The sequence below is a fragment of the Festucalex cinctus genome, chromosome 2, assembly GCF_051991245.1.
Source record: "Festucalex cinctus isolate MCC-2025b chromosome 2, RoL_Fcin_1.0, whole genome shotgun sequence".
NCBI classification, from domain to species: Eukaryota; Metazoa; Chordata; class Actinopteri; order Syngnathiformes; family Syngnathidae; genus Festucalex; species Festucalex cinctus.
In genome coordinates, this window is record NC_135412.1 from 24,688,533 (window position 1) to 24,789,943 (window position 101,411).

General features: G+C 41.2%; 2 protein-coding genes and 1 long non-coding RNA gene across 5 annotated transcripts in view; 1 reads left to right on the forward strand and 2 right to left on the reverse strand.

The window, feature by feature from the left end:
* Positions 1-25,769, forward strand: part of LOC144014259 (CLIP-associating protein 1-B-like) — a 40,012-nt gene extending 14,243 nt beyond the window's left edge. Inside the window, exons 13-40 of the mRNA XM_077513959.1 lie at positions 426-561; positions 640-710; positions 871-930; positions 3,164-3,241; positions 3,328-3,498; positions 3,589-3,635; positions 6,673-6,870; positions 6,998-7,024; positions 7,922-8,017; positions 8,080-8,259; positions 8,581-8,685; positions 9,610-9,707; positions 9,804-9,827; positions 10,753-10,985; positions 12,350-12,413; positions 12,547-12,549; positions 12,642-12,805; positions 12,889-13,111; positions 14,287-14,430; positions 14,509-14,615; positions 16,084-16,237; positions 16,315-16,498; positions 18,206-18,259; positions 18,902-19,110; positions 21,192-21,320; positions 21,390-21,596; positions 21,665-21,781; positions 24,416-25,769. Of these exons, the coding sequence (XP_077370085.1) occupies positions 426-561; positions 640-710; positions 871-930; positions 3,164-3,241; positions 3,328-3,498; positions 3,589-3,635; positions 6,673-6,870; positions 6,998-7,024; positions 7,922-8,017; positions 8,080-8,259; positions 8,581-8,685; positions 9,610-9,707; positions 9,804-9,827; positions 10,753-10,985; positions 12,350-12,413; positions 12,547-12,549; positions 12,642-12,805; positions 12,889-13,111; positions 14,287-14,430; positions 14,509-14,615; positions 16,084-16,237; positions 16,315-16,498; positions 18,206-18,259; positions 18,902-19,110; positions 21,192-21,320; positions 21,390-21,596; positions 21,665-21,781; positions 24,416-24,499 (3,367 nt within the window). The 3' untranslated portion in view covers positions 24,500-25,769. The remainder of the gene's footprint in view (positions 1-425; positions 562-639; positions 711-870; positions 931-3,163; positions 3,242-3,327; positions 3,499-3,588; positions 3,636-6,672; positions 6,871-6,997; positions 7,025-7,921; positions 8,018-8,079; positions 8,260-8,580; positions 8,686-9,609; positions 9,708-9,803; positions 9,828-10,752; positions 10,986-12,349; positions 12,414-12,546; positions 12,550-12,641; positions 12,806-12,888; positions 13,112-14,286; positions 14,431-14,508; positions 14,616-16,083; positions 16,238-16,314; positions 16,499-18,205; positions 18,260-18,901; positions 19,111-21,191; positions 21,321-21,389; positions 21,597-21,664; positions 21,782-24,415) is intronic.
* Positions 25,770-27,971: 2,202 nt separating this feature from the next.
* Positions 27,972-29,015, reverse strand: LOC144014261 (uncharacterized). The gene is made up of 3 exons (XR_013282438.1): positions 28,900-29,015; positions 28,700-28,792; positions 27,972-28,104 (listed from the first exon to the last, which is right to left on the reverse strand). It is a non-coding gene; the product is annotated as an uncharacterized LOC144014261 (long non-coding RNA).
* An 8,114-nt stretch (positions 29,016-37,129) lies between these two features.
* LOC144015041 (zinc finger protein GLI2-like) lies at positions 37,130-77,398 on the reverse strand. Of its 3 annotated transcripts, none has more exons than XM_077515354.1 (14): positions 77,098-77,398; positions 68,849-68,946; positions 55,591-55,702; positions 54,564-54,766; positions 53,309-53,497; positions 50,764-50,950; positions 48,981-49,152; positions 47,613-47,708; positions 45,274-45,426; positions 43,668-43,817; positions 43,423-43,587; positions 41,892-42,161; positions 38,344-38,634; positions 37,130-38,266 (listed from the first exon to the last, which is right to left on the reverse strand). In XM_077515354.1, the coding sequence occupies exons 2-14, from the start codon at positions 68,934-68,936 to the stop codon at positions 38,210-38,212; spliced, it is 2,133 nt and encodes a 710-aa protein (XP_077371480.1). In that variant the 5' UTR covers positions 68,937-68,946; positions 77,098-77,398; the 3' UTR covers positions 37,130-38,209. The 3 variants fall into 3 exon arrangements, with proteins under 3 accessions (XP_077371480.1, XP_077371481.1, XP_077371479.1); XM_077515355.1 differs by having other exon boundaries at positions 77,039-77,398; XM_077515353.1 differs by lacking the exon at positions 77,098-77,398 and adding an exon at positions 69,972-70,078.
* Positions 77,399-101,411: the final 24,013 nt, after the last annotated feature.

Below are 101,411 nucleotides of genomic sequence, written 5' to 3' on the forward strand. Positions count from 1 at the left end.
TTCAAGGGCCAAGAGGATATGTTAGATCGGCATGCAGTGAACATGTCACATACCAGTGAATGTTGTGCACGAGCAAGACACACGATGCTGCATCCAAAGTCCTATATTAGCGTTGGAATTGATGTTATCGGCATGTTACTTGTAGTAGTCACCAATACCGATATCACTGTTTTAATGCAGTATCGGGGCCTGTGCCGATACCAGTATCTGTATCGGAACAACACTATTTTTTATTTCCATTTATATATATATTTTTTAAATATAATCTTTGAATTAATTATTATTATTATTTATTATTTTTTTTAATATCCATTTCACTTTTAGTCATTTATTTATGTATTTAGTCATTTATTTATTTTGAATTTCGCCAGCTTTGGTCCTCCATAGTTGTTGACTTGAGTGTTGATTGGCTCTGCCCTCTGCAGACATCTGTCCTCAGTGCTCGGCAACCGTTTCGATCATGCCGCCGAGGCTATCATGCCGACGCTCCTCAACCTGGTCCCCAATAGTGCCAAAATCATGGCCACCTCCGGCGTGGCCGTCATCCGACTCATCCTAAGAGTACGTCACAGCTTCCTGCGTCCCAGTTCATCGTTTTCTCAGAATGAGCGCGCCAATGTATGGTTGTGTGTTTTGCAGCACACGCACTACCCTCGTCTGATCCCTATCATCACCAGCAACTGCATATCCAAGTCTGTCGCTGTCAGAAGGTTAGCGATACAAATGATTTGAAAACCGGGTTGTTGTTTTTTTAGGGACCTATTCAAATCATGAAAGCTGTCTGTGTCAGTCGAGAAGTTTTATTTTCAAATGGTATAGTAGAATCAGACATACATGTGGTTTAAGTTTTTGTTGCTCTATGACTTGCAGACGATGCTACGAGTTCTTGGACCTGCAACTGAAGGAGTGGCACACAAACTCTCTGGAGAGGTCAGGAAACGTGAAAAAATGCAGATGACGTGAAGCTTGATAAGTTGCAGCAATATAAAGATGCAACAATTAATGGACAACAATTGATTATCAAATTGAATGACGACTATTTTGTTAATGGATATTTACAATCCTTTATCTTAAAATTGTCAAAATCTTTAGACAGTAAATATTGTGACTTTGACATACCTATAGCAGCTTTGTCGTCTTAGTCTTTAAATCATATTAAGACATTTACAACACATCCACTTCCTTACTTTGGACTGAAGCTCAATTCACACTGGCTGCGGAACGGACGCGGTACGTTTTCCGTACGACGGTCGTAAGGAGGCCGCAAGAACTGCAATTCACACCGTGTGCGTTGCGTGTCCGGAAATATGCTCCCGACAGACCACAAGATCACGTGGGGTTCACGCTGGAGAGTTGAGTTCACCCAATAACAACCGTGTGTATAGAGTCCTGTTTGTAAACAATAGCCACGCTTGCCTGTTGTCACATTGATATGCTTTTTGGACATTATTTCTGGGGCTTGTCAACCATGGCTAAGTACGTTTTGTGTTTAAATAGTAAATTTTGTAGTGTTTAATTTATTCTGAGCTCATTTTTTGTCTTAAATGTCCCACTCATGTCATGGTATTAAGCTAGCGAGCTTCCCTACCCCAAAAAACAAGTTTGCAAACTGTTTTATTTGAAATATAATTATATAATAATATCCGCACCGCACCGAAGCTGGTACTGTAAAACATCCTCAATCACATCAACAAAACAACAAGTGACAAACAAAACATCCCCCGTCTTCGGTAGACTTGAATGTGTTCTATCCTTGAGGCGTCCGTACGGCCGCCGGACGGAGAACGTCTCGCGTCAGTTCCGCAGCCAGTGTCAATTGGGCTTAAAGCTGTCAAAGTTAATAGGGTAATCAAGTAATCGTTTAGGAGCCATTTTTTAATTTAATATTGTGCAAATCCTCTAATTTCAGCATATCAACATTAATAGTTCACTGATTCCTGTAGTCGTTCATGAAAGAAGATTGATTTATCTTCTGTGTTTAATCAAAATAAGACCTTTGCAAACATCTGTTTTTACTTCGGAAAACGATGACTGAACTGGTAACATAATATCAATCTACCTTTTTTTTTTTTTTTTTAAATCATGAATTACGGAATAAACACCAATTACTGGTTAATAAACAGTAATCACGGTGCTTTTGTAATACACTTTAATGCACAATTAAAGGGATACTTGACTCGTTAATATTTTGTCCAGAATTAATTTGATAACTTCATTATTTTTCATGTACAATTATTACCTTTAAAAAGTAATTTTTCTACTTGCTGTCGACCAATGATGACATCACCTGTGCTGAGGAGGTAGGTAATGACCAATCATGGCTCACCTGTTTTCTGGGTTTGGTCAGTCAACTGAGCCAGTAGGTAATGACAAATCATGGCTCACCTGTTTTCTGGGTTTGGTCAGTCAACTGAGCCATGATTGGTCGTTTGCACAGGTGATGTCATCATCAGTCGACAGCAAGTAGAAAAATTTGTTTTTAAAGGTAATTGTGCATGAAAAATAATGAAGTTACCACATTATTTATAGACAAAATATGAATTTGTTGCTAAAATGGCTCAATGAGTCAAGTATCCCTTTAAAAGTAATCTGATTAATCGATTGAATAATCCATAGATTCATCAATTCTAAAAATATTCAAGGGCCATAGCAGTAACTGAATCATCGTCAGTGTTTTTGAGTAAAGGAATGGAAATTCAATCATTTACCGGTACATTTTTTTCCCTGTTTTATTGATTAATTACAAAAAATAATTTATATATTTTTTACTTATTAATATAAACATTAGTTGCAGCCCTACTGTAATATCGGCTTTGGAACAAGCAGTAGAAGTGAGTGAAAGTGGTGCCCTTGGCTGGGGGATTATTTTATCAAGGTAACCTGACACGAACTTGGCAGGCTTCATGGTGATGATAATGATGATGATGGCGGGGGAAGGGTGGCTGTCTTTGCAAAAGACACATTGTGTTTCTGCATGGCTGCTGCCATCACTGCCGCTTGAGGGGAAACATGAGCTAAACCTCGATACCAGGGGAGCTCTCGAGTGGTTATCGAGTCTGTGCGTGTGCGCGTGAATGTGGGTGTGGGTGTGTGTGTGTGTGTGTGTGTGTGTGTGTGTGTGTGAGATATTCACATTGTTACGTCTCAATGTGTGCGCTGGCAGGCACGTCGCTGTTTTAATGGAAACGATCAAAAAAGGCATCCATGATGCAGATGCTGAGGTGCGGTCTGTGGCCAGGAAGTAAGTATGGAAAAGCGCTTGTTGTCTTCTTCAACAATGTTGAATGGGAGTCCCAATATGATGATGATTGCTGGTGTCGCCTGCAGGTGTTACTGGAACTTCCACAGCCACTTCAGTCGGGAGGCGGAGCAGCTGTTCCAGGGCTTGGAGTCGTCCTATCAGAAAGCTCTGCAGGCTCATCTGCGAAGTGGCGATACTTTGATGATGTCACTTCCGCCGTCTGATCATTCCTCGTCCTCCTCCCAGGAGAGCCTCAAGTGAGACGCTTGAAAGTGAAATTCAAATGCAACTCTTCCATGTGGCACCTTTTCAAAACTGCCGTTTTCCTTTGTTGTTGCTGTTTATAGTCGAAATTTATCTACAAGAAACACCGCTGGAAGAAGTGTGACCAGATGTAAGAACACATGCATTTGTTGTTTTACTAAATGTTTACTTCTCATGGCTGGCTATACCCCCCAATTTTTTTTTTTTTGACAATATGTTCGAAATATGGTATTCTGATTAACTCATTCAAACCCGAAAACGTGTAAATAGACACGTTTTTTTTAACTCAACTTTATTTATAAAGCGTTTTAAGAACAGGCATTGCTGTATACAAAGTGCTGTACATAAACATAAATATCGGATTGTGCAGTGAAGAATAAGGTAACAAAACAAGAACAAAGCAAACATTTTGAAGTACGTATACAAGTGGTTTTTTTTTCAAGTAAATACATCTTACATCAGTAAATCAATAAGAAATAGGCGAGTGAATGAATAAATAAATACATGAATAAGTAGACTAAACATCTAATTCATACAACTTCATACACAGCACAAAACACCAAAAACAAGTCTCATGGTGCGCCAAAAGCCAAAGAATACAGATGTGTTTTAAGACGTGTTTTAAAAGAGGATAAAGAGGGGGACTGCCTAATTACACATTGTTTTTTTTTTTTTTTTTTTTTTTTTTTTGATTGATTTATTTTTTTTAATGCTAAAGCACACAGAAGGTTTTGATGCAGCTTCTGACCTGAAGAGGGCGCTTAAAGCAATGGGAGTTATAACAAAAAAAGGCCAGCAGGTGGCAGCAGAGTATAAGAGACATCCTGGGCCATGTTGCAACAAGCTGTTTTTGCCAGTGTTTGACATGTTTGTGAACAAAAAAAAAAAACTTGGCTATATTCTAATGCTAATTGCTGCAAAACTGAAACAGATAAAATATACATTTTTTCTGATAAAAGACGAAACTAGTCTTTCTTTTGGTGGGTTCCATTTTTTTTTTATAGCAATAGAACACAATATTCTGTGTGCCTTGCAAAATCAGTCAAAATCCAGATGCTTCAGTGAAAATAGCTGGGAGTGAATGAGAGTTAATGTTGTTAGTGCAGTGCTTCTCAAAGTGTAGGGCGGGGCCCCCCAGGGGGGCGCGAGGTTTTCGTTTGACCTCGGGGAACATGCTTTTTTATTTTTATTTTTTTTTATTTTTTTTTATTGTCTTAGAATAAAGTGCAATTGCATCTCCACTACATTAGGGGGCAGTGGCTCTCTCATTGGCACAGTGTGCGCAGGGAGCATTCGCTTGGTGGTTTTGTCTGCACTGAGCATGCGCACTTTGCACACAGCACAGAGTATGAGTATGAAGTGTAGGCACGAAGTGTCGCAGACCCTCAAGTGACACCTTGAAAAAATATTTAACAGGGATGAAAAGACAGGCGGAGAGAGACGGAGATTAAGAAACAAACGAAAATCTCCCAAAAGCTAAGACGAGGAAATATGACGAAGTGTATGGTGGGGTGGGGGTGGGGTTGGGGGGTTTGGGCGCGAGATGTTTTCTTCTTCCTAGGGGAAGCATGACAGAAAATAATTGAGAAGCACTGTGTTAGTGGAATATGAGTTAAGCAACAAAATTCAGCCGTTTTTATCTATCTCATCTCCATTTTGCCACTTGCTGTCCACTAAAGATGACATCATAGTTGCGCAAGGCTCGGGTAAGAACCAATCACAGCGCAGCTTCAGAAAGCAGGTGAGCTCTGATTGGTCGTTGCCTGAGCCCTGAGCAACTGTGATTCATCTTCAGTCGACATCAAGTGACAAAATGGCCGCTCCCTAAGATGGATAAAAACGGCTGGATTTTGCTTCATAACTCATATTCCAAAAATGTTATATGAATCAGAATGTCGTGTTGAGACGAGAGAGGTCCACATATAACATATTATTGTCAAGAAATGTTTAAGGTTGACTTCCACTTTAAGAGGAATTTTAATACACTTTAATTTTTATTCAAATCCAAATATTTTCATGTGTTGCACATCACACGCAGTCACAAGTTTTTTTCATTGATATTCTCCTCAGTGTAGTATTCCATGTTTTTTTCTTTATATATTAGATTGTTGTTGATTTTAGTAACACATTTTAATGAAAAAAAACAAGTTTGGAAAAAGCAATTTGGTGGTAAATTTTTAAAAAAGGCACTAAGGTTTAGTTTGGTAGCCAAAACTTGCTTTTGAATAGATTGATATCCAGTTATCTACTAATAGTAAAGGAATTTTTCACAATAAGAAGTCTATTTTATTAATCCGTCAAAATAGCTGATGACAGTTTTTTTTTTTGGCTGTTGTTGACAAACTTTGCTTAATGTTTGTTTTTGTAGTTAATGTTAATGATTTATGGGGGTTTTTTAAGTACTGGCATAGATTAAATCCACCATCTCTTGTAATGAAAAATTGTTTACAGATCCTGTTTTAAAAAACAAAATCAAATATGATATAAATCTCACATTGGTTACATAAATGTTTAACCCAAATGGATAGTTTCAAAATAAATAGGGTACAATCATGTTTGAAAACCACTCCTAAATGGTTATTAAATCATGACCCCTAGTGGCTGAATGGCGCCATCAATTACAAACTCAAAATGCATGCCGGCAGTTTTCCCAAACCATGATTGAGCCATTGCACCCACTTTACAGAAGAACAAAATCTCATTGCACACCCCCAAGCAAATATATTAGACAATTGAGTACTGAAGTAATGATGAGTTTTGTCTCAAATTACTCACAATTTGTGAGCTCTGGGACCATTTAATTGAACACGAAGCTGCCATGCTAACAGGTAACCATGATTAATTTATTCTTTTGTATGAATGACTACAGGTGGATGAACAAGCTTTTTTGTACCTTATGTCATTAAATGGAAGAGCATGTCATCGTTCTTTCTCACATTACATGTCTCTGGCATAGAAAGATCAAAACGTTTTCTGGCAAATTAAGTGATATGGCTGATTTTACACACACACGTCGGTGACACAACATCCTGTTTGGGAATCATTTCATTTATGAATACGAATCTGGAAAGTACATTCAAATGTATGCTCACTAATAATACTGTTTTCCATCTTCTTTGGCCCACATAAAGTGGTTTATTTATTTTTTTCTGCTAACCTTTCCTCAGCCAAAGCAGCCCGAGCCTCAAAACCCCCAACTGGCACCTCCTCCCCCGGCACCCTACAGCGTTCTTGCAGCGATGTGGACGTCAACGCGGCATCCAGCGCCCGCACCCGGATGCCCACCGTGGCCTCCGCCGTGCAAACTTCCACGTCATCTTTTAGCTCCGCCTCGGCTCTGCCTCCTGGATCTTATGCATCACTCGGTGAGTGGCACCACGGGTTTGTGATCGAATCGGGTGACACAATGAACTCCCAGCTGCACTTCCAGTCGCCCTGCCAAGTCCTGACCTTTAACCCCTTGTGTCTCTCCCGGGCTCTCTTGCCGGTCAGACGGCTTGTGGTGTGTTAAAGCAGATGGTAAGCTATGTGCGTCTGGAGGGTGATGCTTGTCCATCTGTCTGTCTCCCCCCAATCAGTACAGAGAAGGTGTCAGTTGTCACCCGTGCGTGCTGCATACACACGCTTTAAGATGGGATTTTTAATAGGGCTGACCGATTAATCGGACGATTATTGGCCTTCAAACATCGTCCAAAACAATCGGCAAATTGGGCGAAATGGCCGATTATTTTCACTTTAATAAAACATCGAAGAAAATCGAACTTTCTGATGCTGTGAAAGTACCCTGAATACACCATTTTGCTTGCGTAGCATTAGCAATTAGCAATTGTGTAGCCTATGTTATTCTGGTTATTCTGTTCTCCTTTAAGTGTTTAATGACACCTCAGTTAGTGTTAACTGTAAAACTAAATAAACTACATTAATACTAGGATCCATTGTATATTTAAATACAAAACATGCTTCCTTTTTAAAACATCGTTAGCCGAGCCCTAACAGGAAGTTAGCAAACACTAACAGTAAGTTAGCATCGACTTCGGGAGTGTTTTTCCTTCAAATAACGACTATCCACACACAAATCTGGTGGGAACATACCCACAGATGAGATAACACTACACAAAGGCACACATTCTTCCCAATGTGTGAAAAATAAGTTATTTTTATATAATTCAATCACTCCTTCCTTCTGTACTCACTTTAAGTGCGCACGCCATGGATGCATGGCACCACACTGCCCCCAAGAGGCCAGAACGGGAACAACGTTAATATTCATTTTGGGGCCAGCACGTGCACTACACTGCATGGTGGACCTTCAATCTGTACAATGTTTGTCCTCCAGGAGGAAAATTATGTCGTGTGACAAGGAAAAAAAATATTCTTATCCAGATCTCTGTATGTTTTTGACTTCTGGTTTTCTAGGTCGTGTCCGAACGCAGCGGACGAGCACAGGAAAGCGCCCGTCACTGCCTGACAGTCGGGGTCGCAGCAAAGGGAAGGTGGCGTCGCAGTCTCAACGTAAGGAAGCTTGTATACATCCACGCTGTTGACTTGTTAATGAAGTTGAATTTGTGCCTCAGCCGGCAGCAGGTCCGGTTCCCCGGGCCGGTTGCTAGGCTCCCCCCACGGCAGGATGGTCAGGGTGCCCGTGGGCAGTTCTGCCGCTGCCACCACCAGCAGTCTGAGCAACAGCCGTCGCCCACGAGGCCACCGCAGCCAAGGCTGTAGCCGAGAGAGCAGCCCCACCAGATCAGGCACCGGTAAGGACTGCTGACCAAAAGACTGACTGTAAATAAATAAATAATAATAAATAATTTTATCAGTCCAAAATCTGGAATTCAGTTGCATATGACTTAAAAAGACACAAATTGTGAAACTCTTGTTGAGGGCAGTAGACATGCAGAGACTTTAAAACCTCATTGCTCCTTTTCCCTCTAGTTAACCCTCTCTTTCTTGTCTTGCATGACTAATGCTCTTGCATAGCTGAATGCGCTAAAAGCTGAAGCTAACAGCTTAAACTCTTGCCCTGCGCTGCTGTCCGTCCGTCCGTCCGTCTGTCTGTCTTTGTCTCACCACTCCAGCACGGAGCCGAATCCCTCGACCCAGTATGAGTCAGGGCTGCAGCCGCGAAACCAGTCGCGAGAGCAGCCGTGACACCAGTCCCTCCAGGGGTTTCTCCCCCCTGGGTGAGTACGGTACCAAAACTCTCATATTGGTGACCCGGGCCGTCAGGTTTAGCAAAGTCTTTAAGAAATCGAATAGCAATGCTCCGTACATCTCTTTCCTCAACGTTCTCTTGTTTGTCCCCAATTGATTTATTTCCTGCATGTTCTGATTTTGATCTCATCTTCCGCTTGTAATGTATGCAAAATGAAGCTACGATAATTTGGTCAGACTTAAAATCAAAACAAAAGCACCAAAGTTATTGCTGTAAATTTGTGGTGGTAATTTTTTAACCTTCTCCAGCAATCCGATAGCACGACTGTTATACCAATGCCTTGTCTTCTGACAAGTGCTCCTCAGGTGCCCGCAGAATGTCATCTCTGCCAGCCGGACAAAACAAAAGCATTTTCCCACTGATTATTGTTTATTATTATTACCAGTGATTGGTTTCGTACCTCGTAATTGTGTAGTGATTTGGAAAAAAAAGGTGGATTGATGTTGTACTATGTTACCGGTTCGGTCATTGCTTTCCAGTAAAAACAGATGTTTGCAAATGTCTTATTTTGATTAAACACAGAAGATAATCAATCTTCTTTCCTGAATGGCTACAGGAATCAGTGAACAATTACTGTTGGTATGCTGAAATCAGAGGCTATGGACCATTTTATATAAAAAAAATAAAATAAAAAAAAGATTCCAAATGATCACTCGATTATTAAAATTATTATAAAAATTGTAAAATGCAACGAAAGCTTGAAAACCTTTTGCCTTTCCTTTTGCATCATTCACTTGATTACACAGCATGTTTAATGGAATATACTGAAGTCCAACGAAAAAAAATTTTGAATTCTATGGTACTCTGAAAGTCTAATTTGTCTTCATGAATTGTGTGTGGGCATACACTGCTTGCATTTGCTGACATGCCAGTTTGTCTCTCTCTGTGTCAGACCGTCTCTCGCACCAGGCTCGGATCTCGGCCTCCGTCAATGCGATGAGGATCCTTAACACGGGCACTGAGGTTGAGGCGGCTGTTGCCGATGCTCTGGTGAGAAGCATTTTGCAAAAGCAAAAAATATACTGTATCTTGGAATTGGTATGTTGTACAGCGTCAAATTTATTTCCTCCCTGCTGTACATTTCAGCTGTTAGGAGACTCGAGGAGTAAGGTACTGATGCTGATGTGTTGTGTGTCAGCATGAGCATGAAACACAAATGTATCACATTATAATCATATACAGTGTTCCCTCGTTTATAGCGGATTCATCTTTTGCGGCCTAGCTGTTTCGTTGATATTTTATGCAGCCGTATCTCTCGAACCCTACGTCCGTACGGGGACATACGGCCATCCGCGGATTCGTCTCGACAAGACCTTTTCAACAATGTTTGTCCCGTCACTCCACGACATTGCATCCCGGAGATAGAAAATACATACTGCGCTGTACAAGTAGATTGGAAAAAAAAAGTTCAAATGGAAATAAATTACTGTAAATGAAAAAGAAAAACATAAATGATGAACGAAAATGCATTCATAATAAACTATAAATAATACCAAAACGAAAAAACATATAATAAATGAAAAAAATATATACTGTGCTGTACACTACAATAATTAAATAAAAAAAACACACATAACTTTTAATGTAAAAAAAAATGTAAAAAAATAATGTGATAAATGAAAAACATTTATAATAAAGTAAAAATCATACAAAAATGAAAAAACATAATAAATGAAAATATATATAATTAACTGAATTATTATAATTTTTTAATTTTTAATTAACGCAGATTTCCATTATTGTGGTTCATTTTTTAAACGTAACACCCGCAATAAACGAGGGAACACTGTACAGTATGTGTGATTGACTGACTTTGTGTTTTTACGCAGTCGTCGTGTGATGATGATGATGATGATGATGATAATGATGATGATGATGATGTAGATGATGTATGCATCCCTTGCTAACACGCCCGTCCGGTCCTAATACTTTAGCTGCCAATATGTCTCAATTGCCTGCATGTTAACGTGAGAGCCATAAGTCTAAGCTTTTAGCAGATGTCAGTACCAAACTCTGTGACGACTTCTTCCTCCAGCAGCGCTCAGTGCGGCGGCACTTTGAGTCACCGGGCATGTTCTCCGATGACGACGCAAACAGCGACGCTTCCAGCGCCTGTTCGGAACGCTCGTACAGCTCGCGCAACGGCGGCGCGCGTCACACGGAGGATGTGGCTGAAATTCTCAACCGCTGCGCCAGCTCCAACTGGTCCGAGAGGAAGGAAGGCCTTCTGGGTCTGCAGAATGTGCTGAGAAGCCACAGAATGCTCAGGTTGGCAACTTCAAACCCGCTCTTTCCCTTGAGCACATCTTCAAACAAACGTGAGACACTTTATGCCTGTGTTTTCCAGGCTTTAGTGAGCCAAGGCTTAATTTTTCCTCTTTTTGGTTTGTTTGTTTTAGAAAATTCTCATGGCAGACCACCAAATAAATTAGAAGTGTATATATACAGTGTTCCTTTGTTTATCGCTGGTTAGGTTCCAAAAACAAAAAACCTGCAGAAAGTGATATCTGCATATTTTTTTTTACATTTATTATGAACGTTTTAAGGCCGTAAAACCCCTCACACACACTTTATAAACATTTACTCATAGAGGCAGTTGCATTTTCTCACATTTCTTTCTTGTTTCAAGCAACACGAAGGAACTTTCAATTTACGTTGATTATGGCGGCACCGTATGGACAAAGGTGGTAATGTTATGCCTGAGGGAAGGCATTTCCCATGAGGACAAGCATTGTGTTGCTTTTGAGCTCACAGCAGCAAGTGAAAGCTGGGCCAGTGTTGATCATTGACTGTCCTTTTAGCCGGGTAGCTTCCTTTTTTCTTTTTTTCTCTCCTCAGACAACACTTTTCAGTTGTTTTGCAGCTTCTGCCACGAAAGCAGTAATCGGGCATCGACGTTCAAATTGACTTCTGTCTTTGTAATGATTGGGTAAAGGGGGAAGTGACGTATGCCATAAAGCGGTCAGCATATTTGTAGGTTTTTTTTGTTTGTTTTTTGTTTTTTTGTGTGTGGCAGTGTTCTCACCATCCTCCTCAAAGTTGCTTAGTGCCAGCAAAAATGATACAGACCCCGTCAGGCCATGTCAGAGGTACCATTTAACTAGTTTTAAGATGATGTTTCATCAGAAGAGTTATGAAAATATTTTATTAAGGTTGAAAAGTTCCTTAGTGCAACTTTAAACACTCTGTTCAAACCTTCATTAAAATAAAAATAAAATAATAATAATAATAATAATAATAGGGACACTACTGTAAGAAAGTGAAGTGTAGTGAGGGAACACAGACAAGATCATTATTTCAGTGTACAATTTACTCACAAATACTCAGTGTGAAATCTGGACCTGTTTAGTTGAATGTTAAGCCATTATTCTGTTGTTGAATAGCAACAGTTGTATACGCAGCTTAATTGTATTTTCTGCTGTTCAGTGGAAGGGCATTTAATTGTTCTGCTTGTCACTATACATTGCTGGTATAGATGGATGGCCAAAAATAAGCTGTATTATAGTCAATAAATAATCATTCTTGGATGATTTCCCGTGGCAACCCTGTTTATCTCACAACACATTGATGTGGTTGAAAGTCAGTGTTTTATATGATAGAGCCCAAACCTGTGTGTGTGTTTTATGTTTCAGTCGTGTGGAGCTGAAGAGACTCTGCGAGATCTTCACCAGGATGTTTGCAGATCCTCACAGCAAGGTGACACCCGTGAAATACAGCTTCCATGCTAATAGTGGTCGCATCATCTGATCATGTTTAACAGAAGCACAACTCACCTGTCATTTTTTTGTTGTTGCATGGCTCCTCACTTGTGTGGACTTTAACACACCAGAGAGTAAGTGCTTACTCTTCTTGACAACCCACAGTCCTCATCAGTCACCTGCACCCCTAGATGTAAAATGTCGATCTTAACCGTGTTGCTCTCAGGTCTTCAGCATGTTCTTGGAGACTCTGGTGGACTTCATCGTTCTGCACCGGGAAGACCTGCTCGACTGGCTTTTCATCCTACTCACCCAGCTGCTGAAGAAAATGGGTGCTGACCTCCTGGGCTCCGTCCAGGCCAAAGTTCAAAAGGCGCTGGACGTCACCTGGTGCGGACAGGCACTTTAGTTTAGAATGTCACAATGTGATGATGAGTTGGTGCAGGTGGATGAAACGCATCCGCTGTCCGCAGTGAATCCTTCCCATACGAGCAGCAGTTCAACATCCTGATGCGCTTCATCGTGGATCAGACGCAGACGCCCAACCTCAAGGTGAAGGTGGCCATCCTGCGCTACATCGAGGCACTAGCCCGGCGGATGGACCCGGCTGACTTTGTCAACACCAGTGAGACACGTTTGGCTGTCTCGCGCATCATCACGTGGACCACCGAACCCAAAAGCTCTGATGTCCGCAAGGTAGGCCTTGTTCAATGGCATCATACTCTTTTGCAACATTTTTTTTTTGCAGTTGTCACCTCTACATTCTCCATATTTATATTTTGGTCTAGTTCCATGCTTTTTCTTTTTGTTTTCACATCTTGATTTGTTTCCACAATCAGCTTTTTTTTTTTTTTTTTTTCATTCACCAAACCCCCAGACCCTTCATAACTGGGAAGATTTGTCATTTCGAGCCGGCACCGTGGCCTCTTTGCCTGGAGAGGGCAACCTGGAGGAGAGGTGCAAGCAGGTAGAATCATCGAGACAACTGTAGCTGATTGTGTTCATTTCTCACAATAATTAGTAAAAAGATAAATGTATGGGTAAATATGCAACACTGAATTTCTATTAATCTCTGCCCATTCTTACATTCGGAATGCACGCTAATGCTATTTTCAACCGATACAGATAAACCAATAATTTAGAAAGTGCGATGGCCGATAATTGTTTGCAAAATTGACTTGATTACAAATAGATTTTAGAGTCCTACTACAAGTCTAACTAATACATTGAAACATTGTGTAAACATTTCAATGTATGTAAGGCACCATGATGCTGAATTTTATTGATATTAGCCACAACCACAACAGATAGGCCAACGTGGCATGTCTATTAGGGATGTGACGATAACGGCAATACCATGATATCAAGATATTAAAACTGTCACAATATGTTGTCATCATGTCACAATATTAAAAGCAAAACATCTGTTAAAAAAGTCAGGTTGATTTTCGATTGTAGAAATCATCCGTGCATATGATGGAGGAATGCACAGTGCATGTAGGGGGCGAGTCTGAATAGCCCTGAAGTAACTCAACTCAGCACTATTGTACATTTGATTGAGAAATACTGTTCTTGCGTGAAACCTTTTTGTGTTAGTCAGGTCAAATGCGTTTCTCCAAATATATTGAACTATTAAGAGCCAACCTTCAATTTTGTAAATTCTTGGTCAATTCCTATTTATTCCCATGTATTTCTTTAATTCCCACGGGAAGTTCCCAACTTTCTGCGAATTGTTGCAACCCGACCCTCATCTCAGTTTCATCGAATATTTTTACTACCACCGTTTGACCTTTTGTGTAATTATGCATCACTGCAAACAGTGGCACAAAGCAGTCAGCATTGAGTCTGTCTGCATCCGTGCTTGCATGCAGGCGGCCCAGGTGGTGCTCATCGCTCTGTTTGCGCTCAACACGCCGGAGTTCACCATGCTACTCGGCGCTTTGCCCAAAACCTTCCAAGATGGGACCACCAAGTTGTTGCACAACCACCTGAGGAGCACGAGTGACATCGGCATGGTAATGCACATCAGAACGCTCACCAACCGTACAAACAAATCCACATTACAGCATTCTTGAGATGTATGTATTGTGCAGGCATCTCCCGGTAGCTCGGCGGGTCGAACAACTCCGCGCCAGTCGAGCAGCCGCAGCAGCCCACTGACGTCTCCCACCTCATACTCGCATGGCGGGCTTTCTCCCAGGTACAATTCCCCAAATATGTGTCACTCTTGGAATTTTAGCACCTCTCATAAAATCCTGTTTGGGATGTGGGTGTGATCTAGACACATGCACAAAATTGTTGTGGTCTGTTAATAGGGAAGTCAAGTCTAACATTATGCTCTCCTTAATTCATATTCCACAAACACAGTATTAATCAGAATGCCGTGTTTAGTTGGGGTGCATAAAACATATTGTGAAGAAAAATGTTGATAGGCCATGTTGTAAAGAAAATGTTTGACTTGACTTCCCCTTTAATGAAGGAAAAACCCCAAGTGGTCACAGAAATTACTTGAATCTGACAAAAGCTCTGGTACTGGCATATGAATTTTTTTTTTTGCTAATCAGTTCCCACAGTTTAGTAATCTGTACCCACAATTTAGTAATCTGTTCCCACACTTTACGAATCTGTTCCCACACTTTACAAATCTGTTCCCACACTTTAGCAATCTATACCCACAGTTTACTAATGTGTTCCCACACTTTAGCAATCTGTACCCACAGGGATATATTCACTAAGAATGCACTGCGTCCGGTAATAGTGCGAAATATTGCACCACAACTGCACCCGCAGTCTGCGCCCAGTTACCCACCTATTCACTAAGGATATTGCTCTAATCATATACCGGCGCAAAAACGCCCAAAAAACTGACAGCTTGGAGCAAATTTGCACCTGATTTACCACACATGGTAATGGATTTGCGCCAAGAACATGGTTGTTATAGTAACAGTTGCGAGAAAGATGACTATCAGAAAGCGAGGTTGGACCGAGTGTATATATAGCGCCATTAAGCTGTACAGAGCAGAGAGGACGCAGTGCACTTAGTGATGGATTTCCCCATCTGCGCGTTTACTAGTGAATTAGGTGCTCCCGGATTGCTCCATTTTTTGACGGTTAGCGGCGCGCCGTGCAAAGGTGACGCAAACCTTTCCTGAATAGGCACCACAGTTCACTAATCTGCTTCCACAGTTTAGTAATCTGTTCCCACAGTTAGTAATCTGTACCCACAGTTTACTAATCTGTACCCACAGTTTACTAATCTTTATCCACAGTTTACTAATCTGTATCCACAGTTCACTAATCTTCATCCACAGTTCACTAATCTTTATCCACAGTTTACTAATCTGTACCCACAGTTTACTAATCTGTACCCACAGTTTACTAATCTGTATCCACAGTTCACTAATCTGTACCCACAGTTTAGCAATCTGTACCCTGTAAAGTTATTTCTGTTACCATTTCTTTCTGAACAGAGAGGTACCAACAATTCTGTAGCTGTGTAGAAAAAGAAAATACTTTATCTTTCTTTCCACAAGAAATTGTTACGTTTAATTGTTTGCATGCTGTTTTTCAGGTCCAATGGTTGTCTTAGCTGAACTCACCTGTTTTGCACTTTTTTTTATGAATGAACACACAAGTGGTTGTCATTCATTGACATGTACCCTTTGCAGCATGCTAGAGTGCGACAGTGAGAACCTGAACTCGGAGGAGATCTACAGCTCCCTGCGTGGCGTCACTGAAGCAATCCAGAACTTCAGCTATCGCAGCCAAGAAGAGCCGATGGAGCCATATAAGCGAGACGGAACCCGGGACGCCACGGTGATGGTGAATGGAGCACACCATCCCGTGTTGTTCTTCTGCACTGACGACATTCCTCCATACTACTAATCTGTTACCTACAGGTTGAAGGTGGTGCTCCCTCGCACTCTGACCTGAGGCTTTACGGTGATGGGGTGGAGGCCGGGCGAACAGCCTTGGACAACAAGACGTCATTACTGAACACGCTTTCGCCGCGCTCGTTCACGCTGCAGCGTTTCAGAGACTACAACCCGCACAACTATGACACCGTGGAGCTGCGGCAAAATGGTGCGTCACACTTGAGTGTTATAAAGTGAGAAAACCTGAAATAATGATTTCATCTTGATGTACTCATAAATAATTCGAGTTGGACTGTCCTATCCAGGTAGTTAAACACCTCCACACAATAAGTCTCTGACGCCAGGATGGGTTCAGACCTCTTCTTTATATGGCAGATGTGAAACTGTAGCAACAAATACAGAATAAACAAGTCAATAAATTGTACATGAGTCAGTCATGTCATGCTAATCATTGCTAATCTGTACAAACAAACGTGATGGAGCATTCTACAATGTAAACGGTGCACTTGTTAATTTCTAACACATCAGCTTGACATTTGAAAGCTGCAATCTGGAACTTCTTTCACAAAACATCTTTACAGCAGCCTTTTTATCTGACCATTTATGACTGAAATGTTGTCTAATTAGTAGATTAACACCTTAGCTGTTCACAATGGCTACTCCTTCAAGCCTCTGGCCAATAGTTTTCAGACTGAATTCGGGTTTGAATTCCCCGCGCTCTGCGGATGTGACGTCGTGTGCACGTTGTGTATGTGCAGTTTCATTTTTCATCAGTAGGTGGCAGTAGCAATTCGAGGTTGAATATTCTACGTTTAGTAGCTTTATCAAGTTAAGATTACCCATTTTACGTGAGCAGGAAGGTCAAACTGTCTTCTCGCCGCTGAGTTTCTCTCTCTCTCTCTCTCTCTCTCTCTCTCTCTCTCTCTCTCTCTCTCTCTCTCTCTCTCTCTCTCTCTCTCTCTCTGGCCACACTCACACCCACACTCACACTCACACCCTCACGCACACCCACACCCACACCCTCACGCACACCCACACTCTCACTCACTCACTCACTAAGGGCAGCGTCTTCTTAAAGTTAAAGGAATTGGACCAAAACAATGTCTTCTTAACTTTCTTGCAACATACTATGAGTTACCAAAATAAAAATAACAGGTCCAAAACAAGAGCTGTCAAAATTCATTGATTAATCGACAAGTAATCGATTATCAAATTAGTCGACAGCTATTTTAATAATCGGGTAATCATTTGGTGCCATTTGTTTAATTGAAAATTGTCCTAATCCTATGATTTCAACATATCAACAGTAATTGTTCACTGATTTCTGTAGTCTGAACCGTCAACATATCAATCCTCATTTTTTAAACCATCCATCCATCCATCCATCCATCCATCCATCCATTTTCTGAACCGCTTGCTCCTCACAAGGGTTGCGGGGGTTGTTGGAGCCTATCCCAGCTGGCTATGGGCATCAGGCGGGGTACACCCCGAGTTGGTTGCCAGCCAATCGCAGACTATACGAATACAAAGTATGAAATGAACACCAATCACTGGTAACCAAACAGTAATCAGGGGGGGAAAAAATACTGTTGTAATACATTTTTAATGCAAAGTTCAAATTAATCGATATCGTATAATTGATAGATTAATTGATTCTAAAAATATTTGGTAGTGACAGCACTAAAAATATGCACTTACTGTTAAATGTGGGCCTGTAGAAAACGTTAAATGGCACTTCTGCTCTCTAATGCAAAAGCATTTAATTATTTCACATCCCTGACATAGAGAAATGCACAAAGATGCAGCACATTACTGGTAATAAAGAAATCTAAAAATTTTTGGAACCGCTGATGCTCTCCCCCATCACTCAGTGGTTGGGAGTCAGGATTAATTCATTTCCTGTTGTCACCTGCAGGACGGCAGCAAGAATGTGTCGAAAACAAGATCCAGAACTCTCGAAATGTCCCAGGTAAACGCAAATTGCAAACTTATCACATGCAGTTCTATTTTGTCCCAACCTACTGCCAGATGGCGGTATTTCAAGCACTGAATGCTCCCTTGGGCATGCGCAGTTCGAGTTAGGCATACCAAATTAGCACTGATCTGAATATATGGCTGGATAGCTGATAGCCCATACACGCCCGTGCAAGCCGATGAAGTCACAGGGCGGCCATCTTGCTCCACGCACATCGCGAGCAGACTACTGTATAAACTACACGGTATACGTACAGATTAGACATATACAGCTCGTGCAGTTATGATGCTTTCATGTGGTGTCATAATTATGGTAAATACCACTTGTGGAGTAGAAAACTGCGTGTGAACGCTCCCTCATGTCGTATTTTCTCCTAGACAACTAGGAATTTATTTTGATACCCGAGTTTCAACAGAAGATTCCGTAGGAAACAAACCTCGGGTGGCACCGGAACTTACATCCTTCAAGGGTCACCCAGGGGTCACAGATGATTATTTTAGTATGCATAACTTCTACTGCGCATGCATGAAGGGAACATTGGGTACTTGAAGCCACCGCCCGGTCGTCCCGGACTCATATTAACGTAGTTGCAGTCGTAACTTTTCGAATTGTGCTGAATGGCGCCGTTTCTTGTAGGAGTGACCGAGCACCTGGTGGGGGAGCTTCTGAAGGAGCTGTCTCAGGGCCCGGCAGGCGAGCGCGGCACTGAGGAGCGCACCACCGAGGAGCGCCGCGCCACCATGCTGGAGCTGCTCAAGGTGGCGCGGGAGGACGCACAGGTGGTCTGGGACGAGCATTTCAAGACCATGTTGCTGCTTCTTTTGGAGATGCTGGGAGACGAAGACGTAAGGAAGCCGTGGTTAGGGTGACAAACTTCCAGGGATTCTTGGAAATTTTGCATGGGGATTTGTGGGATTAGAGCAGGAATTTACAACATCAATTGATAAAGTTGACTCTTAACTAATTTGCTCCCAAAAACGTATAAATATGTTCTATTTTGAATGTTTTAAGTGTCCCAAAGATGTATCTATACATGTTTTATGGGTTTTTTTTGTTTCTTGTTTGTTTGTTTTTTTTATGCTAGAGCATAAAGAAGGCTTTGATGCAACCTCTCAACTGCAAAGAATGGTTGACGAAATGGTAGTTATTACACAAACGGCCAGTAGGTGGCAGCAGAGCAAAGGAGATCAACCAGGGCCATGTTGAAAAAAAAGCTCAATTACTCACAATTCTAAATAATTTGTGAATAATGATGAAACTTAGCTATATTCTAATGCTAATTTCTGCAAAACGGAAACAGATTGAAATATATATTTTTTCCTGATGAAAGAAGAGACTTTAATCTTTCTTTTGGTCGGTTCCATGTTTTTCTAGCAATAGAACACACTATTCTGCGGGCCTTGCAAAATCAGTCCAAATCCAGTAAAACAGCCGGGAGCGAAGGGAGGTTGCTTCTGTGAAAATGGCGGCTGGGAGTGAATGAGTAAATAGTGAATTTGAAATGTAGTTTGTTTTAGCATAATACCAACTAAAGCAACTGGATTTGATGTATAGCAGTTATACTTTAAATCACAAGGGAAGTCAATACAGAAATTTTCTTGACAATAATATGTTGTGTGCAGCCCCACTCATCTAAACACAACATTCTGATTTAATATTAAGCTTTTGTAATATGAATTAAGCAGCAGAATCCACCTGTTTTGATCAGGGTTATTATGTTATTATAGTTTGGGAATTTTTCATTTTAATTAGTTTTGATTTTGTTGTGAGTATTTTTTTTTTTTTTTTTTTAGTTAGTTTTCATTTGTTTTCAGGGTGGTTCTGTTAGTTTTAGTTAGTTAATAAATGTTTTATTTTAGTTTTAGTAATTTTTTTTTGTGTATTACTTGTGCGCAATATTTAAAGAACACCATGGGAGCGACATCATCTGAAGGTGCTTTTCTATTGGCTGCTGCTAGATGATGTTACTTTTGTCTGACAGACTTTCAAATGTCCTTTTTCCAGTTAATGTCAAAATAAATCTACTTAATTACATTTAAAATCATCCCCAAAGTCTCATGCATTAAATGAATTACCAAAAACTAAAACAAAGGACATTTTTGCTCTAATTATAGTTAGTTTTAGTTAGTGTTGTAAACATAAAATGTAGCTTCAGTTAGTTTTCGTTTTTTTTTTTTAAAGCATTTTCGTTTTTATTTTATTTCGTTAACGAAATTGTTTTTTTTGACTGTGATTGGCTGGCAACCAGTCCAGGGTGTCCCCCGCCTACTGCCCAGAGCCAGCTGAGATAGGTTCCAGCACCCCCTACGACCCTTGTGAGGAATAAGCGGTCAAGAAAATGGATGGATGGATGAAATTGTTTTTTTAATTTTAGTTTTAGTTTTTTTCGTTAGTTTTAGTTCACTAAAATAACCTTGGTTTTTAGCCATCTCAATCGGTGGCCATTTTGTCACTTGCTGTTGACTGAAAATGACATCACAGTTGCTCAGGTAACGAGTCAATCACCTCTCACCTGTTTTCTGGGCTTGCTCATGTGACGTTCAAAATCTGGGCCGCGATTGGTCGTTGAACAACTTGTGATGTCATTTTCACAATAAGTGGCAAAATGGCTGCCCCCTGAAACAACCTGGTGGATTTTGCTACTTGACTCATATTCCACAATTGCAATATGAATCAGAATACTGTGTTTAGACTAGGGGTGCTATTGTAAAGAATTTGTTTGCTTTTTCCAGTTCCATTTATCACTGTCAAAGAAAAATGTGTGCATTGATGCTTGATTTTGATACTTTTCTGTTAAATGTAAACCCAGTTAATTCCCATGGAAATTAATTCCACCTTTATTTTATTTTATTTTTTTATTTTTTAAATTCTAGTCAAAAAATGCTCAGTGTTAGTTCCATAACATTTGTTTTCGGACCATCCTTAGTACATGACCCGAGCGCTGGCCTTGAGAGTCCTGAGGGAGATCCTTAGAAACCAGCCGGGCCGCTTTAAGAACTACGCCGAGCTCACCATCATGAAGACGCTGGAAGCTCATAAGGACTCGCACAAGGAGGTGAGTGCCGCCCACAGGCGGACACTCGGAAACGGGCGCCGTATTTGATTCAGACGACATCCGTTGAAGGTGGTGCGTGCGGCGGAAGAGGCTGCGTCCACGCTGGCGGGCTCCATCCACCCGGAGCAGTGCATCAAGGTGCTTTGCCCCATCGTGCAGACGGCTGACTATCCGATCAACTTGGCCGCCATCAAGATGCAGACGAGGGCCATCGAACGCGTCGCCAAGGAGCCGTTGCATCAGCTGCTGCACGACATCATTCCGGGCTTACTGCAGGTGAGGTCGTAATTTGCCGTTTTGGGCCATATTGCGTCTGTGAGTTGATTGTGTTTTTGCTGGCGCAGGGCTACGACGACACGGAAAGCAGCGTGAGGAAGGCCAGCGTCTTCTGCCTGGTGGCCATCTACACTGTGATTGGCGAGGAGCTCAAGCCCTACCTGTCTCACCTCACTGGTAGCAAGGTACCACCACCAGAGATTAAAGTTTTAAAGGGATACACTTATTTAGCCCATTATAGCAATAAAAAGATATTTTGTTTATAGTTACTTTAATTATTTTTCACGTACAATTAATACCTTTAAAAACACATTTTGCAACTTGCTGTCGACTGAAAATGACATCACAGGGGCTCAGTTAACCAATCACAGCTCACTTGTTTTCAAGGTTTGGTCATGTGACATTCACAAGCTAAGCTGTGATTGGTTACCTGAGCCCATGTGATGTCATTTTCAGTCGACAGCAAGTTGCAAAATGTGTTTTTAAAGGTACTAATTGTACATGAAAAATAATGAAAATGTAAATTATAGGCAAAATATTCATGTTTGACTGCCAAAAATAGCTAAATAAGTAAAGTATCCCTTTAAGTTGTTCATTGACCATACCTGAAGCACATGTTAGACTGAATGAAAAACATTCAGTCATGTTAATTAAAGGGGAAGTCAACCAAAAAATATATATATATATATATTTTTTACAATATGTTGTAGTCTAAACATGGTTTTCTGTTTGATATGGCGTTAGTGGAATGTGAGTTAAACAGCAAAATCTAGCCGTTTTTCTGCTTCTCTGTGGGCGGCCATTTTGCCACTTGCTGTCGACTGAAGATGACATCACAGTTGCTCAGGTCTCAGGCAACAACCAGTCACAGTGCAGCTTCAGAAAACAGGTGAGCTGTGATTGGTTGTTTCCTGAGCCCTGAGAAACTGTGATGTCATCTCCAGTCAACAGAAAGTGGCAAAATGACCCCCCAAGATGGATCAAAACGGTTATAGATTTTTCTTCATAACTCACATTCCACAAATGTAATATTATTCAGTATGTCATGTTTAGGCTAGTGAGGTCACATATAACATTATTGTCAAGAAATGTTTAAGGTTGACATTAGGGATGTCCCGATCCAATCACGTGATCGGAAATCGGGCTCGGATCACGTGGTTGCTGACTCGATAGGAATCGGATGTTGTCTCCTGATCAGGGCTCGGATAAATATGAGATTATTATTATCATCATTATTATTATTATTTTTTTACAGCTTTTTATTAGATCTGGAATTTGCGGTGGCAAAGATTTAGACTTCATTTTTCCACACAGCTTATCGTGCGGCATGCTGTCACTTTGCTACAGTGACACTATTTGCATAATGCCATGGAGTGGCGGGGCTAAATAAGGAAACAGCGCCCAGGTATTTGAAAGTAGATGATAATACTTTATCATCTTTAATGTGTAAAGCATAGCCAGGCAGCCCTGCCGCCATCAGGCACTGCCGACTCTGGACGTGCTCCGGCGCTTAGCCTAGCCTAGCCTAGCCTAGCGCAAATCCGACGTCCTTCGTGCCGTCGCTAAATCCCGCACTGGCCGGCAGTCTAGCCTGGTGTGAGTCCAGACCAGGGAGAATAAGGTTTTTGCATGCTTGCTCTTCAAATGCAGGCTTTTGTTTGTTGTGAAGTTGGCTTGTTTCACACTTTAAAACGGCTACAATAGATTCTCCAAAATAAAGCTGTTGTGAAAGATTAATTTACTGGTTAATAATAGCCCTTTGATTAAGTCATAGATGTGCCAAAAAAAAAAAAGAGGGTTTAAATGTTTTACTTAGTTTAACGACTGCTCCACTCACAATATGAAAGGTGTTGGGGTAGTTTAGTTTAAAAAAATAAAAAATAAAATGTTGAGGTATCGGATCAGGACTCGGAATCGTCCGATTTCAAAATGAGTTAACTCGGACTCGTGTCCAAAAAAGTGTAATCGGGACATCACTAGTTGACAACCACCTTAAAGGGATCATTCGGCTTTTTTAACATGGATCTCAATTTGATCCTCTCGTGTGTGCGATCAGCACTGACTTACCCCCGACAGCGTTCGGTGACACGCGTTCTGGTTCGGCGTTGGACGAGAGGAAAATAGTCCAGCAAGCTGGCTGGGGTCTCGGAAATAAAGCGTTTTTCTTCTAAAAACTATTTGTTTTCAAAAGCGTGATACATTTCCATCACAATACTCTTTTCTGAATAAAATCAGACGCCATTACCGCCAGCCACTACTTTTCTGTTCGTTCGTATCACTGCGCGGCGCCCTGTAGAACGCTAACCGACGCACTGCAGCCAGCTAGCTGATACTTCCGCCTGAAGTTGTTTGCCTTTTCGGCGGAAGTATCAGCTAGCTGGCTGCAGTGCGTCGGTTAGCGTTCTGCAGGGCGACGCGCAGTGATAAGAACGAACAGAAAAGTAGTGGCTGGCGGTAATGGCGTCTGACTTTATTCAGAAAAGGAGTATTGTGATGCAAATGTGTCGCGCGTTTGAAGACAAATAGTTTTTAGAAGAAAAACGCTTTTATTTCCGAGACCCCAGCCAGCTTGCTGGACTATTTTCCTCTCGTCCAACGCCGAACCAGAATGCGTGTCACCGAACGCTGTCGGGGGTAAGTCAGTGCTGATCGCACACACGGGAGGTGAGGATCAAATTGAGATTCATGTTAAAAAAGCCGAACGATCCCTTTAAATAGAATTCACAACCCTGGGCCAGCCCTGCATATCATGTTAAGGAAGGCTGATGGCGGCAAATTCGCAATCATGTCCTAACTGTACTGATATTTCCTTTTGACAGATGAAACTGCTCAACCTGTACATCAGGCGGGCCCAAACCTCCACCAGCAATAGCAGCAGCTCTTCCGACATCTCTTCATACTAACATGCTTTTAACGTTTAACACTCCGTCGGCACCGTTGATATTCTTTCTGCCATTTTATATGTCCCGCTATGTCACAGCAACAAAATCAGCATCATGCCGAAACAAAATCCCGCTGAGCCGAATCCGCAACTCAAAGATGATTTGTCACGTCGCTGCAGAGGATCATTTGGCTGGCCAATGATTTGGAGCTTAACTTTGGAGCCTAACACTACTTCTTGGTTTCTTTGTTGAAATGAAGTGAAACACAATATTTTTCAAGAAACTACATTCCGTTCTTCTGCATATAACGAAGCAGACACTTGAGCGTCTTCTAGATTCTCCAGAGAGAAATCTATCAGCGCATTACATGTCCTTTAATTTCGCTTTCTGTAAGAGAAAATGAGGCGACGCACCTAAAAATGTGTTTGTGTGCATCATAAATGAAGTTGTTGTAGTATACTTAAAATTAGATGATCTTCTGGCATGCCATCTTGTGCTTGGTCCTTAACAAAGCAGCCCAGTTATTGTTAAACCACTAAGTTAAGACTACTGTAAATGTTTTCACTAAATTTCAAGGTCAACGCTGCAAACACCACTAATAACTGACATTGTTGCAAATATTCTTTAGATGCTTTAAAACATGTCGCTTTGACTTTGGGGGAAAAATGCAAAGGTAGACAATCAGCGGCTGCAGTGGAAAAGCTGGCTGAGAGTGTCAATGACCTTGAGCCAGCCCGTGAAGGTCATTGTGGTCCTCCTGACTGATCACGTCTTCTCAAAGATTGTATTCCAGTGTTTGGCTGAAAAAAAGAAATGTGAAATTGAAGTGCTCATCTTCAACCGAAGGCTGAAATATTTTAGAATGACATTTTAGACTTCGTGTTTAGAGAGAAATAATCACACGGCAATCGTTTTGTACAAATGTGCCTCCTATATGCCTATGAGATGTGCATCCTGTCATCACCTCCCTTTAAAAAGAGTCCACATTTACGTGGCCTTGTCGAAAGCGGGGCTGTTGACGTTGGTTGAATGTTACATTTTCACTGTCATTTGTGCGCGTGCCTTTAGTTAGACGCTTCTTTTCCTTCAGTACAACTAAGCCCGTCTTGGAGCAAGTGGACTTGAAAGTGATGAGAGATTTGTTGTTATTTTGCCCTTAAATCCCTTTGAAAGCTCCTACACGCATGTATCTACCCATCACGCAAAATTATATTTATATTCCGCAGACTATAACTGCAAGTATTTATGTTGCATTACATGTGAGACTTAAATAAAACTGAAATAAACATCATACTTGTCATTGTTTTGCATTTACTTGTTCTTTTGGAATGAGTCGTCCATGTTTTAGGCTCAACTGTTGACTACGTTTCATCAGCAGATGGCGCTCTCCGTTAGTGTTGCAACAGTAGAACGAACGAACGTGAATTGATGCGTCCTTATTTTTATTTTTTATTTTTTTGAGCAATCTTAATTAGAGCAGATCCGTGACACGCAAATTAACATTGTTGAAACATTTTACGACTTCAGTCACTTCTGTCTTGTTTGTTCTAGTACTCCTGATGCTGCTTATCGTGACTTAAGGTCGAAAGTTCAAGTTGGTTGGGTGAGTTTGTAGACATAATGCCCCGCGTATTGTTTTCATTTTCAACAACGGGGAGTAGGTTTTATTTCGTGTTGCATAGTTTCAACAGTCCAATCAGAAACAAGTCAAGGCCACCGAAAACACTACAAGTCCCAGAATGCACATTATTAGCTGGTTGTGGCAAGCTCATTAAACTCTGGTTATTCAACTGCCTCATTTACTTTCAAACGAGCTCAACCGGGCTGCTGCTGTTCACATTTACACCCACTTCTGTTCTATGTTCTGGGGAGCTCACTTAACCGGTAAGTCATTCATTTATTGAATAACACGTGTTAGTGCAGTATTTAAGTTATATAAAGTATTTGTCGTGATTAATGTTGAGTTTGGGTGGACAAAATAAGTCACATAGGCACAAGGCCAGAAATAGTAGCCCCCTCACTAACTTAAGTTGGTAGTCCGACCCACAGAGCATGCCATTTTCTTTACATTTTTCAACAGTATATTGTTGGCATTCTTCTATAGCAGTTTTCCCCAAAGTGGTTAATTAAGACTTATTTAATTTATTGTATTCATTTTTCACGAACTAGGATAACTGTTTTGGGGAATAAATATTGACACCCCCACGCAAACTGCATAGGCTACAAATGAACTTTTGATATAATAAATACACTAAACCACCAAAGTTTGCCCTTGGAGTAGCCTCTGAAGTCCCTGTATATAGGACAAAATACATTTTGCCAACCATGCCTTATAAAAGTTGAAAATATTTTGTTGTTGTTACTTATAAGCATTTTTTCAATGAAGGTAAGGATGTTTTTTTTTTTATTATTTGCAAACTGTGACAATCATACAGTTCTTAAGTTCTTGCTGCTCCACCTGTGTCATTATATTGATGCCATACTTTGCTGATGAGGGCAGCACAGCCTTTGTGGTTGGCACATTTACCTGCCTAACAGTTCTGAGGGTCGGGGTTTAAATCTCGTTTTGGCCTCCTTTGGATGCTCTACCCGTACTTGCTAGCGCTTTGGCCGTAGATGTGAACACTGGTTTGTCTATATGTGCCCTTGGACTGGCTGGCATTCAGTTCAGGTGCGTACAATGTCTCGCCTACGGTCACCTGGGATAGGCTTCCCCTCACCTGTGATCCCAGTGAAGATGAGTTGAGTAGAAAATGGCTGTTGTCATGAGTGTCACATGAGCAGCTTTGATACTGAAATATTTAGTTAATTAAAGATGAATAAGACTTCTTGTGTTTCATTGTGAGGTGTGTGTTTCTGTTATGAAACAGGCATTTGCAAGGCTGGTGGCTAATGGGTCACTTTCTTGGTGGCTAGAGGCCTGTTTGTGCGTTGGAAACATCCTCTTCTGTCTGTCATTCATCAGCACGTGCACGCTGTTGAAGATTAATTTCATTAAGGAGTCTATTTGCAGCCCCCTCCCTTCCCTCCCCAGCTTGTTTAAAAGCCCTCATAGTGCATGATTAGCGTGCCGTCCCCCCAACCTGGCAGCGAGTGGCGGCTAGGTCGGCAGGTCACGCAAAATGAAAGAGAACAACTTCATTGTGAGATGACTGCCCCATAAATCATCGGCCCTTTTCTATAAATCACGGCAGATGGCAGGGAGCGCGGCGAAGGCTCGTGGGAGCTGCTCGCGGCCCCGGTGCATGATGGGAGAAGCGCCGGCGAGGCTGGCAGGGTCACTTCCAGTTGTGCGGATGGGAAGACGTGAAGCGGAGAGGCCCAAACACTTCCTGGCCCCCGGACCCGGCTGATGAGATGCAGACCCCGCAGGTCCTCGCATCGTGCCCGTTGAAGAGGCCTCAACTGTCTGCTAAATATGGAGACGACTTCATTGACTGTCGTCGCCGAGCTGCTCTGACACCTGTCCGCTTAACACGCTGCGTCCACCTGGGAGGACGTCTCTCTCTTCATTATTCATCTTGCCGATGCTTTTTCACACGGAGTTAAGTTCTGTTCCTGATCCATCTTGTCTGACTTGACGTCAACGCTCGTGCTTGTTTACCTTTTGAAGCTGACGACTCAAACTGACAAATGTAAACAAACCAAAATTCATCTTGAACCTTTTTCCATTTCAAAATGTTTTTGTCTCTCAGCAGTACTTGGACAGTATCAATGTAAACATCCAGTAGCCTTAAAGTTCAGCCTTCAAAATAAAAGCATGCCAGTAAGAAAATTTGAGTAAAATCCTGCTTGCCTGACCTTTTTTTTTATTTTTTTTATTGTGCATTCGCAAGCAGCAGACAATTTCTATAAATTGGGGTGACGGACGAACTTCATTCGGCTTGCTACGCCGCCTCCTCCCCAAACAAAAACCCATGATTAGCAACATTCTCTAAACATTGTGGAGTAGTAAATTTGATGAGTTGACTAATTTGTGCAATCTCTAATGTCATGTCTGGGTCACGCCAGGGTTAAGTTTGAGTTCATGACAGTCAGGTCAAGTGTCTGTTTGGAATTGATGGAACAGCATCTAGTTTCAACTGATTTTAAGTTATGTGACAGATATGTGATGTCAGGAGCTTTGTGATGTCAATCTTTAATCCTTTACTTAGCCACAATTAATCATATCGATTCACTGTCTGTAGTAGCTGTCTGAGAAGTGTGTGTGCAGATGATTACCATTGTTCTTCTGTGCATCTCCGCAGCCCAAGGGGACATGGCGTCTCGTGATTCCCGATGCATTCTTGTTGTCAAGTCAAGTTAGTTCCATGCCTTTTGATGTTATACGAATAAAGTGTTAAAACTCGTGTCTGCACCATGGGGTCAAACATCAGAACCTAACATCTACTCACTACTACTTCACATGTACAAAACCTTACTTGCAGTTGCTCCCGCTCTAGCCGTCTGTCACGTTGTAGAAGAAATTGCGGGGGGCTAAGGACAGTGGGAGAGGTCCAAGGTGGACTGGACTCTGTCACAACCCCCCACCCACCCCTCCTCACAAGCCATGTCTCGGCTGCCATCAATGCAAACGATGGTTTGATAATTTAATAACAGAGTCGGAGTGATCTGTCCTTTTTCTTCCAATTTTCATCAGGCGAGGGTTACGTTCCATCATCAGAAAATAAACACCATCCATCATCCTTGTCATGATTAGCCGCTGACAGGCCCGAGCTGTGCTGAGCATAAATATTCTGTAATGTGGCAGCCGGGGCGCCCTCACATGCTTCGGCTCACTTTGTTGGACCAGCCAAGAGAAACGTCGGTTGAAGTCTTACATCAGAGGAGGACGCGGCATTGACTGACTGTTAAGTCCAAACACAAGAAGCCTGGAAGGGGTCTGAAGCATCCCCCACTCCCACCGCTCCTAATTGCAGAGAAAAACTATGCTCCGCCAAGAGAACAGAATGTTTGTGAGTGCTGAAGAGGAGGAAGAATCACCCAACATGGAGAAACATCAGCCTTGCATCAGGTGCTGAATGTTTGACGCGACTGTGATCTCCATCTCCTTGTCACAATGCTGTACAAGAATCTCAAAAAGAGTTTAGCAACTTTAGGACTCCCGGGTGTTGAACCCGGCTTGTCCAGTCTGTTCGGACCACTGATCTGAGTATCTAACTGGATAGCCGATAGCCCATACACGCCAGTGAGAGCCGTTGAAGTCTCAGGGCGGCCATCTTGCTCCTCTCACCTCGCGAGCAGACTATTGTATAAACTATAGGTGGGTTGCAATCATGTGATTCCGGCAGCGCGCGAAATTCAACTGGGAGATGGGGGAGTTCAGGAAGTAGGGAACACCCACTGAAAATGATGGAGAGCGACTATGCAAGAGCGTTGCGAGAGCCTGGACGTAGCTGACAGGCTCTATAGAGTCAAATATGTTGGATCTGATCCTTACACTCGGAGGAAAAGAGATTTTTCCGAACTCGTGTCGGATTTGCCCGGTGTGGAGGCAATCGACATCGCGAACTACCTCGTCCTCCAGACATCATACTATAACCGCTAGCCAAAAAAGGCGTATAAAAGCCTGTAGCCTTACAACTATTTCGTGTGTGGTTGGGTCAGTGAACTCGGATAAAAAGAAGCACTAAATGACTGCCGTCTTGTTTTTGTTCGGGTGAGTAAATGTCACTTTTCTCTTTTCAACTCAAATGTACACAAAGGCACCACTGGCGTCAGGCTACAAGCTAGCTGGCTAACTGTTACTTTACCTGCTATTTTTTACGTGTTGCTAGGTCAGAGGTCTAACGTATGTTGTGGCCTTCCTAGAAGAAGGACCTCAATTTAAGAACCAATTGTGATAGCTAACATAGTTAGCTAGCATTTCTAAAAACAAAGACACAGCTACCTAGCATGGACACACAAGCTGTAGAACAAATTCCAAATACTTGTAGTATTATCACGGTTAACTGTTTCAGGTAATATCACACCGACCTGTTGAGTTTTATTCAGCTATGTAATTAGTTTGTTGTAAAATGTCTGAAGTCCTCTTGTTTATGTTTAACAAATTTAAAACGCCATAAATCATGCTGTTTCTACTAAGTACTGTCTCAAATGTTCTCCAATTTGGATACTGTAAATGTATAAGGATCGTATGCCGAGAAATGTTTCTTGGGAGGAGCAATATGGCGGCCTTGTGACTTCAAAAGTGTTGGCCTATATCGGCTGTCCAGACATATATTCAGATCAGCGGTTAGGACCCAGAATAGGGCCAGGCCAGTTTGTGTTGGGTTGCCAATTGAGTAAAACGCTGTAAGCTATTTTATTGATTGTCAAGCAAGCGTGGAGTGTCTTGGCAATGGGTTTGTTGTAAATCGATTGAAGCCCATTATGTTTTTATCAATAATGTATATATTCATCTTATAGCAGTGCTTGATGTATTTTATTAAGTTTGGGCCCTGAGCTGAAAAAAAAAACAACACCTGGTGCAAACATTGTAGCAGTCCTGAAACATATTAAATGGTGTGAAAGTGTAGTTTGGCAGTCGCTCTCATCAGAATACAGCACCCGTCACTCCCGTTACACCTTTTGCAGGTTTGAAACCTCCAGAAGGTGGACTGGCTGATAAGGATGAGAGTTCACAGCCGTGGGAGGCTTTAATGAGGACCTCCATCCTCTGAGCCCCCCGAGAGGACAGACCTGAAGGTGGTAACGGGAAGGTTGCGGCACTGACCTCCCTCAGCAGCAGCCTGAAATTCAGACAACTTGTCCCCAGAAAACATGCGACTGACTCAGTCTTGACCCGCACCGAATCGCTCAGTGTTGAGAGTCACAAATATAGTATCCATCCATGCTGACGTATGTTGGATGCAGACAGAATTTGCTGAACAACCCCAGTGCCACCATCCTTGACCTCAGCCTCACATCTTGCCCGCTGATTCTTCGCAAGCGTCTCTCCTCGGCTTGTTAGCATTCTAATTTGGACTAATGTTAAACAGCAGATGGGGAAAGGGTGTTAAAGTCACCGGTTTAATTTTTTGCATTTGTGTGTCTTTCGCAATTGAAACCTTCGCCGTTGGGTTGGTTTTTTTTTTTCTTTGTGATGAGCCGCTAATACGACAAAGTTGGCCAAACATATGGCGTGCTTTTGTAAAGCAGATGTTATTTTGCATAGCGACACATCATGAATATGCATGCGGTCTCCGCTCATGACACCAAGGTGCCTGCACTCGCCATGCAGCTCTCCACATCAGAGTTCAGGAGTGCGGCTGTTTGTTTAAGATGTCTTAAGTTGTCACGTTAAACATGTTTACATGAACACCAGAGAGCCTGCAGGTCCTTAAAGAGACATGCGGGTGTTTTTAATCCCTTCAGATTTATCTGCGCTGACCCCCACTTTTCGAGGATGAACATTATTCCGAGGTCCCTCGTTAATATTAAGTAGGCGCTGACATGGGGAGGTGGTCCTCGTGCAATGAGAGCGTCTTCAATAATGCATGCGTCCCTCAGGGGCGCACCATGCAAAAGAGTGCAAGGTGATTTAGATAATCTCTGACAGACGTCATTTAGCCGCTCGCTCTGATTTGATCAGACACTGACGACCTGCATACTCGCATCAGCCTCGCATTTTGCTTCTGATCAACACTTCGCTGCAGGAGCTTAAGATCCACAACTGCTTTCTGACGCATTCGCCAACTGGGCAAGTGAAATGGATCAGTAACTGCGAGCCGTGAGGTCATTTCCATATCCCTCTAATAGAAATGAATGAGGCGTCTGCGCGTGCCGAGAGCGATCCATCATCCGCGCTGACACGGGTGGCTGGAGCGCAGTGCCCCGCCATCCAGCCTCGTTAGTCCAACACGTTTGTAATGTGGTCATGATTGCGAGCCGGGTTGACGGCGTTATCCTGAGGTGGTCAGAGATCTCGGAGTGCTTCTACTTGGTTGGCACTGCCAATGCACTGATCTGAATCTATATGCACGGATAGCTGGTAGGCCAAGACTTTTGAAGTCACAAGGACGCCATGTTGCTCCTCCCAAGAAACGTTTCTCGGCATACAATCCATATACGTTTACAGTATCGGAGAACATTTGAGAAGAAACGGGATGATTTGTTTCATTACAACTTGCCTTAGACTTAGACTTGACTTTATTGTATAAATTATACTCTTCATGCTGTTTACAGAAAGAAACGTTTTTGGGGGGTTTTAAAAATATTTTATTAAAGGTGCACGATGCAAGATTAGACTCAAATTTGAGTGTTAAAATAACCATATTTTTCACCCACACATGTTTTAAGAATTGTATAATGGACTGTGGCACAATGCCCCTATTTTTCTGTAAAAGGAAAACATGTCAGAGGGTTCGGGCCGGAAACTTAAGCTTTTGCTCTGAGCATGACGTCATGTGAGTGCACTCTATTGTCCCTGTTAGCTCTCGCGATTGTTCACGCAACTTCACAGACAGGACAGCTAATTCAAACTGGATTTAAAGAGACCTGCACCCGATACGTCTCAATCGCTTATGACCACAGAAGACAAAGAGAAGTAAAAAACAAACTTTCAGACCAGCGTCACGGGAGGACGCAGATAAATATAGGAGCAGCGTTCGTCAGGTGGTGAGAGCTAAAAGCTATCCTGGGGATGAAACGGGACCCACAGTTTGCGGCAAAAGGTAAGACTTTGTAACGAAAATACAATAGGGTCTATTTATGATTAGCAGTGCAGAATAAAACTACCACACGGTCGCTAACTAATGTCTCTGCACTTGGGCATAATGGCAACGTATTGCTATCCTCAATATCATCGGATCCACGGAATGCACTATTTACGTTTGGAAGGTTGTAATTACGTAAGCTTTTGTCACTCAAAATTAGTTTAACATACAAAGTAACTTGAAAATTAATATGTTTCTTACCTCTGTAGACATTATTAAGCCTATGAAAAAGGCATTGTGCTCTGTGTTTATGTTTGTTTGATTAACTTGGAGGTTTGCTCGTGCCCGATAAGTCGCGCACGCTCCTGGACGTGTGCACGTCGCTGGGGTCCATTCCATGTTTCGCCAGAGGGGTCGCAAATGTGCAAAAACTCTGATTCTTGCATCGTGCCCCTTTAAAGAATTATAACTAATTCAACAAATCTAATACAGGGAGTCCTCGAGTTACGTCTGAGTTACGTTCCTACGCTAGCGATGTAACCCGAATTTCGATTTAAGTCGAGTTTCTCCATTAAAGTCAATATTTACATCAAAATCTAATACATTAAAAAAAAAAAAAAAAGTGAGACTGACCAACTGAAGCCCCAGTCTTTGCCGATGTTCATCGGTGTCTCCTTTCTGCGATCTTTTTATGATGTCTACTGTCTAGCTTCGTTTCCATGGTAATTGCTTTTCTTTTGGCTGGACCAACATTGATAGAAGACGTAGCTTTCTTCTTGGGGGCCAGTATGTGGGGGGGAAAAGAGGGCGAAAAAGCCAAATATACTCCCACAAGCACTAGCTAAGGGCTAAATATGGACGAGGGGGAAACACTGCGGGCTATATGGCGGACAAGGAGCCAAAATGGTGGACGGGGCCAAAATGGCGGACCGGGCGCAACCATCGAAACTCCTTAAGTCGAGTGCACCTTAACTCGAGGACTCCCTGTATTTGGGTCTAAGGAACTGAGTGATTTAAAAAAAAAAAAAAAAACGTAGTCTTCAAAGCAGTACATTTATTTATTTATGTTTTTACTTGTTAAAATATAGTGACTACCCCGGCACAAAAAAAAGACAATACCCATAGATTGTTCTCGACTAGAAAGAAACCTCAGTAGAGCACAGACCCGGCCAAAGATGAACAATCCTAATTTGGACGTGGGGGTTGCATTCAATCTGCACCGTTTACTCTTTGGTTCAAAGTGCTTTCGCTCGCCGCTTAACTAGAACACATAAGAGTTAGCCACATGGCTTCTATTCTCACCTCCCCGCACTGGCTGCCTGTGCACTTTAGAGCTCATTATTTCCATTATTATACGGCAGTGACTGTTTCTCATTATGACAAACACATAGTGTGGTCTCGTGTACTACCAAATAGTCTTCTTAAGAATGTTCTTCCGAAGACTGCGATTCTCTTTCTAAATTGGAACAGTTGTGTACTTGTACTTCCACTCCGTAAGAAATATTTTGTGGAAATCAGTTTGTATGCGTTTTGTGTGTGCTGTTGATGAAGGCGTTAGAGAATTGCAGCAGGCTGGCTCTCCGCCCACCATGAGTTTGCGCTTGCCAAAGATTCTGATTGAAATTCCTTTAATACGACCCATGAAGTCAAAACGCACTTTTGTCAGCTAATGAATTATTTGGGTCAGATGAGTCGTGGCGCGGGCCTTCAGGAGCAGGTTGAATATTACAACAATAATAATTAGAATTTCCTGAACGTTCCGAGAGACGGGAAAGTGTTGATGAAGCTTTAATATCAGGCGGTGACGAGTTGTTCTTAACAAGTAAGTTCTGTCATCAATAAACGAGAGCGCCGTTGGTGAGATCTTAGTGCATCGCCACCTCTGGTTGGAATTGAGCCCCGCGGCTGTTTTCCCTCCCACTTCCCATCTCTAAGAGAAGAAGGAAGTTGAGATCAAACGTGTCCGCGGCTGACTTGCCTGACAGACTCCAATCATTTTGTTCCTGCTGCGAGCACCGAGCGCCGCCTCCCCGCAAGTGCTCGAGCCGCTTTGTTGTGTGCGTTTGAGCACGCCGTCCTCTGGGCCGCGCTGTCACAGCTCATATTCAAGTACAGCCCGGCTAAGCGCTCCCGCCTGTTAGCGTCCTTTTTCATCACTTTCCCAGCCACAATTGACACCATGTCCGCCTCTTGTTAGGGAGGGAGGATGAGGTCAAAGGAACACACTCGACAAGGAAGCCAACATTTATTTCTGAAGACTCAGCAGAACCTTCTCATTTCAGATCCTGGCACGGAGATAGTCCCGTGTTTTTTGCCCCTACTTTGTTTGCCACAGCTATACTTTGTTCTAACTGGTTTGAAAGATTCGACGTTTTCCACACCACTTGGTCCTGGGAAACTGCTCTAACTTCATGAGTGAATATGCATAAAAAAACAATTCAACATTGGAGGTAAAGAAGGATTTTTCATACTTAGCGGCATGTAAACAGACTTGGCTTAAAAGATGAAGGCGCTGTTACAATCTCTAGTCTAATTTCTATTGAATGAAAAGTAACCTTAGCTGACTTGGTCACTGCAGCAGACGTGAAACTTTGGTTCTTCTTCTTTGCTAGCCTGGCAAGCCACACCCACTTTCTTGAAAGACAGAAAGTGGGTCTGGAATGGCTGCCACTGACTGCAACTCAGCCCATCCTGAAACAGCCGGGCTAATCAAATTTGTTTATTTGCTGTCACGTATTCTTCGTGGGCAATGTCACTCTTCACAGCTGGAAGTCTGTCACAACAACTTATTGGTAAGTCTTTCACTACTGTCTCTCTTCGAGTAACCATGTTGAATTAACTCCGTATCCACCCACCTCGACTGTTTATTCATGGATTTGCATGTAAATATTATATATTTCATATATACAGCCGTGTGTTTACTGCTCTTCCACACGTACATCCCCCTTTTATGATGACACACACTCTTCACTGATGGGATCTTTTTCACTGTCTGTTTGGTAAGTGACCAGCGGATGAGTCTGGTTTCCGGCTACTTCTTCACTGTTTTTGGATGAAATTGTGGTGTCGTTTTTATAGATGGAAAGCAAAATAATCCACTGCTACTGATTTATTAAAATAAGAACTGCTAATAATTTTCAGTATGGATTATAAACTAACTCAAATTAAAGGTGCTGTGTGCCATGCATTTCAACCACTAGTGACTATCTAGTGGGATTTAAGCAACTGTGCTACTGTATAATACTGTATCTGTATTTACATTTATATTTTAACTATTATAAAAAACAATCTTGGCGTAAGTCCATTGTCTATAATGAAGAAACATTTTATTTGAAACAAGACTGACAGCAGCAACTGAACACATTGCCATTGCTGTTGCAAACTGAAGACAGTGGAATCAACAAACCGTGGACACGGAAAGCCAACGTTAGCCGTTAGCATGTGTATCAGTACTCTAGTTCAGAGGTTGAACTCGCACCCTTCTTGTATTTTTTTTTTGCTGCCTTTCTAAAACGTCATGTGTGTCTTTGGGATTTTAGCCCATTCATCCAAAAGATCTTTTGCAAAGTTAGAGATCACTGATTTTGGCTCACAATCTACCTTCAATTTCATCCAAAAGGTGTTCAGTGGTGTTGAGATCAGGGCTCCCAAGTTATTCCACAGTGAACTCATCCAATCATGTGTTTATGGACCTTGCTTTATGCACAGGGGCTGCATAGCCTGTAAAAGAACCAAACGGTTCCCATAAAGAAGTCGGAACAAAGATTTAAGGGAATTGAAGGAAAAGGGAGATTGATTATAAATCGTTTGGTTGTATTCTGTTGTCAAAACATCTCCATAAAGGATGACACCAGAAGAGTTTGTTACCAACTGTATTTTGTAGAAATTTAAAAATGATACTTGCATATAAGCAGGTTGGATCGCTGTTCATTTTTACGTTATCACAGGAAATACACATGGAAGATAGTGAGGGTAGGAGAAACGGTAGCTCAGGTGCATTTTAGTATAAGTTATATTAATCACGTGATCACCTATGTATAAGCCAGGCACTTGCATGACTGCTGGAAATGTTCTGTTGTTTACATGCGGCTTGCAAATATGGCTTGTCAGAAAGAATACATTGTACAAGAGGACAGAAGGTTGTACCGCCAGTAACAGTCACATCGGCTACTTCGCGTCACTTAGCGACTTTATTGGACACCGGGAAACACTTTGATGTCACACATCAGTTTCAGGAATGTCGCAGCCAAAGGACTCCAAAAAAAGAGACACTTTGCCCTTCCTGGCGGTACATAGGGCAACGTAAGTGAGTTCTGGACGGACTTTAGTTCTCCTCATCATTTAGCATTCTGCCAGTAAAGTTCCACAATCCTGCACTCATCAACACTAATGTCAGGAAAAAGAATCTGGCTCATTATGTATTGTGTTGCAAATTCATTGGTTGCATAACCTGGCAGGCTTGAATGTTGGCCGCCTAATGCTTTAAATTCTTTTGGTGGTCCTGGCTTATTTTGGATTCTACAAAGTTTCAAGTGTGGAGATTGTCCAGTTCCATCCTTCAAGTTGAACTTGCGCATGCTGCGGTGGCGGTTGCGTCTTTGTCTGGGACTTCGCGTGCGGCCTATTAAACAGAGGATTTGTGTTGCCCTGGTCACAATAGTCACTGAAGGACTTGCTTGAAATGTCCCTTAGGTTGTGAGTGTGGTGGAGGCCATCTGATTGCTTTCTGGCTAATTTTCCTACTCTACCTTTTGAAGAGTGTTCCCACGTCCGAGAAATTACAGCTTTTGTAATTGTACAATTGTGGCAGGTAAAGAGAATTCACAAACACCTGTCCAAAGTAGGATTTCTCGGAATTCCTAATTGATGTGGAACAAGTTTGAAGATGAATTTCCCCGATGTGTGGCAGAAGTGCAGGTTGTAAACCTTCAGCGGCTGGTGCAGAGAGGCAGTAGTGACAGGCTGAATGTGAGATCTCATCCGAGATGGGCTTTTCGGAGTCGTGGTTCAAGTGTGATTCGTGATTGGAACAGCAAAGAGAAGAGTGGTCTGAGGAGCGAAGGCTGAAGGTGTCAAGTGAGTTCTGGAAGCCCCGTCACGGCACTCTGAGAGACTTCCGAGCAGACCCAGGATCACCGCCTATATGATAACACTGCAAACAAGAACAACATCAGGTGAAGACGTCGTGAGTCGCTGGACGAGTGCAAACTTCAACTTATGTCCACTCACCGCCTGCTGCTGGTCGGCGGCCCATTGGCAGAAGTCCCTCACCTTCTTCTTGAGATCCTCCCAGATGTGGATGAGAGCCGAGCCGCAACCGGATGCCGAAACTAGCCGCTCCCGATCCTCCTCTGCCACTGGAACCGTCATTACCCAAAGACTCCACAGCGTTCCGAGCTCCCCCGGGCTTCCGCTGCTCAAGCCTACCGTTTCTACTCCACCGTCATAGTTGGTGGCCCCACCAAGTGATGATGCTTCGCTGGTACACAGTGACCGACAGCCAAGGCCGGACTGCTGCATCTGAAAACGAGCGAACAGAGATGAGCTGATCAGCATTTGTCCCAAATGTTGCAAACACACAGAGGAGGTCACAGTGATCCGGGGTGGGCGATGAGTCATTGTCATGCTCAATGATGACAGGCTACAGCTAAGGCCAATCAGCCAGTCCAACGCTATGCTCCATCAGCGGCGATAAGATGGCGCAGAGAGCAGCCGGTCTTTTATCCTTGCCCAGCTTAATTGTAAATAATGAGTGTTTTCTTAGGAAGGGGTCTGAAGAGGTGGGGGCGCTTCGCAGATTACAGCCTATCTGAGTCTGTCTGTGAATAGGAAATGGGCAGGATGAAAGGAGGCTTGAGCCCGAGCCAGAGCAAACGGGCCGATCATCACAAGAGGCGACCGTGTTTTCTTCTGCCCAATCTAAGCACCGCTTCCCTTCAACGTTAAGGAACGTTACGGCACCAGGCTCTGATTTGTTATGCAAAATGTATTTTATGGACTTAAAAAGACCCGCTGATAATTCACCTTACAATGGAAGTGTTTGTTCTATCGAATGAAACCTCATCAAGTGTTGTTGCCATTTTCTAGAGGCCAATACCAGCATCCCTGTGAACCCTCTGTTGCCTCTCGAGCTCTAATATATTCCGTGCTAAAAAAGCTGTCTTGATCACAGCTTGATGGTTGACTCTGTTTGCAGAGAGCAGCAAAACCAATTCCCACTGTGTGAATATTAATCCTGCCAGTGGCTTTTATCATGTTCAGACTGTGTGACGGCTCTCCACTGTAGGTTTCAACTGCAGCCTGACATGCCGGCTTGCCATGGATGTGTAGTGTTCGAATACAGCTAATGATTACATGTTCCTTCAATATTAATTAGTGGCAAGCCACAAAGAGGCTCTTCTCCCTTCAACATGGATTTAAAGCAGGCCGGGCAAACTGTGCTGGTCTACATTAAAATCTCACTTGATGGTAAAATATGATGGTGAGTGCAGTCAACAAGATGATGTAAAATGGTAAATGATGGCCTGAAATGGTAAAAGCCAAAACCCAGCTCACCTTAACAAAGTCTGCCCGTAAGGAAAGAGAGACGCATGGACAAGGTTAGAATAAGGTAACAAGCTGTGGCAGAAAGCAAAGATTGCATGATTCTCACAAAAAAAAAAAAAAAGAGAGAAATTATAACCATCTGTACAGCAGGACTGTAGTACGTGGCACGTTTTATTTGTTGTCTTGGAATTGACTCGGACTCCTTTGGAATTTGACCCGGAATTGTCTCAGACTTGCAAAATGTTTGTATCGACAACCGAGTCCAAGTCTGTTTTTATTCTTGGAAGTTAATATCCTCCTTCAAAAGAAACTTGAAATAAAGATTTCAGATTATCAAGGGATAGCAAACCCTGCCGCAGCAACATGTTCATGTTCATTAGCTTTGTGAGTTCGGCGTGGTTTTGTAGCTCCCTCTCACTGCTCGGTGTAGTTAGCTGCTCCCCGGTGCCCAATCTCCTCTTCATGTCTTCCCTAAAGTCGGCCACCATTAATAAAACAACATTGTTTTTGCTGTTTTTATGGTGACTAAAGCCTGCGATTGACTGGCGACCAGTTCAGGGTGTAGCCCGCCTACTGCCCGACGCCAGCTGGGATAGGCTCCAGCGGTCAAGAAAATGGATGGATGGATGGTGACTAAAGCAAAGGTTTCTATGCCATCCAAGAAGAGTGTTGAGCATATGACATTTCTCACATTTTGTGGTTGTGAAAATAGATGTTTCTGTCTTAAGGTTAACTCTTAATCTCACCTGAACTTGGACTTGTGAACGCGGACTTGACTTGTACTTGGTCAGGATTTTGTGACTCACAGTCAGACTTGACTTCGACTAGGACCTTTGCAGAAATTAGGACTCACAACTCCGACTCGGACTCCTGAAAGACTTTGTGGTTGTGAAAATGGACTGTTTCTGAATCTTAAGGTTTGCTCTTAATCTCATCTGAACTTGGACTTGGACCTTGTGGGCTCGGACTTGACTTGGACTCTGGCCTTTGTGACTCAGACTTGACTTTGACTGGGACCTTTGCAGAGATGGGGACTCACAACTCTGACAGACTCATGGGAGACTCGAGTCAATATTTTTATTTTAGACTTGTAACTGTCATGTTTTGGTTCTGTGGGGTTGGGATTTTTTCTTTTGGTGTTTTTTTGGGTGTGTTTGCTTGTGGTTGGTGTTTTTGTCATGTATTCCTGGTTTCTCCCCTTGCCTAGTGTGTCTTCCCTTCACAGTGTGACCAATCAGTGCCCTTAGCCACCTGTTTTTCCCCAGGTGTCTCTTTAGGTCATTAGTGTTTGTGTATTTAGTCTGTTGTGTTTGTCCAGTTGGTGTGGGTGCATTGCTGGTGTTACGTGGGTCATGCTGGGAGTCCCGTCTCCTAAGCTTTGCGCTGTGTTGTCAAGCTACAGTTCTGTCACGTCAAGCCCAGTCACGTCCACTTCTGTCAAGTCAAAAACATCCATTTCTGTCACGTCAAGTCAAGTCCAGTCACGTCCAGTTCTGTAACGTCAAGTCGAGTTGAAGTCTTGGTTTTCCTGCCCACTTGTCAATAAATCACCCTACGTTATTTCCTCTGTCTGATCAGTCTCCACACATTTGGGTCCACATCTCTCACTCCACCTCAAAATCGTAACAGCAACTCGACTTAGAATCGTCCACTAAGACTCAAGACTTGACTCAGACTCTACTTTTGGGACTCGTGAACATTAAGAGTCTCAAATAAGGATAAATGGTTCTGAAAATGGATGGTGTGACTTGCTGTCATTTTCTCTCCTTACTCCAAATGCCTGTGTGTGTTTTTGTGTGTGCGGCTTAGGTGCTGACTTGTAAGTTGTCCCTCTTTCTCTCCCTGCGTTTCTGTGCGCCTGATCAACATTGAATGTTAATGGCGTATAGTAGACAAATGCGACAACACACACACAAACTCTGAGCAACAAGCTGCTGCAGCGATGCTATTTGTTGTAGCTTTTGCCTAGATTTTATCCAGTGAGTTGGACATGTGGTCAGGGACTTGGTCAAAGGTTTGAGACTTGACTTGGACTTGGCCTTTTACTTGTGCCCATTTCTGGATTTTTGTGACTCCAACATGACATTTGACTCGCTAAAGGTGGACTTGACTACAGTCCTGCTGTACAGTTATGTACATTTTAATCCAGCTACTCCCTTAACTGTGTCATATTTCCTCACAAATATTTTTTCTATGTTCAATCAGGCTCTGGGAAAGGATGAGGGTCTTACCACAGATTTTTCTGTCTTGATGGATTTGACATGCACGTAGTCCTCTACACCTGTGGGAGGGCTGCTGGCCGCAATTTTCTCATGGATTGTCTCTCTGTTCAGAGTCTGGTTCTCGCTGTTGTCCCTCGGTGCTATCCTGGGCAGAAGGTCACCGCGCTGCCTCTTGGTGACGTGGGCCTCTGGGCCGTGGACCGTTTTCACATGCTTCCTTAACGAGCTGGGGTCCGTGTAGCGCTTGGTGCAGCCCGGGATCTTGCACACGTACGGTTTCTGTCAAAATGGGTGGTGTTGCAAATTTACATCTGCTTTATTCAGAAGGGACTTCTGCTATAATCGGGGGTAAAATCAGACACAAAATTAAGGCAAGACATGTCATGAGACACTGGGACCTTCCAGATGACTTTTTCTGAGTAAGAAGTACAAGTGAAGGTGAGTTTCCCAAATCATTGCATTGCGGAAGAAGAAATGTCAGTCCATGTCATGAGTAGTACTGGGTATCAATGCTAAATTCCTCAAATGATTAGATTTCCATTCACAAGAGTCCCCTTGCCCCCGATTCCATTCAAGTCAATCCGATATCGATTAATTGTGGCACACCAATTCTTAAATGTCAAGGACATGATAAAAACTCCGCAAATATTAAGTTCCAAAGTAAATTTCGCGGAGGTGGTAATTGGTCAAATGATTTAGTTTATTAAAGTAACAACACGTGTTATTAAGGGTGTGAATTGCCTAGTACCTGACGATTCGATTCACATCACGATTCATAGGTCACGATTCGATACCGATTAATCCCAATACAAATTTAAGTCAATTGTTGCGTTTTTTGTGTTTTTTTTGGCTCAAATTTAGAAAATACTAATCAGTAAACTTGTACATGTGCACTGTAAGATTTGTATGAAAATGTATTACCTGAAACTTAAGTCTTATAACTGTGAACCACTGTATTTAACAATCTGTTACAATCAAATTTTTTTTTTTAACCCTAAGAAGTTTTGTTGAATATTTTTTCATTAAAAATGAATGTTTAAGAATCGATTCGAGAACAGTGCGCTGTCATACCGCGATATATTGTCAAATCAATTTCACTATAATAACACCCCTCCGTGTTATAATCACTTAAGTGTTACACGAAGATTGACATCAGCACGGATGAGATGAAGTTATTTTCATAATCTAATTCAATAATTGTAAATATAAATTAAAATGATTCTGAATTGTCTTAAAATGCAATAAGTCAAGTCTTAAATGTAAGAAAATAGTTTTGAAATTGATGTGAACAGTAAATTTCAAGAAAAGAGGAAGATACAAAAAAAAAAAAGAATTGCATTCATACATTAAAATTCTATTTTCAGAATTTATGGGGAAAAAAAATCATGGTTTTATGAATCAATATTGGGCTTGAAAAGGAAAATCAATTCTATCGATTATTTGATTATTTTTATTTATTTATTTATTTTTTTTAACCCAGACCTAGTCATGAGTGTATATAAACGGATGTGATTGAATAAAAGCCCAAAGGAAGTTTTACCTCATTGGAGTGCGTGCGGTTCTGGTGCTTGGCTCGGTCTGATGCGTTGGAAAAAGCCTTGTTGCATCCCTCGTGCTCGCACACGTAAGGTTTCTCGCCGGTGTGAGAGCGCAGGTGAGTTTTGAGATTTTCCAGACGAGAGTAGGCCTTGGCGCAGCCCTCAAACTGCGGCCGGGCAGACGAGACGAAAACGAGACGTTCAGGTCCGCCGTCTCGGGAAACGGCGGCGTTAAGCTGTTACCCACCGTGCACTTGTGCGGTTTCTCTCCCGTGTGCCGGCGCATATGAACCACCAGCATGTACTGCGCCTTGAAGGGCTTCTGGGCCCGAGAACACTCGTCCCAGCGGCACACAAACTCTTTCTTCTCCCCATGGATGTGGTCGTTATTGATGTGCTGTGGGACGTTCACAATAGACGCTTTTACCACTGAGACAAAGCGCAGGCATCGTTATTTTCTCAGTAGAAATTCATCTTGTTGCAGTTTATCGTGCAATTTGAAGATTGAAATCATCAATTCATCTCATTTCTATATTGTGAATTATTTTCACGGTCACAGGGCGCTGCAGCCTATCCCAGTGGACTTTGACTAGTCTCTGGACTGGATGCAATCAATCACAGCAATTAAAATCCACTTTTTGTTTTGTGTGTGTGTATGTATGTATTTGATGAAACCTGAAACATCCTTGCATGCTTAGTCTCTCATGTTTATATGAGAAGTAATAATTAATGAGAAATGCGCGCTTACTGTATCCTGTATAGTTATGTGTGGAGGCGTGAAGAAAACAAGCAACAATGAGGGGCCGGTGAATAACGAAAATCCGCATATTGACGCCGCCTTAAAATAATCATCTCAGTAATTTTTTCAGGAAACTCAAAAAATTGAACTATTTGCATCATGATGAGATGATTTTAGGCAAAAAAATAAAAAATAAATACGTGCAGTATTTTAAAGAGGGTGATGATAATATTGACGTCCATTATAAATGCATTGGGGGAAAAAATACAGGGTGATTCAAAAAGAATAACTATTTCATGATCATATATTTGGTAAGTAAATGTATGAATCAGAATGAGGGAGTGGGTGTTTGAAAGATCAGATTTTCCACTTTTTTTTTTTATAATTGTCATATGACACTGACAGACTCATACGTCTGGCAGCGAGAGCAAAAAAAAAATAAAAATGCTCTTTGTGCTTGGCCTCCTCGGTCTCCTGACCTCATAGTTTGATTTTTTTTATTTTATTTTTTTTTATTTTTTTCTCCCCTCCGGTGGTTTGTAAAAGGTAAAGTCTTTGTTCCGCCATTACCAACTGACCTGGAAAACTTCAAACATCGAATAACAGCGATCAATTCAATTGATCCCGATGTTCTTCAGCGTGTTTGGGAAGAATTCTCATTCCGTATTGATGTTGGAGGCCACTTTGAGCACTTGGAACATGTGAAATAAAACTTGACTGTTGGTAGAATACTGTTATTATAAGTGTTAATTTTTGCTATTTTTCCCTTTATAGAATATTTGATCATGAAATTGGGTCATTCTTTTTGGATCACCCTATATATCTAATACACTATAGTAAAAAAAAAAATGAAACTAGATTTTTCAGGTACAGTATCTGTACCATTTTATACTCTTACTCCCAAATTTTAAAAAACTTTTCTACTTATATTGTAAGTACATTTCTAAGTTTGTAGTTATATTTGATAAAAGTATACAGACTCTGTTCAATCAGTAATTCTACTTCTGCCAGTCTTTTGTTTTTCTACTAGTATCTGTACTTTTCAGTACATGGTGTCACCTCTGCAATCAGAAGGTGCCCAATCCCCTAAACTGGAACTGACTGGAGCGCTTACGTGCACAAGTTGCTCTTGTGTTTCGTACTCGGTGCTGCAGCCCTCCCAATGGCAGTTGGACTCATTGATGACTTCCGCCTCCCCTTTGCACTCGTCACGGTCCACGTCCACCTTAAGCTCCAAGTTCTGAGACGGCGCGCTCATTTTGTTCCTCTGTGGGCCAACGACAACAATGATGATATTGAATATACAGCAGGCACACGTATATCCATATGTAGCGAATGGACGGGCCTTCAAAGCCTTCTCTGCTGGCCAAAAGTCGATCAAAGCCTACCTTTTGTCATTAACATTCAATTGTATGAATTTATTTCCAATGGTCTTGTCTTCTTTTGACATGTCTTTTGCAGCACGATAACATTGTGTATTAAGTTTTCATTTTTTCTTATGCCACAAAAAGGATTTCCAGCACCTAAAAGGCGCCGTAAACAAGCAGGAATTAGTTTGGCCACAGTGCGATGTGGGATTCTAGTTAAGGTAAGACGGTTTTAAACTAAATAGAAAAACGTTGACTCAGTCAGAAGCGAAAGTTTAGTCCGACCTGAACTCATTTGCTGCCGTCAGCACGGGATACGTTCACAGTCGGTGTGAAGTCGGCAAGTGTTCGGCAAGGCAGTGCACGTTCGCATTTTGACGAATATCGGTATTGGCATTTTTATTTTTATTTTTTTGATTTTTTTTATTTTAAATCTGACGGCCGATAAAAGCTCAATCTAAAACCATTTTAATCTCAGGGAATGATTTAATTAAATTGTCAGTTAACTTTATGAAATGCTGCTGACCCCGGGAACCTTCCGAACCTTTTTATGTTTTTGTTCGACATTAAAACAAAGCAATGTGAAAGTTTAAGATTTCAGGTGTTTTTAATTCGTGGAAAAAATATTACTGCAAAAAACTATATAAAGCTATGGTATTTACTTAAAGTTTCCGTTTTAAGACATCCTGATAAGCTTGGGAGCTCCCTGAGCATTTTTTTTAAAAAGAAATTTAAAATGAAGTCCGTCTTCTTAAGTTCTACATTTTGAAAAGTCATGCTTTAAGAATTACAACAAAGTAAAGATTGGCATTTGTATTTTAAAATTTTTTGACACCAATATCCCCCCTTTTTTTTTTTTTTACTGAAAATGAATACCAGCTTCAAATATTCCGGTTATCAGCCTCCTTGACTACTAATAATTAGGAATGTAACGATATCCAAACGTCGCGATACAATAATTATCACAATATTGTTGGGAGGTTGGCGATATTTAAAAAAAAAAAAGTTCACAATACTGTAAAAAAAAAAAAAAAAAAAAACTCATACTAAAAAAATAGCACATTGTGCTTTTGTACATAACATCAATGTTATTATTATTATTATGTATTGTTATTATTATGTTATCATTATTAAGTTATGTTGCTAATGCATGCACACATTGAGTTCCTCTATATATTGACTTGCTTCACAGGCATATTAAGTTCCCCTTTATCTGACAATTAGTGTAGATTTTAAACATAGAAGGGCCAAAACATCCCTAATGAACATGAAATTGCACTAAAAAAAAAACAAACTAGCCACCAGAGGGTACTAGAACTGCACAAATGGAAATCAACCGGACTATTTTTTTAACAGATGTGTTGCATTTAAATACCGTGAGCATGACGACGACGACGATATTGTGGCAGTTTTAATATCACGGTATCACAATATTGCGCTTATCGTTACAATCCTACTAATAATCTGTTTCAGACCTGAAAAACTCTAATTTGGAGTGGTTTTAGTTTGTCTTGGCTTTTGTAAAATAAATTTCCCCAAAATGTAACTTAGTCTGAAATATATGGTACCTCAACTAGATGGGCTGAAAAAAAAAATGCCCTCCTTTCTACTAATATATCTGAAGTTTTTGTCAAATCTCCTGAACAATTTTTGGTCAGTGTGGCTCTTCATTGAAATGATGAGCCGCCGCACATGCACGTGCGGTCGTGCATGTGAACATGCTGACTGCAGCGTGTTTTGTGTCTGGCCCGGGCGGCCCATCTTCATCAATTGCGGTGGCCCCAAGACGCCTGCGCGCGGCGCCGCGCTCATGCATCACGCACCAACGTGCCTCGCCGTCCACGAGCAGGCGGGAATTTGTCACGGTACCGGGAAAAAATAAATAAAAAATCCTCACATGACGGCGAAGCCACTGGCCAATATTTCATGAAAATGAAGTACACTGGCACAGTTTACAGCATCCCGGGAGGGGTGTAATGAGGGTGCGGGGCGACGCAAAGCTCTTATGTGGACTTTTTCCAAATCTGAAATGTGTTTCACAAGGAGGTCATAAGCAGGGACCCATTGGCGTTGGATATATACTCACCAGTGAACTTGGTGCCTTGGATTCGGGCTTAACCTTTGACCTCTTGGTGATGACGGGGTCAAGTGTGCGGCTGATGGCTGATTCTCCGCAGGGGTTCTAAAGAGAAAACATTTACTCAGGCTGCTTTCAAAGAGCCTGCATGTGAAAAAATCAATGAGCAAAAGACCTTTCAAAGTCAAATAGTGCTGTCACGATCGGATATTTTTAGAATCGATTAATCTATTGATTATGCAATTGATTAATCAACCATCCATTTTCTTAACCGCTTGCTCCTCACAATGGTCGCGGGGGTGCTGGAGCCTATCCCAGCTGGCTTCAGGCAGTATGCGGGGGTACACCCCGAACTGGTTGCCAGCCAATTGCAGGATTAATCAACTAATCGGATTTATTTTAATTTTGCATTGAAGTATTATAGAAGCATTTCCCCCCGGATTACTGTTTATTAACCACAGATTAGTGTTTATTCCGTATTTCGTATCCGTATAGTGATTTAAAAAGGAAAAAAAAAAAGATTGTTGTTGTACTATGTTACCAATTCGATCATTGTTTTCCAAAGTAAAAACAGATGTTTGCAAATGTCTTACTTTGTAAAACACAGCTAATCAGACTTCTTTCATGAATGACTACAGAAATCAGTGAGCAATTAATGTTGATATGCTGAAATCAGACGATTTGGACCATTTAAAAAAAAAAAAAAAAAGTTCCAAACGACTACTCGATTAAATAGTTGTGCATTCATTTGATAATCTATAATACCTGTCAATTAATCGATTAATCTTGACAGCTCTAAAGTTAACGCTCCATCAGATTGAAATAACTTGGCACGTAAGTGACTTTGTCACATTACTGCCCAAGTTATATAACACACATTTCCGTTTTGTTTGTTTTTTTGTTTTTTAAGGGAAAGTAAACCTTTTGTGCGTCGGAAAAAAATGTGACATAACTAAGTAATTTCTGATTATTTTTTTTTTACTTTTAACCCCTCAAAATGTTCAGTGGCTTCAGACCTATCCATACATTATAGTTTTTATTTTTCCATTTTAGATTATTTTAGATGCCCTCTATGGACAATAAAAGCAATATTGTCCTAAGAGCAAATCTAACTATGCTCTATCTTTATATATATACACAATTTTTTTATGGGGGGCTGGGGGGGGGGAGGGGTTGACTTCTCCTTTAAATAGACTGTTCATTTTTTTTTTCAATAAATTTGTTATTACCTTTGCCTTTATATTTGTTAATCCAATTCACACGCTGAGGTACTTCCTCTTGGTCGAACCGAACATGACTGCTGATTGTAATGCGTGATGGAACCCGCCTCCAAAACCAAATGATACATGATCCTAATCAAAATTAGTCAAAGTTTACTTGGGACGGCGGGTCGGTGACGTGGGTGGGAGCCGACAGCGCGGAGAGGCCGAGGCCCGGCTGGCAGCTGGGGTAGGCGGCCGCTGGCTGGATGAGTGGCGGAGTGTGACCCAAAGCCAGCAGCTGCTGGTAGGCCACCGGGCTGATGGGATGAGGGAAGGCCAAGGATGGGCTGCGGTTGCAAACATAAACATACATGGTCACATGTTCACTCAGCCGCATCGCTTCCTTCAAGTGTTTTTTTTTTTTTTTTTTTTTTTAAAGGGATACTTTACTCATTGAGCCATTTTCAGCAAGTAAGAAGTTAATATTTTGTCCATGTTGAATTTGATCACCTCATTACTTTCCATGTACAATTAATACCTTTTTAAAAACAAAATTTTCCACCTACTGTCAACTGAAGATGACCTCACCTGTGCTGAGGAAGTAACGACTGTCATGTCTGTGGTCACGCCAGGGTTAAGTTTGGGTTCATGACCGTGAGGTCAAGTGTCTGTTATGAATTGAATTGAATTGAATTGTTATGAATGTACCAGCATCTAGATTCAACTGGTTTTAAGTTATGTGACAGCTATGTGATGTCAGGAGCGTTGTGATGTCAATCTTTAATCATTTAGTCACAACCAATCAGATCGCTCCACTGTCTGTAGTGGCGGTCTGAGAAGTGGTTGTGTGTTTGTCGGATTATTACCACTGTCTCTCTATGCAACACTTTTTGTTTCTCATCTAGGGAAGTTTGTTCCACGACTCTTGATGTGAATAAATAGTTAAAATCTTATTTGTGTCTGCACTTTGGGATCTAACCTTCAGCACATGACGACCAATCATGTCTCACCTGTTTTCTGTTTGTTTTTTCAGCAAACTGAGCCATGATTGGATGTTACCTCAGCACAGGTGATGTCATCTTCAGTCGACAGCAAGTGGAAAAAATAGGTTTTAAAGGTATTAATTCAACATGAAAAATAATGAAGCCCTACTTTTTACTGCTGAAAATGGCTCAATGAGTCAAGTATCACCTTTAAAGTTAAATTAGGGGCATCAAAATTAGTGCATTAATTTAAAGCTCCTTTAACGCCCCAATTTTCTTTTCTTTTCTTTTTTTTAATGACCGTCCCTTACCACCCTTATTCCAGTTGCAACGCAGCAGACACGTCCACGTCAAAATTTAGCCGAGTCATAAATGTAATAATAATAATGCATATATTTGTGGAGACTGGGGTCACGTTGTATTTTGCAATTTTGTGCAGAATTTCACAAGTTATTTCATGTTTAAGATTAGATAGCACTTAATATGAAAATAAAAATGCACTGTAACCAATGTCTTACGAATGCAATCATGCCATCTAGTGGCAGAAAAATGACCCCAACACAAAGCACTATCGCGTTTTTTGTTTTTTTTAGTTTTTTTTTTAGTGCAGTGCAGTACATCTTTTTAATTTGAATAAGAATGTTATTAATATTATCAAATTACTATATTAATAAACTAAAAGATGCAGCTACATTTCTATTTTTTTCCCCACTTTTATGTTAACAAGAGTATATGAACACTTAGAGGAAAAAATATTTTATTGTACGTCTTACTGTACATTCAGAACGGTAAAACATTGACGATTAATCGTGAGTTAACTATTGAAGTCATGTGGTTAATTATGATTGAAAATTTTAATCGCCTGACACACCCCTAGTTTAAATCATCTCTACATCACAGATTTTCATCTACCTGAAGGTATCCAGGCAGTTCCTCATCATTTTAGTACCCCACACCCCCCACACCCCCAAGTACCCAAATCCTCCGACAGCCAGGTGTCCGTACGAGCTGCCGGCAAGCGAGCCGGACCGGGAGTTGTTGATGTACGCCACTAGCGAGCCGGGCGACGTGCGGATCATCGTCTGCAGGTCGATGCTGGCGTCGGACAGCGGCGAGATGGACAGCGTCCTCTTCCTGCTCAGCCTGGGAGTCAGTCGCGACACTGTGGCGGACAACAAAGGTCAGAACTGAAGCATTTCAATTGCCTCTGCGTTGTGCTCTTGTCGAGACTGTTTCATGAACGTCTTCTGCTGTTTTTTTGTTTTTTGTTTTTTTTGGTTTATTGAACAATGAACACATCACAAGTATAAAATACAAGTTGAAGTTAAAAAAAAAAAAAGGAGAAAAAAAATTGTCATTAGTATCGTATAATTTGTCACATCAGTTTTTGAAATGTATTTAGCTTTTTTTTTTTTTTCCCTACAGTACTCAGAACCTGCCCCAGATTTCTCCAGAGCAATATAAAGTTGTATCGTCAGCAAACAGATTATTTATTTAGTTTTTTTTAATCTTTGGATATATGGCACATGTCATTAATAGATAATATGAATAATTTAGGGCCAAGCACAGACCCTTGGGGGACCCCATGTTGATTTGATTTGAAATTATTAAAATACACATACTGGTTTCTATCATTTCGGTAGCTCTTAATCCATCTGTATGACAGAACTCTTCTGACATATCTTTCCAGCTTTTCCATTAATATGTTACGATCTATCGAATCAAATGTTTTTTTTTTGTTTGTTTGTTTTTTAAATCTACAAAAAAAATCCCAACTGTAAATTCTTTATCTATACTTGTGGCAATTTCTTCCACAAGCTCCATAACTGCCAATGAGGTGGAGCTCTTTTCTCTAAAACCATATTGACTTTTCAGTTAGTCGATTATGTTTCTCAATGTCAAGTCTTTGTGGAAAATAGTTTTTCTATGATTTTTGAAAGCTGTGGAAGTAATGATATTGGTCTGTAGTTAGTAAATAGAAGTTTCTCTCCACTTTTACAAATTGGGAGAACGTCATTCGCCTCAGACATTTTGAGGCCATGAATGTATAACAACGCACAGCAAATACCAACTTTGCTCCGTATCGGACAGTTGGGTAAGCAAAGTATATTATAATCTATGACTTACTGATATTTTGTGACGTTTTTCTGTGTGGCATAACATCCCGAAGCGACATCATCAAACTTTGCAACAAAAGTCCAACGTTATCCTCTTTAGGATTCAGACGTAGCTAATTACTAATTCCGCATAAATGAGCCGAGATAAGATACGGCACGGAGGACAGGCTTGCAGCGCCGTGTTTAATGAGGCCAATTTACGGAGAATTGATTCCAATCCCGAGGAAATGAGAGCGATGAGGTTGATTTTCAAGTCTGAACAACAGCTGAAGATTAAGCCATAATCTTCTGAATCAATAAGATAATGTTGTTTGAAGATGATTTATACCGATATAGTTTTTCCAGGGCAGATACCGATACCCATTATTAGTAGTCAAGGAGCCCGATAACCGATATTTCAAGCAGATATTCATTTAAAGTAAAAGAGAAAATATTAGCATCAAAATTAATTTTTTTAAATATTTTCTTTTAATTTTTAACATGTAAAGAATAGAAACCTTTGTTTCAAAATTTATACTAAAACTTGCAGGGTCATCAGCATGTGTTAAAGGCATACTTGACTCGTTGAACAAATTTCAGCTGTAAAAGTTAATATTTTGTCTATAATTAATGTGGTAACTTCATTATTTTTCATGTACAATTATAACCTTTAAAAAGTAATTTTTCTACTTGCTGTCAAGTGACGATGACATCACCTGTGTTGAGGAAGTAAGTAATGACCAATCATGGCTCAGTTTATTGACCAAACCCAGAAAACAGGTAAACAGGAATTGTACATTAAAAATAATGAAGTTATCAAGTTCATTCTGGGCAAAATATTAACATTTTACCGCTGAAAATTGTTCAATGAGTCAAGTATTCCTTTAAGCTAAATTAAAAACTAATCAAGTCAAGTTTTCTACTGTAAATAAAATTTTCCAAAATTTCAACATAATTTCTTAATTTTATTTTTATTTTTGAAAAAAAAAAAGTGTAGGGAGTTCCCAGTATCAGCCTCATCTTTTATGAAGTGGAAATTTAAATAAATCCATAAATGTATTTCACTGAGCGACAAACGCACGCGAGATTGCGAATGTAGCAAATTTGGGGTTTCAAAAGATCTTCAGTCTGAATATGTTGAAAATGTCTTTTCGACAAGTAAAAAGTGTGAACATCTTACAAATCCAGAAGTAAAACTAACTTTGCTACATTCGCAAGCATTCACCGCTCGGTGAGATACCAACTTTATCGGCCTTCAGATTTGTAAAAAGGCCGATGGCACCGATAATCGGTCCAGCCGATAATTTTGCTTACCTTCAAAACATTGTACACTGCAGGCTAGCGAGCATGTTTTTTTTGTTGTTTTTTTTGTTTTTTGTTTTTTTAACCCGCGTTTTGAAATAAATGTCAAGTTTGTGACTCACCATCAACGGGCGTCACGTAGTCTGGCAGGTGGGCCCCTGCGGCTAGCCCCGCCCCCTGCATGAGCAGCTCCCCGTAGGAGCTGTGGTGGCTCGCCATCAACTGGTAGTACTCCCTGGTCAGACTCACCCCAGTCGGAGAAGGTGAAGGGAGCCCAAAAAAGCCGCCATCTTTGAAATGGTCGTGCGCCACTGAGGAGGAGGTGACAAATTCAGTCCCTCCCAAATTACGACTGTAGCTGACCGTGCTTCCCGTTTGTTTCCCCCTCAACTAGTCTAGCATGCTTCCAGCTTTATTTCACTTTGAGTCTTTCCAACATTAACGATGACAGAACGCAGAAGAAGATTTATGTCTTATGCTGCCTTTCCAATCTTGTATTGTAATTCCAAGCTGCCTGCAAATCACCTTCCCGTAATCAAATTGCAGCAGGTTTGACGTGGACCCCCGTTTCCTACCTTCCGCAGGACCCGCGGTGCGAAAACACACTGGTGCTAGTGTGATTTTTGTCAACAAAAACTAAACAAAAATAATGTCCACACATGTTTCACTAGACTAGCCTGGACTAAAAACCCTCATTCATAAACAGTAACTGAGACTAAATCAGAATGCATTTTCGTCAACGAATGAAGACGAGATGAAAATGTAGTTAGTGTAATAAAAACGACTAAAATCGATGGACATTTTAGTTCACGAACAAAAACGAGACGAAAATGAAATGATTTTGTCGAATCGTGTCTCTGTCAAAAAAGTAAATTATAGCTTTAATCCAACGACTATAATGTTCCAACAGTAATGTTAATCCAACCGCTAACTAATGCTAGCTAACCTTCTAGCTCATAGCATTGAGCCATGTTACCCACTTCTTGAAATACTGCAATTGTGTGTCAAGTTGTTTTTCATCAAAAAGATGAGAGAAAATGTGTATGTGAAATAGTTTTAGAATGTTAAAATGTTAAATATAATCTGTTGGCAAAAACAAATATGCAGGGGTCAAATGGTTGTTCTGACTAAGACATTGACAGTTTTTGTTGACTAAAACTAGAAGAATAAAATGGTGTTTTATTGGACTAAAATAAAGACTAAAATGTTTGATTTGACAGTAGACTAAAAATGAACTAAATAAAAACAGGATGAGATTAACTAACAATTATGTACACTAACAAGTGTAATTGAAACTGGACTGAAACTGAGACAAAATTTTAAAATGAACACTAACTGGTGCTAAGGTCAAAGTTGAAGTTGGTCAGCCAGACTTACAGTGAGTCGGGCTTAGGCCCCGGGCTGCCGAGATCATCGACAGCGTCGGGCCGCTGTGCGTGGGCCGCAGGTAGTGCTCCATGTGAGGGTTGACGTAGACGTGCGGGGGGCTGAAGGGGGTATCGCCGGTCGCCATGGACGCAGGGGAGAGGCGGATCAGGGAGATATCGGGGATGATGGGACTGCCTGGCAAACTTACAGGCCTGCGATGGAAACACTTTGATCAGAATCTTACTCGGTGACCGTTTATCCATCAGAGGGAAGGAAGCACATCACAAGCTCCGGCAGAGCATCGTCACCTTTCACCTCGGTCATGACATCACATGTCTTTTCAAAACTGTCGGCAGAACTTTTTCTTTTAGAAGAGGCTTATTTTTGTGGACAATTTAATGCATGCATGTGTGTGAAGAGTGTCTTAGTAATGGTGTCTTCCTGTCTGCACCGTACTCGACAGTACGTAACGTTATGCCAGCAGTTTACTTCCGTCGTCTGCGTTGGCACACGGTGATGAGTGGTGCGGGCGCTGAGGTGTCATGTTCGACAATCAAGGAGCAGGAGCCCCCTGACGGTGCCACGGGCACCGTAACAAAGTGCCAACAACTGGTAACAAAGTGCCACGCCGGGCCACAAATGACACAACAATTCATTTAGTGCTCAACGTTGCTGTAATTAGGTGAATTTGGCACTGGCAGTGGGCGGGACAGCTCCATCAAGGGTCTTGATGAATGAGGGCCCCACTGTCAACATCAAATCACATTAATCAAGGTGGCCGAGTCTGAGGACAGGCGGGAACCCCCTCCTCCCCCCTCCCAAGCATTACCCCCACCCCACACGAAACAAGACCGTGTGATGAATGGCTGCACCGTTGCCAGGCGCAAAGCGTGAGTTGCAATGGAGGCGCGCTCCATCCATCCGTTTTTTTTGTATTTGTTTTTTTTTATCCCGACTTGGGTTGCGGCCCCACCCGGCGGACTTGTGGGCGAGATGGGGTTTACGGATGGAGCGTGCGAGGCGAGCGTTCACCCACCTGTGCACGGCGTGGACCGCGTGCGGCTCGTAGTGGTACGAGTGGCATCCTTCATGATGCCGCGTATCCATGGCGATGGGCTTGTGGAAGGACGAGAAGATGTGTGGGGCGACTGTAAAGCAAAGAAGGAAATTTGTAAGGCAAAAAAGTTGTAATGAATGAATGATCAAAGTGGGATCAAGATGTAACAGAGGCGGACTTTTGACGAGCAACCAACGGGCTGATTGGACCAATGTGTGAAGTTCTTTAACCAAAGCATTGACTTGTTTTTACTGACTGATTAATGATGGCTTGGGAGCAACAGAGCACTTGTGTGCGTGTGTGTATATATTGATTTACTTTCCTCTTCCGGTTTGTAGCACTAAACTTGTTTCTGCTTTCACTATGACCTTGGATTAATAGAACGGGGTTCTGTGAGAACCTTTTTTTTGGAACTGATTAGTTGACTTACAGTTGTGCTTGAAAGTAGGGATGGGTATTGACTCTAATTTCCTCTGTCGATTCGGTTTCGCTTTTTTTTCCCCCCAATTAAATTCCATTAATTTTAGTTATTGATTATGAAGCATAAGTTCTTCTTGAATATCAATGATGTGAAAAAAAAACAAAAAAAAAAACTCCACAAACATTAAATTCCAAATTGAATTTTGGGGAGGCAGTGCCTGTTTTCAAAATTCGAATAAAATAATTGTAAATATAAATTAAAAGGATTCCAAATTGTCAAAGTGCAATAAGTAAGGTGTTTTCATAAGTGTAAGAAAATACTTTGGAATTCGTGTGAACAGCAAATTTCAAGAAAACGGTTAGGTCCCCCCAAAAAATTGGCCTTTAAATTGCTATTTTCTTGTTAATTTGTGGGGGGGGGAGAAGAGATTCTAAAACAATCTATTTGATCACGCTTTTTTTTTTTTTTTTTTTTTTAAACCCACCCCTACTTGAACGTTTACATATCCCAAGGGGTATGTAAAGTTATGAGCACACTATATGGTGAGAGACAGGCTTAAAGCCCATAAAATCCCAAATACTGTCAAATTGTTTTGATATTCTCCAAGGTTGTGAATTTTGAAATGTGAAAATGTGAATTTTGGTGACAATTCATAACATTTTTGTGTCATTAAGCCATGTTTAGCTCTTATACATTTATAGTTGTGCTCATAAGTTAACATACCCCTGGAGTATGTAAACTTTCAAGCACAACTGTAACTACTCTGTATCTGTTTTAAAGCTTTACGCTGACTAACTGCTATTCCATCCATCCATCCGTTATCTCCCGCTTATCCGGGGTCGTGTCGCGTTATGGGGCAGCAGCAACTTTAGCAGTTACCCAGACTTCCCTCTCCCCAGCCACTTCATCCAGCTCTTCCGGCGGAATCCCAAGGCGTTCCCAGGCCAGCCGAGAGACATTGGGGTATATTCACTAAGAATGCGCTGCGCCCGGTAATAGCGCGAAATATTGTACCACAACTGCACCCGCAGTCTGCGCCCAGTTACCAACCTATTCACTAAAGATATTGCTCTATTTTTTTTTTATTTTTTTTTTATTAAGAGCTCAGAATTGTTCATTCGGTAGTCTTACCGATTCAACGTCTTATCATCATTGCTCTTTTTTTTTGTGTGTGTGTGTGTGTGCGTGCGTTTGCGTGTGTGCGTTTGCGTGCGTGCGTTTGCGTGTGTGTGTGCGTGCGTTTGCGTGTGTGCGTTTGCGTGCGTGCGTTTGCGTGCGTGCGTGCGTGTGCGTGCAAATACGTATAAATTTATACTCATTAATTCACCTAAAGCCTTATAAATATCCCATTACCCTTCGCCTTAACCAGGTACTTCAGAATCTTGCCAGAGTCGTGAAGTTTAAATGGTCAGGAGACCAGAGAAAAGGTCAGAAAAAAATAAAGAGAAAAGAAAGATAAATCAAAGTGAAATCCAGCACCAACAAAACCCCTCCTGCGTGGTTACAAAACCAGAGTCTTATGCCAACCCCAGAAACCTCAGAAACCTTTTAAGAAATTAAGAAAAAAAAAAAAAAAAGATATTGCTCTAATCATATACCGGCGCAAACACGCCCACAAAACTGACAGCAAATTTGCACCTGATTTACCACACATGGCAATGGATTTGCGCCAAGAACATGGTTGTTATAGTAACAGTTGCGAGAAAGATGACATTATCAGAAAGCGAGGTTGGACCGAGAGTAAGCGTTTATAGCGCCATTAAGCTGTACAGGGCAGAGAGGATGACGACGACGTCATTCATTCATAATGTACAAATTATTGGTGCGATCGTATTTTAAAAATATATATTCAGAGGTTGGCATTGGCGTACAGTATTCATCTGGCACGTAAAAATGATTGTAAAATGCCTTCCCGCCGTTGGCGATCAGCCCGGGTTACGTTATGTGTCCTAAACCAACATAGAAAAATCTCTCTCTCCTCTCTGCCGTGCATGTTGTGCCGCAAATGGCATGCACTGCTGTCACGATCCCGGGATCGAGGTTACGGCAGGTTTATACATGCTTTCCAAAAACGTTATTTGCGTCACACAATTTACATACGCGCAAATAACACCGGCGCACCGTGGCGTATTCTGGTTGGCAGGGCACTTAGTGACAGATTTCCCCATCTGCGCGTGTTTAGTGAATTAGGCGCTCCCGGATTGCTCCATTTTTACCGGTTAGCACGGTGCAAAGGCAACCCTTTGATGAATAGGCCCCATAGTCTCTCCAGCGTGTCCTGGGTCTTCCCCCGGGGCCTCCCGCCCGGGACACCTCCCCTGCCCGAGCCACCTCCACCGGTTCCTCTCAATGCGGAGGACTCTGAATCCCTCCAAGATGAGCAAACTTCTCACCCTATCTCTAAGGGAGAGCCCCCTCCCGGACACCCTGCGGAGGAAGCTCATTTGTGCCGCTTGTATCCGGGATCTTGTTCTTTCGGTCAGGACCCACAGCTCGTGACCATAGGTCAGGGTCGGAACATATATCGACCGGTAAATCGAGAGCTTCGCCTTTCGACTTCGCAACAACCGCTAATCACTTGTGTTTATTTTACGTATTTATTTTCCTCATGGGGGAGCCTCCACACTGGGAGGGATGGTTGATCTTCTCCTGCGGCCGGGCGGTTGTCCCGGGGGCCCCTTGGCCTCGGGGAGCTGTGGCTCGCTTCTGTCTGTATGGCACGGACTAAGGTCACTGTGGGCTGGCGGTCTCTGGGATGGCATTCCTCCCTGTGCTGGTTGACCGTCATCCCTCTCAGTGTGGACGAACTCCTGGGAGCCTTTCCTTACAGGGTTCTTCTCTGCCTCGCCATGTTTTGGTTTGCGTGTGTCTGTTGGGGTTTGGGTGTGTCTGTGGGTACAATCATGGGGATGTGGGGTGGAGGGGTGCCTTTTTCTTTTTTTGTTATGGATGTTTTAATTGTTCAGCACTTTGAGTTGCATTTGAATGTATGAAAGGTGCTATATAAATAAAGTTTGATTGATTGATTTATTTTGCATCTTTTCTTCCAATGAGCCAATTTACACGGTACTCGACTCTCCCATTTGATCATAAGTCATTACAACAAAGCGTGACGTAACTCAAAGATTTGCTGGCGTGGCATTTGTTGGCATAAAATGGTAATTTTGCATTGGTCCCCCCCCCAGAGCTTGTAGATGTACTCTACATATACACTAGAAGAGTGACTTTGGACTTTGCAGCATGAAGGTCACGGTCATGGATCATTCTCTGCTGTGGCGGAGGTGTCGAGGGGTTTACGGACCTCAGACCTCCGCAAGTCAGCATTCGTGGTCCATTCCTCTCACTCAGTCTGCACCCGTGACAAGTTGACAGACTGACCGCTCCCGGAACGGCCACACAAATAGCCTCTTTACTCCACCTGGTAAGACGAAATGTCCGTGTTGACTGATCACGCTGCACTTTTGGCAGCATGGAACAATCCTGGAAATGTTCTTCGTAGACTGTCACTAAACACAAGAACGTCCATTCTACCATTGAAAAGTTCAACGTAACCGCACTGTAGAGCGAGTAGTTGAAGGGAGTATGTAAAGGTAAACACTTGTAACCTTAGCTTAGCTTTTCCTCCAAGGACCACCCATCCAAGCGGCGCGGTCTCCTCCTTCCATCACAGCGACATTTCCATTGTTGTGCCGCCGCAGGAGGGACAAAATGTGAGCACTCGTGAGAGCCGGAGAGGCTGGCTTACCTGATGAACCCCTCGGCGGAACCCGGCGCCAACCCCTCCCGACGCAGCCGCCCGGCCCGTTAGGCTCCACCTATTAATCTTGGCTTGATAGCGTTTTGTTTTTTATTGTCACACAGCCCACATTCTAGCCCCACTTCTTCGTAGAAAAAGTTAAGTACGTCCTTTTCTGTTCCAAATTCTCCAAACGGTCCTAATGGGTCATAAAATCAAAACCTAAATAAGTACCACTGATAACCCCACACATGACTTGGCTGAAGGTAGCAAGGCCACACAGCCGATGGCTTCCTCTGCCGGTGTGTTGTTGTTGTTTGTGTAATTTAGCTACTTAGAAGAGTGCACGTGTCGAAAGAGCGATTGCGGCGCGGCGTAATCACCTCCAGCGTGGCTGATTGATGACCGGCGGGGCTTAATAGCGCTGCTTAACACACAGGTTTGTCTAGATTAAGTAATTACCTCATCATCCCGTACTGCGGCGTGATAAAGAGACGCCTGCGTGCCGGGGAACGAGAGCGATAATTAAAATGGCATCAATTAAATGGCGCTTGTGGGCCCTGTCATGGCGCTCCCCAGCTAACATCCATATTAGCCCACTGGCACCCTCGCCGGGGGGGCGCCTGGGATTACGAGAAAATGGTTCCAATGTGCCATCTTGAAAGTGAAACAAAGACCCAGTTCTGCTCATGCCCTAAGAATAACATTTTGTGAGCGGTTTCCCACAAAATGGCGCTCTCGTGACTGATTTTGACAGATGACCTTTGACTTGGAGCGATCAATCTATTTCACTCCTGTCAATCGGACTCAAAACCCAACATGATCCAAAAAGTCAGAGAATTTTATTTCAGGAAGTGGACTTGATTTGTTTTGACGTTCAAGGCCAGAACGCAACATGGTGACGCCCACAATGACTTGCACAAAACAAACAAAAAAAAAACATTGATTGGCCTCGTGACTGAAACGAGAGCATCACTAAAACAAGCGTATTTATTTCACTCCTCACTTGGCCTGGTTTGGTGGCTAATTAGCTCCGGCTAACGCCACCAACAGCCACAAGACAAAGCACATCAGCACAACAATTAGTCTGAAGGAGCTTAATGACTTCCTGCACAGGTGCAAGCGCACGCATCGACTTTCACAATCGGCCAATGTCTATAAGACTATTTACGTCGACGTCATCCCTTTTTCTACACCGTTTATAAACGTCCTGGCTGAGCTGCGGAAACCTTGCGGAGCGTGTCAATGTGTGTGTTTGACTTTAACTCTTTCAATGCCAGATATTTAAAGAAAATAGAAACTATTGAGTGCCAGTCAATGTAAAGAATTGTGACTGATCTTTCATAGAATATTGTGTTTTGTGACTAACTACCTGTTATGTTCTGAGGTTGGATCCCAAAAAACGCAGACACAAATAAGATTTTAACTATTTATTCACATCGAGAGGCGTGGAACAAACTTGACTAGATGAGAAACGAGAGTTGCACAGAGGAACAGAGGTAATAATCCGACAAAAAAAACCACACACACTTTTCAGTGAGGCTTATATAGATATCGAATCGATCTGATTGGCTGTGGCTCGACATGTGGGTAACAGGACTGACATGGTAGTATCTGATTGGCTGTTGACCAGATAAAGAGATGAAAGATTCTTGACATCACATAGACCACCACAAAAAAAGAAAAAAAGAAAAAAAAGTTTTTGTACCTTATTCCATTTTCTAATAATCTCAAGTTAGAACGTGGGGTGATTTCACCCAAAATACCTATTTGGACAAAAAAAACAACAACATAAAAACCAAGCTTTTTGCAAATATATATTTTATACACAACAGTGACTTTTATGCTTATGATTTTTGCTTTAGTGATGCCTCAAACATCTGAACAGTCCTTTTTTTGTACAAAGTATAAAATACCTATGACATTGAAATTGTGCTTATTGGAAAATGTTATACAGGGAGTCCTCAAGTTAAGGCGCACTTGACCTAAGGCGTTTCGACTTTACAACGGTTACGCCCGAGCTGCCATTTTGGCTCCTCGTCCGCCATTTCACCCGCATTGTTTTCCCCTCGTCCGCTATTTATCCCTTAGCTAGTGCTAGCGCTTGTGCACTTGTGGGAGTATCTTTGGCTTCTTTGCCCTCATTTTTCCACATCATGGCCCCAAAGAAGAAAACTACGTCCTTTCTCGATGTTGGTCCAGCCAAAAGAAAAACAATTACCATGGAAACGAAGCTAGACATCATAAAACAATCGCAGAAAGGAGAGACACTGACGAACATCGGCAAAGACTTCAGTCGGACGGTCGGACAGCATCTTATGTTTTTTTATTTTATTTTAATGTAGTTTAGATTTTTTTATGCAAATTTATTTTTATGTAAATATTGACTCTAATGGGGAAATTTGACAAGTCGAAATTCGGGTTACATCACAAGCGTAGGAACAGAACTCCGACCTAACTCAAGACTCCCTGTAGTTACAAATAATCACCAGTGTAACAATTTTACATTTGACAAACTTAACTATTTGCATACTAGTATTATTATTAGTTGTAGTAGCCGTATTACTGTTAGCATTGTTCTAAATTTAAATAATCTCTTTTGTGACATTCTTCATAGTAGATTTAGCGTGACGTACCGTTTGATCAATCAGAACCGAAGCTGCTTCAAATGGTAGAATTTTCAAAAGATCCACCATGTTCCTTCGCTTCCACATTATTCTGATACACGATGATCTCATCAAAAAGAGAGCCAGTGCTGCCAGCTGTTGGCCAGAGTTAATGTTTTTTTGTTTTGTTTAGTTTTTTTTTTTTTTTTTACTTTACAAACAGACACGAGACTTTTTTCTCCGCCCATTACCATTAAAAAAAAAAAAAAGCATAGTTGACGACAATTACTGTCGCTGGCACTCCTCGTTCGCGTTATGTTGAGAGTTAAAAAGCAAACCCGACTATTTTAGTTCATATTGTGTTTAATTACAATTATCATAATTACCACTAGGGCCGGCAAAAATCTACATATCTGCGCCTTGCTTCATATTCATATTTCTGGCAACTTTAAATGTTTAGTCCACTACATTTTCAAATAAAATGTATACTTTTACTCCAATATTTTCTCCCTAAGCATCTTTGTTTGTGATTTGATTTGATTGATTGATTGTTACTCTTTACTACCCAATATGTTCTGAATAAATTATTTGTTGAAGTAGTTCCTGAACTGTGGCGCACAAAGTGGAAGAATAAATGGTGTAATATAGAATAAATAATAAGAATAATGTTCATTTGTCAGTCTTACCGATTCATTCGACGTCATGTGCTCTTTTTGTGTACATGCGTGAGTTTGTGCTCATCAATTCACCTGAAACCTAATAAAAATCCCACACCCATCACCTAAATTGGATACTTTAGTCTCTCCAGAGACTTGTGGAGTTCAGAAGGTCAGCAGACCAGAGGAAAGATCAAAGGAAAGAAAGATGAAGCAAAGTGAAATCCAGCACCAACCAGAAACCACCTGCCACCCACACGGTTACAAAACCAGAATCTTTCAACAACCCCAGAAACATCTAAATTCCAACAGATTAGGGAGATCTCAAGAGACCAGAGGAAAACCTAAAGAAATGAATGAAGGATAGATGATATGTTGTTATTATAGTTTAATCCTAAAAATAAAGACAGACTGGAAATTACAGCGTTTCAACAAATTCTTTGAAAAATGGATTTGTTGTGTTTATGATGGACCTGCTGCAGCTGCTCATTAACGTTGGCTACTTTTGGAGTCTGTGTTTAAGAATGAGTCAGACTGAGACATCCCGGTGACCCCTGGACAGGCGCTATTATTCTCCGTCTTCCGCCGTCCCCGCCCGGAAGATAAGCGCCCCTCTCTTTTGGACCGTGCACATTTTTCTCTGCCAGAGGCCCGATCACCCCTTCCTCACCCCGAGCGCTTCCGGCAGCACCGCCCTCCACTTGCAGCTCGCCATCATCAATAACTGGCCAAATCTTATCCTTCTTATCGCCAACACGCTTCTTAACGCAGGCTGGCCCCGCCTTCGCTCACCTCGTACGCACAAGACGCGAGAAAACCACAAATCGATTCCGAAGAAATGTAGGTGTGATCGACGAGCACCTGGATTTTAGAAGCCAACTAAAAGATGCGACTTAGTTTACTCATTAACACTGGAAGAACAACTCCAGAATCAAACAAGATGAAAAGTTAGTTTGCCCATTACTTTTAGTAGATTGGACTATTATAATTACAACTGGGGACAAGAACAGTTCAAAATAGTGGTAAATGATAGCACTGAAAGATAGCTGAACAAAAAAACATGGGAAGAAAAAGTAAGGATGACAGTAAGAAAAGCCTTTGTCCAGGGGTCTGCAACCTGTGGCTCTAAAAAAAATTTGTAGAAATGTATATACATATTTAACATATTTAGTTCTGTTTTTTTGATTCAATATTGTATAGTTAACCAAAAAAATGTCTGAGTTATGTGCTGAGGTTGGATCCCAAAAGCGCAGACACCAGAGTTTAACAATTTATTCGCATAACATCAAGAGTCGTGGACCTAACTTGACTTGACCAGAAACAACGAGAAGGTATCGAAGAAAAGAGGAGCAGTTAGCCAGATGGACATAGGAATAATCCGACAAAAACACACACTTCTCGGTTAGGCTTATATAGACCCAGTGGCGTTCCTAAGCAACTTGGCACCCTCGGCAGGATTTCTGGGGTCACGCCAGCTTTACCGCGTGGTGAAAATGCACCAGAATCGGGCGGGTCGCGGCGTGGACCGAAACACGAGCACCCGGGTCCATTCTAATTGACTCGGCGCGCCGCATCTCCACTTTTGGAAACAAAGTGACTCTCGCTTGAGCTTCATTACATGCACCCCCATTTCCATAGGCCTCTGGGACCGAGACCTGGGCCGCTCCGGCGGAATAAATGAGTGCTCCGTTGATAAATGGTTCTATTAGCAATCCAGATTGTTAAACTGTGATATAACAGATCGGAGCGGCAAGCGGGGGTCCATTCATTTTCCTCCCCTCTGCACACTTTTGTTTCCATGTGTAAATAAGGTATTAAAAACTGGGCATTAGTCGCCTTGTGTGATAGAGAGGAAATTGTTCCAAATAAATAACCCGGCTCGAGAATATAAAACAGCCGACACGGAGGCTTTCGAGGTGGGCAAGACTTAGGTAGCGTCCCTCCTCCATAAAAGCGGCTGCCGTATATTAGTTTGGGCCTCAAGGACCTCGGCCTGTCTGGCTCGCGTGTTTACTTATCAGGCGCCGCCCGGCGAATCCTGCAATCCTGCCCGAGAAATGCCGTAAGTAATGACTCTGTCAGCTGATATCTGATTGGCTGCAGCCCGCTGTGTTGTTCACTTCAAATTAAAGCACCAGAGGAGGACGTTCTGCGGAGGGGCTTTTATTGTGAAGCGCTTCTTCTCAAACTGGGGTCGGCAGAGAATTGGATTGCAAAAAAAAGTAAGACGTTGTACTCAAAACGGAGGGAAAAAATTATATTTATTCCTAGGGATGTAACGATAACGGCAATATCGTGATATTAAAACTCCCACAGCATATCGTCGTCGTCATGTTACAATATTAAAAGCAACACACAAAAAAAGGGATACTTGACTCATTGAGCCATTTTAAGCACTAAAAAAGTTTATATTTGTCTATGATTAATGTGGTAACTTCATTATTTTTCATGCACAATTAGTACCTTTAAGAAGTAATTTTTCTACTTGTCGACTGATGATGACATCACCTGTGCTGAGGAAGTAGGTAACACCAATCATGTCTCAGTTTACTGACCAAACCCAGAAAACAGGTGAGCCATGATTGGCTGTTACCTACTTCCTCAGCACAGGTGATGTCATCATCATCAGTTGACAGCATGTAAAACAATCACTTTTTAAAAGGTATTAATTGTACATTCAAAATAATGAAATTATCGAATTAATTCTGGACAAAATATTAACTTTTAACTGCTGAAAATTGTTCAATGAGTCAAGTGTCTCTTTAAAAAAAACAAAAAAAAGTAGGGTTGATTTCCATTTGTGCAGTTCTAGCACCATCTGGTGGCTAGTATTTTTAGTGCAGTTTAATTTTCACAAGGCATGTTTTGGTCCTTCCATGTTTAAAATCAATGCTAATAATATATATATTATGTATTTCTATATATATTTATAATATTTTTATATTTTTAATTGCTGTATTGTTTTTAGTATGCACTCTTTAATATATATATAGTATCGCCAACCTCCCCACAATATCGTGATAATTATATCATATTACCGCGATATCGTATTGTGATGTTTGGATATTGTTACATCCCGACTTATTCCAGAGGTGGCCGTTGATGTGTGACATTTTGATGGATGATTTGAAAGCGAGGAGAAACATATTAGTCTTAAGCTGACATTGAGTCAGAGCCATTGGCTCAACGGATTGCGTTGGAGCACCATCCCTGGCAGCAAAAAAAAAAAAAAAAAAAAAAAACATTTTGGAAGTCCTCTGCGATGCAAAGAGTTTCCAATCAGCGCTCATTTAAAAGTGGACGATGATGTCACAACAATACAGAAACACTGTAGTGAGAGACAACTCGTCCAAAAATGTTCACAATCTGACCATTTTAAGACCAAGGTTGTTTTAGTTAACTAAAACTAAAGGAAAAAAAAAAAAATTCAAAAAACTAAAATTCAAAAAACAATTTTGTTCACGAAATAAAATGAAAATGCCTTTAAAAAAATGAAAACTAACAAACTACATTTCATGTTTACAAAACTAAGTAACACTAACTAATTATAGCAAAAATTTCCTTAGTTTTAGCCTTTGGTAATTAATTTAATGCATGAGCCTTTGGGGATGATTTTAAATGCGACTTTAAGCAGATTTATTTTTTATATTAACCGGAATAAGGAGGATTGAAAATTATGTCACACAGAAGTGACGTCATCTAGTAGCAGCCAATAGAAAAGCACCTTCAGATCACATCCATGGTGTTTTTTTTTTTTTGTTTTTTGTTTTTTTTTTAATATTGCACACAAGTAATACACATTTTAAAAAAAGCTAAAACTAAACTAAAACTACGCATTTGATAAATAACTAAAATTAATAAAAACTAATTAAACACTAATTAAGTTGAAAAAAAAAACAAACTCAAAATGAAACAAACGAAAAAGAAAAATTCCAAAACTATAATATCCCTGATTAAGACACCTTTAGAAGGCTTAGTTCTAACTGGTTTTAAAATTAGCTGGCGAGTGTCTGCTGTTGAATAAATAAATAAAAATAAATACATACACACAAATAAATACAGCAGGGATGGGTTTGTTTGTTTTTTTACAAACCCAAAATATTCTTTAAAAAAAAAAAACACACTGATAATGATTCAATTATGTTATCAATGGTTACCAGTGACAAAGTGGGGAAAAAAAATTTGGGAAAAACTGATGGGGAAAAAAAGAGATTTTTTTTTCGCAAGTTTGCAAATCTGTGGGTGCCGAAATGTGAATATCATCACTGTCCTGTGAAAAACACTTATGTCCATTTTTGTCTATTTTTTTTTTTTTTTTTTTTTTTTTACATTTTTATGTTTATGGGATGAAAATGAATGCAAACATCCCAAATATGTAAAACAAAAATAAATAAAGAAATAAAAGGGCAACAACAATATGCAGTGGTTGACTGTAGTTTTATGTTGTAATATCACCATTAACCACTAGATGGTAAAAATGGCTTAGTTGTGCTTACAGCAGATCTTATACTACATCGTTAGTGGATCTAATAATTTTTAGCGGATTCAGAATGACAGCACATTTGGAATGACATGTTTGAGAGTTGCAGTAGGGCTTCAAAGTAGGGTCGCAATTTACAACTGGCTGTGAAATTAGAGATTAAAAAAAAAAGGAATTCAACTGTCAAAATGTGTGACCTGTGTTTGTTATTGATATTATCAATATTTGAATGAATCTTCCCACTGCAATTGTGAAAGTGTCCTCCCTTCTAAGTGGTCCATGGCCACAAAAGGTTTGAGAAGCTCGGTCAGGGAACACATTAAACACTTGGACACGCCTGCCCGTCAAACGTTTCATCATTCCGGTGAACGCACGGTCTTCTGTGTGGGTGTCACATGACCTTCAGAATACCACAAGCAACATGGCTGCCCCCGGCGTTGGCCTCGTTGAAATATTCAACAAGGTCGTGTCCATATTGGCTTGTAAAAGCGCCACTTCTTGGTCACGGAGCCTCACAGAACAGAACCGGTCGTTTCCACGTCAAATATGGCCGCTGTTCTCCATCATTCGCTTGCTTTTACCTAAAGTATGCTAGCTTCTGATTGGTTAGTGTCCGTCAGCTGATAGGGACCCAGGAAGTTTTGTCGCTCTAGCAGTACTCGTGTATGACGAGTAAAGTTTAAATTAAGAAGAAATCCTTCTCCATTCTGCCATTTCAGTTCTCGCAAGTTTCTGGGTTTTTTGTTTTTTTCCTCGCAAATCTGCCACTTTATAAACTCACAAATTTACAAGGTTCTTTTTTTTTTCACTTGCTTTATAAAGTGGCAAATTTGTGACTTTACAAACTGGGACATTTGCAACTTTTTTTTTTCTCGGAATATTCGGCCCCCACCCACCTAACCAAAATAATATATCGTCGTCGTATGTTTGCACTTGCCACACCTCCTGAAAAACACCCTGATGCATCGTGGGAGTTTATCCAATTTCTTTCTCGTCACACAGTCACGAAGTAGTTAAGGGTTGGCTTTCATCCGGCGTGTATGTGAATCTTTAAATCATGACTTGATCGCTCATCAGTCCTTGAGTTCTCCAACCCAAACACTCACCTGTCTTCTCTCGCCACTTTGCCTATTGATCAGCGCTTACCACACTCTTAAGGCCAGCATTGGTCATTAGTCATGCACTTTCACGTTGCAGCTTCTTCACCACTCCCGACTTGCGAGGCCACAAGCGCTTCATTCATCTTTGATATGCATATTTGATTATTTCATCATCCCCGCCCACCGAAGCCGCTCAAAGACAACGTTGACGGCACTCGCCCTCAAAGTTGAAAGCTACCTCTGGTCTCGAGTGGCTTCTTAAGGAGGTCTCCAAAACCGCTGCCGTCCATTTTGTCTCTCTTCTCGTCAGCTCCAGTTGCCTCCATGGCCGAACATCTGAAAGACATAAATGCGAGAGGACCGTTTAGCGGTCGGCAAGGCGCATGCACGCGTCTTAAGTCTGCGCATGGGCGGAGTTTTCTTTCTTTTGCTGTTTTGCTTGCCTAGCGCAGATAGTTTTAGAACGGAACGCAGCTGACTCCCTGCTGATTGAAGCGGCTCCCCTCATTCTCGTAGAAATACACACGGTGTTCCAAATTGCAAAAGCAAAAACACACTTGCTGGGGAGTGTGCATGAGATTCAGAAATTATGATTTACAGTATGTTGACTTATCGTTTGTATTTAATAACTAAATTACATCTAGTTGAGGTTTATAAAATCATTATCAACTAACATGATACAATGAAGGTGGTCATCAATGACATTTATTTATGTGTAAACACTGACACCCAATAAGATGCCCAACAAGCAAAGAAATCTGGAATCAACTTTTCCGTTTTTGTGTGCGTTTAAGTTGATGTTTGTTTGTTTGTTTTTTTAAAGAAATGAGGCAGTGTAGCCAGATTGATAATTGTGATTTATTGAAGGGAGTTCTCCACAATATCAATCTGGGACTTCTCCACGCTTGCTATTTTGTACAATACTTATTGGATGATGCAGCATTGTGTGCACGTTTGTTTTGACCAATGGATGAAAATGTCGTCTGTGGTTTCGTCTTTGGGGGGAAGCACAAACTTCATCAGATAAAATGCAGCAAGTGCCTCTCGCCGTTCAACATTCAACAATGTAACGGTGAGTCATTCTACGAGAACAGAATTAATTGCAGCGTCCATTTTGTCTATGTTAGGTTTGTTTGGCCGTTTCTCAATATCTAGAACACGGAGTACGTTCTTGTGACGCAACGAGCAGCGTCTTGGTAAGCCCGGTCTCAAGAACGTACTTCCCAAGCACGCATATCTCGCTGGCGTATTTCCGTAATTCATCGCAGTTATAACATGTGACTTGCTTTCAATGGATTTGTTCTATTTGGATGTTTCAAAATGTGTTTGTGCAATATACATCGGTTAAAAACTTTACTTACATCCTTGTGATTTTGCGAGACGTCATCAATGGCGGCCCAAGTACTGTTCCAATCGAAAGTATGCATAAGCCAAGAACACACGGAATTCCCGGATGTCGTTCTTTATTGCTAACTTAAACCAAGGATGCATCGGTTGATGCTTGGTGAAGGCTTGGCTGTGAATATATCCCAAGATGCATTTCGTACGTCAAGGAACAAATGAGAGCGGAGTAGCATCACGTTTTTTCTTCTTTCTTCCCACACACCTGTTTTGTGTTGTGTTTAGTGTTGATTAGGCTGCCTTTGGCAGCTGAGTACACCAGTATGTTGGACTAATCCTCTTGCTGATCCACCGACTTTGCCCAACTAGTCTCGACCTCACCTTTGATTCCCGTCTCACCTCAGTTTTGTGCTTGTCTGATTTTTTTTTTTGGGAATAAATTTCATCAAACTTGATTTCCTTCCCATGTTTTGGGGATCTGCACACTTGAACATAAGATGCATCATCACAATTTCACAGTATCTTTCCAGAACCTTCCCCCCCTCAATATTATCGTAAATTGGATAAATCACATGTATAATTTAATTTCAAATGATATTTTTAAATAGTACGTGTAATTATGGAACATCTAGTCACGTGATACAGTTACGGCAATGCGTCACAAGCAGGAAGCTCGCAGTAAGAACATCCAAGTATTCCGTCCATTCAATGCGATTGTGTTTCGCATACTTGCAATTGGAACAGTACTTGGGCCGCGACTGATGACGTATCAAGACATCACGAGGACGTAAGTACGGACAAGAATGCATATTGAGAAACGGCCTTTGTTTCCCCTGGTTCCCCCCGGCACTTCCTGGTTTCGTCACAGCTGCATTTCCCGCCCTAAATAACGCCTGATTGGTCCGATCTAAAAAATTTAAAAAAAAAGATCGGTTGCAAACGGATCAGCGGAAGCAGTACAAGATGGATTCTCGTAGTATTTGTGAACAAATACCGCGAAAATTCAGCTTACTGGCAAGGTTAGAGGCAGTATGGACAGATTTTTTTTCTCCACGTTTTTATTTATTTTTAAAACTACCCTGCTACAAGTGTATAAAATCTTAATTGAAAGCTGCCTGCGGACCACAGTTACAAAACTGAAATTACTTTGCGGCCCACTAGATGGCGCTCGCGTCCCAACGGTTAAGAATCACTGCTATAGAATACGCCAGAACGCCTATCGAGTCTTACCATGGGCAACCAAATTCACAAACGCGCTATCTAGACTGGCACCGGTACAAAAAAATGAAGTTGTGCCCATTTTTTACGCCAAGCACACTGCCACCTGGCTACAAAAACAGGAACCAATGGGGCCAAGCATTAGTATGTTGATGCCAAAATGTCGCATGCAAAATATGCAGCTATGGAAAAAACAAACGATAAACCAAAAGAAAAGAAAGAGAGGAGGGACTTTATGACACAAGCATGACAAGCACCTTTGGCCCAATTGCATAGATGTTTCCAGAAAACACTTCAGTTTCTTCTTTTTTCCTTCTTTCTTCTAACTGATTTAGTCCTTCTTCTTCTATCTTCCTCTTTCTTCTTTTTCTTCCTCTTTTTTTTGTCACCCTGAGCTGGATGACCTATCTTGTGTTAATTTTAGCTGCCATTTTTCAAGAAAACATAACTTTATTTGTCTAGTTTTAATCAACAAAAACTGTCAAAGTTTTAGTCTAGTTATAGTCAGGACATTAATTTTACCCAAGTATATTTTTTGTTCAGCAGATACTGTATGTAGAACATGTTGGATCTAAAACTAATTCACATACAATTTTCTAAAATCAATTATATGTAAAACAACTTAAGACACAATTACAGTATATCAACAAAAGTCTACAATGGCTCCAAGTTATGACCTAGTAAGTTAGCAAGCATTAGTTAGCGGTTGGATTAACATTATTGTTGGAACGTTATAGCCGTTGGCTTTTTTTTTTTTTTTTTTTTTTTTTTTTTTTAACAAAATCATATAATTTATCTAATTTTTGTTCATGAACTAAAATGTTCATAAATTTTAGTTCAGTTTTTATGAAGTGAAGTACATTTTCATTTCGCCTTCATTAGTCCATGAAAATGCATACTGATTTAGTCCCAGTTATTTATTAATGAGGGTTTTAGTCTGGTCTAGTTTTAGTCCGGTGAAAAATGTGCATTGACGAAATTATTATTATTTTTTTAGTTTTCATTGACAAAATTAACACTAGAGCTATGTCAGAAAAGTCCTAGGATTTGATCTCCATTTTGAATCAGAATCCACCTTGAACTGAACACCAGAACAGTTGCAGGATCAATTTAAGCGTTATTGTGAGCAATTTATTTTATTTTATTTTTTTTATGGACCTTATTAGATCTTAAAAAACAGCAAGTATTATCCAGGCCTAATAAAATTTTTAAATAAAGCATGTTCAGCCATTTACAAATGGATTCCTAAAATGTAAGACCTGGCACTCTGATGATGTCATAATAGTGCAAACTTCTAATAACTTGTGCTTCTTTTCAACATGGAACCACAATATGTCCTATATTATCATATTCAAACGACTAACTAGCTGCTTACTACTTGCACACCTGTGGGTCTTTTACTGTGTCATTGTTTTGCCATTTTAGCTTCAACCTGAGCTCACCATGTACCGTGGAGGCCGGAAAAGCGACCAGCTGTGTGTGGCACCCACACACACACACAAATATATGCAACCATAATAACCAAGCCCACATGAACCACAATCCCGCCAGCGCACAATCGTAGATGCGGATTACAAATCAGACGAGATCGGGCCGGGGGAAATAATAATGAATTTCCACGTTTGAATTATGAGCAGCGCTCGCGTCACCCTAACAAACGAGCGTGCGTCTCAGCCCAAAAGGTCACAGCGCAGTAGAGTAAAATCTCTGTCAATTCCTCGCCAGCGCACCCCATTCACAAGGGCCACTTGCTGGAATTTATGGCGGGGGGCCCGCCACCTATTCTCCTTTTGAATAATAGCGGTCCCGTAAAAAGAAGCCCGGGTCTAAAATAGACTGCGGCTTGCCTGGAAGGATGGGACTTGTTTATTGCGTGTGCGGCTGGTGTGCAAATAAAGGCAAGCGGATGGCGTTGAAATTTATAGGAACAATCAAACATGATCTGACGTCCTGTTCAGACCTGCTTGTGCTTCTGCTCAGTTGGACAATTTTCATATTTAATGTTGTTGTGTTGTTGTTGTTTTTTTTTTTTTTTTTTTTTTACACACACATAGACATGAACTTTATTCACTGGCAGCCATTTTCACAGAAGCAACCCCCTTCGCCTCCCGGCTGTTTTACTGGATTTTGGCTGATTTTGCAAGGCCCACAGAATATTGTGTTATATTGCTATACAAACATGGAACCTACCAAAAGAAAGATTAGAATCACTTCTTTCATCAGGAAAAAAAAATGTATTTCTGTTTCCGTTTTGCAGCAGTTAACATTAGAATGTAGCTAAGTTTCATCAATATACACATTCCTGGTGAAAACACTGGGGAAAAAAAAAAAAAAAGCTTGTTGCAACATGGATCTGGTTGATCTCTTATACTCTGCTGCCATCTTCTGTCCATTTTTGTCATAACTACCATTGCTTCAATCATTCTCTTCAGTTCAGAGGCTGCATCAAAGCCTTCTGTATAATTAGAATTAAAAAAAAATGTATAATACGTCTTTGGGATCATGACAAAATTTAAAAAACGTATTTATACGTTTTTGAGAGCAAATTAGTTAATTACAAAAGTGATTCTCACAGTGTGGTATGTGTACCAGTAGTGGTACACAGGGTCCCTCTAGTGGTGCACAAAAGAATCACAAAATTAAATAGAAATCAAATGTACATTTAAAACATTAAATACAATCAAACATATTTGAATGAACCTTGTCGCTATCCATATAACCTGTTTATTCATTTCTAGATTAAAGTACAATTTAGTTTTATTTAACTTTTAAGTATAATTTTCCTTCTTTTTAAATGTCCCTGTACTTTTTAAGCGCAATGTTTATGTTCAAACTGTTCATAATGTTCCAGTGGCTTACAATAATAACTGTACAATTAAAAAAAAAAAACAAAAAAAAAAAACACTTGGGCACACTCATTGCGCTGGTGCTTGGTGAGCTATGAAGTATATATTTTATTGTCAAAAGTCTGAATTCTGCAGCGTTAAGCATTGTCATGTGTCATTATTATCATTATTATTATCACCCAACAGCTCTTTCAGATTAAAAGTTCTAAGAATAATACACTTTACATGTCATAAAGTAAAAAGCGTCATCAATGAGGTTGTTCCTACTTTTTTTTTTTTTTTCTTGTGTGAAAACAAAAGTGTGAATTAGAGACTAGTAAATTATAATTAGGCTATGTTAGCTTGCGTGCTAGCTACTTTCATGCTAGAAACAGAACACAACTTATCTGCACTTTCTACTTTGCTAAAATAGGCTTCAGATTTTCCTTGATTTACTGATTAATTAAGATCCTGATTGGGGGAAAGATTTGGAGGTCTTATACGATGAATACTACAACAACAACAACAACAAAACAGGGACATCAGCAACATGGAGGAATGAGAACGAGGACAGTATTAATGGCAGCAGCTTCTGGTCTTCCAAAATTCTCAGCATACACGCACACACTCTCTCAGGTTCAGTGTATTATGTATTGTTTCAGTTGTTATGACCCAATTTAGTGATATATATATATATATTTTTTTTTTAAATCATTACATAACATTAGCTAAACCACGGGTGTCCAAACTTTTTCATTTGAGGGACACATACAGAAAATCAGAAGGACGCAAGGGCCACATAATGTTATGAAGAGAAATTGTGTTTAGTCCTAAAAATTGTACAAATACTTTATTTGTGCTTTTGCATATATAGAAAAATGCTCCAGTATATAAACCAATTTATTTGTAATATGGCAGTAGGGTTATTATAGTTTTGGAATTTTTCATTTTAGTTAGTTTTTATTAGTTCTCAGGGTGGTTCTGTTCGTTTTTATTAGTTGAGTTCTTTAAAAAAAAATGCTTAGTTTTAGTTTAGTTTGTTAGTTTAATTATGAGTTAAAAAAAAAAAAAAAGTGTATTACTTGAGCGCAATATATAAAAAAAACACCATGGGAGCGACATCATTTGAAAGTGCTTTCCTATTGGCTGCTGCTAGATGACGTCACTTCTGTTTGACATACTTTCGAACGTCATTATTCCGGTTGATATCAAAATAAATCTACTAAAAATCACATTTAAAATCATCCCCAAAGGCTCATGCATTAAATTAATTACCAAAGACTAAAACGAAATACATGTTTGCTATCATTATGGTAATATAGTAAAATGTAGTTTCAGTTAGTTTTCGTTTTTTGAATTTTAGTTTTAGTTTTTTCATTAGTTTTTAGTTTACTAAAAAAACCTTTAATGGCACCAGTTTTTCGATACCCTCCCTTCTTACTTTGACCATCTCCAAATATTTTTGTTTTGTTTATTTTATTTGAACTGAGTCAAATGCCATTTTTGGCATATGTCGCGGGCCACTGAAAAATGGACGGCGGGCCGCAAATGGCCCCCAGGCGGTAGTTTAGACACCACTGAGCTAAACTATGAGAACATAATATATTGCTTTTGGAGCATATCATTTTTTCCCCTTCTCAGTACGAGCACTATATGCCACTCAATAAAAATAAATGAATTAAATAAATAAATAAATCGATTTGTATGCAGATAATATTTGGGCCAATTTGTCAAATTGGGTACAGTATTAAGTAAAATTGATGATAAACATTCATTTTTACTTTTTTTTTTAATTTTTTTTTAATTAAAGGAGTTGAATTGGTATTTCTACTTTTACAAGTCTGTACTTGTGTGTAAGTACACAATTTGAGTTGTACTTTTGCTACTATATTACTGGATTTGATATTTTGTTTTGTTTTGTTTTTCCACAGCGCAGACACAATTTCTCTGGGTGCATGTTCACCAGGAGTCAGAAGTTGGACAAAGTGACAACATGGAGATGCGGACCATTCCTCGGACTCTCCCCTTCACACACTGTCACTTATTGCAGGTACACGCATACATGTGCTGTATGTTTTGCATTAATATGGCATATGCATCAATCGCTCCCCTCAGAGGGCAGAAAGGGAGAAAAATGGAAACTTCCCAGAGGTCTTCAGAAGTCTTGTCAAATCTTTTGCTCCTGACATCAAGTTTAAAATGTATCTTATCGATCACGAGATTTGTTTCCTATCTAAGGAGATTTACTCTTGGACCATTTCCTCAAGCATCCAAAAAAAAAAAGCACAAAGTGATCTCAAACATTGCTGTTCACTTTTCAGCTTTGTTTGCTTGTATCAGTTTTTGTGACAAACAAGTGAAGGCGCCTTCACACATTCGAGGAACACCCGCCTTTTCTCCCACGCGTCACTCTGACTTAACGTGAAGGGCCCCCATTTCATTTGTTCACATCCGTTGACCCCCTGTGGAAGGTCAAAGAATGTTTTCAACTTCTTCTCCTAAACATCTGCATTGTGGAGCCCGTCAGCGGCATCACGTTTGCAGCCTCTCTCACCCTAAGCCACATCTTCATGAAGACATTTAGAATCATCCATCCATTTTCTAGCGTGCATATCTTGCATTAGTGAGGCAGGTGTGCTGACAATTAAGACAATTAACCGACCACGTTTGTTTTTGGGAACATACGAAAAGCCCACACAGGAAAGGCTCGATCCCGGATTTGAACCTCCAACAGTGAAGCAGAATTGCTCACCACTAACTCACACATGCACACATTTTGAATTGTACTGTATTTATTTTAAAAAATCATGATGCATTTCTTAATTTCACACCACAAATATGCGCGCAAATATTTTGTTTTTCATAATGAATCAAATTGTTTAGCTCAAACCAGTAACAGTATTCACAGCTTTGACGTTAATTAATTTAAACGGCAAAGTTTTGTTTGCATGCAAAAACAATTATGGAAACAGCTCGACACATACAAAATGATAGCAAGTGCATTATTGTTATTGATTGGACAATAACAAAATTGTTCCTCTTACGTTTCTGATGAAGTCGCGTTGTCAATTTGACATGCAGGCAGGGCAAGCACACGACTCACCCAGTCTCCCGCTTTTCTTTTTCTTCTCCCGGCAATGAAATCTCCGCTTCGAACCGCTTATCAGTCAAACTTTGCGCCTCAGCGCAAGTGAAAAGCTCGCAACGAGCGTACGGAGTCTTCCAAGTGGATCCAGAAGTTCGGTGGACTTCGGTGCAAACCGGATCGGACTTTTCGGCTGCGGAGCATGCATGCAATTGCTCCAAGTGGATTTGTGAAACTTTTTTGTTGTTGTTGTTGTTGTGAAGCGGCGAGCTGGAGACTCAAACGCGCGTTGCTTCTAAGCGAAAGCCCGTCAGCCCCCCGCCCCCAAACCTCCAAGCACCCCACAGCCCCCTCCTGTTTGGATGTCATCAATAACCAATCACCGTGCAGACTTCACGAAGATGAGATGTGGCAAGAAAAACTCTCAAGTTTGCGTTTCATTAAGTTAAGTCAGCCATTCATCTTTTTATTCACGATTACAATTTACGCTGTCTCAAGAAAAAAAAAAGAAAAAAAAAAAGAGAAAACCTTTCTCATGCATGAGCTAAAAATGTTTTTAGATTCACTGAAATCAGGACCAAAGTGTAAGGTTTTATTTCACATTGCTAGTTGATTCGATTATTATCATTATCGCGTGCATAAAATGTATTTTAAATTGAGTCAATTCTGCAATTACAAGAACTCAATGAAGTCCACTAATTCAAATGTAAATCCTTAACGGAGGTTTAGAAATTACTCAATTGTGAATTCATAGTTATAGATAGAGAATCCGCGGTCGAATATACATATATATATTTTTAAATTTCTCCAAGCAATTGTTTGTCTACATTTTGCTCGTCATGGACGCGTGAGTTCGAATATTAAGGTTATCTGACCAGGTTGTTCTGGGTTGTCTGAACTTCATCTTAATAAAACACTGACGCTCAGCGGCGGAAAGGGTGTACTGCAACCAAAGAAAAAAAAGATGCCGCTTGCTCACGGAAACGCTGACCTCTAGTGGGAAAATGACAGTAGCACACAACCGCAATACGTTTTGTCAAACTAATAGTTGTTCAGTGTAAGTTTTTCTTATTTGTCCTCCAGTTTATTTATTTTAAACATATATTTATTTTATACATATAGTTTACAGTTCTCGCCCCCCCCGCACCCGCCCCTATGCTTCCTGAAATAAAGATACAGCAGAGTGTAAATTAAATTTTCCGCTTGACAGTTCGTGTTCAGTGAAAGAATGGAAATAAATCAAGCGTATGTTTGAATTTTATGCTACCTTGTGCACACGGTGCTCAGCAATGACGCTATCTGCAGCTGGCAACTCAAAAGTCCTTGATGATGAAACCAGCAGTCAAGTGAAATGAAAATTAGACACAATCATAACTGTTACTAAAAAGGCCATGTGGAAATAATCTGACTTTCAGGCAATAATAGAATGTTGTTTTTTTTTTCTTTTTTTCTTCTTTTCTTTGAGTCCCACAAGCACCACCTGAGACTGATGACTTCTCCAGAGACATGGCCGCCACCAGGCCAGCTTTGTGTTAACTCACTCACAGTATGAAGTGCACTTGTGTAAACCGTACATGTGGACTGTCCCTTTTCTAGTTTGATTGATTCAGGGCTCACGTTGGTTGTATGCTCAATAAATGTTCGGGGCAAATGTTGCTTACATATAGTTTCGTGTTGTGGGTTCATGGTTAGAATCACGTTCTGGGGAAGTGTTGGTTACATGTTCTGAAAAGAATGTTGGTTACATGGTAGTTATGTTATGAGGTCATGCTCTAGGCCTATGTTGGCTACAGGGGCTAGACAAAGTCTACACACTCCTTTTCAAATGTTTTTGTGTTGTGGAAAAAAATGAGACCAACATTAATCATTTCAAAACGTTTTCCACCATCGATGTAGTCTATTATCTAACAAGTTATTTATTTATTGGAGGTGGAAGTAAAAATAAACAAGTTGGTGGTTACACAAGATGTCAAGGTGTTTCATGAACCCTTGTAAGAGGGTATGCACATTTTGAAATGTTTATTTTTTAATCGACTTAGTTATAAAAGTCCATTAATTGTGGACAAAGTTTGAGAACGTCTAATTTTTTTATAAGACAAAAACCTGACATTTGAACAAGGGTGTGTGGACTTTTTCTATCCACGGCGAATGTCGCATGATCTTGGCTCATTCATGTTCGTTCCACCTTTCACACATGTGGCTCCTCCACATCTCATCTGGTCTGTTTTGGTCGTCAGAAAACACATGTTAGACAACCCTTTGACCTTTAATATCCGCAAAGTTTATTTGGTAGACAACCCCCTCGCTCCCACCTTTTCTGCTGCAATGCGTATTAAATCAGATATGTCGGATTCGGGGACATGCGCTGGTATTTTCTTTTGCGAATTGAATCTTCTCGGTGTTTGTTTTGACTGTGCAGCCGCGCCTACTCGCCATCGATTTCTCCCCTCACAAATTGGGTCCGTTCTTGAGCCTCTCAGCTCGGTTGTGTTCCGTCACCAACCACTGGGGGGAGCTTGTCATCCTGTTCCCTTTTGTGTGTTTGGACTGTTGGACCTGATTTACTGAAGATCCCAAAACAATGGGTGATAAATTGTGTGTTTACTTTACCAGATTTGTTGGCGGTTGGCGTTTGGTGATCTTAGATTGCAGCACAATTGACATCTGGTGTAAACTGTTGAAGATGGTCATATTTTCATTGATTGATTGACATTTCCATTTTGAACAAATAGTGCAAAAGAAACGTGAAATAATGAGACACAGTATATTTCTGATCCAAAACGGGGTATATCGTTCAGCCTAATTTTGTAAGTGAAGTAAAAAAAAATCAATTGTAAAATGACAGAATTGGAAGTGGTAGTAGAAGAGGGAAACAAACATTACTGCGTTACAGAAAAGAAACTATACTATAAAACCCTCAGTAATAAACAATAACTGGGACTAAATCAAAATGCATTTTCGTCAACTAATGAAGACAAGACGAAAATGTACTTCACTTACTAAAAACTGGACTAAAATCTATGGACAATTTAGTTCAGGAACAAAAACGAGATGAAATTAAATGATTTTTGTTTAAAGAAAAAAAAAAAGAAAAGCCAACGGCTATAACGTTCCAACAGTAATGTTAATCCGATCGTAACTAATGCTGGCTAATTTACTAGCTCGTAGCATGGCTGTAATTGTGTGTTAAGTTGTGTGGAGCTGAGCTAATTTTTATGTGATTGTAAGTGAAACTTTTATTTGTAACTGTAATGTAAACTGTTTTGCTGCCTCTTGGCCAGGACTTCCTTGAAAAAAGAGGTTTTAAATCTCAACGGGACTATCCTGGTTAAATAAAATTAAAATTAAAATTAAGTTGTTTTACATAAATGTGATTAGAGAAAATTGTATGTGAATTGGTTTTAGAATCAAAATGTTCAACATATCTGCTGACCAAAAAAAAATCTACTTTGGTAAAATGATTGCTGACACTGAGAACTCCTTACACTTTTTATTAGAAAAAAAATAAACTTAAGAAATTATGTCGAAATTTTGAAAAACTATTTTCAGTAGTTAACTTTAGGGAACTATTTAATTGCTTAGTTTTTAATTTAGCTTAACGCATGCTATTTGCTTGAAATATCGGTTATCGGTCTCCTTGACTACTAATAATCGGTTTATATCTGCCTTGAAAAAAATCGATCTATCACTAGTTTATGGGATACTTTACTTATTTAGCCATTTTTGTCAGTCAAACATTAATATTTTGCCTATAATAAATTTGATATTTGTATTATTTTTCATGTACAATTAGTACCTTTAGAAACACATTTTGCAACTTCCTGTCGACTAAAAATGACATCACAAGGGCTCAGGAAACCAATCAGCACAGTCTGTGAATGTCACCTGACCAAACCTAGAAAACAGGTCAGCTGTGATTGGTTACCTGAGCCCTTGTGATGTCATTTTTAGTCGACAGCAAGTTTCAAAATGTGTTTTTAAAGGTACTAATTGTACATGAAAAGTAATGAAAATATCAAATTAGATATATGGACAAAATATTAACTATTTATTCCTATAATGGGCAAAATATGTGAAGTATCTCTTTAAGTTTGTTAGCGCCATTTAGTGGTGGGGGTTTCAACAAAAAATCAGCCAGGTGACGGATGGCATCTTGAAAAAGTCACAAGTTAACGGAATTTTATTCTGCCAAATGTCGTAATGAACATCAGTCTAAAAAAAAAAAAAAAAAAATCCATCTTGCTGGGGCCCCAGTGGGAAAGTCAACTTTATCCTTGGAGGCATAGATGGTATCACTGTTTCGTGATTTGAGGCGTGCCTCGACCTTAGCCGTCTGGATCATGTGACCTGATGTTTGTGAGCTTCAGCGTGCACAACGTCGCCTCCTCCCACAAGCCCCGCAGCGCTGTGACCGCTCGGCGCCGGCCCCCGCTGCCGTTATGCCGCGTTTCAAGTTCACTTTTTTTGTTCAGGTGGCTTCCCAGATCAATCAGCTTCTCTCTTTCTCTTCTGGGGCAACGTGAGAATCCATTTCCGTCGAGCGGCAAATCGGGAGTGGCCCTCGCTCTGTCACGGATGGATCTCCGACGGTGACGTGATGGTTGATGAATTGCGAGCGGCGTGCCGAGGTCAAGAGGCCGCTGACTTCACATGATATTTTAGGAGGTGGGCGAAAGATTAATGGCGTATAGAGGATGAATAGATAATACAAGTCCGGCAAGCACACGTTTGTGAAAGCAGAGACGGGGCCCCGTCACCTGAACGGGGGTCGTCGTGGCTGCAGAGGAAACGCGTTCCTGGCTCCAGATGCGCGCGTGCAACGCCACATAATTCAGAACAGGCTTTTCCTTTGCGAGCCCCCTCATACTCCACGCCACTTTCAATGTCATGTGTGAGACGTGTGTGTGTGCGTGTGTGGCTGCGGGGCAGACACACATGCGGAAGGAGGAAATGAGACACGACGCGGACTGTACCGACGCGCCAAGAGATGCGAGAACATTCCCGACGTTCACGTTGCGGCCATGAGCGTCGGCGTTCGTTAAGTTTGTGTGTCTGAATGAGCTGGAGGGAAAAGGTCAGCAGGTTTTCCTTTGTTCTGCCGCACCGGACCAGTGATGGATGCTGATCACGTTCGACTTGATGACAAGCAACAGGTCTGCTGCATCTGCCACATGCCACTCTCGCATATCAACAGTGGTGGCACGGAACCAAGTACAAATAGTTTCAACGTGTAGGAAAGTTTTCAGGTTGACTGGGGAGAAGTTACTCAGACCACTTTTTACTTTTACCCACCCATACATTTGAAAACAGCTGCACTTTATACTCATTACTCATTAGGTTGTGAAATAGGATAGTTACTTTTTTTTAACACAATGGAAAAAAAAAAAAACATGGAAAAATGTGAACCAGGGCACATTAATGAAAATTCAGAGGAGCAAGATACAAGGGTTTTCCATTAAATCTGATGTCATATGAGATGTTAATTTGACAAAAACTACATGGTCAATGTTAATTAAACTAAACAGGCTTAATGTTGAACAATGTAAGATTTATTCCTCTAAATTTGAATAGAAAAATTCAAAATTCAAATACGAACATTATGCTTTTTGACTTTGACATTTTATGGAGGACCAAAACTGCCCAAATTAAAAATAAATAAATAAATGAATGAACAAATAAATACAAGTGAAAATAAAAACGAATATAAAAACATAATTCAAAAATTAAATACAAAAAATATATAAATGGAAATATATATATATATATATATATATATATATATATATATATATATAAGTAAAAATATATACAAAAATAAAAAACGAGATTTCAAAAATATGTAAATAAAATTAAACATCAATTAACTCATTCAAACCCAAAGACGTGTAAATACGTTTTTTAATACTTTGACCTTCATTCCAGGAGGCATCCGAACCAGATGCCCGAGCCACCTCAGCTGGCTCCTCTCAACGCGGAGGAGCAGCGGCTCGACTCCGAGTCCCTCCCGGATGACCGAGCTTCTCACCCTATCTCTAAGGGAGAGCCCGGACACCCTGCGGAGGAAACTCATTTCGGCCCCTTGTATCCGGGATGCCTCCTGGACGCCTCCCTGGGGAGGTGTTCCGGGCATGTCCCACCGGCGGGAGGCCCCGGGGACGACCCAGGACACGCTGGAGACTACGTCTCTCGGCTGGCCTGGGAACGCCTTGGGATCCCGCCGGCGGAACTGGTTGAAGTGGCTGGGGAGCGGGAGGTCTGGGTTACCCCCCTAAAGCTGCTGCCCCCGCGACCCGACCTTGGATAAGCGGTAGTAAATGGATGGATGGACCTTCATTTCCAAAAATGTATTTCTCCATTACCTTTTTTTCGTTACCTTATCCTTTACTGCACAACCGATATTTGTTTATGTACAACAATTTGTATACAGCAATTCCTGTTCTTAAAGCGCTTTTTAAATAAAGTTGAGTTTGTTTGTTTGTTTGTTTTAATGCAAGAGTATACAGAAGGCTTTGATGCAGCTTCTGACATTAATAGGTGGCTTAAAGCAATGGTAGTTAACGGCCAGCAGGTGGAAGCAGAGCATAAGAGATCAGCCAGGGCTATATTGCAACAAGCTCTTTTTGACAATGTTTTCACCAGGAATGTAAATTTTGATGAAATTTAGCTATATTCTAATGCTAATTGCTGCAAAACAGAAACAGATGTAAACATGCTTTTTTTCCTAATAAAAGAAGACACTCTAATCTTTCTTTTGGTAGGTTCCATGTTTTTATAGGAATAGAATATTTTGCGGGCCTTACAAAATCAGTCAAAATCCAGTCAAACAGTTGGGAGTGAAGGGAGTTTCGTCAGTGAAAATGGCTGGGAATGATTGAGTTAATAAATAAAAACGCTCTGCTCTCAAATTCATTTATTTCATGGTGCAGATGCTCTGTCAGGACAAATTGTTATTCAAATGAGGGGGTGGTCCTCAGCGTGTCTTGGGTCGGACTCCGCTGTTGCAAACTGCCTTTCAATGGCCGAGTGGAGCAGGTCGGCGAGTCTTGCCGGCTTGCAATAGCAAAGCTATGGGAAGATGTGTTGATAGCATAAGCATACTATTTTTTTTATTATTTTTTTTTACACAAATATCGGTACTTTAAGTAAGTGCGATTCCTTTTGTATACTCAGCATGTCACGGCCATCATAGGAGGCCGTAGATTCGTAGAACTTTTCGATTGACTGCCCAATATATGGCGTGAAGCTCATTTTCTAGTTTGAAAATCCGCATTCTAAATTAAATTGAGCAAAAACATTGCTGTTCATGTCTCAAGTCCACGTCCAAGCCGGCGTGAGGTGGGCGTGGAAAGCAAACCCCTGCGTAACCCGAGAGGGCTGACCCAGGCGGCGGCCTGTGTGGGCGTGTGGGTGGAGGTTATCGTCCCTAATCTCATGACCGTTAGCAACCCACTTTACCTCAGCTTAACCCCGAAAGCAGCTCGACGTGCCGTTGTTGTTCTTTCAACTTCTGAGATGTGTGTATGTGTGTGTCTGCAGAGGAATTTGCTGCTTGTTCTGGGTGTTTGTATGTACATAAAAAAAAAAGTAAAGGTTTTGGAGAAATAATGCTTTGAAAAAGGGCACTTCACTAACACTACAAACATGACTGCTTGGGGAAAAATTGAGTATCTTTGCCAAAGAAAAAAAGGCAAATGATTTTTTAATTTTTACTCTCTCTAAAATATATTTTTCTAAAACTAAAAAAAACAAAAACATTTTTCCCCGTAATGATGTCCTCACATCGTACATGAACTTATTCACTCGCAGCCATTTTCACTGAGGCAACCCTCTTAGCTCTTGGCTGTCTTACTGAATTTTGCCAGATTTTGCAAGGACCACGGAATATTGTGTTCTATTGCTATAAAAACCATGCAACCTACCAAAAGAAAGATTATAGTCCCATCTTTCAACAGTGAAAAAGTATATGTGTATCTGTTTCCATTTTGCAGCAGTTAGCATTAGTATATCGCTAAGTTTCATCATTGTTCACAAACCTGTTGAAAACAATGACAAAAAGAGATTGTTGCAAATGGCCCTGGCTGATCTCTTATACTCTGCACTCTTATACCTTCTGGCCGTTTTTTGTAATAACTACCATTACTTTAAGCGACCTCTTCAGGTCATAAGCTGCATCAAAGCCTTCTGTATGTGATAGTATAAAAAAAAACAACAACAACAACAAAACGTATAAACATGTTTTTGGGAGTGCAGGACAAAGTATTAAAAACGTATTTGCACGTTTTTGGGTTTGAGTAAGTTAATACATACAGCCAGCTGCATCCTACTGACATTTTAACGCGCTGCTCAAAAGTTTCATTCCAAGGAAGGTGGAAATGTCCAGAATCGGGCCTCCCACACTCCAACCTTGTGTGATCCCATCTTGTGCGGGATCCACTGCGACTGCCGGAACGGACGGGCCGAGGACTGATTGACGGCACGCTCCGTCAAAATGTTGACGCAAAGCATACAAATGTCTCCACCCGGAAGCGCCACAAAAAGGGAAACGTGTTTGGGTCCCGAGAGGAATGATGAGGTGGCGAGGACCTGCTCTCTGCCCGCCGATAAGAAGCTTGAGAGTTTGGAACCGGCCACATGGACGCCCCCACAGCTCAGCCATGGAGACTTTGGAAGCCAGTCCGGTGCTCCAACATGTCATCTGTGGCATTTTTCTTTTTGGGCTTGGAGGCCACTTGGGTCACGTGAGTCCACTCGGTCAAATTGCGGTGATTGTTCAGGCCTGAGAGGCGAAGTCAAGGGTTTGAGCCTCAGTGGGTGGTGGCGGCCTTGAGTGGGCCGGCGTTCCTCTTGACTGCGGCCGGAATTCCTCTCCATCCATCCGTCCATCCATCCATCCATCCATCCATCCATCCTGGTATATGTCGGGTGTCCTCATTAGCTTCACAGATGTGCTGTGGCCTACCCCAGATGACTTTGTTTCACACACGTGTAATCTGAAATCGTGATAATTTTGTCGACAAAAAATTTTCGTCACGAAATTTTTTTCAGACAAAAATTAAACGAAAACTAAAATAGAAACCATTCATTGAGACTATAACGATAACTAAAATTGATTGACAATTTCGTCAGTGACTAAAACGAAAATGAAAATGACACAGTGACGAAAATTCACAATGAAACGCGGGTGAGAGAAAAGAACCGCTCAGAAACTGTTCAGTGTTAATTGCACTTTATTTCATGTTCGAACATGTTTTCATTCATTGTGCAGCTGTACAATTAATCTCAAGCAATTTTGCACTTTTGTTATTTAGGTGAAAGCTAAGTTTTACTGTATATTATTTTCAATTCAACATGTTTCATTGAAACAATAAAGACACAGTTGTATTAAATTTTTCTTGCGTGCTAAACTACAGTTACAAATAGGTGTCTTCTAATTTTCTGTATAAAAGTTGAAACGTATGCGGAAGGAAATTATCGACTAAACTGTCAATTTAGTCAACTAAAATTGCTCTTTTTTTCGTCGCCTAAAACTGGATTAAAACTAAAACAAAATCAGATGACTAAATTGTGACAAAAACTTTAGTAAATTTTAGTCATAAGACTATAACTAAAACTAAACTTAAATTTCTTGTCAAAATCAACACTGATCTGAAACCATCGCTCCCCATCAAAATGACTGAAAATGCCATTAATTGCTTGTAACCCACCACAAAAAAAGGCCAACAACTCTTATTGTTTTGATGAGAAATATAACACTTGAGCCACATCGCATTGTATAAAAAAGTGTTGACTCATTGATTAATCACAAAAAAATCATGTATTAACGGAGACTAATCACACTATTAATTTTGACTGCAAATGATCTTTTAGCCAACAGCGGATGGTTACGTTAAAGGTAGCACAGGTTGTGTTTGAGCAATAAACATGACTACATTTAATAAATGTTTGCGCATGACATTCACAATATGTTTTCATGTTAAGCTATTGGGATAATTTTTTTTCCATTTTAAATTATGATAGTAATTAACTGATTAGAAAAAGAGGAGGATGAGAAGTGTGCAGTGGATTAAAAATGTTGACGACGTCCTCATAACATTAAAGGGTGAAAATGTTAACATAACAGCTGTTCTTCAAATTTGGTGGGCAAAAAAAAATGTTGATTAAAAAGCCTTTTTTCTTAATTGAGTAATCAAAATTCCAAGATGTGATTAATCTGTTTGACAGTTCTAATAAAAATGTACAGTAATAGAAACAGCAATTTTCTGTAACTAATCGTAACTTTCTACTTCTTCTTCTTCTTTTTTTTTCTACCCAGCTTGTAACAGATATTTACTTGAGTAGAATCTTGGAATGAATGCAAAATCATCATTAAATAGAAAGTGTTTAGAAAATGAATGGATAGAAACAAAGACTGTTGTAATAGCTTTCTTTGATCATCGTTGAATAGAATTCTTTCGAAAAATACAAAATGTTGAACACAGCCCTAATTTTGTTCTTATGCAGCTCGTTTCTTTGCACTTGGCTCTCATGATAGTTTTCGTCTGTCCAGCTGCGCCAGATCGCACACGTCATTTTGCGTTTCCCACACGCTACAGCAGCGCAACAGTAAGATTTATAACATACCTCAGCAAAGAGAAACGTTTGCCTAGGATTGCGGCTGCTAATCGCTATGTGCTAGCCACAAATTGACTTTTTTCCAAGACCATAAAACAGCAGAGTTTGACATTCAAACTGCACAGTCAGAGTCCAGACTAATAGCATTCCGTTTGATGTATTTCTCCCGAGTCTGTGAGGTTGCGTTTAAGGTGCCGTGACCTCAAATGACATCTTCATGTCCAGACAATATACATCATGTACTGTATAGCAAACACACGCACAGTACTGTATACATCCACTGGCCATAGAAGAAATATCACTTCCTCAGTTGTTTAAAAAAAAAGAAAAAAAAAAAGAAAATTTTGTTGTGAAGTGACTCGCAATTATTGACTATTGTGACATAGGGATGTAACGATAACGGCAATATTGTGATATCGCGATATTAAAACTGCCACAATATATCTTCCTTGTTATGTCATGATATTAAAAGCAGCACTCTGTTAAAAAAAAAAAAAAAAAGTTAGGTTGATTTCCATTTGTGCAGTTCTAGCACCCTCGACTAGTTTTTTTTTTTTTTTTTTTAGTGTAGTCTAATTTTTTTTATAAAAAGGCATGTTTTGGCCCTTTTATGTTTTAAAATCCACATTAATGGTTAGATGAAGGGGAACGTAATATGCTTGTGAAGCGTGTCAATATGTGGAGGAACTCGATGTGTGCTATTATTTTTTAGCAAGTAAGTGCCTCAATATTAAGTGTTATTAGCGATTTTAGGTTGTTTATAAGCATTGCTGTAATGTACAAAAGCACAATATTGTGTTTTTTTTGCTGTTGTTTTTTTAAGCATGAGCTCTTTTTTTTTTTCTTTACAATAATGTGATTTTTTTTTTTTTTTTTTTTGCATCGCCAACCTCCCCACAATATCGTGATAATTATCGTATTGCAACCTTCGTATCGTGATATTTGGATATCGTTACATCCCTATTGTGATGGTGTCACATGGCGAGGAGACACACCCCTCGCTGGGGGTGGGGCTGTGTGGGATGTAGTTGAGGGGCTTTTGCTGTGATGAATTCATCCAGAGGTCAAGTTCACGAGGTTGGCGTGCCTAGAAATCCGTGAGGCTTATCTCTGTAAGAGTCCAGTGAGACAATGCAGATTGGGGGAAAGGGGGGTGGCTGGGCTGGGGGTGGGGGCACTTTGTCTCCATCTGGTAAGGGGGGAGAGGAGGATGAGGAAAGAGGGCAAGAAAGAGAAAAGAAGAGAAGGATGAGGGAGAACGGAGGAAGAAGAATTCAAGTACGAATGTTTTCACTGGATCTCTTTTGGCTGAAAGTGGTCATGCAAAAATTATTTCCTGTCCAATTTGTGGATCGAATTGACAGCTGATTTCAAGGAGGTGTGAAAGAAGACAACAATGTCCCCATTCCAACAGGCCATTTTGCGAGCCGGTGAACAACTGGCTGGGCAGAGATGGCAAATCCAGTTCCAGAAAGTAAAAAACAAAACAAAAACAGCAACAGTTTGGCTTTGGCCCATTGTGCTAGCGAGCTAGCGAGCTAGCAGGTATCTGAGCACTGGGGAGCTAGCTCGGGAGCTCGCTAGCTAGCAGCATATTGACAGGACTACAAAATTTGGAGTTTAAGGATTATGCTAGAAATTACATTAAATACACATCATATTACAGAGGTGGCAAATCCAGGTCCAGGTGCTAGCAAGCAAGCTCCTTAGCTTAGCTCCCCAGGTGTTCGGTTACCTACTAGGGAGCTAGCTAGCTAGCACAAGGGGCTAAAGCTAAACTGTGGCAGGGTTTTTACTTTCTGGACCTGGATTTGCCACCTCGGCGGCTGGGATTCAAAACTCTCATCCACCAGCCACACACGACAACAACAACCCGATTGTGACCAGACCCAAGGGGACACAGAGACCAAAATAGAAGGGAACGTCTTCAGCAACCAGCGAGAGTCCACTTGCCTCCATTCAACTTTTTGCGGCTGCTAATTGCCAACGTTTTGTTCCATCAAAAGTCGGACCTCTGCCCTCGTCCTGCCAGTCTTTGCCTACGCGAGACCCCCTTTGACCCCCCCTTAAAGGGGATGTCAACCCCCCAATTTTATTTTTTTTTGCCAACGTTGTATGCAGCCCCACTAGTCCAAATATGTTATTCTGTTTAATATTGTGTTAGTGGAATATGAGTTAAGCAGTAAAATCCATCTATTTTAATCCATCTCAGGGGGTGGCCATTTTGTTGATTGCTGTCAAGGGAAAATGATATCACAGTTGCTCGGGTAACAGCCAATCACAGCTCAGCTTCAAAAAACAGGTGAGCTGTGATTGGTCCTGAGCAACTGTGATGTCAGTCGACAGCAAATGGCAAAATGGCCACCACCTGAGATGGCTAAAAATGGCTGGATTTTGCTTCATAACTCATATTCCACAAATATAATGTTAATCAGAATGTCATGTCTAGACTAGTGGGGTCACATATAACATATTATTATTATATTATCAAGAAATGTTTAAGGTTGGCTTCTTCTCCTTTAAACACTGAAATCTTCCAACAACGAACCTCACGCCTCCAAAATCACCAAACGCTCCTTATGTCTCCACAAGGGGGCGTAAACTCCCCATACGAACAATCATTTCCATTTGACATGCCAGAAGAAAATCTATGCGCTGCCGCACATATCGCTTATACCAGAAAGCGCCACTTGCCATAACCAAGCTGAACTGTGAACATGTGCAGTGTCTGGCAGTCTGAGACATGTGAACTTGACTTGATCTTGGATTCACATGTGCTCGGCACATGCTGTTGTAAACGACGCTGAACAAAAAAAAAAGAAAAAGAAAAAAAAATCTCAAATATGGATCATGCCAGCAAACCTATTTCAAACAAAATGGAGAACGCTTTGGAGCCAATTTTATTGCTTTAAATCCTCCATGATAGCAGCATCTTTGTTCTATAAGGCCCAGGAGGTTTAAAACTGGGTTGTGGGTACCATCGGGGCTCTGTTAGCAGTAGCTTGGGGGGGGGGGGGGCCTACAGTCGAATCATCTATGTTGTATCATTTTTAAGTACATACCCACAGTACTGTGCCAATAAAACACACCTATAAATGGGTTGTCACTAGGGCTGTCAAAATTAAAGCTTTAACTCTGGAGATGAATTTAAATTCTTTCAAGTGAAAAAAAAACAACTCAGTTTTACTTCCTGTTGTGAACTGCAGCCAAACGTAGCCACTGGCGCGAAGATGAACAAACACAGACTATAGGTAGTTTTACTTTGTTTTACTTGACGTTTGTTAGAGAAATCTGAAGTAATTTACATACTTTACAAAGCCAAATTCAAATAGCATATTAGTTGTCTGTCTCATGTCTTTGGCGTATCATCTCAAAAAAGTAAAATAGCCTGTTCAAGTTCCCTCCACGGGCCTCGCAAATCAACCCTTCTGAAGTGTGCTGCTTGTGATCACAACTAAACCTGCAAACAAGAAGTGCTGAGAATTGTTTCAATGGGAAAAAAAAGATGGCCTGTAAAGCTGAGTCCGTTGTCATCGTTTGATTGTATTTTATAGAAGTATTCTATTCAAGCATCAATGAAAGCTACTAGAACAGTCTTTGATAAATGTTAAAAATTCTTCAAGTTGTTTATTTGTGATGTTTACCAATTTCTTATTTTGAAACGTATGCTTTTAATTTGAAAATTGAATATTACGAATATTACGTATTATGAATAATAATAATTAATTATTATTAATTATTATTATTAATTAATAATAATACGTGGCGTGTCGCAAAAGGGGCCGGGCGAACGTGTCGGCTGCGTGACGTCACTCCCGCGGCAATTTGAAAGTACCCACGGATTTTTTTTTTCTTCACTCACTCATTCACACGCGTAAGCTTCTGTGAGTGAGTGAGTGAGTGAAAAAATAATAATAATCTGTGCGTGCTTTCAAATTGCCGCAGGAGTGACGTCACGCAGCTGACACGTTCGCCCGGCCCCGTTTGCGACACGCCACCCTCCCGCTCTGCGATTGGCTGGAGGGGTGTAAACACTGTCTTTCCACAGAAAAGTCCCACTGCTTACAAATCAAAAACAAAAAGGCAAAAATACAGGCTTTAGGATGAAATCACCACCAAAGATTAACATAAACACAGATGTGTAGACTGAGAGAAAGTTAAAGTGTGGACATCCTGTATTTTCCTGAGTGAATCCGGCAGACAGCCCCTTTAAATGACATCAACTACGTTTTTTTTTGTTTTTTGTTTTTGTCTTTTAATCAATGGGCATTGTATTGTCTAAGTGCAGCATTGCCTGGTCAATGGGTTGAGGAATCAAAAACACCCACTAACTATGGCCAGCAGATGGCAGCATTGTATCTCTTTTCAATGGGCTGCCGGAGTATGGAATTACATTAAAACCTGACGAACCTGATGAAATTGAACATTTTCAAGGATGACATAAATGATCGAAGCCTTTGTCACATTAAACCTAATTCACAGAATGTCACTAAAGAAAAAATATTCGTGTCAAAGTCATATTGTGGAGAAAATGTATCTTCGCATAAAGCTTGTTTTCTCCGTATCTTTTCAATTTTCGCTCAATGTCACTCAAATGACCAATTTTCAAATGGTGATTACTCAAGAATGGATTAAGGTAGAAACATACTTCTTTTTTATTCTGTTTGCCTTGATAGATGTGTTACAATGCTCAAAATCAGCTGGCACTGTGGCTTTTTTTTTTCATGTGGCAGTGAAAGCATCAGTTAAAACATTTTAGTGGCTTGACAGGACGAGTTGTCACACAATCTATCTCATCTCTTGGCACAGTGCACTAGCCTCACTGTTAGTCTTCAACATCCTGGTCACCTGACGTCACGTTTTAAATTTGTCCTTAATTGGAAGAGGATGTTTTGGACTGGTGAACCTTAACCTCGGCTTGACCTGAATGTGAACCGCTGTGCGCGAGTCATTATCGGCGAGGGCGTTTACATGGCTTAAGTGGCGTGTGAATGAAGAGTTGTGATGTCACAGAGCTCGCAGACGCCTCGTCTTGCCATTGTCGGCGATGTCCTCGGGTGTTGCTCTGTGTCAGACATGACGTCTAGCCAGCTGGAGCAGGCCGAATTCAGGTTACGTCTGACCCCGCTTGTTTGTGTCTTTCTCCCTTTTGTTTTCATTTGCGCCCTTAATCGATTTATACTAATCAGCTAATGAATCGTTTAATCCAACAACAGATTACGAGCGCCAGAAGCCGCTCTGGAACACTGCGTCACGTCGTCTCATGTGACCGCCCGCTCGCTCGTGACTGTTGGTTCGGCCCGAAGCGGCGGGCTAAACATCCGTCGGTTCCACAGAGTTCGAACTGCGTTGTGATCCAACCGGTCCTGTCGTGAAGACAGCTGGCACGTCTGATCCTCACAGATTGGTTTTAGTGGCACAAACAAAGCTGATTAGCTAGTTCTGCTAACCTGTCACAGACACCGCTGCCCTCGTCCTGCCTTCACACTCTTCACATGAGTGTGTGTGTGTGCATGTCCGCGTTTCAGGTGCACTGGACGGGATGTAGCATCCCAATCCAAACACGATGTTTTCTGGTCTTCGTGCATATGCCTGCAGTGGCCCACCTCGGCCTTGCTGACACAAGTGGCAAACGTACCTCTGGCTTAGGTTTTTAGGTTAATTGAAGACTCTAAATTGTCCATAGACCCTAATGAGGATAAGCGGTACAACCCTAATGAGGATGAGGTATCGAAAATGGATAGAGGGAAGTAGCAGTACTCATTCAACTCCTTTACTTAAGTAAAAGTGAAAAGGTACAAACTGAAAGGTGCTTAGATAGATAGAAACAAAAAGTTAAAACCGAAAATAATTCAGAAGCACTGCAATAACACAATATTAATCAGAATAGCATGTTTAGACTAGTGGCAGAAGATACAACGTATTATTGTTCATGTAAAGACATTTCTGGCAGTTGACTTCCCCGAACAGGGACCATCTTATTACTTTGTTTATTGATATAGTTTGTTCAATGATTGCTCTACTCTGAACTGTTTTATATTTTAATAGGAATCCCATAACAAAAAAAAAAAAAATGATATAACTGTTTTGCCTAATCATTCCTGTTTTCTTGAAAGAATGGTACAAATTCTGAGAGGGTTTCCAAAAAATGTGAGCAGAACAGGGTGTGTGTGATTTTGTGTGTGTTTTTGTCATCATCCATGGACATTAAATAAAAGCAACAAGGCTATTATGACAACGTACAGAAGTAGAAAATACAGATATCTGTTTTAGAATGAAGAAAGTAAAAGAGAGTACAAGAATATTCCATAATTCCAGAATAGTCCCATTCCTAAACATGAATTATATCTGCTATCTTCTTGTGACGTTTGGCACAGTGCTCAACATGTTTCCTTGCATGGTTCCATGTGCTCCCTTGCATATTTGCCTTCATTTGTGTTTAGTGTGCGACTTTTCCTCCTTGCTGATGATGTGGAGACCCGAGAAACAAAGTTGGCGCTCTCACGTGGAGAAAGCAAGCGTATCCGGTGTCGTCACTTGAAAGGTGAAAGTCTTCACAGAGCTCCGCTTTGTGCGACGCTTTACAAAAGCCGCCTTGGCTCAGATAAAGTTTAAAGCAGTCGCTTGAGATCGAGTTACCGTGTGCAAGCCACACTGCTGCCAACGTGGCAACTGTGTTTCAAGTCTGTTTTCAAAAGTGAACAAAGCCGGCCACAGTTGGGAGTGCGGGTTCTGACCCGAGCCGAGGCACAAACGTACAGTGAGATTTGAGAGTAACTTCAGATCAAAGTCACACAAAAGCAATTGCGAGGTGGATTTTGTTGCTCAGATGAGACCCCTCCCATCACCAAACACCTCCACCACCCACGGCACTCACGAACGGGCGAATACATTTTGGTTATTCAAAAGAGGCCTTCCGCTCCATGGGGACGGGGTGTAAAGCACAACCTTTAGCGTTTTTAAATTACGTCGTTCATTCGAGGTCACCTGCTTTCAAAGTTAAGTTCCCCATATTGCCAGCTGAAGTATATTAGAGCATTCTGTCTGATGTTTTGAGACGCTAAAAGGCTTAAGATCCCAAGTGACTTATCTCACATCACAAAATCTCTTAAATACGTGGTTAAATGTGTTTTGAGCTGATAGAACTAAGGTTGATCTTTCTAGCTGTAATTACAAACGCTATGTTTAGCACAAACAACAGTGCTCCTCACCAGAAGAACATCATATAGGTACAGTGAAATTTGGTGCAGTTATTCTTTTCTGGATAATGTAAAATGAATTATCAACAGTTTTAAATAACCCTTTAGATACTACTATTATAGCAGTCCGCTCTTCCGCTTTCAGAATCAGTTGAAATTACGTTGCTAGCGCTTATGGTTCCGGAGTTACGGTGATTTGAAAAAAATGTGTCATTTCCTGTTCTCCTGCGTCACTCTCCTACTCTGACGCACCACTTCCCCCTCCTCCACAGGTGAGAATCAGCCAACTACCACAATGTATGTAGTATCAACGTAAAGCTCCGCTTCTCTGCTTTCAGAAGCCGTTGGGATTACGTTGCTAGCGCAAACGGTTCACGAGTTACGGTGATTTGAAAAAACATGCGTCGTTTCTTGTCTCCTGCGTCACTCTCCTCTATGATGCACCACTTCCCCCTCCTCCACATATGACAATCTGCCAGCTACCATAATGTATGTACCACAATGTATGTGGTATCGACGTAAAGCTCCAATTCTCTGCTTTCAGAAGCCATTGGAATTACGTTGCTAGCGCAAACGGTTCAGGAGTTACAGTGATTTGAATAACCTGCGTATTTTCTTGTTGGGTTAATATTGGCACAAAACCTTCAGGCTCCTGCTCGGAAAAAAAATAAAAACTAAATAGGAAAAGCCTTTCTAGAACAACTGAAATGTATATGGGGTTCTTCTTTCAGATTCTGAAATTCAATGACGTGCGGGCTACTACCCCTTTAATGTAGCAGCGGTTGGCGGCGACATCTTGTGAATGAAGATGGAGCAGAGCAGTCTGTCACCTTGACCGAGGCGGAGACGCTAATGCTAATCAGGACTTAGTTTGACAGGCGCTCGGTGACTTCGCTGGATGGAGCGCTTGACAGATGATTACTCTGTGATAAGATTTGAATGGCTTAATGTTGCAGCTATTAATCTGCTAAGAAGCGTCTTTGTGCTGATTTGATGAGCAGCATCCGTTGAATTAATCTGTCGCCATATGACTGCAGCGGATGGTCGCGGCCCCGCCCCCTACGCTCCAACAGGTCTCACCACAGCTCAGATTGAATCTGTTGACGATGTTGTGTTCCGCACTTGAAGTGAAGGCTGCGCTGTAAACAAAGTTTGCCTTGCCCTGCTCGTGGCGATGCCATGACCTATTTGGGGCAGCCGGCCATTGTTTGGGCAACTGATCTGATCTATTCGATGGAGTCCGCCGCAATCTGGGCCAGCGCATTACCAGGCCAGGATTATCCGCATTCGAGTGGCCTTATGCTTTCACATATGACAACAAGCAACCATCACAAACAAACAAACAAACAAACAAACAAACAAACAGCTTCTCATTTGCCATAAACATTCAACTTGTTTCGTTCAAAGTGACCGGCCCAAAACAAAACAAGTCTTGCACAATAAAGACAAATATGACCAGGTAAATAGTGTTTTGTTTTTTTCACTTAAAATCCCTGTCATTAAATTCGTAGTTATTTTTCTAAATACATGACACGTGTTTGAAAGTAATTGCTGAAAATGTGAGTATTGGTACTATCTTAACCTGGCAATAGCCAGATTGATATTGCGCTTCACCCAAGAGAGTTCTCCACAATATCCATCTGGTACCCCTCCACGGAATTTGCTCGGGACATTCTGTACAATAATTCGAACTGATTGGACAATGAGGCATTGTACACGTTTGTTTTAACCAATCACGGCCACAGATGAAAATGTCGTCTTCGTTCTTGTCAAAGTGGGGGGAAAGCACAAACATCTTACCAGCTAGTAATGCACGAAGCGCATCTCGCTGTTCAACATTCAACAAGGAAACGGTGAGTAATTCTGCAAGAACAGAATTAATTGTAGCGTCCATTTGTCCATGTTAAGTTTGTTTGTTCGCCCTGGCGTCGGCGCTGGCTTCCTGGTTTTGTCACAGTTCAGCCCCAAACGCAATGTCGCTCTGTGATTGGTGGTTCGGATTGGTGGAAATCAACCAACGGGCTCGGTACAATAGTGAACTCACAAATACTGCGAGAATTCATCTTGTGAGAGCAAGGTTAGTACTATGTAGCACTGAATTGTGAAGACATAGCGTTATACTGGTTTCCACCATTTCTATGTTCCAAATTTTTTGAGCTTTGCTAAAAGGGTTGCCCAGTGATGTAGTTGGGTGACAAGCACGAGTCCCCCCACTCCTAAGTGGCTAACGTTAGGTTATGCTAGGCTAATCCATCTTGCTAGCTCACAAAATGGAGGAACAAGGATGGTTCTCAGGTAGGTCAGTGTTATGTGTAAGCTTCAGAAAGATACAAAATCTTAGCATCCATTTTGAGATCATAGTATAGATCATTTGATTGGCAGGTGAATTGCTTTGTGATTTCAGTTCATCCAGCCCAGTGACACGCCCACATCATTTGAGAGTGGAGACAGTAGATTGATTTTTTTCCCCCACCACTTTTTAGCCTCGTATAACATACTTGCCAACACTCTTCTTTGTGCTGTGTCACATTTACAAGATGTTAATTTTTGCTTTACGGGCTCTGAAACAGCTGAAAAACTTTTCTTCATGTGTGTTTTTACCAGTGTGATAAACGCACGCTTTGACTTTGCATTGTTATGGATGGAGGGAGTGTTTTCAGTATATGTGTGTGTGTGTGTACACGTGCCCGATGTCCCCTTCGTGCCAAGCCTGCTGCCTCAGACCTAACAAAAGCCTCTAAATGCAGATTTAGATTTTCAATCCTGCGCCACAATTGTGCTCCCTTGGACAGGTCAACATCAACAATCTGTTGTTTCCTCCTTTTTCATCACTCGCCGCCGCCAAGGAGGAGGTGACTGATGGGCGGGGGAGTCTGAGGATGAGGACGAGGCAGGCAAGGAAAGATGGTGAAGATCCTAATTACGGGATGCAGCAGAGCATTGTGAGTAATCCCCACTGCTGCGCACATCAGGAGGTTGAAGGTTCCCGGCCTCCGTTTACCCACGAAGGCCACCATTGAACGTGTCAAGTTCAAAATCTGCTGACTCATCAAATGTTCAGAAAATGACTCCTAAATCTGTTTTTGAAACCGGGTAAAAAAACAAAAAAACAAAAAAAAACAAGCTTGCCAGAGTACGATGAATGAAAACAAGATTACGGCGAGTTTGTGCTCCTTAAGCTGCCCGTTTCCCTCCCTCTTCTGACAGGGGACCGAGGGGCCCCTACAAGCCCCTCCCCCCTGCCGTCCCCACCTGGGGAGAACAATATCCTCAGATCATCTTTTGCCAGCAGATGGTTCTTCCAATCCGCTGGTTTCCTCCCAGCTTGAACATGTGTTCACATGTTCCTGCCCTAGAAAACATGCATGACGCCATGACCGTCGCGTGTTGCCCCCGCCTTGCAAAATGGACTCACTGATGTGTGAGCGTAACAAGTCGGGAGTCGCGTGGTGATGTCATCCAAGCTGTAAAAACGAAACAATGATCAGCTCCTTGGTGAAAATGCAGGCAACAACGTGGGACAAAAAGCCGGCAGGTTATTGCGAGTAACCCGGCCGATGATGTCATCACCAGCAATGACTAACGCCATTGTTCCTGCGGACGACTTGAGAGGCAAAAGTTGCTATTGTACTTGCTTCCAGGTCACTTCATACATTTTTACCCAGGCCCCTCCCTCCCGCTGCTCTCATTGGCCAATTATTTCATTATCAGGGTCGCCACCCACGCAGCACGCTGCTAGCGGGGATCCGAGCAAGTCAAATGTTCTTTCCCTACTGAAGACAGTAAAAGGTGACCACAACTTTCTAGGTGGGAAAAGCACACATGTTCTCGATCCATCCATCCATTTTCTGAACCGCTTATTCCTCACAAGGGTCGCGGGGGGTGCTGGAGCCTATCTCAGCTGGCTCTGGGCAGTAGGCGGGGGACACCCTGAACCGGTTGCCAGCCAATCGCAGGGCACACCGAGACGAACAACCATCCACACTCACAAGCACACCTAGGGACAATTTGGAGCGCTCAATTAACCTGCCATGCATGTCTTTGGAATGTGGGAGGAGACCGGAGTGCTCAGAGAAGACCCACACAGGCACGGGGAGAACATGCAAACTCCATCCAGGAAGGCCGGAGCCTGGACTCGAATCCGAATCCTCAGTACTGGAAGGCGGACGAACTAACCAGTCAACCACCGTGCTGCCCGCATATTCTCTACTTAGGTGTATTCAAGGATCTTTTGTCTCTCCGTCTTCCGGGTGGATCATCTTAACAATTGGTTCTCTATCCCATCAATCAATCTGCCGTAATGACATCATGCGTGCTCGTTCTTAGCCGGCCCCGGCCCCATGGACGATCAGGAGAGCTGATAGGATATCTGCCATGCATATTTTTTATTTTTTTTTAAAGTGACAATCGGACGTTTGGCTTCTACTTTTTGAGAAGATCCTTGAATACACCTTTAAGTGTAAATAATCCATCCATCCATTTTCTTGCCCGCTTATTCCTCACAAGGGTCGCGGGGGGTGCTGGCGCCTATCTCAGCTGGCTCTGGGCAGTAGGCGGGGGACACCCTCGACTGGTTGCCAGCCAATCGCAGGGCAAGTGTAAATAATATTTGACTTAAAAAATGGATTCAACCCACATACTTAAGGAAGGAAAGTGTAGACTTCGATATGTATATATAAGTGGAAAAAAAAAAGAGTTTACGCCTACATTTATTTGCAATATTTGTTTTGATATCGGGCATAGTGACAAAAAAACAAAACAATGACTTTATTGTTGCTGATTTTATACATGCCAGCAAGCTGAATTTTCACGCTATTTGTGAGTTCAAAAACTCTGGAGAATACATCTTGTAGCGCTCCCGCTGATACGACCAATCAGGTGTTGGTTAGGACGGGACAAAGAAGCGACGAATTGGGCGGAGTGCGGTCGAGTTTAAAAAACAAACTTATAGACGAATGGACGCTGCAAGTAATTCTGTTCTTGCAGAATTACTCACAGTTTCCTCGTTGAGACGACATTTTCATCTGTTACCGTGATTGGTCAAAACAAACGTACACAAGGTGACGCATCGTCCAATCAGCTCGAAGTATTGTACATCAATCCCAAGCCCTTTCCCGAATGGATCTGCTGAGTGAAGTTCCAGATTGATCATGAGAAGAACTCCCTTGAGTGAATCACAATGATCAATCTGGGTTGTGAGGATAGAACTAGCTAGCGTTAGCTTGAAGCAAAATCTTCTCACAGCTTTGCTAGTGTTGTGAGCCGACCTTTATAAGTTCCACAGTGGTCATGGTATCAACCTCAAGAAAGGCACCTTACTTTAAGTCACTTTGTATGTATTTATTCCAGTTTAATTTTTAATTTTTTTTTATTCCAAAAGAATGCAGTTGCAGCCCATTATTCTTGTATCCAACAATAGCAAATGTTTCAGTTGCATAGCCTGTTTTTTTTTTTTAAATTGTAGGTTGTTGTTTTTTTATACCATATAAGTATGGAGCCACAACACTGTCAATAAGATTTGGTATTGGAAAAAAAAATGTCATTGTAGAAAAAGCTGCAGTGGCATTGAAACAAGTATTGGCATTGGAAAACAAGAATTGGCATTGGAAAAGGTTGTATTGAAAAATAAAATACAAACATTGAAAAAACACTATTTTCTTTAAACATTTTTTTTTTTTATTATGATGTCTTTTTCAATGGCAATCTGCAAATTTTTTTTTACGCTTTCTCTTTTTTTTCGAGTCACGGTTTTTCAGTTTGAACTCGCTGGGTTTCAGTTTCACTTCTCCTTTTTTCAGTTTCAACTTATTGACAGTGTTTTAACGTGGAGGGGGGAGGGTTCGGGGGCGGGGCTGTGAGTGCGTGAACGCGCTAACAGCCTGCAGAGAGGAGGGGAAGGGAGCGCGGCCTCTGGCGGCTAAAGGCAATACTGTACCGAATTCCTTGTGGCAGATTGTCCGAGAGACTCTTGGATAAAAGTTCACCTGGAACTCCTAAACCGCCTGCAAGTCTGTGTTTTTCTACATATAACCTTGTGGCGTTAAAACCGCCATGTTTGAAATTACTTTATGCATCATGTCATGCTAATCGAATCGGAATCTTAGCGCGCGCAAGGCATGCTGGTCCCGGTCAAAGGTTATGTTTACCCAGCTCGGTAAACATGGCGGCGTGTAACGCAAATTTCGATTACTTTGAGCACTGTAAAGTGAATTTTTTTTAAAGGAGTTTTGTAAGAAACAAGGGTACAGTGTTATGGGGAAGAGAAAGAAATAACTTGTGACGCTGGCTTGGGCATTGTCATTACAGAACGCCCCAACTGTTTTAACAAACGAACAGGAAGAGGAGACTGTCAATTTCGAACTGCGGTCAGGCCAGCCTCCACTCGAAAAGACATTTTATTGAAAATGTAGATATAAATTGAGGTATAAAATGTGCGATTAATATGCGATTAATCGTCAGTTAATTATTTGAAGTCATGCGATTAATTACGATTAAAAATTTTATTTTTATGAATCGACTGAC

Excerpts from the sequence above, each read along its gene's own strand:
- LOC144015041 (XM_077515353.1), bottom strand. The coding sequence starts at position 69,997 with ATGACGTCTCGCAAAATCACAAGGAT. Across the intron at positions 43,818-45,273 it reads CACAAGAGCAACTTGTGCAC|CACATCAATAACGACCACAT; the intron begins GTAAGCGCTCCA and ends AACGTCCCACAG. Across the intron at positions 38,267-38,343 it reads CCGCCGACCAGCAGCAGGCG|TGTTATCATATAGGCGGTGA; the intron begins GTGAGTGGACAT and ends TCTTGTTTGCAG.